The 144,179-nt window shown below is 39.6% G+C and overlaps 6 protein-coding genes, 1 long non-coding RNA gene and 1 pseudogene across 14 annotated transcripts; 4 read left to right on the plus strand and 4 right to left on the minus strand.

Annotated features, from left to right (window-relative positions):
* Positions 1–4,669: 4,669 nt before the first annotated feature.
* Positions 4,670–28,274, minus strand: LOC124288128 (dynactin subunit 4-like). The gene is given in 15 exon segments (XM_046724692.1): positions 4,670–5,169; positions 10,339–10,417; positions 19,992–20,092; positions 20,473–20,580; positions 21,750–21,804; positions 22,037–22,110; positions 23,044–23,085; positions 23,087–23,157; positions 23,467–23,576; positions 24,692–24,759; positions 25,569–25,670; positions 25,796–25,839; positions 26,154–26,332; positions 27,924–27,994; positions 28,143–28,274. Coding segments are annotated over 15 exon segments (1,362 nt in total). The 5' UTR covers positions 28,272–28,274; the 3' UTR covers positions 4,670–5,040.
* Positions 28,275–33,142: 4,868 nt separating this feature from the next.
* On the minus strand, positions 33,143–41,374 carry LOC124288130 (dynactin subunit 4-like). The gene is given in 13 exon segments (XM_046724694.1): positions 33,143–33,281; positions 33,662–33,769; positions 34,846–34,900; positions 35,116–35,189; positions 36,124–36,233; positions 36,544–36,653; positions 37,774–37,841; positions 38,650–38,682; positions 38,685–38,753; positions 38,879–38,922; positions 39,239–39,417; positions 41,009–41,079; positions 41,228–41,374. Coding segments are annotated over 13 exon segments (1,173 nt in total). The 3' UTR covers positions 33,143–33,176.
* A 7,972-nt stretch (positions 41,375–49,346) lies between these two features.
* LOC124288137 (DNA-binding transcriptional regulator BolA-like) lies at positions 49,347–60,555 on the plus strand. 2 transcript variants are annotated; one of them, XM_046724703.1, is made up of 7 exons: positions 49,347–49,445; positions 49,635–49,717; positions 51,427–51,474; positions 51,893–51,944; positions 55,224–55,288; positions 59,272–59,340; positions 59,922–60,555. In XM_046724703.1, exons 1-7 carry the CDS (start codon positions 49,427–49,429, stop codon positions 60,000–60,002), a joined length of 417 nt encoding a protein of 138 aa, XP_046580659.1. In that variant the 5' UTR covers positions 49,347–49,426; the 3' UTR covers positions 60,003–60,555. The 2 variants fall into 2 exon arrangements, with proteins under 2 accessions (XP_046580659.1, XP_046580660.1); XM_046724704.1 differs by having other exon boundaries at positions 49,353–49,440.
* A 7,067-nt stretch (positions 60,556–67,622) lies between these two features.
* LOC124288141 lies at positions 67,623–74,161 on the minus strand. Of its 5 annotated transcripts, XR_006901391.1 has the most exons (4): positions 73,824–74,013; positions 71,260–71,483; positions 69,342–69,628; positions 67,623–68,379 (listed from the first exon to the last, which is right to left on the minus strand). XR_006901391.1 is itself a non-coding variant. In XM_046724713.1 (3 exons), the coding sequence occupies exons 2-3, from the start codon at positions 71,468–71,470 to the stop codon at positions 69,456–69,458; spliced, it is 384 nt and encodes a 127-aa protein (XP_046580669.1). In that variant the 5' UTR covers positions 71,471–71,483; positions 74,084–74,161; the 3' UTR covers positions 68,834–69,455. The 5 variants fall into 5 exon arrangements, 4 of the variants coding, with proteins under 4 accessions (XP_046580669.1, XP_046580667.1, XP_046580666.1 ...); XM_046724713.1 differs by lacking the exons at positions 67,623–68,379; positions 73,824–74,013 and adding an exon at positions 74,084–74,161 and having other exon boundaries at positions 68,834–69,628; XM_046724711.1 differs by lacking the exon at positions 67,623–68,379 and having other exon boundaries at positions 68,834–69,628; positions 73,907–74,014.
* Positions 74,162–86,819: 12,658 nt separating this feature from the next.
* On the minus strand, positions 86,820–87,432 carry LOC124288134. The gene is made up of 2 exons (XR_006901390.1): positions 87,125–87,432; positions 86,820–86,899 (listed from the first exon to the last, which is right to left on the minus strand). It is a non-coding gene; the product is annotated as an uncharacterized LOC124288134 (long non-coding RNA).
* A 3,855-nt stretch (positions 87,433–91,287) lies between these two features.
* On the plus strand, positions 91,288–98,338 carry LOC124288111 (dehydrogenase/reductase SDR family member 11-like). Its single transcript, XM_046724674.1, has 7 exons — positions 91,288–91,419; positions 93,097–93,306; positions 93,852–93,946; positions 95,952–96,081; positions 96,493–96,582; positions 97,675–97,740; positions 97,820–98,338. Exons 1-7 carry the CDS (start codon positions 91,288–91,290, stop codon positions 97,859–97,861), a joined length of 765 nt encoding a protein of 254 aa, XP_046580630.1. The 3' UTR covers positions 97,862–98,338.
* A 7,186-nt stretch (positions 98,339–105,524) lies between these two features.
* On the plus strand, positions 105,525–130,269 carry LOC124288132 (dehydrogenase/reductase SDR family member 11-like). 3 transcript variants are annotated; one of them, XM_046724700.1, is made up of 7 exons: positions 105,525–105,667; positions 108,708–108,917; positions 110,148–110,242; positions 127,045–127,174; positions 128,616–128,705; positions 129,408–129,473; positions 129,850–130,269. In XM_046724700.1, exons 1-7 carry the CDS (start codon positions 105,536–105,538, stop codon positions 129,889–129,891), a joined length of 765 nt encoding a protein of 254 aa, XP_046580656.1. In that variant the 5' UTR covers positions 105,525–105,535; the 3' UTR covers positions 129,892–130,269. The 3 variants fall into 3 exon arrangements, with proteins under 3 accessions (XP_046580656.1, XP_046580657.1, XP_046580655.1); XM_046724701.1 differs by lacking the exons at positions 127,045–127,174; positions 128,616–128,705; positions 129,408–129,473; positions 129,850–130,269 and adding exons at positions 110,995–111,124; positions 111,398–111,481; positions 112,557–112,622; positions 112,835–113,013; XM_046724699.1 differs by lacking the exons at positions 105,525–105,667; positions 108,708–108,917; positions 110,148–110,242 and adding exons at positions 120,398–120,568; positions 125,907–126,116; positions 126,557–126,651.
* A 3,385-nt stretch (positions 130,270–133,654) lies between these two features.
* Positions 133,655–143,861, plus strand: LOC124288133 (annotated as a pseudogene).
* The last annotated feature ends 318 nt before the right edge of the window (positions 143,862–144,179 follow it).

The following is a 144,179-nucleotide window of genomic DNA, read 5'->3' on the forward strand; positions in this document are numbered from 1 at the left end:
CGAGGATCGAACCTGCGACCTTCTGCTCTCCGGGCGGACGCTCTAACCACTACACCACGGAGGCGGTCCTGAGAGCAGTAGTTTACAACACACAAACATACACCAGTGTGCAAAATTTATGTTGGTCCCATGGTCCCTGGCTAGTAAAAAATCATCAGGACCACTAAATGATAAGTTTGCAGTGGTCCTGGTGGCAAGTAAATTTTGTATTGATAGTTAAGTAAATCTATGATTGTTATTTTGGAACCAGTGAAGTACAGACAGGACCACTAATTATTGTCCACTCACTGGTCCTGTGGTTCAGTGGGAAATTTTGAAAGTTTTTTTTCCCTGTACACAGGAGGAAATGACAGTTCCTGGAGCCCATTCATTCATTGTCACATCAACAGTATACTGTAAAGGACATGGAACATCAAAAACAACATCAAATTAATCCTTTAAGGCTTTATTATAACTTTAAAACATAGCATTAAGCAGAGATAAACAATGTAAATAGTCAGCATTCTACCGATCAACTTTGACAATGGTACATACTTCCATGCTCAAAGTGAATTTTAATACATGAACAGTTAGAGGTGTAACAATTCAGGTGTCGACATATTGAAAATCGTCCATGGGCCAGAGGAAATATATCAATGACATATTAAAATACATGTACCAATAGCAAACTTTGATACCGACACCCAAGGAAATCAACAAACATGAATTAAAAAACATCTACTTTTCATGCAATAATAATATATTTTACCATTTTACGATATATTTTGTTCAGAAGCAATGCTTTGTTATAGATATATTGGTATCCAGACAAAATCTGGCCAATTTTTTCTGAGCCAATAGTCAGAGTTTGGAAGGGAGTATGGTTTAACCTAACTTTAGCAATAGTCCAGCATTGTTATGGCTGAGGACACAAGGGACATGGGTTTGATCAAATGTGGATGTAAACCATTCAGCTACAGCACCACCCCAAAAACTACTCTCTTACATCCTCTACAATTTCCTCATGCAACTGCACCTAGACTTGCTAACCTTGGACACCATAATAATAAACCATAGCAAGACAAAATATAATCCCCACACCCCCTAATTTCTAAAATGATATAACTATTGCAATACTATTTCGAACATCCCATATTCCAACTGATTTAGTCCCAATGAAATACAGCAATAATGTCTGACACTGAGTAGAAGAGGGGGGTGGGGTAGCCTAGTGGTTCAAGTATCCACTTGTCACATGAAAGGCCTGGGTTTGATTTCAAAATTCCGGGAGCCCATTCCTGGAGTCCCCTGCTGTGATACAGCTGGACATCTCTAAGAATGGCGTAAAACCATACTCACTCACTAACTTACTCAAGTAGAAGTAACTGTAAAAAGAGGGATAACAAGAAGTAACAAAATGTTCTATGCAATAAGCATAGTCAAATTCAACACTGTACAGCCTGTTTGTTAGACATCGTTACAAGAACCATCCCAAATGAAAAAAGGGAAGAAAACTTCCCGTTCTCTTGGAATACTATATTTAAATTCTTTACCATAATTGATAATGTTGTGACATTAGCTTAACACTGCCTGATAAATAAGCATTTCAACTTTCTTTACCTCAGCAGTTAACAGAACACAAAGACAGGAATAAGCTTTCATCATGAAAGTTTCATCACAGATTTTCCCAGCTTTCATTTCAGGAAAGGATGTAAACTTGTGTGCAGGATGTTGGTTGATAACATTTTAACATTTTTAGTATGTCTCTATCCTGAATGGAAATAGATCCATGTCATATGTCTGTGAAATTCCATAGTATCCAGTTCACCGAGCAATAAGGAAATAAATGCCATCTGTCAAGACTACGACTGCATTCAACGGACCATCTTATCTACTCGATGTCACCTTGGAGCAGCAAATATCTCATTTGAACATTGCCAACATATTCACAGAAATGTACAGAATTTTCCATTCACCACTTCCATTTCAAACTGTTATCAATGTACATTTTGAAACAGATATATTTCCAATAAATGCACTTCTATACAATGAAATAAATAAATACTACTCTACGGAGCCTAGGGAAAACCATACTGATGACTTGAGGCAACATGGCTCTACCCTACAACATAGAACAAAGGATGAAACAAAGTGAGGAATATTAAACCTTTACCATTGGGAGTATTCAAGATGTATCTGTTTTCAATTAGTTTATAGATATTTTAACAATACCCGAATGCGGGAGTAAGCACAAATGATAAATTGTAATAACCCGTACCAGTTCAGAAGCAATATTTTCATTTATCACTATTAAGGGTAGAAAGGTTGACTGTAATAACACGGATATTTCTACATGTGCATTTTGATATCTCAAAGATTGGTCACTGTTGAGAGTACAAAGACATAACATAACCAGTTAGCCTCATTAACAACACCTCAACAACAGGTGAACAGGTGTCTCAGTAGTGCTGGGATTTAATAAATTATTCCTTCTATTTCCTCTAAAAATGACAATAAGTAATATATACTTCTCAAAAGAAGCAAAAGACCAACCAAACATTCTTTCATATTATAGTCCGTTTGGCTCAAAATCGGACCGAGGAATTGCAATCTAACTCAACAACTAATAAACATATAATACTCAGAGAAGCGCTGATCATAGTCAAAACATCATACCAACTCACGATTTGTTACGAGGGAGGGGTGCAAAGAAAGGAACAGCCAGGTGTGCGAGAAAGGATGGAGACAGCACAGCACAATTAAATGATTCAATAACTTTGTCGGCACTTGTGGACGTGCTCCGGCCACGTACACATGGCAGTCCTCCATTGTAACAAATAGTGACCTTAGTCAAAATTTTAATGATTGTTTGTTAACAACTTCTTTATTTTTAGGGCATAAATTCTGCAAAAAAATCACAGAGTTGGTCGGATGTTTTGATTATGATCAGCATTTCATTGAGTATTATATGTTGAGTAGTTTTCGAGTTAGATTGCAATTCATCGGTCCGCTTTTGAGCCAAACGGACTATATCTGTTTGATTGGCATTTTAGAGTTGATAAATAACAAGAAAGGAAGCTGTTATCCATAAAATACCATACCTTTCTTATTCTTTCATATGACAGAGAGACTTCCGCCGATATCCCATCTTAAATTTCATTCCAGTCAAATCATATCACCTGAATATATATTCCTCATCTGATAAGGATGAGTTTTAACATGTTTCTTTAATTGTATCTTAACATACTGAAAGACATATCCAACTTCTAAAAATGCCACTCAAAGAAATTTTTCATCTTAAAAATGTAGTGGGGATATGGGCGGAAGTCTTACCCATATGACCATACTTAATCTGTCATGGCTGCAGAGCACTGCAACACTCTTATTATTGATGTTCTTGAACTTGTTTTGAGTAGAATACATATATAACAAGTGCGGGTTATCGCTCACAATATGCATATCGATAATCGCGACTCGGTAATCAGTCAGTAATTGATTGTAATCATATACCCAACACAAAACTTGGCAATGCAGGCAATAACGGAACACAATCATGACATTGTGCAAACAACACAGGTACCGATTAATACCATGATCAAGATGATTGGGGATACTTCCTGTTGAGACACGCATGCGAGTATGTTGTTTGCGAGTGTTATATATCAGGAAACTGCATCAGTTGTTTATGTCTTGAATTAACAAACATAACAATAAGAAACAAAGTTTAATTTTTTATGAATATCGATTAGTCTTCCGACCTCATCAATAATTGCTGATGCAAGGGAGATTGATCAACTGATCGATTATTCAATCAATCGCTCCAGCACAATATATAACCTATTGTAACCTACATACTAACCTACTACCAATATTCCCTCACTTGTTGGATGTACACTGAACATGCGGAATGACTGAGATGGCTGATGATGATGTTATTGACAGAAACAGACAGCACATATTGCACTTGTAGGACTTGTTCGAGGCTGACATAGCATTACATACAATCTGGTATATGATGTAGATTACACTAATAGCTGAAACAAGCTTATGTTAAGTATTGTTGCATCAAACATTTGTACTGCAGATTATCACTTTGGTTGTTGATAATCACATGGAGTTAAGCTGAACAACTGACAATCTCCAATAATGTCATAATTTCAGAGTTGCTACAAATTATAATATGCACAATAATATAGCGGGATGAATTCTATTGATTGAATACTATTATTTAACCCAAAAATATATCCTAGCATAGTGTAATAGTTTTTATGTAAAAATATATAATCAACACTAAGGTTATCACGGACCATCATGAGCGTGGTAAGCACGCATTGACATGGAGCAGTGATAATCAGTTTGTGATTGTTGAATGGGGTAAAATAAGCAAGCCAGTTTGTTGCTACAATAAATATGATATTTAGAGAAGCAAAATATATTATGCATTTTCTGTCAACTACGCCGTTTCGATCCGTGAGTAGACACAATATATATGACAGTGAATTCTTTGAATAATGTGGATCGACAGTGACACAGAATTTGATGGGTTTACGACCGATGACTTGTGAAAATCTCAGAACTCTCTTGCAGAAATGTCAGTGTTTATTGTTAATTGGACTATTTTTCTTATTGTCATATATATATAGATGAAATATGGACACTTAGATAATATATTTTGAAACAAAAGTCTGAAACAAAATGATGTTCAGTCAACCCATGACAAGTCGTCATATCATTTAAGTGAGAACCAGCACATCACATGACAAGGTGGTAAGATGACTTTGGGAACTTTTATGTGCAAAGACTGAATATATGTTTTGAGTGAAACTGAGAAATCACTCAACACATGTATGAGTTTAAACACCATTTACAATTGTTCAACCTGCATTCTTAGAAGGTGACACGCAACACAAGAAACAAGTAAGACCTTGTTTGAGTTCCATTTGGAACCATTCAAGGCCATGTTGTTACAGAGAATAATTTGCTTCAGTTATATACTGTAGATGTGTCCCAGTCATCATGACTCCTGATGAGTGAGAGGCGCGCCTGACTCTAGAGGGCCCTCTATTTCCCCTGTATCTTGCCGACCGCCATATAGACAGTGTGTTCCAGCCACACAATTTGGGGCTCCTTGTCTTCAGTCTGCAGAGCCGTGGTCGTGTTGCGGTACTCGTGCTGCATCCGGAAACGCACCTGCAAACATACAAATTGCTGTATGGCTCAAAAGCTGTTTTATCTGGGTAACCACATTCAAGGCCTTTCTAAGCTTCCAAAGCTAAAAAACAGATTAATGGTAGACATGTGGAAGACATCTCCAAAGTTAGGCACAAGTAACAAAAATGCTGTTGGACACAATTCTTAATTTTAGATGGGTGCCTCAGGCAGGGCAGGATACAGTCATCTTTTTTGTACACCTGGTATTATTGCTGTTTAACAGTGATTTAAAACAAATTTATGATAGTTGGCATCAAACAATCTACTGTTTTCACCAGAGGTTTCTTTATGATTATACAAATGGTTTTTTAGCTATTATAAAAAAATTGTATTGTCATAAAAACACCATGAACTTTTAACAAAACATATTTCTGTAGGCAAACATCTCAAAAGATATGAACCAAATCAACATATGTGATGAGATATATTGTGTTTTTTTTCGTGATAAAGGGCTTTAGAAGATTAGATTCAAATTCAGTGGAATCTGATGCTGTGCGTGCATGACTTCTTAACCATAGTTAATTTGGGTGTACTTGTGCTGGTGTTGGTTTGATCTCAAAGGTCTTGATGAGATATGTGAGAGTTCAGTCACATTACACAATAATATGTAAAACTTTGAACTCTTTAAATAACATGGTATGATGGTGCTTAGTGGTTAGAGCGTCCGCCGAGAGCGGAAGGTTGCGGGTTCGATCCCCGACCGCGTCATACCAACACACGTTAAAATATAGTACTTGTTGGTCCCTGCCTGGCGCTTGGCATTAATGGGTACAACAAGGACTGGTCGGCTCGGTGTCAGTATAATGTGTCTGAGTGGGGTATTCATGCTTCACTGCGGCTTGGTATCTCAGTGATCTGGCACTATAAAACTAGCTTCAGTCTGGGCTAGCACAAGCAGCCGCACCTACACATACACACGCATGCACGTCGTCATATGAGCGAAATATTCTCCAGAGCGACGTTAAACCCAATTTCACCTCACCTCACTTAGTGTTTATTACAAGAATTGAGCTTTCAAACTAGAATGGAAACAGTCTTGTGAAGGACTGGCAAAGAAGTCCACTGTAGGAAGGTGTGCGAAGTTAAAGAATATCAATGGCATGATCAACTGATCTATGGAGCACAATTTCAGCCAGGTTTTCAAACTGAATACAGCTGATAATTACTCATTGTTTTAATATTGTCGCCTGTTACTTAGACAAAAGTCGATATTACTCTAGCTTTGAACACATTCAGGAGTAATGATGAAATCAACCCCACAAGCTGCACATAAGTTTCAGTGAAGCTGAACAACTTACTAAGTTGGAAGTCAGGCACTATATACATTTATTATCATTATCATTATTTGTTTGTGAGCTCAACTTTAATGATGTTTATCACTCAAAACATTTACGATTGCCTGAAAACACAATGACAGATCTTAGTTTTGAAGATGACCAACTACTACGTGTAGCCCTAATCTTGTATTGAACTTTGACTGTGTAACAATGTCCCTATACACTCCACTAGTCACAAGGCATAGATAAGGTGGGGTTTCCCCACTAACAGGAGAATGGCTTGACCTAGCTCCTCATTGGTGCAGAACATAATGCTCTTCCTTCTACAGCTAGGTCAGTTGAACAAACACACTATGCAGAGGAAAGTGATTACAAGTTTGTTTGTGTCAAGATGATATCGTAACAAATGATATCTGTTCAGTATTAGCTGGCCACAACTCCTAAAGTCTTTATCTCCTTAATATGAAACATATTCTGAGCACGTTGAAAACAACTGGTGACTGAGGTGGAGAAATAGATTGACTTGTTACTCCACATCATGTTATATAACTTACTTGTTGAAATACATCTGTGATTATTATTCCAAGAAGATAATGTGAATAGAATCAATCCCTAAACAATACAAAATTCATTGATTATTTAAATGGTGACAGTTTTTAAGCGATTCCAACACATAAAGTTTACTGTTTATACCAAGACAAATTAACAGTGTTTTCAGACACACAGACAGACAGTTTGAATACAGTTTGCCAGACAGACACACACCTTGAAATCACTGGACCCTGACAAGAAGTAAGCAGCTTGAAAGGCAGATACCTTGTTACAATGCGACAAAGGTAGCAATCTGTTATTCACAGAGCTTGCCTACTTGGTAAACACAGCTTTACACCTTTCACTTGTCTACAGTAAACACACCTATTCTTCTGTCTACTGGTCCACAAAACCTGAACTATGTACTTGCTTCAAGTGCTGACTTGCCAGTCTAGCAACCATGGTCCTATCGGTAATGTAATGCTCATACAACAAGGAGGTTTGAATAGTTAAGTCATGATCATTGAAGTACTTATTTTCTGTCAAGGGAAACTGATCCCAGGCTACAAATGGGGTCCTAGATAAATGCCAGTCATTGAACACCTACTGAAGTCAGTCAGTCAGTCAGTCAGTCAAATACAGAGCTGAGTCTTCAAGGGGTAGCATTGGAAAATCATGAAGCATTTGACTCCATATTCTACTTTTTTAATGAGGTACAAAAAGTGACATGTGTCAACCAAGTCAGCAAGCCTGACCAGCCAATCCCGTTAGTCACCTCTTACGACACGCATGGGTTACAATTCTAACCCAGATCTTCGCGTGGCCATTTTTTCAAGACCTGTCCTATTTCTTTCCTGAAACTTACAGACTATTTTTGGGAATAGGAAGCAAAGGATTGCTCCCCAAAGATGATGATGTTGATAACAACTGTGTGATCATCAGACTCACGCGCAGGGTAAGGATACCATCAGAACAAGGAAAGACAACCCTGATGTACAGTATGCTACACAAGTTGTTGTTTGCTAGACATCAATACCAAACTCAGTTCTTCACACATTGGATGTTTTGGACCATGGAAATCAGAAGCACACAGAGCTATGCTGTGATTCCTGTTTCAAAATGTTCCCTTGAAGGATCAGCCATATACGGTAATTTAAACACACACATTTTTTTCATTACGAATATGCGTAAAAGAGGACACTGATGACACAACCAAAGGATCCAATGAATCTAGAAGTCCAACACATTTGAAACAAAACTTCAACTTCAAATTGACACAAAAATGGCCAGTTGCAACACTATTCTGTTTGTACCGGTACATCAGAAATGAAAATAGCACAGATCTACGCATTACTTATGAAGAATGCAATGTGATTTTTGATACCTGTGACAATCTGTTATAATGTATTCATATTTAATACTTTCTGCCTTTTGTGTGCAATAGAAACAAATTCCAATATGGCCTTTAAAGCATCATTTTTGCTGGGCCACTGGTATCTAATCAAACAGAAAGAGGTTAACCTTGAATAGCACAAATATCAGTGGCAGATCCAGACGGGGGTTCAGCGGGTTCGAAACCACCACCACCACCCCAACACACACACACCCTGATAATTACTAAAGACCACATTGAAGTTCATGTTTTGCAATGGCAGAGCCAAGGTGAGGTTCAGGGGGTTCGAACCCCCTGAACCCCCCCCTTTTGAAAATTTCTGGATCCGCCTATGAATGTTACATGCACATATAGAATCTGAGCACCTGTTAATTCACTCTGTGTGTAACAAACAGTAACACAGACTAATGCATTGAAGTTCAAGGCTACATGGTAACCTCAGCTTGTGAAAGACACCCAAGGCTGACATGTACACAGCTTCAACACAACTTAAGTTTCTTTTCATCTTTACGTTCGAAAAGTCAAGTTTTAGGTGTTGCTAGAAATATTACCATAATAGAAGACCAGTTAGAAGCTGTCCCACTGTCCCATAGTTATTAATCATTTGCATCATAATGACAGTTAGGTTGAACCATGTAAGAGCACTAGGTCATCCTAGGTTTCACAACAAACAGGAAATGGCATACAAGCTTAAAATAGAAACCTGCTTGTATAAAGGCCAAGTTTCACTGTCCTTGTGCTATACTCAACAATTGCAATGCATCAATAGTTAAATGCATTGTTACAGCCTTAATATTTTCACATAATAACAACTCTGACGCATTTTTATCCCGCGAGGAGACAATATGCAATTCCCTGCTTTGTTTTGAAATCCCAAACACATCCTGCAAACACTTCCCTTCCTGAAAACACCACTCACTACAGTCTTCCTATCAACTATTATCTAGCTCACTGAATCATGTCAGCTTGTAACATTTAGCTTTTATAATCTGAGCCTTACTGATGTCTACATGACCTGATAAGTACAGACCATAGTTTGATATTCGGGTCAGTCTTTGAGCATGTTGAGGTCTTCTCCCATTTTGCGGATTCTCTCCTCTCTGAATCAAGGGACCCTCCTAAATTCTGACCTTTCACATCAGTCTCATGACAAGGTCACCCTGACATTCAGGTTGAACTTTGCACACTGCAGACAAACTCCGAGGACTAATGAAACAAACATGTTTCAATATTTTTCTGTTTTCTGTTTACCATAGCATTCAGCAGTTTTCTAACTTGATAATGGTGGCCTCCAAATAATCCAGTCTGAGTCAGACAAGCCGGTGATTGATATTATGAGGTACAATCTATGTGACAGGGAACAATGACAAGCTATGAGCCAGCCAGCCTGACAAATAATCATTGGGTCATCCCTTGAGTTCTAACCAGGAATGTCAGGACATGGTAAGATTGATGCCTGACAGATTTAACTCATCATGCAAAGACTATGTGACACAATCGAACAAGCTTAAGTAACTTCAGTTAAGAGACACAGTTGTTACTTCGGTAGCTGTAGCTATGACAAGAAGAGCATGCAGTCATACTTCCTATTTCCTCTTCTAACCAGCTGTGTCCAAAACCCAGAAAATATTCACATTTTCCTCTCAGATCATGTTACATTACAGGTGCCAGCTGGCTGTGTAACTCGTGGACAATAAGTCAGCAAAATAATTCAATAATTCTTGAACTGATAGGAGTCATACATGGTTTGAAAGTACTCTCATAAACATCTTCTTATCATAGCCAAGGGTTTGTCCACTGACGAATGCCCCTAAACACAAACATACCATGAAACCGAAGCAGCAACTCCAATTCTAGCTTAATCCTTTAACATGATCGATATGACAAAGACTATTAATGGACATGGCCAATAATGAAGCATATCAATAATCAATCATCATTACTCACCTTGACATCTCCGTCCTTCAAGTTGGGCTTCACCCTCATGAAGATGCCAATCTTGTTGGACTTCCGGAATGCTATCACCCTGAAAGTATATATTCAGTCTTAGTTACCTTGTTTCCATCTTAATAACTTTACTAATGTCTCGGTCAACACACGACTCCACATCAACAAAAGCCATGAAAGATAATTCTAGGAGTAAACCATAAACCAAGTCTGCAACAAATATGTGTAAAAGTTTACAAATTGGAATCCAGAATTTCTCGGTTAATCCTCTTGTGGTTAATACCTGTTATTATGACTTTGTTGAGGTGTATTTCTTCATAACAGGACAAATATGGAAGGAGAGGTTCTAAAACTTTGTCAAACATTACCACACTAAATGCAGTGCTACAAACGGAAGTAATACATCTGAATGAAGGTAAAAATATGATCTCTAAAACAATCCCTATTTTGAAGAAAACAAAGATCTTTTCCAATTAGTGAGTGAGTGAGTTTAGTTTAAAACCGCTTTCAGCAATATTCCAGCAATATCACGACAAGGACATCAGAAATGGGCTTCACACAATGTGCCCATGTTGGGAACCGAACCCACGTGACGGCATGACGAGCGAATGCTTTAACCACAAGGCTTCCTGACCGTCCCCCTTTCCAATTGTCTTAACAAGGGACCTTAATTTGGAATAATAGATAAATCCCAGAATATGAGGTTACAACTGAAGGGGAAAACAAAGTACAGTCAACTCTCGTTAATCCGACACTTGTGGTTGCAGAGAAATATGTCGGATTAACGAAAATGTCGGATTAACGAAAATGTCGGATTAGTGTATTTGTGTGAAAATATCAATGTTTACTAAATGTCATGATCGCCATACTGTTGCATGCATATCAGAAATGGTAGATCTAGTTATCTTCATCGTATGTAAAAATATTCACAGAAATAAAAAATACTAACAATACATACTTGTTTTCATTTATTAACATTCATAGATGGCATAACATACATATGTAATCACATAAGCGAACAGTTTCATATCTATTTTATGACCACATTGGCACAAAACTCACGTTTGTTTTTACCGCATATCAGCTGCCATTATGACCTGGATGTTGATTATGTTACAGTTTCCATACAACTAATTCCATAATAACATGTGGACGTCTAATGTACAATCAGGCGTTGTATGAAAACATATATAATTTATAACTTGAAAAAGTCTTTGATGGTCATTAACATCAAACACGTCTAAGTGGTGTGTCAGAAATGTTTGCAAAGTGTTCAACGATGTTTTGGCCTCAGATAGCTTGAAGCATTGGAATCAGTCGCAGAGACGTTCAACCACTGAGCAGACTGCTTCAGGATGTCAGATACGGTTGATCGTCCAATCTTCACATCAAACTTCTGCTCAGCAAAAGTGGGGTATACACACAACTATTAAAGGGGGATGAGGCTTGGGTTAATTGGCAGTCCGAACAAAACTGACTTTATATGAACACTTTGCTAGTCTTCTCGCTTATACATTATTCTGTATATCAAGGAAGCAGTTAGTTATTACCTCAATCACAAACACTGTTTCAGTGTCACAAGAGGTACTGAAAAGATCTGGGCCTTGACTAGGAATAGTCCCTAGATCATGGAGATTCATACTTTACTTATGATAAAAAGACTGAAACATGTACACTTTGTAACATTAACATCTACTTGATGGCTATACAGTAGCAACTTTCATTTACACATTACTAAGAAAGTGTAATCCCAAATATAACATAAGTTACATTTGACTACTTTCTAAATAGCATTGTGTATTCATAGTGTCAAAACCCGTGAAAATCCGGGTTAGAATATTGATCTTCAGTAACCCATGCTTGTCGTAAGAGGCGATTAAAGGGATCAGGTGATCAGGCTCGCTGACTTGATTGACACATGTCATTGGTTTCCAATTGTGCAGATCGATGCTCATGCTGTTGATCACTGGATTGCCTGGTCCAGTCTCAATTCTTTACATACCACTGCCATATAGCTGGAATATTGCTGAGTGTGGCGTAAAACTAAACTCACTCACTCACTCATAGTGTCAAATGTGGGAGCTGTGCCAATTTACACTTGTCAGAGGGGTACACAAAGTACATGATCTAGATTACTGGTTGTTAGACTTCCATTTTTTGTAGGAAGCCACAGTTGCTGAGTGGGTTAGATCGCTGACTTCATGTGCTGGCAATTCGGAGCGTGACTCCGAGAGGGTTTGAATCCTGGATATAACTCAACCTAATAAATGTACTAGAATCTTACTTTACTGAGAAGGGGCGGTGGGGTAGCCTAATGGTTAAAGCGTTGGCTCATCACGCCGAAGACCTGGGTTGAATCCCCACATGGGCACAATGTGTAAAGCCCATTTCTGGTGTCCCCCGCCGTGATATTGCTGGAATATTGCTAAAAGCGGCGTAAAACCAAACTCAGTCAGTCAGTCAGTACTTTACTGAGAAAGTTTAATCCCAAATATAACATATGTTTCAGCTACACATTCCTTACACCTGCAGCAGAATTACAGGGAAGGTGATGCAGTGGAGAAATGCGCTGAAAGACTGGGATGGTACTGTCAGTCAGTTGAAGCTAGCCTTTCTGTAGTGTGGAGTTCTATGCTTGGCCTACGGGCTTCACCCATCGCACTACACTTGATCGCGGACAACCAGGGGCCCCTTCGCTAACAATGGCAAGCGCCAGTTAGAGGCACTTATACATGCTAATACAGGTCAATTGTCAGGTCTGTGCTCAACTTATCCTTGTTTGCCAGTAGATTCTCTTTTCACCCCAAACTACATATAACTGTTACATGGTATAGTAATCTGTATCTGTACTACTATTCTAATCATACAAATGAATTGAGGCTCTTTGTAACCATGAACACAAATTCTTTTTATTAAAGATGTGTTAAATCTGATCTTCAGATGTGTAACAAGTTTGATATGCTGTACTCCTTGTTCAAACAACATGTTGCTACTAACAAGAGCCTAGGGTGCTAAAATGTAATTTTTGGAGTAAAATTGATATTTTATACTTATCCTGACTCATGCTCTTTTGCTTGTCTTCTTCTTCTTGCGAACATAGTGGAACACTTGTATCTCCTTATTTGAAGCTCCCTTCAAAATAAAATCACTAATTGGTACTCACCACGAGTTGCTTCCCTTTGTCTCCCCTGGCGGGAAAAGGTGTTGCCACCTTCTGCCCATGTGCTTCACTCTCTCCTGATTTTGCGAGCCCAACACTTGGACTTACAGGGAAATCCAAAGTGTTATGTGGGGAGGATGGGATGGAGCTAACCTCATGAGTCAGGATAAGTATAAAATATCAATTTTACTCCAAAATTACATATTTTCCTTATCCTGACTCATGCTCTTTTGTTTGTAGCATCCTACGGATGGAGGTGGGAGTAACAGAATACTTTGGATTTATAATTAGTGATTTTGTATAGATATACTGTAATATCCCCTCGGGAACTTCATGAAGGCTTAGATTTAGGATGTTTCCTGTATAAAAACCATAGGTTATATAAAAGCCATTAAAGGGGAATTACATTATGAATATATTGAACAATACATATAATATATATATATATATAGGTGACTCTGATAGAGGCACTGAAATTGAATATATCAAAAGTATATGCTTAAGGTTGAATAACTTAAGCTGAACATATATACATAGCCCTAAAACTCCGTAGAGTTATAAGCTAGATAAGTATGTATAAAATACATATTAATCTTGTGAGGATAATATTTAAGCCCTCTGAGGGACTGTCAGTTGCTGGCGAGGACCAGTGGTCGAAATGGTGAATGCCAGAGACATCTTCTGTAGTGATGTCTCTCAGGTAGTGATTAGCAAATACCATGTTAGATTTCCAATAGCATCCTTCCATAATCGTGTTCAAGGAACAGTTACCGTGTAGGGCGAGGGTGGAGGCCAGTGCCCTGATCTCATGTGGATTTGATGCTGTTGGTGGGTCCAAGCCTGCTGTCTTGTAGGCACGCAGGAGAATGACAGTCCTTATCCAAATAGATATTGTGGTCCATTGACACTTCTGTTTGATTAAGTAGGCGATAAGGGGATGAATAAGCGTTTGAGAAATCTTCTCCTTGTTTTGGATGGTCGTAAAATAAACTTTGAGCGCTCTTACTGGACACAGTGATAGGTCTTGTGTATCTTGTGATCCGAGAATAGAGGATAGCGCCGGGATGTGGAATAATCTGTCTGGTTGACCTGGCAGTTGATTTTTAGCGATGAAATCCCATCTTAATCCGAGGTGCGCTGTGTTATGATTGTCATCAAACTGTATCCTCTCGTAATCCAGGCGTGAATTTCAGACATTCTTGCTGCCGTGGCTAGAGATAGCAGAAACAGTGTTTTCTGTGAGAGAAATTCAAAGTTGTTGATTCCAAAGGTTCATAGACCTCACTTTCGTGAGGTGTTGTAACACTACATTCAGATCCCAAGCTGGAAGTGGAACTTCCGCTTTTGGTCCTCCAATCGGAATGCTTTCGTGAAGTAAGGCCAGTAACTCTGGAGATCTTGTCAATTTGACACCCGTTCTCATGGTGATTACAGAACTAAAGCGCGACAAGATATGTTGATATCGTTGAACCTTTTAAATGTTTGTTTTGCTAGGCAGGTAACACAAATAGTCTGCCACTTGAGGTTGTGAAGCCTCTCTTGCTGTAAAACCTTTCTTTGCTGCATAATTTTGAAACTGTGCCACTTGTCGTGTCATACAAGTTACGAGTTGAGTAGCACGTAAAGCAAAGCGTGACTGCTTTTGCCGCCCTGGCAGAATATCCTCTCTTGTTTAAACACATTTGTATACAGTCCATACGTGTAGTTGGAACATTGCTGGGTTTCCGTGCACTTGTTTGGTGTGAGGATGAATTAACAGGTTTCGCTTGGGTAGCTCCAGTGCTGGTTGACCGATTTCTTGAATTAGTGTGGGAAACCACGTTCTGGCCGACCAGTTGGTAGCGACCAAAGTGAGTTGTAGGCTCTGTGTTTGTCTGATTTTCTGTAATACTTGAGGTATTATTGCTGGCGGCGGAAACTGCGATGCGCGTTGAGGCCTTCCATGATAGACTTAGAAGCGTCCGTTGCCCAAGCTTGGGGTCTGGGACTGGTGACACGAATGTCGGTAGCTGATTGTTGAATCGCGTGGCCGAATAGGTCTATTAGCGGCTCCTAATTGCTTGATTATCTGTGCAAATATTTCCCTGTTGATCATCCACTCTGTCGGTGGTGATGGTAGATGAGGCGAGAGAAAGCGTCTGCTAGTATATTTCTGGCTCGGGGAATGTGCACTGCTCTGACATGTAGATTTAGATCTTGTATTAAATCGAACAGTTGAAAACTTAGGTTCAAAAGGTTCATCGATCTCGTTGAGCCTTGCTTGTTTATGTAGAACGCCACTGTCGAATTGTCTGTATGGATCATTAGATGCGCATTTTGTAGAAATGTGCTCCAATGTAGAATGGCGTTGATTACAGCTTTCATTTCTAGACTGTTTATATGGAGTTTGCATTCTTGCTGATTCCATAATCCTGATATCGTGTGGTTGGTGAGATGAGCTCCCCAACCTTGGGTGACGGCGTCTATACAGATGGGTTTTGTATTCCTGCTCTGCTAAACAAATCCCTTCGCAGACATTCGATTTCTTGGTCCACCATAGTAGATGAGGTCTGAGATGTTTGGTAGACTGAATGGTTGTACATCTTTGAGATGTCGTTGATGAGACCTGTAGGGGGCGTAACTGTAATCTGCCTGTGACAGTCATGTCTTGGGCTGATGTGAGAAGACCTAGTAGGCTCTGCCATTGTCGAAGTGGTAGCGGAGAGAGTAGAAACTGGTGGAATGGTCTGTTGTATCTTGAGCCAACGGTCTTCTGGTACCATAATACGGTTCGCGATTTGTGATGAATCGAATACCTAGGAACTGCAGGTCTTCTGCGATGGTACTAGGTCCGACTTATGTAAGTTTACTAACCAACCTAGTTGTGTTAGTAGCTTTATGATGTAATTTAACTGTAGTTTGAGGCGCTGTGGATCTTGATCTACTTGTATCCCGTCGTCGAGGTAAAGCGCTCGTAGCCCTTGGCGATGTAGAAATATGATAATCGGTTTCGTTATCCTCGTGAATAGCCAGGGGGCTGATGATATTCGAATGGGAATTACTTTCCACTGGTAATGTAGCCCTTCTAGAGTAAATCGTGGGTATTTCCTGGAATCGGGATGAATGGGGATGTGCAGGTAGGCATCCTGTAGATCTATGCTGCCCATGTAGTCCATAGGACGAATCATCTGGCGTAACTGAGGTAAATGTATCATCTTGAAACCCGATTGGTTTGCGTAGATAATTCTTGTTGAAAAAGCTCATGTTGTAGATGAGTCTGTATTTCTCCGTGGAGTTTTCTTGGGAACTAGGAAAACTGGGGGAGTAGAAACCTGGTTCGGCGTTTGTATTTCTTGATCTATTACTTCTATGGCCTGTTTGGATAGGAGTGATGAAACAGCCTCTCTTATCTTTGGTAGTTGTTGGGCGCTTATAAATCGAACTTGGGGGTTTGATTGTCAGCGGAGGCTTGGCCTGTAGTGGGATCTGAAATCCGTGTTGAAGAATGTTGGAGGCGTAAGGGGTCTTGCAATATTCCCCAGTTTTCCCAGTGTAGTTGGTTGCGTCCACCCACTTGTGCTGGCTGTACTGGAGCGGCTGGGGTGGAAGACTCCAGTGGTTCGAACCTGTGTTTCAGCGTCTATAGTTGCGGAACCTCTGGGTGTCCTGCCTCTTCCTGATCCTCCTCTATAGTTGCCATATGGGCGTGAAAAAGAATCTTTACCTCTAGAGCTGGCTATCTTCCTGTCTCTTGCTCTTTGTAGGCCCGTGAACTTAGATCTGCCTGAGTATCTTTGTGAAGTCTGATCCGAATGAATGGCTGGCTAGTGTGTCCATCGATTTAATCATAAGGACTTCCCTGGAATCCTTAGAGACTTCCTTGGCGACTTTGTCGATTTCTCCGTCAAAGATGGATGTTGTAGTCGACCAAGGGCTGTATAAAGTGGGGCTGTAAAGTTCTCCCCAATTACAGGAAGCGAGGAGGCCTTGACTGACGAGCTAAAGGTCAGTGCTGCTGAAACAGATGTAAGATGATCCGTTAAAACTGCTGATCTTTCTTTTGCATAAGTAAGGCAGAATAAATCATTCTATCATCTTCCGTCGTGGAATCCCGGAATCTAGTAATAAGAGTCTCATTGATGGAGTCCTAGATCTATTTAACCCAAAGAACATCGTCTCGTCATGGTTTCTATATGAGCCAACTTGCGATCATCCATCTTGTAAATCTTGTTCTTTACATAAGCTGATGATCTTATAGTTCTCATCGATGTCCTGGGCTTTGTAGAAGGAGTCCATGTTATCGTGGAGAACTTCTTGGCATGAAAGTTGGGCAGATGTGGTGTCTGAACTTTTCGTAGCTTTCTGGAAAGCTGCATCTAGATTCTGTGGCACTGCACTTGTCGGGTCGATCGGGGTAGAGTGATTGCATCTGGATCGTCTTCCTTCATCAAATCGTCTGCGCTGTATTGCCACTTTTAGATGGTGATGTGAGATCTAGGTTATTGACCATCCAATACCGTATCTCTGCATCAGAAAATATGATTCCTCCATCATCCTCAATACCATCATCATTAACAAATTGTTGATGCTCTTCGGGACTGCGTGTAGCTGTCTGTATATCTGATGAGGTTTGTGGCGATCTAGTTGACTTGTCGCGGCTCTATGTGGAGATCTGGCGGGTGATCGACCTGGTGATGAGCGAAGTGGAGATGCGTCTATGGGATGATCTTCTACCGAGACTTGTGAGGTGAGCGTTGATAGCCATGAAGCTCTTCTATAGTCCCTCGATGTTCTTCTAGATGATGAGGATCTGGAATCATATGTCCTTCGCGAATGCCTTAGCGAAGCTTCATTTAGCGTCGGTCCGGGGATCGATGATATGACCTTCGCGAAGGCCTCCGTGATGTCTGATGGTCGAGTCCATATCTAGAGATGAAATCGAAGATGGTGATGATCTATCCCCAGCGAAGGCCTTAGCGAAGGCTGTACATCTAGGTCGCCGTCAAAGGTGGTCCGGGACTTCCTTCGCGAAGGTGACATCGTCTTAGCTGCTCGTTGGCGGGGGGTGCCTCTGGGGTGCTGTCGTTGGAGCCTTCGCGAAACTTCGGACCCTGCTTCTGCAGTTTGTAGTGGTCCTCCATGATGTTCATAATCTGCGCATCATGTCTTCTGGGATGATCTGTAGCCGAAGTCGTCGGCGTCTTCTCTGCGATGGGGTTCACATCAATAGCGTCTGGCGTCGGTGTAGAGGCATCAGGCTGCATGGTGATCTCTGCAGAAGTCACAGTCGCTGACACGGTGCGCTTCTTCTGCCGTAAGTCGGGGATGATTATCGGCTGATCATCGTAGAGACCCAATTCTGCTGCTGGAGCGATCTCGGCTGAAAGTTCTGCTGTCTTCGTAGATTTTCCTTTGGAAGTCTGCGCTGCCCTGGGTGTCCTCAATCTGCGTTGAGACGGCGATGAGGCCCTCTTAGACTTGGTCTGCAATGGCGGGATGTCTGGGGAGGCGGTCGTTTCTTCGAGGTAACGGACTGCGTCCCGCGTTCCTCTACATGGGGTCTCTAGCAGAACACCAGGCGGGAGAGGGTCGATCGCTAGCAGCTGACTGGATGGAATATCTGGACTCTCTGCCATGTTTTGCCCTTGTTTGCGTGATCTATCTGCAGCCGCGTCTTAAAGACGCCTTAAGATGATATTTATTAAATGCAGAAAGAGATAAATTAATGCAGTAACTGCAGCGTGAATTAAGCGTTACCGCATTAGAACAACTAGGGCATATTACATGTGGATCGGGAGGCAGAAAAGCGTAATCTACAAATCGTACAGATTTTCATCAGCGTAAAGCTAGCTGAACAATCCGCGAATACCGTGAATAAACGGTAGAAATCACGATAATTAATCAATACAAATAGTAAAGGATACTAGCTATACCTCTATAGTAACCTATGAGGGTAAAACTAAGAGATTATCAAAGGATATGGTGTGTAAGGAGACACGAGGTGGCTCTCACATCCTGCTCACTGGGCGAAGAAGGAGAGTGAAGCACATGGGCAGAAGGTGGCGACACCTTTTCCATCAGGGGAGACAAAGGGAAGCAACTTCGTGGTGAGTACCAATTAGTGATTTTATTTTGAAGGGCTTCAAATAAGGAGATACAAGTGTTCCACTATGTTATGCAAGAAGAAGAAGACAAGCAAAAGAGCATGAGTCAGGATAAGGAAAAGACAACAAGGCAGAGGCTGTAAATCTCAGGAAAAGTGTGATATAGCTTATCTATACGCACTGGGTTGAACTTGCTTTTGCATTTTGCATCATTTTCTGTGGAATTCGGTGATAAAGCACCTATCAGCTCTGATTACTCAACCAAACTTAAGTTAGCTACACTCAGCTTTTGAACTAGTGGCTGAAGTCGAGAGACTGAGAGAACGTTATTGCATACAAAGACCCATGTTCTGATGATGATCATGTTATTGTAAACTGAAGCACAGCTTCTCCCCAGTGTTGAGACTCACCCAGGATCATCCTTGAACTCCTGCTGCAGCTGGTTCTGATCGTCGTATATAGCAGCATCATCACGTCACGCTATCACTAGCTCTCCCTTTGGCAGCTCACACTGAAGATGTACAAGGACAGTATGTCAGTAAACAGCATTCCAGATACACAATAGTCGTCACAAGGTAGAATCTCTAACCACTTAACACCGTATTAATGTCGCTGCTAGATCAGACATTTACAGGTTAGCCGTCACTCTATGACTGTGTTTGTTTGGGTTGGATGTTGTTTAACACCACACTCAGCAATATTCCAACTATACATCGGCGGTCTGTAAATAATGGAGTCTGGATCAGACAATCGAGTGATCAACAGCACTCAATGAAGGTTCTTACTCTATTAAGCACAGACTACGTGAAAATCCATTCTTAAGTTTATCTTGAGGAAGTGTACTGCACCTAAACACAAACATTAACGTTTTGCTGTGATAATAACACTTACTTTGGCATTGACCTCGTCTCCAGTCTCGTTTTCATCATCCAGCGACAGAAAGTGCACCGTGGTATTGTACACTGATGGGTTGCTCAGTGTCAGCGTGACCAGGGTCTCCTGTTGAAGAAGAAACAACGTAGAATCATGGAGCATCAAGATCCATCAGCAGGGACTGTGACTGTTCAGTAAGTTCACTCATACCATGTAATGTCAATTTAATACTTTGGCTGGTAAAACCAACACCTTACAAATAAAGAACTGTACACTCTAAAATCACTCTGTCCTGGAATCCCTTCTATCAAGATGGAGATCAGGTAGCCTAGTGGTTAAATTTACCCTGAAGACCCAGATTTGATTCCCTACATGGGTACAATGTGTGAAGCCCATTATTGGTGTTCCCTGCAGTGAGAGTGGTGAAAACTTTCTAAAAGTGGTATAAAAGCATACTCATTCACTCACTTTTATAATTGAAGCATCTGTCCATATAATGACAGTGTCACTAAAATCGTAATATTTTTCTCCACTCTGAGTGAGTGAGTTTAGTTTTATGCTGCTTTTAGCAATATTCCAGCAATATCATGGCAGGGACACAAGACAATCTCCACTCTGAAGTACCCTATATATTACTATCTTATCAATACCATCCTAATTCAAGCGTTGCTATAATGTGAAACAAGAACAGAGTTAAATGTAATCCATGTATTGTAGCAATAAGCATGAGAAGTAAAAATATTCTCAATCCAAAAATTTGACTATTTGTCCATTTACTAAAGTTACACTTGTCACCATAACTGAATTACATGCATGGAGAGCCTTTCTGAAGTTTCAGTTGGCATGGTACTGTCAGCTCACCACTATTAATAATTTGTCAAGTCATGAATGCATTTATTACAAACCTCTGTTCTAATGTCGAATTTTCCTGTTCAAAATCCCTAAGCGTAAATTACTAACCATGTATGTAGCAAATGTCAGATCATTTTGAACAAAAGTGGATGAGAAATTGCCCATAATGGGTTTGTCAAAAGCTGCCATGTTGGCTGATCAGAACCTCAAACTAAGGTGTGATTTACGAGGAGGTAAAGATTAGTGGTGGGAAGCAAGTGATCATTTTGAACAAGATCCTGATTCATTGCTGCAGAACCTTAAGTGTCTTATGACACTGACAAGAAATTCATTGATGCAAACATGACACTCAACGACATAAGCTCACTAGACTTTCAGTCCAGTCAGCTAAAAATGAAGAAAAAGAACTTGTTGAAGGGCAAGAAAAGTAACGTAACACCCACCTTCTGTGGCAGGAAGACAGCTGGTGACAAGATGCGGATCTCTGGTACATGGTTCCTAAAGGTAAATAAAGAGCCATGAACATCTTTGCAAAAATATTCATATATTTAATACAGAAATGTTTAGGAACGACAAAACTATATTAATAAAGTAATAATGGAAACATGACTTTTGCCCCATCCTTCTTCAACTCTAGCAAATCTTACCTTATTTCTATATCCTGGTAAACAAGACAAAATGTTACTACATATTTCTTTATATATGTCAAATCTATGTGTGTGCAACTTACAGTGCTATAAGCTGGATCTTGAACTTGATGGAGACTGGGTTAAAGTCTGGCTTGCTCAGGTTATGTTCACACTCCTGTAGAACATCATACAGAAGAGGCTTTAAAGACTGGTATCAAACTATCCATCAACAATATACAGTGAAGCCCCGTTAGTCCGGACTCCGATAATCCGGATGTCTCGCCTCCCGGACGATTTTAGCTTGTTACCAATCCATGCCTATTTAATTTGCCTCGATAATCCGGAAATTTGGTTTCCGGAACCGGACGGTAAGTAGCTGTAACCAATCAGTAAAATAAACAGTAAATTGCTTCACTGTCCGGATGCTGTAAGTCGTGTTCACGAACCATAACAACACCCCACGGCGATGTTTACGTAACTGGCCATAAACAATAAAAACTCGGTGTCATGGAGTTGACAAGATGAGCTCTTGTTAACTGTTGAGAAATGTCTATTAAGGGTTGTTGTTTTAATTCGGACATTCAAGGCATACTACAATAGATCGCTTGTTAGACATTACCTCACCTGTGCTGAGGAAGGATGTGATCGAACCGTCGGATCAACATCGCGGATGTCACTCGGTAAAATTATTCATGTGATGAATTCAATGAGGAAGGTTAAGCGAACACAACCAACAATGAAAGACTTTTTGCTATGACTATAGATTATTGTTGTGCTTGCTATTCATTGTTTTATAAGCTTTACATTAAATGCTTATTTGTTTTATCAGATTCGTGTCATTTTGTAATAGTAAGGGGAAGCAACTCTTGCTTGAACTTGGGTCTTGATTCAGTAGTCGGACTATTACGCAATCCGGACAAATTTGCTGAAAACGCAAACCGTCCGGATTAACGAGGCTTCACTGTATTATAGAGGCTGTGAATTACAATTCAAACATGTCATATTCTTTCTGTCATTGAATAGTCAGTTAGATATGTAAACTGTTTTACACACAACAGAACTGTTATCAGATTATAAGGCTCTTCAAAGACATGATTGTCCTCCTCACCTTGCACCTGAGTGACTTCCTGATCAACAGGTGCTTGCAGTAGCTGAGGGTACAGATTCTGGGCACCTGCTGGTTGGAACTCAGGAGTGGCCAGTCTCTGCCTCATGTTTGGCGCTGAATCAACACACAAATACCTTAGTGATGGACAGTGGAGGGCAAATGCCCAAACACATTATCCAGATATTCAGTCACATATTCACTTTTCTGTTAAATATATACATAAATAGAATATATCAACAGCACTTTAAACCTTTTCTTAAGAGGCACTTATTTGGTGGCATGTATGTTTACATACAGTTTACATGTATGACTTAAAACCTTTATGTTGAACAGGAAGTTGGAGTCACCAAGGCAACCACTAAATGTGATTAAGACACAGTTACACATTGATGGCATGGATAGGTATTGCAGGTCTCCCATTACCTTTAGATAAATCCACAGCTTCAGTGAAAATCTCCTCGGGTAGGGGATCAAAGTCTGTTACAGTCTCCCCGGGCTCAACAGGGGCAGGTGTTTCATCCCCATCCTTAATACTGAAATTATCAGGATTTACATAAATATTTCAATCACTAATGTTACATGGTTGTGCTGAGAAATTTTGAGGTTCTGATGAAAATTAATATCAGCATCATCATTATAGGATAGGAATGTGCTACTGTGTTGGAGAACTACTGAAAGGGACCTGTAAAGGTCCGGGTTAGAATATTAATCTTCAGTAACCCATGCTTGTCGTAAGAGGCGACTAACGGGATTGGATAGTCAGGCTCGCTGTCAACTTGGTTGACACTTGTCATCGGTTCCCAATTGCTCAGATCGATGCTCATGCTGTTGATCACTGGATTGTCTGGTCCAGATTCGATTATTTACAGACCACCGCCATATAGCTGGAAAATTGCTGAGTGCGTCGTAAAACTAAACTCACTCACTCACTACTGAAAGGAGAACAGTATGTTAATTGTGGTGCTTTGTGCACTACATGGCGCATGGCGCGTGGTCCTGTGCTCAAAGCTCAGGTCACAAATCGGTGAAGTTCAGCAGCGTTGAGCTCGGAGAGGCCTTGGATGGGTGACCGTGTTTGGCAGCTTGACTCCTGAGAGTTTCTAGGACTTGAGTCCTGCCCCACAACGAAGCACATGTGACACATGTGGTCTCACCTTAGGCAAGTGAGTTTGTTCAAAATTGTCTCTGTTCACCAAGCAGGAAATTGGGTACCCGGTGGAAAAAGTCATATGACTATAACCTCCTAGCGCCTAACAGGCAGCTTGGGTTATCTGGGGTAATAATGTGCTGTGCCTTGATTGTTAGCGCTATGAGCATACCTAGTGTGGAGTTTGGCGCTATATAAATGGACACATTATTATTATTATATATTACATCATGTCACAAACAGCAACCAGCACTGGAAACAAACCTAAGACTGGCACCTTATTACATTAGGGTTTGTCTGGTCATCTGTACCTCAAAACAATATTTTAAGCCTCATCTCAAGCGTCACACTTAAAATTATTTGTGTCTTATATTCAATAAACATGATAAATGAGAGGTTTTCAAGCCACATTGCCACAATAACTAGAAAATCATAAGTACTGGGTTGAATGTAAAACATGATGTAATATTATTGTGATAGAGTTGTGATATTACTACTCACCTCAGATTTGACATTGCAGCAATGGACTTTCTCTTGGCAGCAGCTACAGATGTCAGCCCATACTTATCCTAGAGAAGCATCATTACGCATGTTAACAAACTTAGCTTCTATTTCAAAGAGAACACATTCAACATGTTCTAACAAACACTTGGATGCAATGTTGATATAAAGGCAGTAACTCTAGTTGGGGGGCTATAGTGTTTTGCAAGTTTAGTAACATAATTTCCTGAAACTACTCACAAGCACTTTACAGCATAGGCATGAGTAAGATGCATGGACCTGCCAAAACATCTATTATGTAATATATATGTTATGCTATGTTATAAACACTGATATGGTATGATCCACCAGATAGGTAACACTATAACCATGATAAAGACGAGGACTAGAGCTGATTATTTTTACCTTTTGTCAGATCGGTAATCGCTAGTGTCAAATCGATAATCGATCGATTATAATCGTTTGTATGGTCATTTCATAGTCAAATACCTATGTTAGTGAACTAACTTCTGGGTTGTCAGCACCTGTCAACTCGTAATATTTCAATGACGACATGACCTTTTGGGGAAAGGGACACCCCAGTCTAAATATATCAAGCATTGCCATTGGCTGACGGGAGGCATGCACACTTGTCTAGTACATAGCTTCCGTTTAAGAAGTAAAACGTTTTAATGTATGTGCATCCAAATAATGATTATTTCCGATTATCGAGCTGCAGTTTATTTGTAATCGACAATCGCATATTTTGCCTTAGATCAAACGATTAACTGATCCTACGATTAATCGCTCCGGCACTACAAAGGACAACACTCAAATGTTTTCAACATCCACTGTGATGTCTTTCTCATAGCACATGTGAAGGAATTGAATTTCTCACCGAATAGTAAAGATGAGTCCTTCGTTTAACATATTTCTTGCGCTCCTTTTCTGCTTTCTCTCGCTGGGACATCTGGCGATGGTAATCCAACAGGGAGTTTATCTGAAAGATGTGGAGCACATATGTGAATAAACATCCTTTGTTGGAAATGTAGAAAAGAAATGCTGTCAAAAGGGGATATTTTACATTAGCTGTTGGACTTAGGGCCAAGAAGAGTGTAGCCTTACCCGCTTGGCTTGCTCATTCTCCTGGTCCTGCCATCCTCCACTTGCTGCAACAAACATTCATTCACCAATAAACAAACTTATCCAAATTAAACGGGAAAACTGGCAAACATAATTAAAAAGAAATAATAAGAACAATCAAGAATATTGAAAAACAAAATGATCATTGCAAAAAAATTAACTTGCTTATTATTGTCACTAATAATTTACACTAAACTTGCATAAGTTCAAACATTAGATATGACAGAAATAAAGTAATCACATAGACCATCAACATCATTGTAAGGAATGGTAAATGCTGACAGCACATACAAAATATAGAATGTATTAGGTTTGCTGTACATAGGCCTGGTAAACCTACAAGAGAGCTGGTCAGCTAGTCCCACATCCCGTGTTGTCCAGCGACAGAAGCCACAGGCCATGTAGTACATCTTCTTAGGAGTTGACTTGTTGGCATCATCAGGGTTTGCTACCATTAGACTGGTGGCACGGGTCATCAACGTGTGGCCACAACTTGGACAGTCAAAACAGTTGCTACATCTGAAGTATGACAGGAAGGAAACTACAATACACAGATAACCACAATGCAATACACTATGCATGTGTCACACTACATGATCCATCAGTGAATGAGTGAAAGTTGCTTTATGTTGCATCCGCAATCTTGCAGCTATTCCTGGCAAACAAGATCCACCAGACAGGTAACACAATATGCATGACACACCACTTGCTGTGTCACAAAAATTAATATGTGATTACTAGGCATATGTCTCAACACACATGACTTACTACACACTTCAGTCCTATGAGCTCAAAGGTTTTCATGGCTAGTATTCCAAATACAGAGGCCATTGTGCACTGTAAAAGGGTAATGCTGTATGAATAAATTCTGATATTTGAAAGCACATACATTTTAAGCATATATTTTTATATATCCCCTTTTGCAACTAAAAGGAAGATAATGATTACTGTCTTTCAGTCAGGTAAGGGATAAACTAAATTGCTGTATATTACCAAGGATTATGTCAATGTTGTTAATTGAAGAGTGGTACTTATTTTCATACATATATATTTCAAGTCATGATATTTTCAAAGCACTCACTTTCAAGACATTGATATCATCTCAACGTGGTTTTATTGGTACACTTGTGCATTGCATTGAGAATGGTTCATTTTTGAGGCCTATGTTCTCAGTTAGCTCAGGTAGCTGAGTGGGTTAGATAGCTGACTTTATTGTGCTTCGCGTTGATTGCCTGACTCTGAGAGTGTGAGTTTGAATCGGATGGGGCTCAACTCAAAAAGTACTAAATTTATACTTTACTAAGAAAGTGTAATCTCCAAATGCTTAGCATATGTTACATTTGGTCACTTTCTAAATGGCATTATGTAATCATAACTTTGTTACGTGCAGGAGCCGTGCCAATTAACACTTATCAGAGGGTACACAAAGTCCATGCCAGTCTAGGGCTACCAGTTGTCCGACTTCCATTCTTGTGGAAGTCCGCGTTAGCTAGTGGGTTAGGTGGCTGACTTTGTGTACTGGCGATTAGGTGCCTGACTCTGAGGGTGTGAGTTCGAATCCCGGATGAGACTCAACTCAAAAGTACTAAATTTGTACTTTACTAAGAAAAGTGTAATCCCAAATGTAACATATGTTATGTTATGTTAGATAAATTGACAGCTTTATGAAACTTACGTTTTCTTCAGACTTATAAACCTTTTTCTTCATTATTCATAGTTGGATTTAATATGAAACACTCTTCCTTACATTGATGAAGTGATTTTGAAAATAATCTGGCCCTATTACGCTTCCTACGGATTCTCCAACTGGATGTTATGCGCATCAGTTGCTGCACAAATTACCGGACAGCAATCGATGTCGTCAGAACGCCGGTAAGGATCAACCGTATGGCATAATGCAACGTTAGAATCTTATAGTCAATAAAACTTATATTTCAACGTAAATACGATGCATACCAGCATGTTTAGTCACGTAAACCACAAGAAATAAGAGACGTTAGTTGCTGTGTTGCGATCGATATGCTGAGGTGCGCGGAATTACCGGACGGCAATGTACCCTAGGGGCCCTAGGCTACCCCACCGCCCCGCCTCATTCGACTGTCAAGCATACCTGTTTTTCCTCATTTTGGCTTCAGCAGAGGGAAGATTTTCCAAACAGTTCGGGCAGTACGGCGTGTCAACCTGTGAAGAGTTCAAAGATAAATGAAAGCAAGTTAAACATGATAATAAATTATTCGATCCGGTGTTACAGGTGCGCGAAAAGTGGGCGTCTAAAATATGGACCTTTTTGCTGGAATAATACACATCGCAAAAGAACAAGACCACGAACCTCATGTTGCACGCACTCCCCACACCGCAATTTCAAGCAATGGCGACACAAATATAATCTACATATAGGCTGGCGCTTCGCGCAAGTGCACAGATACTTCACCAAGTTGACAGCCAGAAAGGTTGCCATCTTGGAAATATGAGTCATGGCATGTAACATATTATCTGATTGGTTGTTCCCAGTCGGTGTAGCCAACCGTGCTTTTCCTTACAAACTCAGCAATATTATCAATGAACGTTGGACGTGATCCGTCATTCAGTCAGCTGGGGATGCAATCACTTAGGTCAGGTATGTTTATTAAAAGTTGAACTGTGGCAGTTAGCTGAGGGTAGATTTTCATAAACAGAAAAGCACGATCGACAACCATGTCTTAAAAATGCCATGAATTACAGTACAGTGGAACAATATGATACAGACTAAATTCCATAATTTTACATGGTATATCATGAATGTTTCATCATGTGTATTGTTTTTCAGCTTTTGCGTGTGTTCAAAGTATTAGAAGGGCCCAAATTGGAATACCTCAGTTGTGTCGCAGTATGGGAGATGCTGTGAATGAGGTAAAAAACGAGTAGAAATATGTTATTTCAAACACCCAAACTTAGAATACAGTATAAATGTACCATACTAAATGCCCCTGACCAGGTAATCCTGTAGCACTCTTCATAAGATCAACCATTTACATCACAGTTGATATTTTCTGTGTATTTTACCTATATTTGTTGGCATTGATTGTGGTGGAAAAAAGCTCCATACACTTTGTGGTACATTTGTTTTGAGTGTTTTTCCAGACCATTACCAAGCATGGCTGGCATTCAGTGAAAGCCATGAATGACCCAACATCAAATGCATTGCATTCACTTTGCAAAGTTGTTCCGTGGGCATGCTAGAAACTCATGATTTCAATCCCAGTTCACACTGACTATGTTTCTTGTTTTGTCAGTACCACACACATACATGTTGGTTTCACCATCTTCACCAAAGTGGTAAATGTCTGAGAACTGAATTGCTTTCCTCCACACATAAACCCTGACACACCATGATCATAACTGGAATACTGGTAGCAGTGGCGTTAAGACCAACTCACTCACATTCCTATAGGTGTTATTCAGAGATAGTTATAATACAGTTCTCAACACAATCGACTTGACTACTTAGAAATATTTGAACACAGTGCGTGGTTCTGAAACATTTAATCCATTACTACATACACCTACCCACAATAATAAAGAGGGACATGCAAATTAAACTGAAAACATGTGAGATGTAAATGTATTTCACAGGGGTGGGAAATAACCCATTGCCCGGCGTCCGAGTCCAGTGTTTTTTCTGTCGGGCAAGCAAATTTGTATATCACCCTGAAAGTATATATTCAGTCTTAGTTACCTCTTGTTTCCATCTTAATAACTTTACTAATGTCTCGTCAACACACTCTACTCCACATCAACAAAAGCCATGAAAGATAATTTAGGAGTAAACCATAAAACCAAGTCTGCAACAAATATGTGTAAAAGTTTACAAATTGGAATCCAGAATTTCTCGTTAATCCTCTTGTGGTTAATACCTGTTATTATGACTTTGTTGAGGTGTATTTCTTCATAACAGGACAAATATGGAAGGAGAGGTTCTAAAACTTTGTCAAACATTACCACACTAAATGCAGTGCTACAAACGGAAGTAATACATCTGAATGAAGGTAAAAATATGATCTCTAAAACAATCCCTATTTTGAAGAAAACAAAGATCTTTTCCAATTAGTGAGTGAGTGAGTTTAGTTTAAAACCGCTTTCAGCAATATTCCAGCAATATCAATGACAAGGACATCAGAAATGGGCTTCACACAATGTGCCCATGTTGGGAACCGAACCCACGCGACGGCATGACGAAGCTTAATGCTTTAACCACAAGGCTTCCTGACCGTCCCCTTTCCAATTGTCTTAACAAGGGACCTTAATTTGGAATAATAGATAAATCCCAGAATATGAGGTTACAACTGAAGGGGAAAACAAAGTATTAGTCAACTCGCTAATCCGACACTTGTGGTTGTAGAGAAATATGTCGGATTAACGAAAATGTCGGATTAACTAAAAATGTCGGATTAGTGTATTTGTGTGAAAATATCAATGTTTACTAAATGTCATGATCGCCATACTGTTGCATGCATATCAGAAATGGTAGATCTAGTTATCTTCATCGTATGTAAAAATATTCACAGAAATAAAAAATACTAACAATACATACTTGTTTTCATTTATTAACATTCATAGATGGCATAACATACATATGTAATCACATAGCTTAACAGTTTCATATCTATTTTATGACCACATTGGCAATAAAACTCACGCTTGTTTTACCGCATATCAGCTGCCATTATGACCTGGATGTTGATTATGTTACAGTTTCCATACAACTAATTCCATAATAACATGTGGACGTCTAATGTACAATCAGGCGTGTATGAAAACATATATAATTTATAACTTGAAAAAGTCTTTGATGGTCATTAACATCAAACACGTCTAAGTGGTGTGTCAGAAATGTTTGCAAAGTGTTCAACGATGTTTTGGCCTCAGATAGCTTGAAGCATTGGAATCAGTCGCAGAGACGTTCAACCACTGAGCAGACTGCTTCAGGATGTCAGATACGGTTGATCGTCCAATCTTCACATCAAACTTCTGCTCAGCAAAAGTGGGGTATACACACAACTATTAAAGGGGGATGAGGCTTGGGTTAATTGGCAGTCCGAACAAAACTGACTTTATATGAACACTTTTGCTAGTCTTCTCGCTATACATTATTCTGTATATCAAGGAAGCGTTAGTTATTACCTCAATCACAAACACTGTTTCAGTGTCACAAGAGGTACTGAAAAGATCTGGGCCTTGACTAGGAATAGTCCCTAGATCATGGAGATTCATACTTTACTTATGATAAAAGACTGAAACATGTACACTTTGTAACATTAACATCTACTTGATGGCTATACAGTAGCAACTTTCATTTACACATTACTAAGAAAGTGTAATCCCAAATATAACATAAGTTACATTTGACTACTTTCTAAATAGCATTGTGTATTCATAGTGTCAAAACCCGTGAAAATCCGGGTTAGAATATTGATCTTCAGTAACCCATGCTTGTCGTAAGAGGCGATTAAAGGGATCAGGTGATCAGGCTCGCTGACTTGATTGACACATGTCATCGGTTTCCAATTGTGCAGATCGATGCTCATGCTGTTGATCACTGGATTGCCTGGTCCAGTCTCAATTCTTTACATACCACTGCCATATAGCTGGAATATTGCTGAGTGTGGCGAAAACTAAACTCACTCACTCACCATAGTGTCAAATGTGGAGCTGTGCCAATTTACACTTGTCAGAGGGGTACACAAAGTACATGATCTAGATTACTGGTTGTTAGACTTCCATTTTTGTAGGAAGCCACAGTTGCTGAGTGGGTTAGATCGCTGACTTCATGTGCTGGCAATTCGGAGCGTGACTCCGAGAGGGTTTGAATCCTGGATATAACTCAACCTAATAAATGTACTAGAATCTTACTTTACTGAGAAGGGGCGGTGGGGTAGCCTAATGGTTAAAGCGTTGGCTCGTCACGCCGAAGACCTGGGTTGAATCCCCACATGGGCACAATGTGTAAAGCCCATTTCTGGTGTCCCCCGCCGTGATGTTGCTGGAATATTGCTAAAAGCGGCGTAAAACCAAACTCAGTCAGTCAGTCAGTACTTTACTGAGAAAGCTTAATCCCAAATATAACATATGTTTCAACTACACATTCCTTACACCTGCAGCAGAATTACAGGGAAGTTGATGCAGTGGAGAAATGCTTGAAAGACTGGGATGGTACTGTCAGTCAGTTGAAGCTAGCCTTCTGTAGTGTGTGGAGTTCTATGTTTGGCCTACGGGCTTCACCCATCGCGACTACACTTGATCGCAGACAACCAGGGGCCCCTTCGCTAACAATGGCAAGCCAGTTAGAGGCACTTATACATGCTAATACAGGTCAATTGTCAGGTCTGTGCTCAACTTATCCTTGTTTGCCAGTAGATTCTCTTTTCACCCCAAACTACATATAACTGTTACATGGTATAGTAATCTGTATCTGTACTACTATTCTAATCATACAAATGAATTGAGGCTCTTTGTAACCATGAACACAAATTCTTTTTATTAAAGATGTGTTAAATCTGATCTTCAGATGTGTAACAAGTTTGATATGCTGTACTCCTTGTTCAAACAACATGTTGCTACCAACAAGAGCCTAGGGTGTTAAAAATGATTTTAAAAACTGAAGATGATGGTGATGATGATCATCATGATGAATAATGAATGCTACTGCACTATTTGTGCTAGCCCTACAATTGCCTGCCATTAAAGCAATATGTGAAGTCTGTATCCATGAGTCAATGACACATTACGTTGTGGGTCACTCAGTGAGAAACATAGATACCGTAAATTTTCAAATTCATCCACCTCCAAAATATTTCGACTGCTGGCCTGTAGCCAAAGGTGTGACTCCATATTAACGCGCCTTCCCTCCAGCACCAGTTGAATTACATGGAGTTATTGCAGAGATCATCAGATGTCGAGATGTATTGTAGGCTAAGCCTTACCTTGCATTAATCCAATCAAACAGCAAATAGCATGTCTTATTAGCGCAGAGTCGTCAACAACTATGACAAAACAGAATTTTGCTGATTGGTATGTAGAGGTTTCAACAAACTGAAGGCAGACAACAAGGCAGAGGCTGTAAATCTCAGGAAAAGTGTGATATAGCTTATCTATGCGCACTGGGTTGAACTTGCCTCTTTGCATTTTGCATCAGTTTCAGTGGAATTCGGTGATAAAACACCTATCAGCTCTGATTACTCAACCAAACTTAAGTTAGCTAGTCTCCGGTTTTGAACTAGTGGCTGAAGTCGCAGACTGAGAGAACGTTATTGCATACAAAGACCCATGTTCTGATGATGATCATGTTATTGTAAACTGAAGCACAGCTTCTCCCCAGTGTTGAGACTCACCCAGGATCATCCTTGAACTCCTGCTGCAGCTGGTTCTGATCGTCGTATATAGCAGCATCATCACGTCGCGCTATCACTAGCTCTCCCTTTGGCAGCTCACACTGAAGATGTACAAGGACAGTATGTCAGTAAACAGCATTCCAGATACACAATAGTCGTCACAAGGTAGAATCTCTAACCACTTAACACCGAATTAATGTCGCTGCTAGATCAGACATTTACAGGTTAGCCGTCACTCTATGACTGTGTTTGTTTGGGTTGGATGTTGTTTAACACCACACTCAGCAATATTCCAACTATACATCGGCGGTCTGTAAATAATGGAGTCTGGATCAGACAATCGAGTGATCAACAGCACTCAATGAAGGTTCTTACTCTATTAAGCACAGACTAAGTGAAAATCCATTCTTAAATTTATCTTGAGGAAGTGTAATGCACCTAAACACAAACATTAACGTTTTGCTGTGATAATAACACTTACTTTGGCATTGACCTCGTCTCCAGTCTCGTTTTCATCATCCAGCGACAGAAAGTGCACCGTGGTATTGTACACTGATGGGTTGCTCAGTGTCAGCGTGACCAGGGTCTCCTGTTGAAGAAGAAACAACGTAGAATCATGGAGCATCAAGATCCATCAGCAGGGACTGTGACTGTTCAGTAAGTTCACTCATACCACGTAATGTCAATTTAATACTTTGGCTGGTAAAACCAACACCTTACAAATAAAGAACTGTACACTCTAAAATCACTCTGTCCTGGAATCCCTTCTATCAAGATGGAGATCAGGTAGCCTGGTGGTTAAATGTACACTGAAGACCCAGATTTGATTCCCTACATGGGTACAATGTGTGAAGCCCATTATTGGTGTTCCCTGCAGTGAGAGTGGTGAAAACTTTCTAAAAGTGGTATAAAAGCATACTCATTCACTCACTTTTATAATTGAAGCATCTGTCCATATAATGACAGTGTCACTAAAATCGTAATATTTTTCTCCACTCTGAGTGAGTGAGTTTAGTTTTATGCTGCTTTTAGCAATATTCCAGCAATATCATGGCAGGGACACAAGACAATCTCCACTCTGAAATACCCTATATATTACCATCTTACCATCCTAATTCAAGCGTTGCTATAATGTGAAACAAGAACAGAGTTAAATGTAATCCATGTATTGTAGCAATAAGCATGAGAAGTAAAAAATATTCTCAATCCAAAATTTGACTATTTGTCCATTTACTAAAGTTACACTTGTCACCATAACTGAATTACATGCATGGAGAGCCTTTCTGAAGTTTCAGTTGGGATGGTACTGTAGCTCACCAGTGTAATAGCCATGAATGCATTATTACAGAATTTGTCAAGTCCAATTACTAACCATGTATGTAGCAAATGTCAGATCATTTTGAACAAAAGTTGATGAGAAATTGCCCATAATGGGTTTTTCAAAGCTGCCATGTTGGCTGATCAGAACCTCAAACTAAGGTGTGATTGATTAGTGGTGCTGGTGGGAACGAGTGTGACAAGATCCTGATTCATTGCTTCAATTGTGTCAATGACACACTCGACAAACAGGCAACGACATAAGCTCAGTAGACTTTCAGTCTGGTCAGCTAAAAAATGAAGAAAAAAGAACTTGTTGAAGGGCAAGAAAAGTAACGTAACACCCACCTTCTGAGGCAGGAAGACAGCTGGTGACAAGATGCGGATCTCTGGGACATGGTTCCTAAAGGTAAATAAAGAGCCATGAACATATATTATAATACAGAAATGTTTAGGAACGACAAAACTATATTAATAAAGTAATAATGGAAACATGACTTTTGCCCCATCCTTCTTCAACTCTAGCAAATCTTACCTTATTTCTATATCCTGGTAAACAAGACAAAATGTTACTACATATTTCTTTATATATGTCAAATCTATGTGTGTGCAACTTACAGTGCTATAAGCTGGATCTTGAACTTGATGGAGACTGGGTTAAAGTCTGGCTTGCTCAGGTTATGTTCACACTCCTGTAGAACATCATACAGAAGAAGCTTTAAACACTGGTATCAAACTATCCATCAACAATATACAGTGAAGCCCCGTTAGTCCGGACTCCGATAATCCGGATGTCTCACCTCCCGGACGATTTTAGCTTGTTACCAATCTATGCCTATTTAATTTGCCTCGATAATCCGGAAATTCGGTTTCCAGAACCGGACGGTAAGTAGCTGTAACCAATCAGTAAAATAAACAGTAAATTGCTTCACAGTCCGGACGCTGTAAGTCGTGTTCACGAACCATAACAACACCCCACGGCGATGTTTATGTAACTGGCCATAAACAATAAAAACTCGGGGTCATGGAGTTGACAAGATGAGCTCTTGTTAACTGTTGAGAAATGTCTATTAAGGGTTGTTGTTTTAATTCGGACATTCAAGGCATACTACAATAGATTGCTTGTTAGACATTACCTCACCTGTGCTGAGGAAGGACGTGATCAGACACGTCGGATCAACATGCGGATGTCACTCGGTAAAATTATTCATGTGATGAATTCAATGAGGAAGGTTAAACGAACACAACCAACAGTGAAAGACTTTTTGCTATGACTATAGATTATTGTTGTGCTTGCTATTCATTGTTTTATAAGCTTTACATTAAATGCTTATTTGTTTTATCCAGATTCGTGTCATTTTTGTAATAGTAAGGGAAGCAACTCTTGCTTGAACTTGGGTCTTGATTCAGTAGTCCGGACTATTCGCAATCCGGACGAATTTGCTGAGAAACGCAACCGTCCGGATTAACGAGGCTTCACTGTATTATAGAGGTTGTGAATTACAATTCAAACATGTCATATTCTTTCTGTCATTGAATAGTTAGTTAGATATGTAAACTGTTTTACACACAACAGAACTGTTATCAGATTATAAGGCTCTTCAAACACATGATTGTCCTCCTCACCTTGCACCTGAGTGACTTCCTGATCAACAGGTGCTTGTGCTGAGGGTACAGATTCTGGGCACCTGCTGGTTGGAACTCAGGAGTGGCCAGTCTCTGCCTCATGTTTGACGCTGAATCAGTACACAAATACCTTAGTGATGGACAGTGGAGGGGCAAATACCCAAACACATTATCCAGATATTCAGTCACATATTTACTTTTCTGTTAAATATATACATAAATAGAATATATCAACAGCACTTAAAACCTTTTCTTAAGAGGCACTTATTTGGTGGCATGTATGTTTACATACAGTTTACATGTATGACTTAAAACCTTTATGTTGAACAGGAAGTTGGAGTCACCAAGGCAACCACTAAATGTGATTAAGACACAGTTACACATTGATGGCATGGATAGGTATTGCAGGTCTCCCATTACCTTTAGATAAATCCACAGCTTCAGTGAAAATCTCCTCGGGTAGGGGATCAAAGTCTGTTACAGTCTCCCCGGGCTCAACAGGGGCAGGTGTTTCATCCCCATCCTTAATACTGAAATTATCAGGATTTACATAAATATTTCAATCACTAATGTTACATGGTTGTGCTGAAAATTTTGAGGTTCTGATGAAAATTAATATCAGCATCATCATTATAGGATAGGAATGTGCTACTGTGTTGGAGAACTACTGAAAGGGACCTGTAAAGGTCCGGGTTAGAATATTAATCTTCAGTAACCCATGCTTGTCGTGGGAGGCTTACTTAACGGGATTGATAGTCAGGCTCGCTGTCAACTTGGTTGACACTTGTCATCGGTTCCCAATTGCTCAGATCGATGCTCATGCTGTTGATCACTGGATTGTCTGGTCCAGATTCGACTATTTACAGACCACCGCCATATAGCTGGAAAATTGCTGAGTGCGGCCGTAAAAACTAAACTCACTCACTCACTACTGAAAGGAGAACAGTATGTTAATTGTGGTGCTTTGTGCACTACATGGCGATGGCGGGTGGTCCTGTGCTCAAAAGCTCAGGTCACAAATCGGGTGAAGTTCAGCAGCTGCTGAGCTCGAGAGGCCTTGGATGGGTGACCGTGTTTGGCAGCTTGACTCCTGAGAGTTTCTAGGACTTGAGTCCTGCCCCACAACGGCTACACATGTGACACATGTGGTCTCACCTTAGGCAACTGAGTTTGTTCAAAATTGTCTCTGTTCACCCAGCAGGAAATTGGGTACCCGGCAGAAAAAGTCATATGACTATAACCTCCTAGCGCCTAACAGGCAGCTTGGGTTATCTGGGGTAATAATGTGCTGTGCCTTGATTGTTAGCGCTATGAGCATACCTAGTGTGGAGTTTGGCGCTATATAAATGGACACATTATTATTATTATATATTACATCATGTCACAAACAGCAACCAGCACTGGAAACAAACCTAAGACTGGCACCTTATTACATTAGGGTTTGTCTGGTCATCTGTACCTCAAAACAATATTTTAAGCCTCATCTCAAGCTGTCACACTTAAAATTATTTGTGTCTTATATTCAATAAACATGATAAATGAGAGGTTTTCAAGCCACATTGCCACAATAACTAGAAAATCATAAGTACTGGGTTGAATGTAAAACATGATGTAATATTATTGTGATAGAGTTGTGATATTACTACTCACCTCAGATTTGACATTGCAGCAATGGACTTTCTCTTGGCAGCAGCTACAGATGTCAGCCCATACTTATCCTAGAGAAGCATCATTACGCATGTTAACAAACTTAGCTTCTATTTCAAACAGAACACATTCAACATGTTCTAACAAACACTTGGATGCAATGTTGATATAAAGGCAGTAACTCTAGTTGGGGGGCTATAGTGTTTTGCAAGTTTAGTAACATAATTTCCTGAAACTACTCACAAGCACTTTACAGCATAGGCATGAGTAAGATGCATGGACCTGCCAAAACATCTATTATGTAATATATCTGTTATGCTATGTTATAAACACTGATATGGTATGATCCACCAGATAGGTAACACTATAACCATGATAAAGACGAGGACTAGAGCTGATTATTTTACCTTTTGTCAGATCGGTAATCGCTAGTGTCAAATCGATAATCGATCGACATAATCGCTTGTATGGTCATTTCATAGTCAAATACCTATGTTAGTGAACTAACTTCTGGTTATCAGCACCTGTCAACTCGTAATATTTCAATGATCTATTATGACCTTTTGGGGAAAGGGACACCCCAGTCTAAATATATCAAGCATTGCCATTGGCTGACGGGAGGCATGCACACTTGTCTAGTACATAGCTTCCGTTTAAGAAGTAAAACGTTTTAATGTATGTGCATCCAAATAATGATTATTTCCGATTATCGAGCTGCAGTTTATTTGTAATCGACAATCGCATATTTTGCCTTAGATCAAACGATTAACTGATCCTACGATTAATCGCTCCGGCACTACAAAGGACAACACTCAAATGTTTTCAACATCCACTGTGATGTCTTTCTCATAGCACATGTGAAGGAATTGAATTTCTCACCGAATAGTAAAGATGAGTCCTTCGCTTAACATATATTTCTTGCGCTCCTTTTCTGCTTTCTCTCGCTGGGACATCTGGCGATGGTAATCCAACAGGGAGTTTATCTGAAAGATGTGGAGCACATATGTGAATAAACATCCTTTGTTGGAAATGTAGAAAAGAAATGCTGTCAAAAGGGGATATTTTACATTTGCTGTTGGACTTAGGGCCAAGAAGAGTGTAGCCTTACCCGCTTGGCTTGCTCATTCTCCTGGTCCTGCCATCCTCCACTTGCTGCAACAAACATTCATTCACCAATAAACAAACTTATCCAAATTAAACGGGAAAACTGGCAAACATAATTAAAAAGAAATAATAAGAACAATCAAGAATATTGAAAAACAAAATGATCATTGCAAAAAAATTAACTTGCTTATTATTGTCACTAATAATTTACACTAAACTTGCATAAGTTCAAACATTAGATATGACAGAAATAAAGTAATCACATAGACCATCAACATCATTGTAAGGAATGGTAAAATGCTGACAGCACATACAAAAATATAGAATGTATTAGGTTTGCTGTACATAGGCCTGGTAAACCTACAAGAGAGCTGGTCAGCTAGTCCCACATCCCGTGTTGTCCAGCGACAGAAGCCACAGGCCATGTAGTACATCTTCTTAGGAGTTGACTTGTTGGCATCATCAGGGTTTGCTACCATTAGACTGGTGGCACGGGTCATCAACGTGTGGCCACAACTTGGACAGTCAAAACAGTTGCTACATCTGAAGTATGACAGGAAGGAAACTACAATACACAGATAACCACAATGCAATACACTATGCATGTGTCACACTACATGATCCATCAGTGAATGAGTGAAAGTTGCTTTATGTTGCATCCGCAATCTTGCAGCTATTCCTGGCAAACAAGATCCACCAGACAGGTAACACAATATGCATGACACACCACTTGCTGTGTCACAAAAATTAATATGTGATTACTAGGCATATGTCTCAACACACATGATTTACTACACACTTCAATCCTATGAGCTCAAAGGTTTTTCATGGCTAGTATTCCAAATACAGAGGCCATTGTGCACTGTAAAAAGGGTAATGCTGTATGAATAAATTCTGATATTTGAAAGCACATACATTTTAAGCATTTCTTTTTTTATATATCCCCTTTTTGCAACTAAAAGGAAGATAATGATTACTGTCTTTCAGTCAGGTAAGGGATAAACTAAATTGCTGTATATTACCAAGGATTATGTCAATGTTGTTAATTGAAGAGTGGTACTTCTTGTCATATTATATATATTTCAAGTCATGATATTTTCAAAAGCACTCACTTTCAAGATATTGATATCATCTCAACGTGGTTTTGTGGTACACTTGTGCATTGGTGAAATGGTTCATTTTGAGGCCTATGTTCTCAGTTAGCTCAGGTAGCTGAGTGGGTTAGGTGGCTGACTTTGTGTGCTTGCGACTACGTGCCTGACTCTGAGAGTGTGAGTTCGAATCCCGGATGGGGCTCAACTCAAAAAGTACTAGAATTTATACTTTACTAAGAAAGTGTAATCTCAAATGTAGCATATGTTACATTTGATCACTTTCTAAATGGCATTATGTAATCATAACTTTCGGCCGTGGGAGCCGTGCCAATTAACACTTATCAGAGGGGTACACAAAGTCCGCAGTCTAGACTACCAGTTGTCCGACTTCCATTCTTGTGGAAGTCACGTTAGCTGAGTGGGTTAGGTGGCTGACTTTGTGTACTGGCGATTAGGTGCCTGACTCTGAGGGTGTGAGTTCGAATCCCGGATGGGGCTCAACTCAAAAAGTACTAGAATTTGTACTTTACTAAGAAAGTGTAATCCCAAATGTAACATATGTTATGTTATGTTAGATAAATTGACAGCTTTATGAAACTTCGTTTTCTTCAGACTTATAAACCTTTTTCTTCATTATTCATAATTGGATTTAATATGAAACACTCTTCCTTACATTGATGAAGTGATTTTTGAAAATAATCTGGCCCTAATACGCTTCCATACTTCGGATTCTCCAACTGGATGTTATGCGCATCAGTTGCTGCGTAGAATTACCGGACAGCAATCGATGTCGTCAGAACGCCGGTAAGGTCAACAGTATGGCATAATGCAACGTTAGAATCTTATAGTCAATAAAACTTATATTTCAACGTAAATACGATGCATACCAGCATGTTTAGTCACGTAAACCACAAGAAATAAGAGACGTTAGTTGCTGTGTTGCGATCGATATGCTGAGGTGCGCGGAATTACCGGACGGCAATGTGCCTAGGGGCCCTAGGCTACCCCACCGCCCCGCCTCATTCGACTGTCATGCATACCTGTTTTTCCTCATTTTGGCTTCAGCAGAGGGAAGATTTTCCAAACAGTTCGGGCAGTACGGCGTGTCAACCTGTGAAGAGTTCAAAGATAAATGAAAGCAAGTTAAACATGATAATAAATTATTCGATCCGGTGTTACAGGTGCGCGAAAAGTGGGCGTCTAAAATATGGACCTTTTTGCTGGAATAATACACATCGTAAAAGAACAAAACCACGAACCTCATGTTGCACGCACTCCCCACACCGCAATTTCAAGCAATGGCGACACAAATATAATCTACATATAGGCTGGCGCTTCGCGCAAGTGCACAGATACTTCACCAAGTTGACAGCCAGAAAGGTTGCCATCTTGGAAATATGAGTCATGGCATGTAACATATTATCTGATTGGTTGTTCCCAGTCGGTGTAGCCAACCGTGCTTTTCCTTACAAACTCAGCAATATTATCAACTCAAGGCTGTGGCTATATACACGACGTCGTGTATATAATGCTCTTATATACACGACAAGACCATGTCGTGCATATAACTCTGTTATATACACGACATGACGTATATATGTGTATATATGTCTGTTATATCCACCACAGCCCTTTTATCGTTTATATAATGCTGTCATTCACACGGCAACTAATGAAACTATATGTTAACCTCAGGATATATTTATGAGAAATTATAACTGAATGGGTAAAAATAATTCCACAATGACATATGAATTTAGAATAAAGAACTTTTTTTGCGCACCACCCAGTGTAGTTTCGATTTTTTGTCTTACAAATTTGAAGTCATGCTACAAATGTTATATGTAGATATATTTGTAATATATTTTCGTAGTTGCATTGACGAGACTTTATTAAATGAATTTATTACAACTTATACATGAGATACATATCGTCGCCAGGATTATAAATAAATTAATGTTTACAGAACTATTTCGTGCTGCGAATTTATAAATTTATGAATAAAATCTAACACAAACTAAGTTCATTCAACGCATGTACCAGTTTTATTTCTAATATATTTGTACATGTGCATACATTGACGGAACGATGTGTGTGTAACAAAAACATTTTTTTCTCGTAAATATTTCATGTCGTATTTGGCCATAATAAGACAAACTAAAACTCTATAGTGCAACTTGTGACTAGTCATGTGTTTGGAGATAAAACTCTACAATTTTAAGGCCGCGGCTACCTCTATATGAGTTAGAAAATCAAACTTTACAAAGTAGTAGGTACCTGTGTGTGTTAAGAGATGAAACTCCACAAGGTAGCGGTTACCTCTATAAATCTTTAGAGGTAAAAGTCGACAAGGCAGCTGGTAGCTTTATGTATGCAAAGTATAACAAGGCGCAAGCAGAGAGTGTGCAGTTTTTAGTGTATCGTATATATATTTCTATACTTTTATGTATGTATGTGAGTGCTGTTTTGTTTTTGTTTTCTTGTTATTCTAATAGTATGTAGCATTTGCATGTAAGTATGCATGTTTGCATGTATGTGAGTGTTTGCATATACATGTGCATGTAAGTGCGCGTAGGTACCTTGTTGTGTTTGTATGTGTAGCCTACATATTGTGTGAGTACTTCATAGAGAGATAGTGTAAGCCTGTGGTTGTGTATGTGAATGCGTGATTACCGGATTGCTAATGTGGGTGAATGCTTGATTGCGTGTATGCGTGAGTGAGTGCATGATTGCGCGTCAGTGTGCGTGCGTCAGTGTGGTTCTAACTTCTGTGTGATTGTATTTTCTTATTTTATTGCTGTGATATTCTAGTACTTTAGTGTCTCATATGCCACACGTCCGGGTGCTTTTTACATTCAATGTATGTATTTATTACATTGTATTCCATTACAAAACCCTGTGACACTTTAATAAACATTTTCTCTATATGTGTTAGGAGATACAACTGCGCGGTACCTTTAAGAGTTGATCTTTAAGTGAAAGACGAATGTCAGCAAATGACGAATGACCGATATTTCATATGTAAAAATGCCAACTGCACCCTCCCGTCATTCGTTATTCACGTTATGGTGTCTCGAAACGCATTGACGCTCACATAAGGTGGCATCGCATGATTCGACTTATGAATACATTGTATTCTAAATAATCCTGCAAAGATTCTGAATGAAAATATTGCAACGTTGAATAACAACAATTTGACATATTTTATTCCAAATAAGGTGTAATATGTTATGGATGACACTGATACAATATGATACAATTCTAACAGAATAGACTACACTCATACAGGTTGAATGACATTAATAAACACGGCACAACACCGATACAGATGGGATGACACTAATACAGGTGGAATAACATACAGGTGACATGACACTTACACAGGTGGAATAACATACAGGTGACATGACACTAACACAGGTGGAATAACATACAGGTGACATGAGGCTAACACAGGTGGAATAACATACAGGTGACATGACGCTAACACAGGTGGAATAACATACAGGTGACATGACACTAACACAGGTGGAATAACATACAGGTGACATGACGCTAACACAGGTGGAATAACATACAGGTGACATGACACTAACACAGGTGGAATAACATACAGGTGACATGACGCTAACACAGGTGGAATAACATACAGGTGACATGAGACACTAACACAGGTGGAATAACATACAGGTGACATGACGCTAACACAGGTGGAATAACATACAGGTGACATGACACTAACACAGGTGGAGTAACATACAGGTGACATGAGGCTAACACAGGTGGAATAACATACAGGTGACATGACGCTAACACAGGTGGAATAACATACAGGTGACATGACGCTAACACGGGTGGAATAACATACAGGTGACATGACACTAACACAGGTGGAATAACATACAGGTGACATGACACTTACACAGGTGGACTAACATACAGGTGACATGACGCTAACACAGGTGGAATAACATACAGGTGACATGACACTAATACAGGTGGAGTAACATACAGGTGACATGACACTAATACAGGAGGAATAACATACAGGTGACATGACACTAATACAGGTGGAGTAACATACAGGTGACATTAACATACAGGTGACATGACACTAATACAGGAGGAATAACATACAGGTGACATGACACTAATACAGGTGGAGTAACATACAGGTGACATGACACACATGTGTGTGCCACTAGCCTTATCTTCCCTCCAGGGCAGGAGAGGTGTAAGGAATTGGGGGCGGGAGGGAAAGTGTCCCCCCGGACTGCTAACAAACTGTCAATTTACTTTATGTTTAAAGGTGGGCACCTGGTTTGTTTAGTACAAGATGTGTGTATGTTCCACTCATTCCAATTCCTAAGTCCATTCCATTCTCTACACTATAAATTCTGAATCTAGGGAATCGCAGAGAAGGTCGTTATTGCAGGAAACAATATCGGAAATCTCCCTTGAAATAGACACTGTTTCTGCCTGTACCTGCAACATTCCGTCATGCATAACTCTTAAATACATTAATTTTATAAAATGAATAAATACTCTCTCGCCTCAATATCTATTTAACCTCGTACCTACAATACCTAAAACTAATGATGATAACCTCTGGGGAATTTCATCAGTGCGAACAGTTAAATGTAGAACGCCGACATACGTCAGATCATTCTTACCGGATACAAAATAACAATGAAATTCACTTAGTACTGAAATTCAAAATATCGATACTTTATCCCGATTAAAAAAATCGTTATGCAGACCTAAAAAGATAACTATTATCTTGGACCGAAACTATGGCGCAAGAATATGTCAAAGTATCCATTCTCGCCTCAGGTTCCATTAAAGTGATTTGAATGACCATAGGTTTGACAGACATATGTACCCGTGAAGATCCGGGTTAGAATATTGGCATTCATTAACCCATGCTTGTCGTAAGAGGCCACTAACGGGATCAGGTGGTCAGGGTGGCTGACTTGGTTGACACATGTCATCGGTTCCCAATTGCGCAGATCGATGTTCGTGCTGTTGATCACTGGATTGTCTGGTCCAGACTCGATTATTTACAGACCGCCGCCATATAGCTGGAATATTGCTGTGTGAGGTGTAAAACTAAACTCACTCACTGACAGACATATCGTCGATAGCCCCTCCTGCTCTTGTGGTCATAAGATCGAAAATGCTGTACATTATTTCTTAACATGCGATAAATACATGGAATTATGACAAAAATCATTCTATTCAAAGGGATTTAGTATCAACACATTTAGTATTATAACGGGGGCGTGGTGGGCGAGCTGGCTAAGGCTCGTGATCCAGCAAGGTTGAGGTGTCGGGATCGAACCCACCTGTGCAGACTCTTTCTGTGTTGTAACAACCCCTAGTGTACAGTACACGGTTACAGGCCGGGAGAGCCACATTTCCGAAACAGATAGTCTAAATTGAAGTGGCTTTCCCGGCAATAGTTACGGTTGCGTGAACATGGAATGTGGCTCTCCCGGCTATGCTGTCAAGACATGCTTAGTGAATATGGTATTTCACAAAACAAGACATGTTTCCTCGTAACTTTATTCAGATCACAACAGGTTTTGTTTCTATACTTAGCACAATATAATATACTAATAAGTATATTACATATAATAATAATATCACAAAATAATAATAAATCTTAATCTGTAAAACATAATAATAATGATAATGGTTTAGTTGAAACACCCCGAACTTTATGGTTTATGGAGAACTTGGAAGGCAACCTATTCAGCTCCAAGTCTCTAAACGATTAATTACTTATTGGTGCAAATTGAAATTTTCTCATCCAAACAACAAAATAGCAGCTTTCATTCTAGATTATATTATGGATGATGCTCCCTGGCTAAATCATGTGAAACATATATTTTGTAAATGCGGCTGTATTTGTAAACCCCTTTCATTACACTCAATCCTGGATCATATCAAAATCTGAATCAATCCTGAAAGACCAGTTTTTACAATCATGGACCAGTGAAATGAATAGTTCATCTAAAGGATAATATAAGATTTTAAAAAACTCACCTTCACTCGACATATACCATTTTCAGTAATAAACAATGAGTGAAGAAGCTAAACACCACGCTTGTGAGTAGGACAGATTATTAGTTTCTTGTGAAATCAATATTATACAATGTGGTTTAGAATCATAAATAGGGATAGTCTTTTACCGGTATTGCTAAACTCCACGCTTGTGAGTAAGAAAAATATTCGTTTCTTGTGAAATAAAAATTATCCATGGTAATCCATTAATTAATTAATCTATTGGAAATGTGGCTTTACCGGCTACAGCCATGTAATTGAAATGTGGCCTTCCCGGCAAAAGTCATTTATTAAATGTGGCTTTCCCGGCCTGTCACCCAGTACACAACCCTGTGCACTTACAAGAAACCACGAATCCGTTGGTATATGACCAGATGGTGGGCACATGAATACGTGAAAACACCTAGTTGCCGGTACAGCAACGTGCACTAAATTGAACAAAGTACTGTGACTCTGTGTCCCAGTCCATCCAGCTGGGAATGGGTACCTCGGAAAGATGAGAAAGCCACGATAACTCGGTGCACTATAGTGGCTGCAAGAGTTGTAAGTTCCCCGATAATACGATGTACCGTTGAGATTGCAGTGGATACACTTGTTTTGTACCAGATACCTGTGCAAAAAAAATATTATTCCCATATTTGAATGCGAAAGCAATAAAACACAACACAAGTAAAGAAAACGTCATCATTCCTCTAGCCCCCGTCCCCATAACCCCCTGTTGTTACAAGCCACCAGACCCCTGAAGATGCGGGGTAGAATAGGTCTTCAGCAAACCACGCTTGCCACAAAAGGCGACTATGATTGTCGTAAGAGGCGACTAATGGGATCGCGTGGTCAGGCTCGCTGACTTGGTTGACACATGTCATCGGTACCCAATTGCGTAGATCGATGCTCATGTTGTTGATAACTGGAATGTCTGGTCCAGACTCGATTATTTACAGACCGCCGCCATTTAGCTGGAATATTGCTGAGTGCGGCGTAAAACTCAACTCACTCACAACAAGCCACTAAGTTGTACCTCTATAGCCCCTCGCTTGGCTGTTCTGTTAGCTGTACTCACTCCCCGTAACTGGATTAACTGCTACTATCAATTATCTCGTTAGGTTGGGTGTTGGTTTTGAATAGGTGACTCCCGGTACTTAGGGGATAATGGGCACATTATTAATGTGTGGAGCCCATTTCTGGTGTCCCCGCCGTGATACTGCTGGAATATTGCTGAAAGCGGCATAAAACTAAACTCATTCACTCACACCTTTTACTGAAACCATTTCCGGATACAACTTGCGTAACAAATCAGATTTGGCTGTTCCTAAATTTCGCACCTCAATTCTCCAAAAGTCATTTATTTATGATTCTGCAAGTTTATGGAATGCTCTCTCCTCTACAACACAATGTACAAATTCATTATCATCGTTTAAATCAAAGTTCTCTGGAAATAATGACAAGGTTCCAAAAGAAAGACAAATATACTACACACGAAGTTAAGACAGTCGTGTAGTTCATTACAAGCAGATCTGTTTCGTGTTAATCTATCAGAGAGTAGAGCTTGCAATTGTAGTGCTCCGGTGGAAGATGCTAACCATTTCTTCTTAAAATGTCCAAAATTTGTCAGTTGCCGTTTTGATCTGAAGAAAGACTTTGAACTATCAAAAGTACAGTTCGACATTGATACCATTCTTTACGGCAACCCTGCTCTGCCAAATACTATCAATGAAAATATCTTTAGACATGTGCATACATACATTGTACGAAGTAAGCGCTTCAATTAATCAATAATATGTCTCAATATTATTATGTCCATCCATTACGTCCAATCATTATTGTTCATGTTTCTGATATGGGAGCAGGCGGTAATAAGTTACATAACTTGTGCCCAATCCATTTCAACACTGAATAAAATATGTTCTAACAAACTGAAAGGTTTATCATCCGGAGAAGATGGGATTCAAACAACAATTTAAAAATTTATTCTGTCATTGTACGTGTATTTGATTTCTTCATGTTTTTTAATCATTTTTGTCAAATAAATATAACTAAATCAGTTTTTACTACAAAAGGACTTTTTGACCGAGAAGTTATACTGATACTTTGTACCAAGGACGTTTTCCTACAACTCTCCAGCCATGCAACTTAAACAAATTAAACAAAAGTAAGAGAACGATTCTTTATTATCTAAACCAAGTCACCCACTGACAACCAATACCTGACCTAACGAGTTAATTCATAGTACTTAGCAGTAAATCCAGTTACAGGGGAGTGAGTACAGCTAACAGAACAGCCGGGCGAGGGACTAGCGGTACAAATTAGTGGCTTGTAACAACAGGGGGCAAGAGGTGTGGAGTCAAGAACACACAACACAAGTGAAACATATTTATGTCATATATTTTTAATGCAACAAAAAATCAATGTCAGGAATGATTGTGATTATTATCCCTTGAGGAAATAAAGTTAACAGGGCTTCGTAGACTGTGTAAATGGGCATGTCCTTCGAACCCATTTCATCATTGCTATTCCAAACACATACAGAACGAGAACAATATATATTGAGGGTAAGTAATTAAACTTGGCATTCGCTTACAAATATGTACAGAATGCCTGAATACATTGCGGGCATGAGTTCGGTCGATCCTACTATAGGACCACATGACCGAATGTCTTGACTGGGAGTTATATATATATATTAATATAAGTATTTAAGCAGAGCTACAGATACCTTTTTGGGGTATGTACTCGCTTATACTCATCCCAATTGGGCATCCTAATTTTCCTTTGAGTAACTAAAAAATATCTTACTCAAACTCAATTGGGTATTTTACTATTTCCATTAACTTTAAAAATACAATAAAGTTTAAATGTGAGTGTTTGTTATTTATATTTGATCTGTATTATGAGAAACGATAAGAAAAACTACAAGTTGCCAAGTTCATGTTCTGAAATAGAATGTCCCAATATCATGTTATTTTATTTATCCACCGGTACGCAAGCTAAGATTTGACATTTTTGTGTGTATACATGTAAGATCACATTTATTGAGTATTTACAAAAAAATGTATCGTACTTATTTATGCAAGAGTCTTAATAGGAATTGAATTTTCACATAGATATTTACTTAATTTACGCAGACACGCAGCTTATCTGTACCTCTGATTAAGACATTCGAGTACCAATATAATGTGATATGCGAGACAGGGCCCAGTTTAATGTAACGCTTGTTCTCCGGCGGTACAAGGGTTTGTAACCGGTTTACAAGCAATCTACCAATCACAGCGCGTGTTGCAAACCGGGGTTGGAAATTATCCAGTCGTGTATATTGTACCACAATATACACGACGTCGTGCATATAGACGATTCGATGAACGTGGGGACGTGATCCGTCATTCAGTCAGCTGGGGATGCAATCACTTAGGTCAGGTATGTTTATTAAAAGTTGAACTGTGGCAGTTAGCTGAGGGTAGATTTTCATAAACAGAAAAGCACGATGGACAACCATGTCTTAAAAATGCCATGAATTACAGTACAGTGGAACAATATGATACAGACTAAATTCCATAATTTTACATGGTATATCATGAATGTTTCATCATGTGTATTGTTTTTCAGCTTTTGCGTGTGTTCAAAGTATTAGAAGGGCCCAAATTGGAATACCTCAGTTGTGTCGCAGTATGGGAGATGCTGTGAATGAGGTAAAAGACAAGTAGATATATGTAATGTCAAACACCCAAACTTAGAATACAGTATAAATGTACCATACTAAATGCCCACTGACCAGGTAATCCTGTAGCACTCTTCATAAGATCAACCATTTACATCACAATTGATATTTTCTTGTGTATTTTACCTATATTTCTTGGCATTGATTGTGGTGGAAAAAGCTCCATACACTTTGTGGTACATTTGTTTTGAGTGTTTTTCCAGACCATTACCAATCATGGTTGGTATTCAGTGAAAGCCATGAATGACCCAACATCAAATGCATTGTATTCACTTTGCAAAGTTGTTCCGTGGGCATGCTAGAAACTCATGATTTCAATCCCAGTTCACACTGACCATGTTTCTTGTTTTGTCAGTACCACACACATACATGTTGTTTTCACCATCTTCACCAAAGTGGTAAATGTCTGAGAACTGAATCGCTTTCCTCCACATAAACCTGACACACCATGATCATAACTGGAATACTGGTAGCAGTGGCGTTAAGGCCAACTCACTCACATTCCTATAGTGTTATTCAGAGATAGTTATAATACAGTTCTCAACACAATACGACTTGACTACTTAGAAATATTGAACACAGTACATAGTTCTGAAACATTTAATCCATTACTACATACACCTACCCAGAATAATAAAGAGGGACATGCAAATTAAACTGAAACATGTGAGATGTAAATGTATTTCACAGGAGTGGAAATAACCCATTGCCCGACGTCCGAGTCCAGTGTTTTTTTCTGTCAGGCAAGCAAACTTGTATATCACGCTGTACCGGTGTCCAGTTGACTTTCCAATGTTAATAATGTTGTTTATTTAAAAAAGCAACAAGAAAACGGCCGGTAAAGTAGAAAAATGATCAGGGCAAGTGATTTTACATGTGCCACTGTACCGGAGTACACTAGCAATTTTAAAGTTATTTCCACCCCTGATTTCAGGAAATGTGTCTTAAACACCAAAGTGTTAGAAGTTGAAACTGAATATACTTCCAAGCTCATCCATCTACATATAGGGTAGGGCTGCAATGAATACACTATGTGGCGAATATGATACGTATCATGAATATTGGATAACGAATATCAATAATTATTCCCGAATACAATATTGTAGTTAAGTGATTGATGTACAGTATGGAACGGCCATGTTGACAGTGTTAATTTGTCACAGCAATAACCAGTGATCTCATTACACTCAAATTTGGTATGTAATTGTTATAATCGACAGTATCATGTGCAGTCTTGGCAAACTAACATGACTTGCAATACTGCAATGCTAGTACATGTTCCATTCTTGCATATCTCACTTTGGAAAGGACATAACGGTTCAAGTAAAACATGCTCCCTTAAAGAAATCGTAAATATTCGTTAATATTCGGTTCTAGTGACCACGAATAACGAATTGAATTCATGCAGGGCTACGGTTTGATTCACCGAATATGCGAGTGAATCGTTACAGCCTTAATATAGAGATGTGTAAATATTAAGGCAGGAATAGAGTTTCAAGTGTTGATTTGAAGTTTAATTTTGTTGGAGCATTGTCATGATGAGTTGCCCCCCTTCATTGATCAGTGAATGGGACAGAATGGTTACTCAAGTTGTCTGAAACACTGCAATTTACTGTGCAGAGTTACCCCCCTTAGGTGTACCAGAAACCAAATGTGAAAGTTTATGATACTGTGTTTCAGAGGCCTGTTGAAACCTCCATCAAAAAGAAGCTGGCAGATGCCTTCCAGGTGGGCTTACTTTGTTTGTAAAAGTATACAATGCTGTTCATATTTCTGGCTGTATGTTGAGTTTTGTATGATACAGGACATACGGATAGATCTCTTGCCATCTTAAAGTTGGGTGTCTTTGTCAAACTAAGTGACCATGGCATGCGAGTTGGTAAAAAATCAGGATATTTTTTTATTGTACTTTTTACGTTAATTTTTGCAAATTATGAGGCAGGAGGAATTTTTTACTTCAAACTGGGAATTTTTACTGTTATTTGCACTTATGTCTCAAAGAAGGTGTCGATAAATCCCTGTTGGTTAATTATACTATTTATCCAATGAAGGTTAATGCTGAAAAATTATACTGCTAAGTGCGTTCTGATAATTCTTATTATTATGTTTGAATTTGGTTATTTCAATTTCCCTGATTGTTCTACAGCCAGAAGTCCTGGAGGTCATCAATGAAAGTCACATGCACAATGTTCCCAAAGGTAATAGAATCCTCCACTCAAACATCTGAACCAAATATTTTGTTTGCAATATTGAATGAAAAAGATCACTATGCTGAGACAAGTAAAACACCCTTATGATGATGATTTCGAGATTTTATGTGCTCTCCCTGACATGCATACTTTACACTTAAATGGATTTAAAGGAGAATACAAACGAAAACAAAACTTTTGATATATTGTACATGTTGTAAAGGATATTCTAAAAGTCACATTCCGTGATTAAAATTGAACAAAAAGTTTGTAAAATAGCAATAAAAACACAAAAACGTACTCGTAGTTCCGCCTATTACGGAAACACCCGACAGTTAATGAGCAGAGGGGGTATCACGTGACATGACATCATAAGTGCCTGTGGCTGATGGCTTCCTCTTTGATTTTACATCACAACTTAACAGCGTCCGTGGATTCTGAAGCAGTAAAAGATGTTCCTGATGTCATTTCTGACAATCTTCCTCTGAAGATGACGAAGAAGAATCAAGCAAAATGGAGGCACCGCTTGAGGTCAAAATAAATTTAAAAATAGACCATATCATTTAACAAGATTACTATTTGTCAGCAAAATGTCATACAGTTCCAGCCAGCAAACTCACCCCTATAAATATTTGACCAGTTCCTGAGAATTTTTTTTTTTAAATGTGATTACAGTTCATTTTGTGTCAAATTGGTGACTGTAGGGTGTCTGGGATTTAAAAACAAAATAATTATGCTTCAGACGAGGGAAAATAAAAATTATCTGCTTCAAAAATTACACTGGAATTATTTTCTTGAAGAAAATTAGGATCCTAGGTCTCATTAATAACGTATCAAGTCTCGGTACAAGATCCCAGCCTGGTCGAGCAGAGATAATATTTGCGACGCAGATAAGTTATTCCCGAAAACTGGTGAATTATAAAATACTAGTCAGGACAACGTATGTTTCCCCATTGTTTGGTTATGGAAATAGTTATGGTACTCGGTCATAGCCTTAGAATGACATCTTGTCAGCCAATGAGAATACAGAACAACTTTCACGGCACACACTACTGACAAATAGCGAGTCTGATGCCGACGTGCGTAAATGGACAAAATGGAAAACAATGAAAGCAACAAGTACTTCATGATTTGCCATTGTATTAGGCAATGTTTCGGTTTCCAAATCGAAAAGAACGTTATAGCGAAACATTTTCAAGCTCATGTGAAGTCTCTTACTGATTTTGATAATATATATCTCATGTGTACAAGTCGAACTGCCCCAGCTACAAAATGCCCCAGCAAATTTTGTCATTCATTCTAATTTGTTCAATTTATTTATATGCCGTAAATGCATAGGTTTTGTCAACTATTATGATATTATGTTCTTCATATAAAAGTTATTAGGAAGTAATATTTCTGATAAATGTTTCATTAGTAAACTCATAACTATGTATATACTTATATGTGAAGAACATAATATCAAAGTTGACAAAACTATGCATTTATGGCCTATATTTATTCATTTTAAATAAATTGGGGCATTTTGACTGGGCCAATTTGACCAAATTTGACCAAATTTGCTGGGTCAATTTGTAGCAGGGGCAATCGGACTTGATTTAATTTATGTTAAAAATACCACTGACAGTAAGTTGTTACAGGGAATGATGGAGTATAAATGAATCCCGTGGGTACTTTTCCTTCTTCAGTCTATCTTGGGGATTTCCATACCCCATGCATGCATGTCTCTTTCATATGCGTCCGACTCTGAATGATCGGTGCATTTCTCCTGCCGAAATCTGTCATTTCCCTTTAAAAACAGAAGATATGGTGGTTCTTTCCCGTGTTCGATGATGCCGTGCATCCCCGGCAATGCAATACACCATCGTACCATTTAACAAATCGACAGAAACAACACGATTTGTACTACTGTAGCTCTTGGTCTTTGGCAATATGGCGGACTCCAGGCACATTTGACGTCACGAGCGGAAAGGTCACGTGGTTTCCAGCGAAAATGCATAATGGCTGAAGCTGAGATTTACAGAAACTGTTTTCGCGATTAAAACATTGTTATACATAATTTTTAATTGAAAATTTGGGAATATGTTTCTGATGACTTTATCTTTCACCCAGCAAATTATTGCAATTCACTCGTATTCTCCTATAAAGGGACTGAAATTTCCTTTGTACTTTTAAATTTAAGTTTACTGTTTAATGCAAGTTTGTACTGTTTGTGGCTTCAAATCCCAGATTCACCCTGATTTTGATTCTTGGTTAGTCAGCACCAAGCCTCTACTCCTGGGTTACATCGTCGTGGTAACAGATGCATCCCTTCTGACTTTCTTTCACATTAAGCTTACATATGATATGACTGAAATACTGCTGAAAGTGGTATTTTGCCTACATTCATTTGTAATAACTATTATATCACTGAGATATCTGTAAGAATGCGAAAGTTTGTTGCACATTGAAACCAGTGTTAGACACAGATTCACCGTCTCAATGGTGTAGTGGATTCAGTATCTGCCCATGGAGTGGAAGGTTGGGCATTCAATCCCCTGATTGCATTCAACCAACAGAGTCTATATACTGTACTTCTTGTTTCTCTGCTCAACACCGGGTGTTAAGGGGACTCGTTTGCTATGCAAGTACAATCATCTTGAACCCTTCATTAAACCTATTTTCGTTCTCACTTGTTGCCACTGAGAAGGATGGCCAACTGGGGTAGATTCAAGATGGCATTACCTCCCTTTGATCACGTTATCATCCTCTGCTGCATGATGTAGGTTCTGTTCTTTTTACTGTCAATGTCACCTCTAAATACAATTTTCTGACTTGTTATCTGTATGCAGTGGTACGGTAATATGGTGGTCAAGGTTTTTGCTGTCATGCTAAAGGTCTTGGTTCAATTCCCTACTCATGTCTGCCGTCTGCCGTTGTGATACTGCTGGAGTAGTGCTGAAAGTGGCATAAAACACTCACTCACTCACTCACTCACTCACTCACTCACTCACTCACTCACTCACTTACTCACTCACTCGTTTTAGTCATGCATCTATATTATTTTGTATGTGGTAAGAAGTTGTAATTGAGGCTAGGATGTTCCCTGTTTAACCCAGTGTGTAAGTAACTTTAAGGGTATGTGGGCCACCATGTACAGTTGCATCCTTTTAGAACCAGGATCTGCTTGTCATGGGGTCAAATCCCAGATCCAACACACTTTTGACCTTGGTCTGTCGACAACCACCTGCACCCTGTGTCATGGGTTTTTATTTCTTCCAGTGTTAAAATACTGTTGAATCTTTGCAGGTTCAGAGAGCCATTTCAAAGTTTTGGTTGTATCGGAAAAGTTTTCAAATCAGCCTCTAATTAAGGTAAGGTATTTATGAAAATTATAGTTGTGTGTGTGAAATAGTTGGACTTGTGGACTAGTGGGGGTCTCTGAAATAGTTGGGCCTGTGGACTAGTGGGGGTCTCTGACATAGCTGGGCCTGTGGACTAGTGGGGGTCTCTGAAATAGTTGGGCCTGTGGACTAGTGGGAGTCTCTGAAATAGTTGGGCCTGTAGACTAGTGGATGTCTCTGAAATAGTTGGGCCTGTGGACTAGTGGGTGTCTCTGAAATAGTTGGGCCTGTGGACTAGTGGGGGTCTCTGACATAGCTGGGCCTGTAGACTAGTGGGAGTCTCTGAAATAGTTGGGCCTGTGGACTAGTGGGTGTCTCTGAAATAGTTGGGCCTGTGGACATGTAGGGGTGTCTGAAATAGTTGGGCCTGTGGACATGTAGTGTCTCTGAAATAGTTGGGCCTGTGGACATGTAGGGGTGTCTGAAATAGTTGGGCCTGTGGACATGTAGGGGTGTCTGAAATAGTTGGGCCTGTGGACATGTAGGGGTCTCTGAAATAGTTGGGCCTGTGGACATGTAGGGGCCTCTGAAATAGTAGTAGGGTCTCTGAAATAGCCCTGTGGACATGTAGGGTCTCTGAAATAGTTGGGCCTGTGGACATGTAGGGTCTCTGAAATAGTTGGGCCTGTGGACATGTAGGGGTCTCTGAAATAGTTGGGCCTGTGGACATGTAGGGGTCTCTGAAATAGTTGGGCCTGTGGACATGTAGGGGTGTCTGAAATAGTTGGGCCTGTGGACATGTAGGGTCTCTGAAATAGTTGGGCCTGTGGACATGTAGGCTTCCAAGCCTTTCCCTTTGCCAAGTCACTGGCTTTATGAGCTTACTGCCTAGCCAATTATGTTAATTGTGTTGTTTTCTTTGTTCATTCAGTATACAGTGGAATCTGTCAAGTCCATAATTTGGTTTTCTCCATAATCCGCACTACTCTCTAAGTTCTGACAAAATTGTTCTTAATTTATCATTAAAGCTGTCTTTATATTCCGGATTCTGTCACTTACTGATTATGGACTAACATAACAGTCCCAACAATCAACTTTTATCCCATAGATAAGATGACCACCTTCTACAGACTGTTATTTTTAGGTCCTCAAAATTCGGTTTACCTAGGGTAATATACGGTAACTCATCGTTGCAATGTCTACGGTAACAGTCAAAAGTTGTCTAATCCAGACAAAAGAGTTGGTCCCAGGCCAGTCCATAATAGACAGATTCCACTGTATATACTTCGCCTCCACTACATGTTACATTCCTGCTTGACAAGGATACAAGAATCTGTACCGAAACGTCGCAGTCACGAAATAAAGGAGTTGTTATCCTTAAAATTGGTCGATATTGAATTAGTGGGACCTGTGAAATAGTTGGGCCTTGGCATATTGGAGTCTGTGAAATAGTTGGTCCATGAAATACTTTGGTCGGTGAAATAGTTGGGTTGGTGAAATAGTTGGTCCGTGAAAAATTTGGCTCGGTGAAATAGTATGGAATGTGGACCATTGAGGCCTCTGGGCTGATGGGGTCTATCAACTAATGAAGTGTGTGGGCGTATCGAGTATATGAAGGTCTGTGGACTGATGGGGTCTATCGACTAATGAAGTGTGTGGGCGTATAGGGTATGTGGAGGTCTGTGGACTGATGGGGTCTATCGACTAATGAAGTGTGTGGGCGTATAGAGTATATGAAGGTCTGTGGACTGATGGGAGTCTATCGACTAATGAAGTGTGTGGGCATATAGAGTATGTGGAGGTCTGTGGACTGATGGGGGTCTATCTACTAATGAAGTGTGTGGGCGTATAGAGTATATGAAGGTCTGTGGACTGATGGGGGTCTATCGACTAATGAAGTGTGTGGGACTGATGGGGGTCTGTCGACTAATGAAGTATGTGGGCTGCATGATAGAGTATATGAAAGTCTGTGGACTGATGGGGGTCTATCGACTAATGAAGTGTGTGGACTGATGGGGGTCTATCGACTAATGAAGTGTGTGGGCATATAGAGTATATGTAGGTCTGTGGACTGATGGGGGTCTATCGACTAATGAAGTGTGTGGACTGATGGGGGTCTATCGACTAATGAAGTGTGTGGGCGTATAGAGAATATGTAGGTCTGTGGACTGATGGGGGTCTATCGACTAATGAAGTGTGTGGGCGTATAGAGTATATGAAGGTCTGGACTGATGGGGGTCTATCGACTAATGAAGTGTGTGGACTAATGAGGTCTATGGACTAATGAAGTGTGTGGACTGATGGGGGTCTATCGACTAATGAAGTGTGTGGACTGATGGGGGTCTATCGACTAATGAAGTGTGTGGGTGTATAGAGTATATGAAGGTCTGTGGACTGATGGGGGTCTATCGACTAATGAAGTGTGTGGACTGATGGGGGACTATCGACTAATGAAGTGTGTGGGCGTATAGAGTATTTGAAGGTCTGTGGACTGATGGGGTCTATCGACTAATGAAGTGTGTGGCAATGCATATAGAGTATATGTAGGTCTGTGGACTGATGGGGGTCTATCGACTAATGAAGTGTGTGGACTGATGGGGGTCTATCGACTATTGAAGTGTGTGGGCGTATAGAGAATATGTAGGTCTGTGGACTGATGGGGGTCTATCGACTAATGAAGTGTGTGGGCGTATAGAGAATATGAAGGTCTGGACTGATGGGGGCCTATCGACTAATGAAGTGTGTGGACTGATGGGGGTCTATCGACTAATGAAGTGTGTGGGTGTATAGAGTATATGAAGGTCTGTGGACTGATGGGGGTCTATGGACTAATGAAGTGTGTGGACTGATGGGGGTCTATCGACTAATGAAGTGTGTGGGCGTATAGAGTATTTGAAGGTCTGTGGACTGATGGGGTCTATCGACTTATGAAAGGTGTGGGTGTATAGAGTATGTGGAGGTCTGTGGACTGATGGGGGTCTATCGACTAATGAAGTGTGTGGACTGATGGGGGTCTATCGACTAATGAAGTGTGTGGGCGTATAGAGTATATGTAGGTCTGTGGACTGATGGGGGTCTATCGACTAATGAAGTGTGTGGACTGATGGGGGTCTATCGACTATTGAAGTGTGTGGGCGTATAGAGAATATGTAGGTCTGTGGACTGATGGGGGTCTATCGACTAATGAAGTGTGTGGGCGATAGAGTATATGAAGGTCTGGACTGATGGGGGCCTATCGACTAATGAAGTGTGTGGACTGATGGGGGGTCTAGAGAAGTATGTAAGGTCTGGACTGATGGGGGCTATCGACTAATGAAGTGTGTGGACTGATGGGGGTCTATCGACTAATGAAGTGTGTGGACTAGTGAGGTCTATGGACTAATGAAGTGTGTGGACTGATGGGGGTCTATCGACTAATGAAGTGTGTGGGCGTATAGAGTATATGAAGGTCTGTGGACTGATGGGGGTCTATCGACTAATGAAGTGTGTGGACTGATGGGGGTCTATCGACTAATGAAGTGTGTGGGTGTATAGAGTATATGAAGGTCTGTGGACTGATGGGGGTCTATCGACTAATGAAGTGTGTGGACTGATGGGGGTCTATCGACTAATGAAGTGTGTGGGCGTATAGAGTATTTGAAGGTCTGTGGACTGATGGGGTCTATCGACTTATGAAAGGTGTGGGCGTATAGAGTATGTGGAGGTCTGTGGACTGATGGGGGTCTATTGACTAATGAAGTGTGTGGACTGATGGGGGTCTATCGACTAATGAAGTGTGTGGGCGTATAGAGTATATGTAGGTCTGTGGACTGATGGGGGTCTATCGACTAATAAAGTGTGTGGACTGATGGGGGTCTATCGACTAATGAAGTGTGTGGGCGTATAGAGTATATGAAGGTCTGTGAACTGATGGGGGTCTATCGACCAGTCTAATGAGGTCTGTGGACGAGTAGGTCATGTTGAGTTCTGTGGACATAATTGTTGTGAGTGATAATCCTTCCCATGTGTTATAGAGACATCGTATGGTGAATGATACCCTACAGCAGGAACTGAAGACCCAGATTCATGCTCTCTCTATTCTTGTGAGTAAAAGGAATATCTGTATTAATGTGAATTAATGTATTTTAGAAATAGTTTTAAAGGTTATTGTATCAGAGAATATGTATGGATATAATACACTGTTACCTGCAGTCTGAAGCTATTACCTCTTAGTGAAAGTCTTCAACTTTGTAATGTGTGCAATTGTTTATAGTTCACAATCTTTTGTTCTATTCAATTTTTCATGGCCTGTCTGAATGATGGCACAATTGATACTGAATCACAGAAATCTCAAATTATACAGAATGTAAAGGGAAATATGAAACAAGTGTTGGAAGTTAATTTGAGTAAAATATCTTGGCTTACCCAGGTGACCTGAAACAAAGTGTCATGTTATGATGTTACAGCATTGTCAGTTTAAATTCAACCATGCTTATCATGGTGTAATATGATGCAAATTGTCAGGAAAGTTGATCAAAATGTCTGTTGAGCATGAATATCACACAGATAGGGGTCAAGGTCTGACCATCAGCTGTGATCACCTTACCTGAGATTGGATGTACTGATGTAGCTGTGATGTTTGGTCCATGACTTGACATGAAGTACACTTGCACCTATATTTCAGGCCAAGACTCCTGAACAGTGGAATACCTCAGAACAGAAGATAGGTCAGTCTCCACCTTGCCGTGGTGGGGCAGGGCTCTGATACCCCAGGGTGCAGCGTGTGGTGAGATGGACTGGCTTGTGATGCTGTTCAGTCAAATGGGTACTAGATAAACAGACAATGGCCGTCGTGGCAGACCTGATGTCAGATTTCTTCAGTTTCCCTTCTAACATGTGTACGGAGAGCATGGATACTGATGCTACGATAATAAATTAGATTGGAAGTCTTAAAGCTGTGCATCAATGTGTATGTTCAATAAACTTAAGATGAAATAATTTAGAAATTAAGACCACTGCTATACAAGTTGTCTAGATGAGGGTGTGAATGCAATGGATGATCACTGTGGTACATGAACTGGAATGTTGAATAAATTGGGAGACAGGCTGAATGCTTCCATTGCAGAAGATGGCTTAGAGGAATTCTGTGTAGTGCTCTGCAAGCATGGCAGATGCAGTGCTTTCCTTGTCTGCTGTGCAAATATTTGGAAAGATGTTTGCCTACTTTCTCGAACAAACTATTCATTGGGTGGAAGCCTATTATGAACATGAGTCAGTGAATGTAGAATTGGAAATGTGAATAAAGTGTGAATATCTTTGTTCTTTGTAAGTTCATGTGTTCTTTTAAAGACAGATTGAGGCGGTGGGGTAGCCTTGTGGTTAAAGCGTCCACTCGTCACGCTGAAGACCTGTGTTCGATTCCTCACATGTGACAAGCCCATTTCTGGTGTCCCCCGCCATGATATTGTCGGAATATTGCTAAAAGCGGCATAAAACCATACTCACTCACTCACTGACAGAATAATGGATCCTTCCCTTCTATAACTGACAATAACAAAAGGGGTCCACTGTGGGAATCCTGTACCAGAAAACGTCCCCAGCAGCATAAGCTGGTGGTAAGAAGCAACTGAGTGGAACATCTAATTCAGGCTCAGTGAATTATTTCGTAGCATGTCATCGCATCCCAATTGTGTGGACCAGTGCTCTCAATATCAACCCAGGTAATAGCCTCCAGGGAAATGTCCATTGCTTTGTTCTTGTAAGTGCTGCCTCTTCTTGATGCATGCTTAATGTGAGGATTGTATGGTCTAGAAGCCTAAGTTATGGTAATATTTTATCTGATAACTGGATGGATTAATTATTTAACTATGGTTTTAATTGACCTATTTTCATCAAAACAGTTTTGATTTAAACATTGTAGACAATAATATTAAATATATGCTCATCAAAAAAATATTTTGGTATGGTCAAAGGTCAATTTTAATACAAACTGCATTTGATTAGAAATATATGAGTTAAACTTTACAAATTGAAGGTAATTATACCCAAATTATGTTTTTCAAATTCAGCTATATCATTTGAAGATCATATATATGTTTGATGGCACTGTATGCATGAAGAACCATTACAGTGAGTGAGTTAAGTTTTACGCCCGCACTCAGCAATATTTCAGCTATATTGCGGCGGTCTGTAAGTAATCGAGTCTGGACCAGACAATCCAGTGATCAGCAGCATGAGCATCGATCTGTGCAATTGGGAACCGATGAGATGTTTCAACCAAGCCAGCAAGCCTGACCACCCGATCCCGTTAGTCGCCTCTTACGACAAGCCTGGGTTACTGAAGGTTCATTCTAACCCGGACCTTCAAGGGGAAGAACCATTACAAGGAAACAAAAGTTGGTACTTTGTATTTAGATCAGCAAAATATTAGATAATTTCAGCTCCATGCTTTTACAAAGTATCAACAGTACCAAATATGTCGAAGATACTGTTGGGCTATCATACAAATATCTGTTTATTGACAGTCTGGCAGAAACAACAATTCAACTGATGTCAGAAGGAGATGTTTTTGATGTGTCAATATTGTTTATATTTCTGTCACTTCACGCTCCATTGCACTGCACTGACATGCTGTAAAACCCTAAAGCTGATGGATAATAATATGACATTCTAATGGAAGGTTTGTATAGGTGACATTTTGTCATCATGGTGTGCAAGTTGTTGGTTTTCTTGATTTATTTTACACCAGCAAACATTGATACATTGTAAAAGATATTACACACTGATCAGAAAGGCTATTGTGTCGGATACCAAACACATCAGAAAGACTGTTTGTATCCTGCAACCAAATATACATACCCCTCATATACCTCTGAAATGCTTAACCATACAGTATTTTTAATACTTTCCTTTTGATTGTAATGGGTTATGTAATTTCCTATTCTTTTCTAAGTTTACTTGGGTTCGAAATATAAATATTTCTTTAGGTGGGGAAACATTTGTAAATTAAAAAAATGTTTTCATGGCTTAAAAACTTTTACATCACTACGGATATCAAGGGTATGTATTTGAACTCTTCATATGTTCCTGTTACCAGTACTAAAACAAAACAGAAAAACTCGGTTCACATATTGTTATTCACATATGCTGAAACCTTTGAAATCAAGGCTCATACCAATGAGGGCCTGGCTAAGCAAAACACTGATATGCAAGCGGACAGGTTTCCGTGAGGGCACCAGCTTCATCACTTGACTCCAACTCATTGTCACTTCTTAAGACAAATGTGAGTGTGAGAAAAGGGCTACAGATGTTACAAATGTGCCATTCACATTGGGGTTTGATAGTTGTTCAGGTTGTTCAATATGTTATTACTCTCTTCTGGTTTATTGGGTGTTGATGATAGCATCCTACAGTTTTCACCAACAAGGAGAAGAAGATATCAACAAGACACCCATCTTCATTTGAAGTGTGCTTGCGGAAAAGGTTAGCACAGTTTGCCTACCTTTAGTACCCGTTACAAACACACACAAAATCAAGTCACCAGAAGAAACTGGGAGCTTTTGGTACAAACAAAAATAAATCACTTCATTCGCTACTTCTGTGTTAGTGAGAACATAATTACTTTATCCTGCTTAGATGGATTCCATCTTGAATAGTCCCAGCCCAAAGAAATGTAGCAAGAACCAAACAAACTCAAACATATGCCATAAAAAGACTACACAACCGTGTAAGTTGAATATTAGATCGTATAACACAAGTTGTCTAATGTGGAAGAAATTCAGAAATAAGGTATGGTTTTGAAAAAACCAAGAAGCATATCCGGGGAATGTTTCGATCTATAATTACAAGATCCTGCCACGTTATACAAAGCGTAAGTCTCTTAAAATTGGACATTCTGATAGAAATAGATAACTCCGTTCATACTGAATTAGCCCCAGTGAGCTCGGAGATTCAGAACCAGTGGGAGTCTAGACTGGCTTCATTTTTGCATTGCATTGTAGAAAGGGTGTGGTGAAAAGTCGGGAGTAGGAGACAGACTACTGGCATGTCTAAGGTCCCAGCGATATAGAGCGAATGTGGTTCTTACAAGGAAGGAAACGTATTTAAAAACAACAAATCTCCTAGTAATATTAGCATTCGTATTTTTGAAAATAAATATATAGATCTGGGCAAGCATAAGATTTCCTGAATTTAAAACGCTCTGCTGATCACAGCTGGTGGCTTCATAATGTCTGTTGGAACATCTAGGTGAGGTCTGTCAATGGTTTAGGACTGACGTTTTATTGTTGACGTTCATCAACTGATGAAGATAGTAATTGACGTGAACCAGTTCCATGATTCGCTAACTATTGCCAGTTCATTAACTCTCTGCTTGAATGACAACGTAGTCATGCGACACACTGAAGTCGGGAAATGAACAACAGTTGGTCTGTTAGCATTCATCTAGGCGAGGTCACCCATTACTGTTTTTAGGATTGACGTTTTATTGTTGACGTTCAACAACTGATGAAGGTAGTGATTAATGTGACCCAATTCAATGATGCGCAAACTATTGTCAATTTATTTACTCTCTGCTTGACTGACAACGTAGTCATGCGACATGCTGATATCGGGATATGAACAACAGTTGGTCTTTTATCTAGGCGAGGTCACCCACTACTGTCAATATGTATATACGATTTCAATGTTTTCCGCGCGAAATCTAATTCTAAAGCATCTGACTCGTCTGCCAACATCTATTCCAACTTTTGTGTGTGTATTGAATAGCTGATGTTGACTAAATGTAACTTGACAATTCCCTCTCTGAGGTATGAACAGACCAGCTGATATTGGCGACATACATTGTGTTGTCTAATAGCATTTGGAATGTACTACAATCCATATCATGAGAATGACTATGCATATATTCATTAACCATTCTCACAGGTATGTGAGGATACGTAAAACAATATGGGTCAAAATTGATCTTCAGTAACCCCTGTGATCGGGTGGTCGTTCTCACTTACTTGTTTGATGCATGCCATCGTATCCCACTTGCTAAGATCGATGCTCATATAGTGACGTGACCATGGTATGTTTAACTCCGCTATGTATATCATTAGATTTTACTAAAACTGAGGCATGCTTGTTTTTGTGAACGTTATAGTAGAGGAAACACGTGGACCTTCTTCAGCTTCATCTGTGCATGTAAAAGTCAATGCACAGGAAGGTGTAGCTGTACAAGTTTGAACCTGTTGTGTACTTCAATGTGGATGTGGACTTGAAACATGTTTCCGTGATCTTGGCATTGTTGACATTGACTAACATGTCAACTGGAAATACATTATGTTGCTTGCATTATGATGACATGATTGACTCATCAAAGAAAGACATCTGGAATAATCGAATTATACATTCAAGAGCTTTCTGTTATGTTGTGTGATTTTAATGATAGTCCAACCGTATCTTCGACACATTTGGTGTCTTTGATACTATGTAAAGCACGGAATCGTTACTGTTGAACAGACATTATGTAATATTTTGCTAATCTAAATACAAAGTACTAACTCATGTTTCCTTGTAATGGTTTTGCATGCATACAGTGCCAACCAAACGTATATATGATCTTCAAATGATATAGCTGAATTAGTAAAACATAATGTTGGTAAAATTACCTTGAATTTGTAAAGTTTAACTCATGTTTTTCTCATCAAATGCACTTTCTATCAAACTTGACCTTTGAACGTACCAAAATATATAGCATATATATACAATATTATTGTCCACAATTTTAAATCACAATCTGAGCATTCCAAAGCTACTATTTTGACGAAAATCTGTCAATCCAAACCAGAGTTATTAAATTGAATCTTCTTGTTATCGGTTAAAATATTACCATAACTGATATGACATGTTGCACCTTAAAAGGGCCCCTGCACGCTAGTCACGTATGGTAGCTGATGACAACAGGCTTGAAATCAAAGCTTAATCATTCCTGATTGTGAAGAATCACATTCCTTTCGGTTGCCAGAACTTCACCACATTTTCACCATTTTGGGGGACTGGCTTCTAGACCAGTATGCTACATAGCACTGGTTCCTTTTAGGCATATGTTCGCACCTGATCGTGCTGAAACCCTTTCTTTCTACAATATGTATACACCTTATCACACACAGACACACTAAGAACATGTGCACATTGTTATACTGGAATATCAACACATGTATGTATGTTAAAATTAGCATTTAGAGTTTACCATCAGAGGTTTGAAGGCTTTTCACGTCTATTACAATATTTTTGTATAATAAAACTAACTTTTCTTTCTTGTTTCCTAAATAATGTTACTAAAAAGAATACTAAAAATAATATTACTATATCATTTTTACCAATTTTCAAGTTGGGGATATTTAGGCATGCATTCCATTTTGTAATAATAAATTGTTGGAACTTGTCCTGGTTTTACATCATATTCTATCAATGTTCATGGAATGCTGGATGATGTGGCCTATATGGCAGTTGAGGATGGCATCCAATTGTATCATTGTTGATGTAATATGTGGTGATGTGGCAAAACATGATGACATCATATAGTATCATTGTTAATGTAATGCATAGAAAATAGATAATGTACACACAGCATAAAACAAAAACATTGTACAGACCAAGGATAAGCAATGACGAATCACAAACATTATACAGGTCATGGTCAGCTAAAAGTACCCTCCTACATTATTTATGTGACAGAACCCGTGAAGATCCGGGTTAGAATTGTTAATCAGTAACTCATGCTTGTCGTAAGAGGCGACTAACGGGATTGAGTTGTCAGATTCGCTGACTTGGTTGACACATGTCATCAGTTCCCATTTGAGTAGATTGATGCTCATGCTGTTGATCACTGGATTGTTTGGTCTAGACTCGATTATTTACAGACCGACGCCATATAGCTGGAATATTGTTGGGTGCGGCGTAAAACTAAACCCACTCACTCATAAATGTGACAGAGCGGTATGTTTGTGTTCTCTTAAGTGACAAGTATCCATGCCGTAATTAAGAAACCATTAATTCATTTAGCCATCTCGCGTAACATGGTGTAACAGATTTATAGTTACTGCATGCAGCTGTAGTCCATTTGATGTGCCACAGAGGCATAACCCTGTCCCAAGTGTACATACACATACATGTATGAACTTCATGTCAGACTGACAAGGTAATATAACCATCAAGTTGATAGCCCCAATTAAATCAATTCAGCGAATGGTCTCAATAACTTCGTGAACATCAAGTGTTTAAGTTTATATTAATATGACTAGATACTGACAACTACCATGGCGTTTAACTGCATGTTCAGTTTCTGTATAAAGTAAAATCAATAAACACTGTAGCTCACCTTACTGTGGTTTATCTATCCTATTTTGAAATATATCCTGTCAATATATAAAGCTCATAACAGTGTGTGAATATGGTTTTACGTCGCACTTCGGACTATTCAACCAATCTAGGACATCTGGATTTTGCTTCACACATTTCCCAATGTGGAGAATCAAACCGGATCTTCCAAGTGACGAGCGAACGCCTCGACCACTGAGCTACCCCGCCGCCCTTTTTTACCATTGAGAAAATGTTAATAATAAGAAAAACAACCTATGGAGTGATTGGCAACTAGAAAAACTAATTATGAAAGGGCAAGGTAAACTGTGTGCCAAATATATTCATTCACATTTATGAAATTTATAAATCATAAAAGGACTGCAATTGAAATTTGCCAACTGATTTTACGCTTGATTCTTGATGCTTATTGCTTTTAACTTCAATCGCATTCTCAGAGATTTTGCTTTTTGGCTAAATGCCCAGAAACACTTCAGATTTCCCCATCAACCACTAACTGTTTCATTTAACTATACGAAGAACATTTAATACAAATTTTTCAGTTACGGAAAAAACCCAAGTACCTTTGGCAGTCAAGACTGCTACCAACGTATCGGTCATACAACTACAAGTGACGTCTTTTTGGTTAATACCAACCTTCGTGGGTTATAAATTATTGAAAACATCGGGAACAACCTCATGACAATTGGGATTGCGGCTGAAACACTGCAATGATGCGTATCACCACACGAAGACGTGATATTTGCCAAAACTGTTCTTGGTAGGAAAAGAACGAGTAATCCGGGTCCTGATGACAAACGTTTTAAAGGAGTACGAAACATTCATGGCTGCCATCAAACATGAGAGTATACTTTCTTTTGTACGGCCGATGAAAACAGTGGACAAAACGATTATACCCCTGTACTATAACAACTATAACAGCGCAACACATGGTTTGAACAGTTGATGGGTGTGTGTGCGTGCTTGCGTGAGTGCGCGCGCGCGTTTGTGAACATACAAGTGAAAAAAATAACTAACATAGTTTATCGGGGATATTTGCCTGTATTCAAATTCAAATCCAAATTATGGGGATCAGAAACGTTAATCGACATCATGCATCTCTATAAGCAGTATGAATATGATATAAATGCAAGTATAACATACACATATACATGGTCAATAACAGTTGCATTATAACGGCAATAAATATGATATGTCGAACATATTTTGACTTTCCTCTTATTGAGTACACATAAAATACCAATGTGATAATGAAGGCATTAGAATGTAATAATGAAAGTGAACGGTGAACATTGGTTGGTTGGTTGTTTAACGTCGCACTCAGCAATATTCCAGTTATATGGCGGCGGTCTGTAAATAATCGAGTCTGGACCAGACAATCCAGTGATCAACAGCATGACCATCGTTCTACACAATTGTGATACGATGACATGTGTCAACCAAGTCAGCGAGCCTGACCACCCGATCCTGTTAGTCGCCTCTTACGACAAGCGTGGGTTACTGAAGAGCAAGTCTAACCCTGATCTTCTCGGGTCCGGTGAACATTGTAATGGCGATGATAGTAGCAATGGTGAAGAATAAACATTTGTTTAACAACGCCCAGTCAACAGAAAAAGACATAATCGTATAATGCTGATCATCATTTTGCAGGCATTAATAAACAGATACAGAGGAACGCATGTTTCAGTGTTTGCGTGCGTTTGTGTTCGTTCGTTCGTTCCTGCGTGCGTGCGTGCGTGCGTGCGTGTGGCTTAAGGTCACACTCAGCAATATTCCAGCTATATGAACGCGGTCCCTAGATACCCGAGTCTGGACCAGACAATCCAGTGATCAACAGCATGAGCATCGATCTGCGCAATTGGGATACGATGACGTGTGTCAACCAAGTCAGCGAGTCTGACCACCCGATCCCGTTAGTCGCCTCTTACGACAAGCATGGGTTACTGAAGATCAATTCTTACCTGGATCTTCACAGGTTTTATGAAAGGTAAGCGCAGTACAAGGCCAGGGCTGTATCTAAATAGTTGTGGGTTACGTGTCTGATATTGCAACCCACATCTATCTACACTGCTCGCATTGGACTGCGCTTATCTTTGATAAGTGCTGGTGACCACTTTTCTCAGACGCTGCAGTTTACTGTTAAGAGATGGATCCCTCATGTCATTTAGATCCGATGTGATGAAGTGTTCGAATCCCATTTTTACCCTGATTGTCAGTCTTAGTTTGTTAGCGTTTTTGTGGGTTGTCTCCCGCTTTGAGCTGCCACATTCTGACACATCTAACATAGTATTCAAAGCATGTTGAACCAACACACTCAGTACTATATTTTAGCGACCTGCTTCAGTTCGTTGTTGCAGACTTAAATTTCACGATCTTTCGATAGATCCAATGGAGCTTGAACATTGTTGCCTGGTTTCACCAGTATCAACAGTATTTCTAGTGCTATGGAATTTGCAAAGACAATTGTTTTCGTGGTAATGACGGTGGACAGCCTAGTGTATGGCTGCACACTGAGGACATGATTCCATTCGATTATCGCCGATATATCGGTGGCTGGAAGATTATCCAAGGAACAATAACCTCACTCACTCACTCACCCACTCAGATCCCCCCACCCACTGTTGATACTGGATAATTACTTTCCCTAGATAAATGCCTCTTTCAATCCTTTCTTCCAGAACATATCTTTTAACATAAATCGTAAAGGCGACTAACATGTAATAGCATCAAGATGGTAGACTAGATAACCACTTTGGCAAGAGATTATGTCTCACATTGTTTATGTCTGAACATTCTTGTGCTTCCTTCCTTTGACACCCTGTGGTAATCACTCGCCAGTAGTTTCTGACAATCCCTATGTATCCCTGGTAACACGCTTGATCATTGACTTGAGCTCCCCGTACCTCGCAAAGGCACCGAGACTCTTGGAAGAGGCGTACTCGTCCTTCAGCTTCAGGATGACTTTGACCTGGCGTCTCTTGTGGATGAAGTCTTCAGTGAGACGTGTATTGGACATATGTTTCAGATCTGAAACAGAAAATAAGCACTGAAAATAAAACACAGGCCTAGAACAGATTATGTGCCTGATCCCGAGAGTCCCGGAACAGGCTCAACCAAACCCAAAAGTACCAGAATCTCTACTTTACCGAGAAAGTGTAATCCCAAATATAACATGTGTTACACTTGACCAACTCCCAAACCCATTGTGTATCTGTAACAGATTAGAACTTCGTAATGTTCAGATTTGGATGTGACTCCCAACATTCCGTTTCACCATTTCATACTTCCCTGAAAAATATATTTGTCTATTTCCTTTCACAGTAAGCAGACATGATGATATCAATAATATCCCAATTCTGGATACGTTGTACACGAGCGTTAGGTAAGAATCTTACAACCAACTGTAAGATAAATGATATATGACAGGGTGCGGTAGCCTGGTGCATCACATCCTATACCCGCACCATCTTAGCATCTAACTGATCTGGGCGGTGGGGTGGCCTAATAGTTAAAGCGTTGGCTCGTCACGCCGAAGACCCGGGTTCGAATCCCCACATGGGTACAATGTGTGAAGCCATTTCTGGTGCCCCCTGCCGTGATGTAGCTGGAATATTGCTAAAAGCGTCGTAAAACCAAACTCAGTCAGTCAGTCTAACTGATCTAAGACCTAAGCCTACACCTGTTTATTTGTCATCATTCACTTGATGCGAAGTTAAAGTAATAACGGGCATAATTAGTGATAACACCCCCCAGACAAAGGTTCCTTACTCGTGTCTGGGGTAATTACTCAACCGTGAAAATTGTGGTCTGCTCTTATAAATGTATTACGTGTTATGCAATAGGCAGGTTGAAGCGCAGCAAGATAGGAAATCCAAACTCCTCGATCAAAGGATGAACCTATACAATACATTGATTAATTAGTGTTACTGTTATCTGTGGATTTCTCAAACGTTGGAGTTGATGAATGTAGGTTTTATATACATTTTATAAATGACACGTGACATGGAACACGTTTCACTGTCAGCTGCAGATGGATGTGGATATTGATGGAGACATTCCTACAACTTGGTAACTGTCTGATATTATTGATCCATGAACTTACATCAACTGAAGATGGATGGGATATTGTCACTTTAAATGATTATCCATGGATTCATTTATCCAACAATGCATCTGCCTGATGTTGTTGATTTTATGTCGGTTGTAATTTATGGTACTTTGTTTTCTTTCGATTGTTGTGGTATTGAACAGAATCAATCTGCTTCATTTACGTTATCGGTGGGAATTTCTTCGATGCCAGACAGATAAAACTAAGTAGTTATTTTCAGTGTCTTTTCGTTGTAGGTATGTATGTTTAAATATTGAAGCTGGACCAGACAATCCACTGATCAACAGCACGAGCAACGATCTACAGAGTGAGTGAGTGAGTCGCTTTTAGCAATATTCCACCAATGTCATGGGCTTGAGCTTCAAACGTTGTATCAATGTGGGGAGTCGAACGACCGACCACTTTAACCACGAGGGTACCCGCCATCCAGAGGCCATAATTACTTGTATGGGCAGGGTTGCAGCCCATGAGCAGGATATTTTGTGTATCTGTGTAAAATATTTAGGTTTCAAGGACGCAACCCAGGTTTTATTTCCAGCGTTATATTTACCTGGTTTTGATGTGTCCTTTTCTTCGTCGTCACCGTCATCGTCGTTATCTTTCGACATTTTCAAAATGGCTGCCTTGATCATCGATTTGAGCTGCCCATACCGGAAGAGAGGGGTCACGCCCTTCGATTGATCGTATCGCTCTCCAAGCTGCTTTTTTATCTTCTCATATCTCTCCAGCTCATCCATCTTCTTCAGCACTTTCTCATCCATGGTTGAAATGTATCTGAAAGTGGATTCGTAACGTATTTCTGTACTTTTTAAACCCTCTCTTCCCCCCTACTCTCTCCCTCCCTTTTTCTCCCACTTATAATAAATTATATAACATATACTTTAAAATGTCATCAACAAATAATTACGTATGTAATTTATTTCAAACTTTGCCGAATTTACAATCTGCATAATGTGTATTGCCATGTCAGTATTAGAACTGATGAGTCATGAGTTAATGCTGTCTGCGCATGTCAGCCAGACACAGGTTGTAGTCAATAAGCAGACTAACTCTCAGTCTCAGAATATATATAATTTTGGTGGTAACAAAAAAACACATTTAAGATGGGAGATTCAACTTGAACCTGGGGAAATCTAGACTTGCTTCATTTAGGGGTTTAGTATTGCAGGGAGGGCAAGGCAGTAGGGCAAATAATGTGGTTCAGGGACTGTGAGACAGACTACATTGCAGGGAGGGCTAGGCAGTAGGGAAAATAATGTGGTTTGGGGACTCTGAGACAGACTACATTGCAGGGAGGGCTAGGCAGTAGGGAAAATAATGTGGTTCGGGGACTGTGAGACAGACTTGTCAATCAGCTGCACCTGTGGTTATCAACCATACACTGTAGGGTCAAATGTCATGTAGGGACAATGACAAAAGCAATCAAGCTGCTATATAAGTAGGTTATGGTGGTAGTAAACATGGTGTTGAATATTTGCACCGGACCAAGGAGGTCTTCTAAGCAAGGACGTTATATACATACTGCGGGGCTGTTCCAATCAGGCACGCTACAGTATGTAGTCCACGTTTCACATTGTTCCTGTTCCCGACCAAGGTTGAGATAAGGCCGGATGACACATTTTACTGCTATAATATCGTGGACTTATAAAGTGAGGAAATGTCGATATTTTTTTATACATATAATAAATTATAATGTTATGCTGACGATCCAGCATTAATAGACACGTGCTGAACGACACAGCATTGGTTATTGCGTTAATATTAATAGGAGAGCGGCCTACCTGTCAGTTGCATACGCGTGTTGGAATAAAGTGGGCAGAGTAATTGTTAATGTAATCATTAAGGAATATATGACCAGATCAAAACGGGGGAAACCTTTCAAACGTCTAGACAAACAAAATCATCAAAGTGGTACTAATCATACCGACTCTTATTAATTATGATATTGTAAACCATCATGTGACTAAATAAAACAAGGTAATACTTATCAACAAAGGGTAAACAGGTAAACCATCAACATGATACCAATCAGCACAATATAAATCACTAAAAGACAACTAAGCTATCCAAAACTTATTTATCCAGACACGGTCCATCATGGAACTGTCACTGATCCAAACAAGGTAAATCACCAAAATTTTAAATATGAAATCAGGGTAAATCACCAAAACGTTACTATCCAGACACGGTAAATCACCAAAACGTTACTATCCAGACACAGTAAATCACCAAAACGTTACTATCCAGACACAGTAAAGCACCAAAACGTTACTATCCAGACACAGTAAAGCACCAAAACGTTACTATCCAGACACGGTAAATAACCAAAACGTTACTATCCAGACACGGTAAATCACCAAAATGTTAATTACTATCCAGACACGGTAAATCACCAAAACGTTACTATCCAGACACAGTAAATAACCAAAACGTTACTATCCAGACACAGTAAATCACCAAAACGTTACTATCCAGACACAGTAAAGCACCAAAACGTTACTATCCAGACACGGTAAATCACCAAAACGTTACTATCCAGACACGGTAAAGCACCAAAACGTTACTATCCAGACACGGTAAATCACCAAAACGTTACTATCCAGACACAGTAAATCACCAAAACGTTACTATCCAGACACAGTAAAGCACCAAAACGTTACTATCCAGACACGGTAAATCACCAAAATGTTAATTACTATCCAGACACGGTAAATCACCAAAATGTTACTATCCAGCCACGGTAAATCACCAAAATGTTACTATCCAGCCACGGTAAATCACCAAAACGTTACTAGTCCAGAAAAGGTAAATCACAAAACGTTACAAATCATGTCAAGATGAATCAATACAAGGTGACTGAACCACGTACCAGATTACAAATCTAGTGTAATTGTAAATCACTATCTACTTATAGGTACTAGTATTAAACATGCCCAGCACATGTTGTGTTGATGTAACCATACGGATGTAGTCTATTATTAGCCATTCACTAGTACGTGACTCCCAGCGACCAGGACACACTGTCATGGTGTCTGGAGCTCGAGGAGACAAAGTATGGCGTATTGTAACAGTTACAAACTACATAGTCACGTTCCCAAAACATGCACAACCCACCTGAGCAAGACTTGTCTGTGGTACAGATTCACTATAAACAAGAAAACACTTCAGCAGGATGTACAATATAGTAAAATACGTACCTGTTGTACAAACCCTACAGTGACCGACGAAGTCGCCTTAGTCACGTGACCAAATTCATTTGGTTCAACTTGTTTAAAAAATTTAAATGTCGCAAGCTTAGTGTGTAGATGACGATATGTTGCTAATACATTCACTCTTGTAATATATAACCCGAATCCACTGTAATGTAAACGTACCTCGTTATAAGACACCCCTACATACATAGATGTGTAGTCCGCGCCTGTTCACTATGTGCGTGTGTCAGGACGGTAAAGGTTTGAATAGGGAAATAGTTTCGAAGTTGATAAAGAACCAGGAAGGAGATCGAGTTACTGACGACATGCTTCCCGACTGTATGTTCACTACCGCCTGACAAATAGCTTGGGGCTGTAATTATAACTGCTTTAATACCTGGTCAGGTCGTCGAGCAATGATTATTGCAGGCAACGGATTATACTGCACTTAACTTTGTATAGCCTTTTTGACAATACTCACAACATGGTTTCTTTAATTCAAATGTGTTTGTTTGTTGTTTAACGCCGCACTCGGCAATATTCCAACTATATGGCGGCGGTCTGTAACTTATCGACCCTGGACGACACAATCCAGTGATCGACAGCATGAGCATCTATCTACGCAGTTGGGATACGATGACAACCATGTCAGCGAAGCTGACCACCCGATCCCTTCAGTCGCCGCTTAGTCAGCCTCGGTTGCTGAAGACCCATTCTAACCCGGATGTTCACGTGTTGCAAAAGAAAGAATATGTAAGACTAATACATACAATGACGGACAAATGGCAATCAGAGATAAGTATTTTTTAATTTTTTTGGGTTATATGATATTGGTATAGCGCCAATATCCAGCTCAGCTCAGCTGCTCAAAGGCAGTTTGTTTTTCCCTCTATCATAGGATGTCAAGTTAATGTGGCTTTCACATCCTTACGAGGTCAGTATATAACAAACACACGCACACGCACACGCACACGCACACGCACGCGCACACGCACTCGCACTCGCAATAACGTATAGATTGACGATAGTGTACTATTTACAGATTAATATTTCAGATTATCTCAATATATTTTGTGGACCGTCAATCCTCATGGTTTGTAAGTAATATTGAAAATTATGTCCACAAATATTAATCAAAAATGAAATGATCAATTTCAGACATCCAGTTATGGAGAAATGGCCACCATCGGACCCTAGGGCCAGTTCAACAAAGTGATTATAGCGCTACGTCAACGTAGGTCAATGTGAAGTAAACATATGTGAGCTTACTGTTAGTTTTATGTCATTTAGTGACCCTGCTAAGATGATATTTTTATTGTCCACAATAATCCACAAGTGTCTTTTAATACAGCCAAAACCTGCTTTCCTATCTTACGGCGGCGACATGCCCCTTTATACTCTTAACTTGGTACTGGAAATATGTATTATATATCCTCTATATTCCTTTAATTTGTATTTTTACATGTTTTATTATTTTGTTCTATGTACATATGTGTGATGTTGAGGTGAGACTCAAATACATTATCTGTCTGCCTGTCTGTCTGTCTGTCTACGATCGTCGTTTGAATGGGTCCAAGCTAGAGGCGACTGCGTGAATAGGGTGTCTGACCTAGTCAGTTGGTGTCTTCGTACTCCGACGACATGTCACGCTGCTCATGGTATCGATCACTGCTTTGTATGATCTAGATCCGTTTATTTACAGGCTAAAGTCACCTGGAGTATTCAGGAGTTGCATTTTGTCGTTTAGTGAGTGAATGAGTTTAGTTTTACGCCACTTTTAGAAACATACCAGCAATATCACGGCGGGGGACACCAGAAATGTGCTTCACAGATTGAACCCATGTGGGGAATCGAACCCGGGTCTTCGTCGTGACGAGCGAACGCTTTAACCACAAGGCTACGCCACCGACCCCATTTTGTCGATTAAGCGACAGTAGACTGAACCTCCATGAGCATCAAGGCACGTCTAGCTTCTCGGCGTACCATGCTTTGTTAAGGTGGCTTCAGTAAAATCATTTAAAATAACCTGTGTATTTCCAAAGTCAAATCATACGATTTATATGAATCTTGAAAGTTTTCTCAGTAGAAAATACCACGGCCCAGGTACAAATTTTAAATACATGTAATAGGATAATATAAATGTAATGTGAATGTAACATAATGTGATGAAACCTTTCGAGAACAGTTTGTATCATCGCTGTTCAGGGGTGGCTGGTAAAGTTAGAATCGGTCAAGGGGCACTGGTTTTAGTACAAATTTCATTTCAAGGAACTGTTTTTATTTGTTAGTCTGATTTATTTGTACACCAATTGTAAACTAAGTTCTACAGCAATGCATTCCTAATAGATAAAGCCTCATGTATATATTTAATATACAAATGACATGTTTTCGATGACAGGACACTAGGGTTGGTTGGTTGGTTTAACGCCTCACTCACCAAACCAGCAAGGGAAACAAGGAAAGTGAGCATCCAATTCAAAATGTATGTATAACTGAATTGATTGATTTGGTGAACCTGCAAACAACAAACATGGCTTTTTTTATCAATAGAGGAATTTGAGAAAACATATATATCTATATATACTTGGTGGGGTTGAAGTGTTAGACAAGCATGTGCCTACGTACACAAGGCAGTAGCTGAAGGAAAAGATCCAGTAATGTAGATGTCAGAAAGAAGAAGAAACTCTCCACGTGTGCTTTCATAGCATTAAGAAAGCCTGCGACTGTAGACTCTGTCTGCTATTCTTGGACTTAAACTTGAAAATCTAGGATTGCAAGGTAAAATGCATCATGTCGTGCACGCTATATAAAGAAATGTGTGTAATTGTGTACGTGTACAGGTTTGAAGACTGACTGGTTCAAGTAAACAGTGGTGGTAAGCAGGGATGTCTCTTATCTCCTCTACTTTTCAACATTTTCATCAATGACCTGGCTGTGACTATGAAGAGTGTAGGACTTCGTAGGCGGTCGATATGAAGATGAAACTACAGGTGTTTTCATGTATGCAGGCGGCATACTTCTCTAGGTCTCTGAGAAACTAACCTTCAGAGCATGCTAGACCATCTAAACAACTGGTGTTCAAGTAATAAGCTTCGGATCAATTCAGAAAAATCGAAGAGTGTACACTTTCGAAACCCATCTATGCCAATGACTCAAAGTAATTCTAGACTATAGTAATACCGTGAAATACGCGGCCCAGTTGGCATGCAGGGCACATGGACTAGTAATAGCAAAGAGTAAGCTACTCGGTGGTGGGGATTTTAATGTGTTCAAAAAGCTATATGACAATATTGTGCTACCAGTGATTCCATATTGCTCGTCTATATGGTGTTTACAGGACTGCTCAAGTATCAACGCAGTTCAGAACCATGTCTGCAGTTACTTCCTCGGAGTCGGAAGATACACCCGTACAGATGGTGACCTTTGATGGGTACACGTCAGTATAGAACAGAAAATTGCAGCTGTTCGGCATTGGCAGAGGTGTGTGTTGATGGACAGATCATGTTTAAACAGAAAAATATTCACGTGGGCTGAAAAATGTGCTTCATTAGCGTGCAGAAACTGGAATATCAAAGTTCACAAGTTTTTCAGAAAATGCAACTGTGACATCAGCTCAGTAATCCCAGATATGGTCAACAAAAGTAAAGACACTCTGCACACAAAACACAAGGTAGCGTGGAAGGACGGGATAAGTGATAACAGTTGAAAACTGAGAACATGGTACCGAACAATGTGCAATCTCGAATATGCCAGGAAACAACAGAAGTGCTGTTGCAAAATTTAGATGTGGTGTAGCAGCAATCAGTCTTGAAACTGGGCGATGTAAAATATTGTCGTTGAAGATTGTGTCTCATAAGGTATATGAGGTAGATATATATTAAGTGTCCTATGTATGATGATCGGAAAAGGACCTTTTTAATTGGAGCTGCTAACGCATGCAATGCGTTTGATGTCATAATGTTGTCAGATACAGAGAGGTATTCAGAGCTTTTTATTCAAAATGAACTGATCTTATCGTTTGCCAAAACCTGTCTTAGTATTCTTCAACGACGTAAGTGTGTTTTATAGAAATGGTATGCCTCGTAAAACCTACTGCTTCTTAACAACATTGTATTGGGTATTTGTATGTGAAAACATATGTATGTATAAGTCTCTCGTAATTCATATTGGAATGATATGTGCATTACCTTTTTCTACATTGTATCCATCATATGTAAATACTGTCTGCTCAAGGTGAGCCACAAATAAAAATCTGTGTATCTGTCTGTCTGGGTTCTTGAACTAACTGTGGAAAAGTGGATCTCCATGCCGCACGTTATAAGTTCATCACTGACATGGATGCTGCGAGCCATTGCTGTAATACAATACAGATATATTGCACAAACATTGAGCTAAATGCTAATGCCTGTCATAGGCCAGGAGCATTAGACAGAAACAATAGGTAACATTGAAAAAAAAATAGTAGAAAGCTGAATTTTTCAGGAAAGCTTCAGAACATCATTGCCATGTACAAGATACAAAGTTCTGCAAATTCTACCTTGTGGCATTTTCAAAATGGCCGCCAATTTCAAGATGGCCGCCAAAATCATTAAAATGATTATGCAAACAGATGTTTTGTAAATAATTATGCCATGTGATATATCAAATGAAAGCTCATCTCACAGGGATTCCAAATATCCAAATATCATGCCTTGTGTCATTTTCAAAATGGCCGCCAATTTCAAAATGGCCACCATTGTCCTTAAAACAATCAAAATAATCTCACGAAAATATTTCTTTTTTCATTAACCATACCTTGTTATATATTAAAAGAAAGCCCTTCTCACAAGGAGTCTAAATATATTACAATTAGATTTGGCATGATAACCACACATTTTATGCTTGTGCTTTTGGTACCAGACGTCAAAATGGCTACTTATGGTTGGTTAATCAAGACAGCTGTGGTCACCAAATTGATGGTAAATCACTTGTACAGTTATCAATGTCATCATTTTTAGTTAGTAAATTTTGAAACTCACTGTAATCTTCATTCTTTGATTGATGTATCAGAAGGTCTTTTTGTCAATCACAACATCTCATTCTTCAATACAGTACATTTTGTGGGAGATATCCATTATATGTGAAATCATACAAGAATTGTATAAGATATTGGCTGAAATTAATCACCATGCCGTCATATAGATATCCTCACCAATCGTATCTTATGATGAAACAATTGTGTAATAGAAAACGGTCTAATTGGGCAACTAATATCATGCATCTATTATTTACTTATGGGTTTGGCCATGTATGGATTCAACAAGGGGTAGGGATATTGATATGTTTTAAATATTTTTAAAGAAAGAGTGATTGACTGCGCCAGGCAAGATTGGCATTCTGAGCTATCTGATAGAACGTCATTACAATTCTACTCTTTTATAAAACATTCACTTTCTCCAGAATTGTACATATACAATGTTAAAGATATCAAATATAGAAAAGCGCTTCTCTTATTTAGATGTTGCTTCAACCGATTAGGCATACAGTGTATTAGAAAAGACTTAAGTGATTATCAAGATAAAGATTCTATGTGTTCTCTTTGTAAAGTTACCGAAGATGAATGTCACATTATATATCATTGTCCTCTGTACAAAGAATTTCGTAATGATGTTCCATGTATATCCACTCATACCAAAAATATCGATAATTTAAAATCATTATTGATTTCTACTGATTGTACCCACTTGTTTATGCTGGGAAAATATCTGTATAATGTGTTTCGCATAAGAGGAGAATATCTTTGATCTTTGAAACTCATGCTGGCAATTAATGAACAAAAAATGTAACAATGTATTATGGGTCATATGGCCTTGAAAACAATAAAGCATTGATTGATTGAATATAGTCCCCATCTAAAGCCATACTGGTCTACAGAGCTGAAACATCTCCACAAAGCAATGCGTTGTGCTAGAATGTCTTGGATTCGAGATGGGAAAACAAGAGGTGGCAGTCATATCACATATAGGACTTATAAAGATCTAAAAAGAGAATTTAGAAGGTCTCAAAGAAAGCACATTGAAGAGCAAAGATGCAAGGTCTTGAACGAGATTGACGCATATGCGGAAATGGATCAGTCTGCATTCTGGAAGGCTATAAGTTCTAGAAGAAAAGGTCGCCGAGCCGACACGGGTGGTGACATGTGTTTTCAAGAAGGAATTATCACTCGCGATCCTACCAAACTGTTCAATGCCTTCCTTACTGTAGGCTATGTGCCGCCATCAATGAAACGTGGAGTTATCATTACACTATACAAAGGTGGCAGCAAACCCAAAATGTTACCAAATAGTTACAGGGCAATAACACTTCTTCCTGCTATCTATAAATTATTTGAACGAGTACTACTGTCACGTCTGCAGAAGTTTCACAATCCATCACCGCTTCAGCATGGCTTTAGAAGTGGAATAGACTCAACAATGACTTCATTTCTTCTCCGAGAGTGCATAGTATATTCTGTGGAAAATAACACTAAACTCTATAGCTGCTTCCTTGACGCTGAAAAGCATTTGACTGTGTTTGGCATGATGGCCTCTTCTTAAAGCTGAGACACATCGGGACTCCAAAAGTACTTCTGGGTGTTATCCTATCAATGTATGACACTATGCAGAGCTGTGTTATTCACAGGGGTCACTCAAGCAAGTGGTTTGACATCAAGCAAGGGACAAGGCAAGGAGGTGTACTATCACCTTGGCTCTACCAGCTATATCTTGACGAACAGCTAGAGTCTTTCTTTCTGCTTCACCGTCTGGAGCCTGTATTAACACAATCCCATGTGCTGCACCCACTCAAGCTGATGACATAACACTGCTGTCCTTTACGAAACATGGTTTAGACTCTCTGTTGGCAATCTGTGCTGCGTACAGCAGTAAATGGCGGTTCCGGTACAGTGCAAAGAAGAGTGTCGTGATAGTCTTTAACGAATCAACTGCAGCCTACAAACGTTCCCAAAGAACCTGGTTCCTGGGAAACAAGCCAATACAGGAGACTGACCAGCATACTCACCTGGGAACTGATATATCCAAGAACATGAAGCCAACGGAGCAGGTTGACACCATCTGAAGAAAAATAAAGTCAACCTTCTTTGCCACCAGAAACATTGGTATTCATGAAAATGGACTTCATCCACTCACGGCAGCAAAGATCTACCAGTCAATTGTTCTCCCACGTGCACTTTACGGCTGTGAAACACTGTATAACATGTCTACAGGTTCCTGTCTTCAGCTGGAAGGGCGCACAGATTTTGCCTGAAGATAATCCAAGGCTTACCGACAAGAACTAGAACTGATATGGTGCTTTCACTTGTAGGTATCCTGCCGATCACTGCAACCATAAGCATTAGAAAACTCTGTCTGTTTGGACGATTGCTTACATGCCCAACATCCTGTTCAGCAAGATCTATCCTGCTATATCGGTACTTCAGCGATACAGTCACCAATAGTCCAGTCACCCATGGATTCATCCCGGAGATAAAAAGACTGTGTAACTGCTACGGACTCAGAGATGCTCTATCACAGATCCAATTATGTTCCTTCCCAAACCCAAACACCTGGAAAACCCAAGTGAAGAAGCATGTTTTCAAAACTGAAACTGATGAACTCGTGTCCCGGATGGAGACTGATGCAAGCATGTCGCTGTTCCTCACCAATCACAGTGTGTATATTCCACATCTGATATGGACCATGAGTAGACATCACCCACACAGGCGAGAGAGGCTTAAAGCTACTCTCTCTCTTATCACGCACCCAGTGAGAACTGAACAGTGCCCAATGTGTTCCTGCATTGTTCATGGTCTTGTACACCACATTCTTCACCTTTGTACTGACAATGTGGTAAGCGCAAGACGAGAAACCATGTGGCTGGATATTCTAGACATATTCGGTGTAAACACATATGTTCTGTTAGACAATATAGAACAGAGAACGCTGGCCGAAGTGCTGCTCGGACGTCACACGTATGACATTGACACCATACAACTGCTGCTACTGGTTGGACAGTTTGCATCTGGGATCGACTGGTCCAGTTTCACTCTAATTAATAAAGACTCTAATTAATATATCATAACAAATTTCAACACTTGTGGCTAACAACTTCCAAGCTTTTAATATTCAATTAATTTTGTATCTCCAAACCTGGAGGAATTAAATAAACCTACCTACCTGTTTATATATATTTCTTATGTAAGCTAGTTCCGTTCGTATCCTCAAAACAGTGTCGGCCCATAATTTTTTTTTCAGGCAATCAAACTTGCATGCAATACAGCGATTACTATTCTCTTGCTGTAACCCTTGTTTGGTGGTAAACCTACACATGTTATTTGTCATCATTCACTTGATGGTCGGTTAATGAATTTATAATTAGTGATAACACCACTCGGATTACCCGACAAAGGTTCCCATTTGGCATTTCTTGTGTCTGGAGTAAATACTAATCATTATAAATTGAGGTTTGATGGCGCAAATGTATTACATCTTACGTAATATACGCTTGGAAGTGCAGTAAGAGGAATTATCAGCTGAGTTACAAAACAAAGAGTTACAAAACAAACATCGATCAAAGGATTAACCGATAACACGCTGATTGATTAATTGCTTTTATCCTGCACAGCGGATTTGTCAAAAGGTAGTGTTTATGTATGTAGATTTACTAATCTATACTGAATACACTCTGTCGTAAAGTCTCTTTGTAAAAACAACGTCCTTTCTTCAAAGGATTAACCGCCAATACATTGATTGATTGCTCATTATTGGCTAACTAATTACTTTTATAAAGAATGGCGGATATCATGCAATTAGTTGCCAGGTGGGCTATCTTTGGTGACCAATGGGACTATACACCAATGTCAAAAACCTGAAACGATATTTTCGCATATTGAGAAGTCATTCCCTAAAATTCCATCTCTACGCTGACGATAATCAGTTGTATATTGCCATCAAACCATCAGAAGTTTCACAAGGAGTTCATAAGATCGAACGCTGCATAATGGATATCCGGGAATGGATGGCTGTCAACTATTAGAAGTTGAACGACAGCAAGACTGAGTTCCTTGCCATAGGCTCACGGCAACAGATGCAGAAGATGCCACTTGGAATCACACTCAAAATAGGAACTGAGGATGTGAAGACCTCAAACTCAGCCAGAAATCTGGGAATCATCTTCCAGTCCAACATGTCCCTAGATGAATATGTCAAGTCCCTCTGCAAGTCATGTTTCTTTCACATCTACAACATCGGCAAGATCCCAACTTCCTAGATACTGAGACAACAAAGCTCCTAATGCAAACACTTGTAATCTCAAAGCTGGACTATTGCAACTCGCTCTTTTGCAACACGGCATTTTCAACACTTTCTAAATTGCAGAAAAACGCAGCAGCTCGCGTGGTCTCTCGAACCCATCGTCATGACCATATATCGCCAGTTCTGAAATCCCTTCACTGGCTTCCAGTAAAGTACAGGATCTACTTCAAGATTCTGCTACTGACTCTTGTATCATACTTTGACGTCGGTGCCTTTGATCCCAAGTGAGGGCTTTTGTAAGCCCCTACCCTTGCCGCTCAGTCATTAGCTGACATAGGTCACGCCCACAAACGGTAATGAATGACTCGCAACATTGTTTTACATTTTATTCCAACAGTAATAATCGAAAAGAAACCAACACAAATAAATGGAAATCAAACATTCATTTGCTTGGTAGAAAACCAATTGTTTACGTCATCAACAGTGAAATCTTTGATATCAGGTATGCAGTCCATTTTTCTATTATCACGCCACTGATTGAAAACACCTAATGCCCACCTCGTGTTCTTTCTTGTGTTCACACTTTCCGTTTCTGATAGAAGATATTTCACATCGTCGTCACTGACAGGTTCGGGAAATTTGCTATTTGCTTCATCCGATGGACGGGCAGGCGTTGTTTCCACATCATTTGTTTCCATTTTGGAGACAGGCAAATTTTCTTTCATGCACAAACTATCATCTATTTCCTCCAAAACAACGTTTGTGTCAATTTCAAAGATTCCAAAATCCATGCTTTCCAAATGGATGCCATAGTTTTCTACGACTTGAGATAAGGACAGTTCTGACAGACCTTTGAAAACTTCACACTCACTTTCCATGGCCGAGGCAATCTGACTTAATGTAATGTCGTCAATGTCAGTATCCAAACAATCAGTCGTGTTCGAACTCGCCATTTTCGTTATTTGCTGTTTTATCGCCAGGAGAAACTGAAAAGTGGCGGGAAATTCAAAATTTACCTCACATCCAGTTTGTGACGTCAAAGTATGCTACAAGTGAGTTACGTCACTCCACACTCGTGATTGGCTTGGTTACCTCACAGTTTTGTGTGGCTTTGATTGACAGGAGAATCTGACAACTCGGGCCTTCGCCCCTCGTGTCAATTCTGCTGTCAATAAAAGCCACACAAAACTGTGAGGTAACCAAGCCAATCACGAGTGTTAAGGTGATGTAACTACTACATAACTCCCTCTACGATGACCAGTCCTATGACTACCTTCGCCAGCTTGTACATCTGCATGTACCCACCAGAGCTCTTAGATCAATAGATACGTTAAGACTAACACAGCCAAGCAGTTAAACCTCCATGGGTGATAGAGACTTTTCTGTAGCAGCACCAGCTCTATGGAACAATCTTCCAGTCACCCTCAGACGAACTGAGTCCCAGTCACTTTTCAAGAACTTGCTCAAGTTGTAATCCAGGACAAAATTCACCTGGACAAAATCCACCCGGACAAAATCCACCCCAAAATTGCAACCTAGGACAAAATCCACCCGGACAAAATCCATCCCGGACAAAATCCACCCCTAATAAAATCCACCCTAAGAAAAAAAAAAAATAATGACATGTTTAGTCACAGAAATGAATTTTATTCATATCAGTCATTCATAATCAATAACCAAAAAAAAGGGCTTGCAAAAACATCTTAATTCTTTAAGGGGATTACGTAATGATCAAAGTGTGAGACTATTTAATGATACATGAAAGAGGATTAAGTAGTGATCAAAATATGACAAATGGAGAAACCTTTAATGTTTGAAACAACATCTAGGAACAACAGCCAATTAGGAAAACGAAAATGCTATCAAAACAATGCTTGCAATGCTTGAGCAAAACAACTTGATCAAAGGTCAGGACACACTAAAACTTTTAAGAATAGCAATTTGAGAAGGGTGGATTTTGTCCATTTTTTTTTTAAGAAGAGGTGGACTTTGTCCGGGGTGGCAATTTTGGGGTGGATTTTGTCCGGGTGGATTTTGTCCAGGTGGATTTTGTCCGGTCATCCTCAAGTTGGCTTCTGAATAGAACTCTTTTCACACTTATTGTGTTTATAACGATGTATGCAGCGCCGTTGAGCATCTGTGATGGGATCTAGGCGCTATACAAGCCAATTATTATTATGATTATATTAGACTGTTAAAAGACACATGACATGGAAAAGGATACTTTGTCAGTTGCAGATGAGTGGCATATCATTCCTTTATGTGGATATTGATGGATACATTCCCCGAACAAGGTAATATAGTTGCTATAACTTTGGTCTCTTTTAATTTTAATACAGTGGAAACCTCCTAAGTAAAGACCGCTTAACTAAACAGACCGGATAAGTAAACACTATTCTTTGGTCCCGGCAAATTTCTTCATTAATTATCACTATTACTAAACTCGGATAAGTAAATAATACTGCTTAACTAAACGTCTTCTCACGGTCCCTGGAAGTAAATTACTTAACAAAAGAGACTGGATAACTAAATTAGCAATCACCACATAATCTGACATGAGGGGCACGTGTCCGTCTCCAGCTAAACAAACATCCTACTTTGCATTTTGTTTTATTTATTTGTTACTGCATTCAACAGAATAATTGTTTTGGCCTTGAAGTGTAATGAGACAGACCAAATACATTAGGTCGCACTTAGGGCGTCTGTGTGAAATATGATACACGTTGGCAATCCATAAGATGTCTAGATATTACAGTCATGTTATAAAATCACTAAATATAAGCAGATCGTGTGCATTTTATTAAGTTTCAAACTGCATACAAATATGACAATAAACTAATTAGGATTATAAGACAAAATATAAAGACGTACATTGACTTCGTTATTTCAGTCCTAACATTTATTACCACTGGCAGATGGTTAAAATATTTTCATTTGTTATCAAAATAATGCCAGTTAATACAACATTCAGATTGACGATTAGTGAACCCAAGCTCACTACTCTCCCGAAGACTCCCCATGTACTTAGTTAGCCTTACTTTCAAAACAATGCTATTATATCAGGCTTCTCACCAAATTCAAGACCAAACTATTTCTTAAATCAAATTCTACATCCATTTACGTTAACATTTTTATAAAGTCAACATAACTATGAAATCACAATTTTACATCAAAATCACCATTTTTATCAAAGTGAATATTTTTCTATAAGAAACCAAATTATTCATCAAAGTCTACAAATGCAAAGTCTACATAATTTTCACAACAAAATCAACATAAGATTATCGAGTGAAAAAGAGTTCATTTTTGTTTATCAGTCTATACTTATACTATCAATTGCGCATTAGGGTGGCGCAGCAGAGGTAACGAACCAGTCATGAATTCTGGGATATCATCCGGGTACCCACTGGAGAATAGCAATAGTGAAGATCTGCACAGGACGTCGACCCTTGGGTGAAATGTCACGGTTCAGTTAAGAAAAAGGTCGACGTCCTGTCCATTTGACGACAGGCTTACCAATTAACAGGGGATTAGAAAAGACAAAGAAATAATCCAGTGTTTTACCAATTAACAGGGGAGAAAAGATAAAGATAATCCAGATTATAATCCAGATTATGCGGTTGAGAACACAGACAACAGGAGAAAAGTACTATAATTCGTCCATTTTATTTCGTATACAAAATCATCCAACATGAAGTAGGTGAGATGCACCATTTGCAAACTGGTTCATCTGAAAGATAGTAAAAGTAGATTTATTATTTCTTTTTACACATTCTTTTACACAGACCACGTTACACCACTCTACTGCTATATATAAATTGTTAGAATTGTTAACAAAATCTATTAAACGATATGCAAAACATGGTCACGTACATTATTCAGATTTGATATATCTATTTTACTTTTATATTTTCCTTAGTAACAGATTGATATCAGGCATTGACAAGATGCTTACCTTTATGTCTACTTGGACACGGGGATGAGCATGGTCACCTTTCACCATCGTCACAATGTCATTGACAGTTGACGCAGTGAAATTACACTTCTTTTCTGTGCACTTCCAGGATATCCAATTTCGCTTCACTCATAAATCCACCAACACACAGGTATCTTCCACCACTGGATGTAACTGTGTATTTGCCATATCGAAATTGAATGCAATCTACCGCGTGTTCCTTCCTTAAATATGTTCATCATTGTGAATTCACTCTCATATGTATGATAACATTGATGACATGTTGAGTGAACTATGTTCACGCCTTACACGATGCTCCGGTTATGGAAAATCTTAAAACAACACCTACTAGCGGATTAGCGTGACTCTAGCAACGCCTTCAACATCAAAGTTTACCGCGGGTCGACTTCGTGTCCATAGCGAAATTTCAAAAGGTCGACTTCTTGTCCATAAACCTTGGTAATCTTGGGATTTTGTTCTGCAGTTGGTGTTATACTGATGGTGGGATGTCCAACTAATGGGATGTCAAACAAATGGGATGTCTAACTAATGGGAGTTAACGAACTGTCCACTAGTTTGCTGGCTATAGTCTGTTTTCAGTGAGTAGTTGTCACCCAGACTCTCATTTGGGGGACATGATCTTTTGGCAGAGTTCGAACTCATTCATTACTTGACACCAATTTGTTTTGAGTGAACTCGATTTCTAGTAACTAATTTGAGTAAACTCGAATTATATTAGCTAAATTGAGTGAAGCTTATTCAAATGATTGTTTATGCCATTGTGCCTGTATATAAAGAAGGTAGACATGGTTCCGTCATTGCAAAATATCAAACACACAAGTTAACATTCAGTTCATTCCAAATTCAAGGGGAGGTAGACACTTAATCTATCTAGGTTACAAGTTTAGGGTTAAGAGCACTAGCAGGGACCGAGTTCATTGGAAATGTTGTAAGACAGGTTGTCCTGCAACCGCCAACACCGATGTTCTCCGTTATCTCAGCAGTTTCAGGAACATACATAAACATCATCAAGATGAAGTTCAGCTTCTCGTTGACACCTTTCTTGCCACGCTGAAGACCAAAGTCCGGAGTGATTCCAGACTAGTTCAGGCTAATGAAGAAATAGACAGTAAGTTTAACATTTTGGACATGACCTAAATACCGTACCACATAATTGAGTGTCCCTGTGTTGGAATAATTATGTATATGTATGTATATTCATGTAAAAAATGTTTATTCATATTTCTTTATGTCTTCAGTTACCATTTTCTCATTTTCTGAAAATATACGAAATATATATTTATGAATTTTATCATGAAGAGAAATATACCCAAAAATTGAATTGCTGAAATCTAAAAATCGAGATGAATTTGTGGTGTGTACTTTGTTACGCCGAAATAGACTATACGGTAATCCCCTATTGTTTAAGATTATCGCGCATCAGTGAAATTTCATCCAGAACAAAGAGTCCGACAAGACGGGCACACACACACACACACACACACACACACACACACACACACACACACACACACACACACACACACACACACACACACACACACACACACACACACACACACACACACACACACACACACACACACACACACACACACACACCGACGTAATTATAAGGACATGACTTGTTCTAAACACGACCGTCTCCGTGGTGTAGTGGTCAGAGCTCCCGCTCGGAGAGCGGAAGGTCGCGGGTTCGATCCTCTACCGCGTCATACCAAAAGACGTTAAAATATGGTACTTGTTGGTCCCTGCCTGGCGCTCGTCATTAATGGGTACACCAAGGACTGGTCGGCTTGGAGTCAGTATAATGTGTCTTAGTGGGGTATTCATTCCTTAAAAAACAGCCAACCGTCTAAATATAAATCAAACAATCCAAATCTTTGAATGTTGATAATGACGGGAAGTCATCCAATACCTTTTGAACATATTTTATATGATATCATCTGAGGGTATACCGTTATCATAGAGGTATCAAATGACAGGTCGTTCTCATTTTCTACAATTATTTTACAAATATTATACTCCAATGTGTTTTGATGACTAATATCTCGTTAACCACGTTACCTACATATGTGACATCTTGGATATAGCGTTTCTAATGATTCCTTCATGATAAAATGGAAGCTGTTCAAACATTGGATATCGAGAATACAGTTAGGCCGACTACTTTCTGTACGACCCTCGTATATTAAAACTTCATGTACAGGAAATATTTGACGTAATTTCAGCGTAGGGAATAAAGCCATGGTGTGCCCCGATGGGGTGCTTTTGTTTTCAGTTACGGGTTTATATTTTACAGGCTATTGTAAAAGCTTTGCCTCTACTCAAAAGTAATCGTTTAGATAACGTTACAGTATGACAGTACTGGTCTAGAAGCCTGACCCACAACATGGTGAAAATGTGGTGCAGTTCTGGCGACCGCGAAGGATGCGAGTTTTCACAATCAGGAAAGGATCTAAAGTCGATTGTCATCAGCTACCGTGCATGGCTACCGTGAAGGGGCCCTTTTAAGGTGCAACATGTCATTTCAGTTATGGTAATATTTTAACCGATAACTGGATGGTTTTATATATGAACTCTGGTTTGGACTGACCGATTTCCATCAAAATAGTAGTTTTGCAATGCTCAGATTATTATTTAAAATTGTGGTCAATAATGTTATATACATGCCACTCGCAAACATATTTTGATAAGGTCAAAGGTCCCTTTTAATAGAAAGTGCATTTAATTTGAGTTAAACTTTAAAAATTAAAGGTAATTTTATCAAAAGTATGTTTTTCTTATAAACACGTCACAATTTAATTCTGGACTCACAAAAGTCCAGAAACTCTCCGCACTGTGGGTATTCTGACAAGGGATTTGACCAAATTAAACATGCAGTTGTTATGAATATATGTCAAGGATGAAAAAATGAAATATTTTTTTTTCGAAAACTTTAAATTTAAACTCGCTCGCCCATGGGCTGGCCCATGGGCGAACAGTGGCCCATGGGCGAGAATGTTTAATTTTGCTAAGAATTCATGTTTTGGAGGTTGTAAATGAATGAGTGTATGTTTATAAACATCATGACACAAACTGCAACTCATTTTCACTTAATTCGACTAACTTACAGCGATATTAAAAAATCTTCCCCATGGGCGAAAAATATGTTGGCCCATGGGCGAGAATATTTACTTTTTCTCAAAATACATGTTTTTTCCATGTTTTGGAGGTTGTAAATGAATGAGTGTATACTTATGAGTATCATGAAATAAATTCAACTCATTTTGACTTAATTCGACTAACTTACAGCGATATTAAAAAATCTTCCCCATGGGCGAAAAATATGTTGGCCCATGGGCGAGAATATTTACTTTTACTCAAAATACATGTTTTGGAGGTTGTAAATGAATGAGTGTATACTTATGAGTATAATGAAACAATATTCAACTCATTTTGACTTAATTCAGCTAATTTTGAGCGATATTAAAAAATCTCGCCCATGTCTCTGATAAGTGTACACGACACATAGTGATACACAAGCAAGGTTCTTTTATTATGTACATCCTGAAACTCATAAGTTGATATCATTGATGAATAATTCCAGTAAAACAGATATTCCATATATATTCATAAAGCTTTTATTCTCAGAAAGAATGGTCTATCACCCACACATGATTAATTATTGAACTACAGGCCTGTGGCCTTTCAGTATGAATTAAAGATTGCTTGATTGAAGCAAGGTTCTATGGAAAAATTCATGCAATGACGAGCGGTCATAATTTGAAATCCAGCTGGTCATGCTGACACACAAAGTGAGTGAGAAAATATATTTTGTGTTTGTTATCACTCTGGCTGACAACATTGAAATATGTGTTTGAAGTATAAGATAGAACAGTCTTAACAAGGACCGACATTGCAGAGGTGGGTAATGAAATGACTTTTTATCTGTATGTGTTTTCAAGATTATTACTGTTAAAGTGACGTCGACGGGACTCGAACCTCGAACCTGAAGGAAGAGATCAATTACACCTATTTACGAAGGCGGTCTGACAGTGAAGCGCAGTTGCGCAGGTCGAAGTGTGCAGATAAAATACATCCAGAAATGCACCGCCACATGGTTCTTGTTGCTGCAGTCTACTGTTGTCACTCACTCAGACATGCAGCGGTGGTCGGGACGTGTAGCTCTAGTGACAGGGGCCTCTGCCGGTATCGGGGCGGGGCTGGTCAAGGCACTGGTCAAGCATGGCATGAAGGTGGTGGGGTGTGCAAGAAATGTCGACAAAATACAGGTGAGGATTTGTTTTAAGAGGAGTTTATTCCCCTATTGATATCATATATCTCTCACACGTGAGTCGTACAATGGCATTACATGACACTGATGTTACCAGGAGTCACGGTACTCCAATTGATTCATATATACCGTCATAAACATTACTTTATCTTACTTTCAAAGATCAATAACTTCGGAAAGATCAATAACATCGAAACATCAAGTACAACAGTATCTGATTTTAGTTATATTGTGTTCAAACGGTATTATATGCCTGAGAAACAATAAGTTTCAGCTGGAATCGGGTTTTCGGGTGTTGATAGTGTATTATCATCATCCAGGCACTTGTGTGTACTCTATTACCAATAGATACGTCCAGAGTTGTGTTCCTGGGCCTAGATTTCCGAAGCTCTCTTAGCGCTAAGATAGACGTAAGTGCCATACATTAGCATTAACTTACGACTATCTTAGCGCTAAGAGAGCTTCGAAAATCTAGGCCAAAGGTTCGAATCGACACGTATGTGTCTAGGCTTGTCAGCAAAGTGGTGAGCATCTAAGCGTTCCTCCGCGCTTTCTTCCTACAATAAATTGACACGCCATGATATACATGGAATACTGTTTAAACTTGCTCTACTACCTCACGGGGCGGTTGGGTAGCCTCGCGGTTAAAGCGTTCGCTCGTCACACCGAAGACATGTCTCTCTGCATAGTTTAAGCTATACGGTGTTGCTGAAGAATAGACGCAAAGAGGGAATTCACAATTTTCAGAATTAAAGAACGTGCAACTTCAATCTCAGACGTTTTGTCCATAGGTACCGAAAGTACAGATGATAGATACATTTGGAACATATTTGTGGGAGTCTAACTATATCGCAAGGCATTGTAACGCTGCCCAAATCTGCCGAGTGATTCTCTTTGGGCCACGAAACAGAAGGATATGCCGATGTGTTTTCTCTATACTGACATGTGATCTCTGGTAGTATTAGAATCTTTCATGAAAACAAGACAATATTGAGGGATCAAAAACAAAATCACAGCATAGAATATCGAGCTTCACCTTTGATGCGCTCTTAAAATAACCCCAACTCTGCCACTATGCTACCGTTCAAGTGTCAGCTGAGCGAGTTGGGTAGTTTGATAAGTTTGAGATACTTTCCATCTGACAATGGCTGGTCTTTTGATTACGGCTCTAAGTAGACTATTGCTAGTCTGTTTGTAAAGATACTTGCAAAAAACAGCATGTTTATCTTTAAATATGGACTGAAGGGTTCACGATTAAATACATTGAGTGCGTGAGTGAGTTTGGTTTTACGCCGCTTTTACCAATATTCAAGCAATATCACGGCGGGGGACTCCAGAAATGGGCATCACACATTGTACCAATATGGGAAATTGACCTCAGGTCTTCGGCGTGACGAGCGAACGCTTTTACCACTGGGCTACCCCACCACCCCTAAATACGTTGAGCGCAACTCCACTTCACTGTCAAATGTTGCTTCTGCGGTAAAATTTACTAAGCGATTACAAAGAGAGCCAAAGGTTGGTGGTTCGAATCCTGGACGCGTCATACATACCACATGACACCATATGTAGATCATGGCATTTGTTACATTGATAGGTCATCGGAAAAAAGGGGTGAAAAACAGGGAAATATATTTTGACAGAATATCCATAAGTGCATGTCATTTCCTTTTAGACACTACCTGATGAGCTGGGCCCTGGACCGGGTATGGTGAAAATAATAAGAAGAGACGTATCCAAGGAAGAAGATGTCTTGGCGATGTTCCAGATGATCAAGGCTGACCCTGACCTTGGCGGAGTGGACGTGTGCATCAATAACGCTGGTCTGGCCCACAACGAACCCCTGTTGACAGGAAGCACCCCCCTGTGGAGGGAAATGGTTGATGTAGGTCACTCCGAGTATAACTTCCTTGAGAGGCATTTTGGCATTTGTAATGATGAAGGAAATCCAAGTTCTATGGATAGTCAACTTCTTTATTGCAATGGGTGCGACGTTTCGGTGTAGGTACTAACATCGTTATCAAGCAAGTGATGACCCTGACCACCTGCTTGATAACAGTGTTAGTACCTACACCGAAACGCCGCACCCATTGCAATAAAACAGTTGACTGTCCATAGAACTTGGTTTTCCTTCACTCCGAGTACAGTACAATATTTGGTAGATATGAAGCATGGTCAGGCACGCTTGGAAGTTGTATGGCAAGAAAGATAACTGTATCAGAATGTGCCGATACGACGAATGTCTATGCGCTACTATTAAATTTGAAGCGAGTGTCTTAAAACGAGCGTTGGAATCAGGTTTTCAGATATCTTCTTGAGGATATAGGTAATTTATTGAATGAAACTCGGAATAATAAATTATCTGAGAGATAAATCGGGATTCCCTTTGTTCTAAAGATAGCCTTTGCTTGACGTTTATTTCTACCTCAGGTGAATATCCTTGGCTTATGCATGTGCACCAGAGAGGCCTTCAAGTCCATGCAGGAGAGGAAGGTGGATGATGGGCACATCATCCTGCTCAACAGGTAGGTCAGTTACAGCAAAGTTCATAAAGCTAATGAATAATGACATCATTTAGATTTGATAAATATTTGACATATTCTTTAACCCTTGATCAATTATCTCGTTTGACTTCTTTTCAGTTGACGTCAGTATATATACATTTCATTGTTAGTATTCAAAAGTTGTTTTTCTCAGACTTGAATATCAATATTTGTATCCCATAATTTTCCAAAGTTAACCATTAAAGTGTAGTTGTCATCGTTGAATGTATACTGTATTCATGTATATATGTTACATTCAGATTGTAAATCAGTCATTTCGTAAAAATGACTTAACATTTCAGTCATTTCGTGAAATGACTAAAAGGGTCTGCCATTTCGCGAAATGACTAAAATGTCCAGTCATTTCATGAAAAGACTGAAGTATATTGATTGTTGTTACACAAAACGACTAAGGTGTTTAGTCAGATTGTGTAATTGTGTAATATACTTCATGCTCACTATCACTGCTGACACAATCAAAATTCTGCAATGCAATTCAGTTTGAATTTGTATATTGCAATCCATTGTACTGCTGTGCAAATCAAGCTTACATAAAACTATCCAATATACTATATATATGTATAAATAAATCATATGTCCTGTCATAAGCCAGTGCAATTTAAGGTGTCCATATATGAACACATTTATAAAACGGATGTCATTCACCCCAGGTTCCCACTATTAGAAACTCAGTATAGACGTCAACGATAGAGAGTACAAGTCTCGCGAGATTCCAATTGGCGTAAGGCAAAATACAAGTTCATCGAAACCTCATAACGAGTAGGGCCCCGTTCCTCAAAGCGATCGTAGAGCTACGACAGTCGTAAGTCTATGTTAAAGTATGGGAGTTACGACTGTCGTAAGTCTATGTTAAAGTATGGGAGTTACGACAGTCGTAAGTCTATGTTAAAGTATGGGAGTTACGACTGTCGTAAGTCTATGTTAAAGTATGGGAGTTACGACAGTCGTAAGTCTATGTTAAAGTATGGGAGCTACGGCAGTCGTAAGTCTATGTTAAAGTATGGGAGTTACGACTGTCGTAAGTCTATGTTAAAGTATGGGAGAGTTACGATAATCTTAGCGATATGGTCGCCTCGTGGAACCAGGCCCAGGGCCTCGTTTCACAAAGCGATTCTAACACTACGACTGTGGTAACGTTTACAGTTCAACATTGACTTACGACAGTCGTAGAGCTGCGATCGCTTTTTGAAACGGGACCCTGGCCTATCAAATAATATATAATGGGTAAGATATGTACTCAGAAAACATCTCGTGATGCTTGAAACGGACTTTTAAAAATGATTCAGATGAAAAAAAATAGTTAGTTGTATTAAATGCCGTCTTGAAAAATGTTTCAGTGACAATAGAGCGTGTCAGCTTTATATTAGAGGGAGGACCCAAGTGATTCAGATCTTTGACCTCTGAGCTCTGAGTAATTAGAAGCGGGTGATATGTTATAATGCAGAGTGCAGAATATAGATAACATGCTTTGTTTCGAACCTGTATTTTTATTCGATTAACAAGTAAGCGCAAAACGTCTACCATGGCGCCACCACGTATTGGTGATATCTCATGAGATATATCCTCGTTTTTCTAGCCTGTGCAGAGACAGTGTGATACAACCACGTGTTGGTGATGTCCCATGTGTCCTCGTGTTTCTAGCCTGTGCAGAGACAGTGTGATACAACCACGTGTTGGTGATGTCCCATGTGTCCTCGTGTTTCTAGCCTGTGCAGAGACAGTGTGATACAACCACGTGTTGGTGTTGTCCTATGTGTCCTCGTGTTTCTAGCCTGTCCGGACACAGTGTGATACAACCACGTGTTGGTGATGTCCCATGTGTCCTCGTGTTTCTAGCCTGTCCAGACACAGTGTGACACAACCACGTGTTGGTGATGTCCCATGTGTCCTCGTGTTTCTAGCCTGTCCAGACACAGTGTGATACAACCACGTGTTGGTGATGTCCCATGTGTCCTCCTGTTTCTAGCCTGTCCGGACACAAAGTGATGCCGCTGAGTGCCATGCACTTCTATTCTGCCACGAAGTTTGCAGTCACTGGTCTCTCTGAAGGACTACGACGGGAGTTAAGGGAGATGAACAGTGGGATCCGAGTAACGGTAACATCATATATCTTGACATTTACCAGTTTGCTCAATAGTTCATTCACTGTGTTGACTAAAGCTTAATTGTTCGGGATGGCATAACGGAATATTCATAAATTAATACATTGTAAATTCATGGTTATGTATGCAAAGATATACCTCTACAGACGTGTGTGTGTGTGTTTTCTTAAATGTATTTATTACGATGTGTTTGCGTAAATATTCTTCGTTCAGTATGTATCTTTTGAAACTCCAGGGCCCTTATTCTCGAAACGTTCGAGCCCTAAGAATTCTTAACTTTGATCGTAATCAATGTGTTAAGAATGGGCTTAAGGAGTTCGTAGGGCTACTAACGTTTCGAGAATAGATAGCCTGGGCTTTAACAGAACAAAGACATTATAATAATTGATAATTCCTGTTTTTCAGTCTATCAGTCCTCGTTTAGTGCAGACAGAGTTCTTCTCCCGAATGTACAAGGATAACGAAAAGTCTAATGCCCGTTTTAGTCAGTCTCTTGTAAGTGTACTAGCGTGGTGAATAATTGTACTTGGTCTACTAGTAAAACTTGGAGTTGTGTCACAAGTGAGTGAGTTTAGTTTTACTCCTCAATCAGCAATATTCCAGCTATACAGCGGCGGTCTCTATATAATCGAGTCTGGATCAATTCTAACACGAATCTTCACGGGTCTTGCGTCATAATTTGTGAGCAAGGTCCTTTTGTTACAAGTCCTTTAATGTTGAAGCTGCCACTAAATGGAACTCACTGCCAGACTCTCTCAAAGACGCCCAGTCGTTGGAACAATTTAAGCGTCTCTTAAAGACTCATCTGTTTCATTTGAACTTTTAAAGTAATCTTGTATTGCTACCAAATGTTTACTTTTCCTTGACTCTTGTGTGCGCTATGAGCACGCCCCAGTAGTGTTTAGCGCCATATAAATGGACATTATTATTATTATTATTATATATTTTGATGTAAGCTATCTATTGCTCGAAACCTCTGTTGACCTTTCTCTGTCCCCACAAATGTGTAAACTTTGTATTGTCAACATCCCCAGAAAGTATGTGGCTCTTCAGTTATGCAGAATATTAGAGATTTTGCTCACAGCATGTGTGCGTTTTGGTCTGAAAACAATTCCGTTTTTTACTTGAACATTTGGTAACATTCTCGATTGTATGTGAATACTGCCAAAATAAATCTGTCAACGTGTCAAACGTTTATTCAGATATATTAATGTGACGTTAGATTGGGGTACAGTGCTCCCTAACATAAAACACGTGAGTCTTTAGTTTTGTGGAGAAGCGAGAAGCTGAATAATCAATATATTTGCTTTTGACTTTACAGCCGATCATTACATAGTACGCTGTTATGGAAAAGTAAGAGTGTTTCATCAACAAATTGTCATATTTCTCATTTCTAGACATTTTTCAACATGGTACCATTGAATACAGCACGAGGGAATAAATTCACAAATGCCACCAAATACATATTTCTCTCTTAAATGGTCTATAAATTCGAAATGTGACAATCTGAACAGTTATAAAGATAATTATTGTTTCATAATGAAGTTTCTTTGTGTATTTTCATCTCAACCATCTTTTCTTCCGCAGCCTCTACAGACGGAAGACATCGTCAACACAATTGTATATGCCCTAGAGTCTCCACAGCATATGGAGGTGAGTCTCATGCTTCCTCCGACAACAAACTTCAACCTGTAACTAGCCGTTTTAATATTTATGGTTATCTTATTTCCAGATTATGGACCTCCTCGTGAAGCCTACGACAGAAATGCATTAGACTGAAGATGGTAAAGTGTAAGACATCACAGATGATGAGGAAAGTGATTTGGAGATTCACCAGCGCTTTCATATATGTTGCTTATTTGACACACGAACTGCCAGGAGATTTAGTATTAGATCGAAAAAAATATTATATCCCCACCAACTCATCACCAAGCAATCATAATCCCATTATCCTCCTGTCTATCATATCACTGGCTTCTTCTCAAAACTTCTCCTCACCCGATAGCTTATTCTGTTTGTGTAACAATTGCCCTCCTGTGTAAACATCCTCCAACCTCATTTATTGTGCAAACATCAATCAACTCACTGTTCAAACTTTACTATGTATATATAACCTTGCCTTAAGTATTGTACATCACTTGGTTGGTAACGGTGATAGTACCTACACCGAGACGTCGCTCATACTAACATGAAAGAAGTCGTATATCCATAGAACTCTCGTCGTTGTTTATGTACTAGTGGGCTATACGGGGTTATCTAAGGGCTGGGGGGCAGTTGATAATAAAAATACCTTAGGGTTTGAAGATTGGGATGATTTGGAGGGTAAAGTTAACCCAGATACTGCAACTGACATCGGCAGACCGTATTGTCGCGGATGTTCCCAACAACAGTATCAAGAAGAAGGATTAGTCGAGGCAGAAAAGATTTCATACGGCAAACATACATATTAGCTATGTAGTACCCATGGTTTTTTTTCATCAAATGTCAAAATTATTGTTTGTTTCTGAATAATTAGATAATTGTGGACTTCACTGTTCTCCACGCCATTGCTAGTTGCGGAAATAATTACAGACCAACTCAATAGAACAGACCCCAAAGGAAGATGTTATAAATATTGTTTAAAAAATATTGTTTTGAAAAAACTGTTTTTTTATTGCAAAATGTGTTTACTTCCCTTTCCGTAAACTAATAACTAACGATCACAATTTACCGCTTGAAAGTAGTCGTTGGCACAATATCTCCAGAGAAGAAAGATTATGTAAACTATGTAACTCTTCTGTTGTTGGTGACAAGTTTCACTTACCTGATGAAAAGCTCTTCTCCAGCACCGAAGATCAAACCTTTCCAAATTAATTTATGAATGGCTGAAGCATAAACTAACATTATTGTCATCTAACAAAGCAAACTATTTGAGGAATCTGTCTACATTTGTACCTGTGTAAATTGCTTAAATATATCGATTCTGAAAAGTAAACGTCTTTGTATTACCTGTGTCTATACTGTCATTTCGCCAATTTTGTATAAAAAAGTATGTACATATTTATACACAAGTACCACCGTTGGTTTCGTTTGTAGAATAAACTATTCTCTTCTATACTTGTCATAGTGTTGTTTTAGCTATTTATTCACCTTTTATTAATGTTAAACAGTTGCTTAGCTAATCAGCTTGTGTGTTTTCTCTGAAGGAGGGGCGGTGGAGTAGCATAGTGGTTAAAGCGTTCGCTCGTCACGCCGAAGATCCAGGTTGGATTCCCCACATGGCTAGAATGTGTGAGGTCCATTTATGGTGTCGTGATATAGCTGGAATATTGCTAAAAGCGGCGTTAAACAAAACTCACTCACTCACTCTGAATCAAGCAGTAACCATTCATGTCAAGGTACATCGGGTTCCTGAAGTTGTATATTGTCGTTCATTGATATAAGTACCTTATGATAATAATATTCATAACAAAATTGTGATGTTTTACCACGATCTGAATTATTACTTTATACTTGTTTTATGACACACTTGTCGCGGGGGCACAGGACTGTGACTACAGTCACGGCAAAGCGTGTTTGAACGTCACGTACTCCTGTCATCAGGAAACACCTTTATCTGGTACCTGCTTGTTATAGAGACTGTGATTGTTCTTGAGACACGGTGTTTATTCAGTCAATGAATATCACTCATCATAGTATGTTTCTTACGTTCACTGTTTACACAATGACATAGATATAACTGCAGGATAACTACCGAATTTGCATTTTATTAGTGATTAAAGAATAAGTAATAAGTAGCTAAGACATATGTATGTTTGGTAAGGAAAAAACAGACACAGAGTGCTTTGGACAGTCTTTATATTGGTGCGTTCCAAATGCACTGGCATGGAGAACCCTTGAAGATCCGGATTCGAAGTATTCTTCAGCAAGCAATATTAAGCAAAATACGATCAGAGGGATCGGGTGGTCAAGCTCGCTGAATTGGTTGATCCATGTCATCTTTTAACATTATTAATTATTTTTTTAAATGATTAAATCTAAAATGCTTATTATATCAATCTCTGCATTGCCTTATCTACACTCTGATATTTTAGACCGCCATTATAAACCTGTAATGCTGCCGGGTGGGACATGAAGTAACAGACAAATAAACAAATAAAATGACCAACAAACATACACTGACATTCTGTTGTAACAAGTAATGTTTGGCTCCACTTTATTGGAGTCACTGCTTAATTGTTGTTACTTGTATAATATATATATTTTACTTCTTATTACTTTTCTAAAACCTTGGTTAACGTAAAGGCTTGAAATTCGCACCGTTGGACATAATCACATTTGTCTGAATGATTGACCAATATCGTCTTTGCATCTTAAAATATTAAGGTTTCTGGCCTGAGCTTGACCAGTGATTTGTTTTGATTCGAGACTATGTCGACAGGTACTTTTAAGTAGATCATTGATTTTGCTTACTGTAAACACGACTTACTGTAAACTACACAACAATATCACGATTACTCTAGACTTATTAAAGGTTATTTTTAATTACAAATATATATCATTAAAACATATAATTCTTCATTGTAAGACTTGAAGTACATTCAGAAACATAAAGATGATTGTAATGTTCACCTCCGATAGCTGCGACTTAACCAGAAATTTCAAGATTTATAGTTACTTCAGCCTGTCAATAAACAAATTGTTAACTGGTGTGCAGGTTAGTATAACCTATAAAACGAACGTAGGATGGTGAAGGTTTGCTCGTCTAAAGATTTCTGCCTTGGTCTTAATGAACAAAAACATACGTCAGAGTGACAATATTTTATCTCAGTCACAATGCATAAATGGCCAGCCAAAGTTTGTATGAACCACTTAACAAGCAATGGCTTCGGAAGATTCATGTTTTTTAACATGGATTAAAATTAGAACTCGAAAGTCCATCGTACTGTGTCTCCCAGTCCCTGAACCACATTACTTTCCCCTACTGCCGGGCACTCTCTGCAATGCTAAAGCCCTAAATGAAGCAAGTCCAGATTTTTTCAGGTTCTGAATCTCCCATCTGACTATGGCTACTTTTCAATTCAAATGTGTTTTGTTGTTACTACTAAACCTATATACATTCAGAGACTAAGCGTTAGTCTTGGTTCAGCGGCGAGTGTCCTGACCTGTACTACTTCAGGCATGCTGCCCAAATCAAGCTGACACGACCTGATATAACTGAAATTTTGTTTTGCAAAACTACCTTACAAGAAAAGGAACAATATCTGAACAACGAAGACACCGCGTCAAGAAGCATACGGAAATAATCTCTATCATGTTACAAGTGGTGCCGCCAGGTTAGCGTCAGCAGCAGCAGATGCATGACTGACGTGAAGGAAACACCACAACACTGGTTCTGAACCAATTCCACTGTCCTGTCCTGTAGATGCCCTGACTTATTCTACATTTGAAGGTTTTTGAGCATGTTATAAGTATATACTTTGTCAATACATGCTGGAAGTGTTTGTTCCTCTCATTGTCGTAGAGACGTAGACGAACACAGCCAAAGATTTTGCAAGTTGTTTGTTGTTGACCCCGCACTCAGCAATATTCCAGCTACATGGCGGCGGTCTGTAAATAATCCAGTCTCGACCAGACAATCCAGTGATCAACACCATGTGCATCGATCTATGAAATTTGGATACGATGACATGTGTATCCGACGGCGTGTGTTAACAAACGCGGTGACATCATGACAACGTGGAAAGGTCGATATTAAAAAGCATTGTTATTTTGTACCGTCACACGATGCACTTTTACATAAAATCGCGAAAATGTCCAAACTTCATATGGCACTTCATTATGCAAGATACCACTGTGTATGAATCCACCAAAGGATGTTAGCTGACTACACAAATCCCTTTACCAAATTAAACCCGTGAACTGCGTCAAACCGAAACATAAGTCTCGTGAACCAATTCAGACAATGACCTACTTTTCAGCCGATCCGAATTTTCTCGTGTGAAAGTGAAAAGAGACACAACAAACAACTATGGTTAAACGAAATTCCAATTCCTTGTTTCACAAGAAAATAGTATTTACAAATGAATTTTAATTTTAAACTTTAAAAAACATCGTATTTCTATATTTTATGGCGAGCTTTAGGCAGCATGACGTTAACTCAGACTTCACAGACTGTCCCTGTTTTATGAGCTCGTAAAATGATTCTCAATTCATCTGTCTCTCTGGTTACATCTGTTATGGCGCTTATTAAGTGTATTTTTGTAATGTACAATGTGACTGATATAATATCAAGGCCGTACAACACCGCAAAACCTTTCTTACGGCCGAGCCTCGTTTTGAAACTGCCATTTGTGAGAGCATGCTGTACGACAGAGCACGCTGCACGACGTGTTCGCAAGGATTAGAAGGAGCTTAGTGTTGCAATACACAAATGATTAGATGTATCAAATAATGCTGATTAATGTTTATATATCCAGCTGAATGAGTTGGTCTCAAAATGCTGGACTGGTTATTGTACTAAGTTGCGCAATAGGACGGAACCCAGTCAGCAGGAAACGAGACTGTTGTGTAGTCAATGTTTTGACTTGTTTTCTATACCTGAGAGAGAATCAATAATTCATAGTAACAATTGAATAAAGATCTATTCTCACGGAGGTTAAAATCATTCATATTTGATGCAGTATGGTGTATTCTTTTCGAACAATCGCAAAAGTTCGAACCTCAGATTTAAGTGTGCCGGGATCGAGCCCACCTGTGACCGGGTGAAAAAACCTTGGAGTCAACTTTGTGTGCAGACTCTTTCAGTGTTGTCACAACCCCTAGTGTACGGTACACAACCCTGTGCACTTAAAAGAACCCACGAATCCGTTGGTATATGACCAGATGGTGGCCACATGAATACGTGCAAACACCCAGTTGCGGGTACAGCAACGTGCAGTAAACATGGACAAAGTACTGTGACTATGTGTCCCAGTCCACCCAGCTGTAAATGGGTACCTCGTAAGGATGGGAATGCCACACTAACTCGGTCGCCTAGTGGCTGCAAGAGTTGTATGCTCCCCAGGGAGTTGAGATTGACAATACGATGTGCCGTTGAGATTGACATCCAGTGAACGAGGGAAAAACAAAGCGCCTTTGAGCAGCTGAGCTGAGCTGGATATCGGCGCTATACAAATGTTAGTATGTATGTATATATGTACAACGTATGTATGTATGCATGCTGTATGTATGTATGTATGGTATATGTATGGCGTATGTATATGTAAATGTATGTATGTATGTATGTATGTATGTATGTATGTATGTATGTACGACATCTGTAGGAATGAATCACTCATACTCAGTGTTGAGGTGTTTGCGGAAAAGGCAAGCATGCCCTACTCGACAGGTAGCTATGGTAGGTAATAGTTTCAATGCAGAATATAAATGTATTCACAAGCAGTAGTTAAATACGTAATGTTCTTGTTCTCTGATATTTTATAAGAAATGAGGACACCATCAGCTTTGACTGACACACAGTTACAGAAGCGTGATCAACTTCACCTCGAAGGACATAAAACAGTTTTAGCAGTTCATATTTTCTCGCAGGACGAAGAATGACGATAAAGTGACCAGATGACATGATTGTGAGCAGAGTCCCACCAATTGGCAGCTAAACTTTTACAGATGCTGTTAAGACGAGAGCAGATGAACCTGTCTTTCAGGGTGGGTAAAGTCAAGCGTGATGTTGTCATTGGCAGATATGGAAAAGTTAAAAAGAGGGAATACATTTGTTTGTTTGGTTGGTTTGTTGTTTAACTCCGCACACAGCAATATTCCAGCTATATGGCAGTGGTCTGTAAATAATCGAGTCTGGGACAGACAACCCAGTGATCAACATGATGGGCATCGTTATGCTCAACTGGTTTACAGTGACATGTCAACCAAGTCAGCGAGCCTGACCACTCGATCCCGACCTCTTACGACAAGCATAGGTTACTGAAAATCAGTTCTAACCCGGATCTTCACGGGTAAATAAATTTGGAATAAACCCATTCTGTCCAAGACAGCCATCATCTAAAGCTCGGCTACTTCACATACATTTTTTGTTGTTCAGCATGACATAACCATAATATGTGAGCACCACTACATAAATTGTTTATTCAAAGACCTCGGTATAAGTGAAATAGGTCACATAAGGCTGGAATATTAAATGACGAAGAATTCAACGAAAACCCATGTATCAATACTATCAACTTTGAACTTGACTCCAGCACCTGAAGAAATGTACTTGATTCAAAAGTTCAATAAACGCTCGTTCAGATATATTGTTGGATCTACCAACACATGAACCGCGACAGCGCAGTCTTAAAGATTAACTACACACCTTAATGGCGTTTACTTTATTCATGTTCACGGAAAGTATTTGAGACAGTGGAATCAATACCATTTGGATTTTCAAAAACTCAAAGGATTGCTTGACTTTCGAAAATCTCAGAAATGAAGTTCAGATCTGAAACGATTTGATTTTTCAGAAACATCCCACGGAAAGTGAAGTTTTTCAGGATTGCTTGACTCAAACGATTTGATTGTCAAATGATTTGATTTTTCAGCTCTTTACCCCAACATCCCACATGTCAAAGTTAAGGAAAAACATCATTCCTTGATCAATGGCTTTTTGTGGTGTCCATAGGTAGTTACATATTCATCACCAAAGGCTCAGGAAATTTTTAAGCAAATGATATCGGGATTGTACTGAGAAAACGATTTGAGAAATGCTGAACTGAATCTTTGATAAAATATATGTAAAACTTGAGGAAAATACATTTATTCAACAAATAGGCACACAACACGTACCACATGTGCTCTCGATCTTGATTTCTTTATGCATAATAATCACAATTTCTGCCAGGACTGACAATGTTAAAAACAAGACATTTAATTTGATCATGTGCATGACATTTTGAAGCTTGGGATAATAATTTGATGTCCTGTACTGTATGTGGCCATGTGTTTTTGTTTTCACGAACAACTGGTGTCATCTCTTATTGTTAGTGATTCTCAAAACACCTTCTCATGAAGTAGCTTGAATCGTAGACTCGGCTCTGCTTTGGGCTGAGATTTCTTATGGATATGACTCTATGAGTTTGTATTTGTCGCTTTTACTTCATTTCCAAATACACGGAACACCTTAATTTGATTTTTTAGGGCCATTTTGTCGAAAGATATTAAAAACTGGGATATATAAATCAATGTGTTTCATCAGTGCTATAATGACATCATGCGAAATATTAATACTAGTATACCGTTATTGTACTCATATATTCACACAAAAATTGAAAATAAATCAACTATTTTAAGTAATATTGTAACAGCGGTGGGGGCAAATGGAACGGCACAAATGTGTACAAGGTGTGGCTATAGCTAAAACTGATAGGTTTTACCACTAAGCAACCGACAGCAGTCGCCAGTCATCACTCGCTCAGACATGCAGCGGTGGTCGGGACGTGTAGCTCTAGTGACAGGGGCCTCTGCCGGTATCGGGGCGGGGCTGGTCAAGGCACTGGTCAAGCATGGCATGAAGGTGGTGGGGTGTGCAAGAAACATCGACAAAATACAGGTGATTTTTTTATCCAGGCTACACTAGATTCTGTAATCTTAAGAAAGTAGGGGACACCTGCATGTAACTCTTAGTTTTGTAAAGACAGATTAATTAATATTGTTAATGGTCGTCGAGCATTGAGAGGAGTAGACCTTCTGGTACTCCGGATCCAGCCTGAACATTTGCAGCATTTCAATTCGATTTCGCCGCCCTGGTTTCGGATTAATTGATCTCGTTTTCTTGCATTTGATCTGGGACACCTTGAAAATGGTCGATCGGCATCCTTTGACTGGTTCATACATGTTCCATGGTCTGACCAAACAAACTGAAACATTGAGCTTAATATCCACTATACGCTGCCTTCTGCCATTTTAAATTCCCAACATGCTCATCCCCGATGAGCTTTACAGACGCTGTGTCTGAGTAAATAACAACTGTATGAGAAACAAATTCAATAAGATTGAAAGAAATAATGGTCCACAGAAGACTGACTTGCTGCACACAGGATTGACACGCTACACACAGGATAGACACACTACACACAGGACTGACACACTAGACACAGGACTTACTTGCTACACACAGGACTGACACGCCCCACACAGGATTGACATATTACACACAGGTGTGACAAGCTACTCACAGGATTGACACACTATACACAGAGTTGACACGCTACACACATGACCGACACGCTACGCACAGGTGTGACAAGCTACACACTGGATTGACACTCTACACACAGGATTGACGCGCTACGCCTAGAACTGACACGCTGCACACAGGATTGAAACGTTACACAAGTGCAAGTCGGATGTGTTTTGTTGTTTGTAAACATTCTTGCAGTGGATGTTGGTTGTCAACACTTATTTTTGTCATGATACTTGGTATACAGAATATAGCATGATCAAGTCTGTTTTTAACAGAATCAAATTCTACTGAAGCCATGCCCCATACTCCATGACGGTGTCGTGGGTGTCTTTGAAGCATATTGGCGGATTTTGTTGGGCAGTCTGAGGTTGAAATTTGAAAGAGTGGGGACTGGAAAACGGAAACTGGAAGAATAGGCAACTTTGGTAGCGTAATCAGCAACCAACAAATACCAAAACCACTGTCGTCGGATTCAACAACAAATCCCAAACTCCAAACAGGGTTTTGATACGACTGATCAGGTTTTAAAGAATTTTTGTTTTGTTTAGATAATTCACTGTTTGACGGCTTTGTTTTCTCTTCCTTGCTCCATTGTTCCAGAATACGTATGATATGCAAGTGATTACACCACTGAGAGCTCATTACGTCGTTTGGGCAATGTTTCTTGCATATGTGCAATATTATTGTATTGCTACAGAACTGAGAATAGGGTGAGAATTGAAAGGAATGAGGTGATTGTTTTATCTAATATCTCCTATATAAAGTATACCTGGCACAGTGTATTATCGGGTGTCGACATCACCACTCTCTCCTCTATACCACTCGAATTAACGCTCAATTTCATAACAAATGTGTACGCCACTGAAGCAGAAGTAATTTCAAGGCCTGCCCACACTGGTTCCCGCTGGTTTGAACTCGTTCCCACTGGTACTGACTCGCTATTTCTCGCCTTGCTAGAGGAATCCATTTGTTACGGAAAGTATTATAAATTTGTAATGCGAACCATGTGAATATCTACTACTGACCCGCAGTTCATAGGATACAGTTTTATAGGATATTGTAGTCTGAATTCAATTATAAGTGCACCTTTTCCCTTCACGATGCACACAGCAAACAACAGGTTGGACAGAATTTAAGTTTCAACGGACACCTGTTGCTTTCATTAAATCTGAATTTCAATTTTATGTTGGTTATATACTACCATGCATGTGCTTCATCTGACCGGTTTAGTTTAATACCAATGTAAAAAATACAAAACCTGTGTATGAAATACTGATATATACTGGACAAAATAAGTTTGGGATATTGGTATTTTTTTATTTATATTTTATCAGTGTGTCAATGAAAAAATAGAACATTATTCATAATTTCAAAATTTACATATATCCCTAACTAGTTTTGTCCAGTATATTAGAATACTTCCAACTAACACCAGATGGTTCGGTCTGGTCCGTCCTGACGACAATCCACATGTTTCAGGGGTATCATCTAGAAGGGTGATCGGAAAAAGTCATAGGAAAAAAGTCATTGTATTGTAAAGAATGGATCAGAAACATAGTGTGAATTTAGATGTCTGTGATGAACTACACTTTTTATTATACTGTCCAGCACTAAACCAATTTCTTCCCCAATATTTCTGTAAACATCCAATTATTGAAAAATTTGTTTATCTAATGAAATGTGATTATTCACCACTTAACTCTAAAGATGCCAAATTTATCAAAACTGGACTTTGTTCAATGTTTTAATATGTATCAATATGCTGTATGTTCTCTATGTCACTATATGTGATTTTTGAGAATACAAATTCGGCTCTATTCTGTTCTGTTCAGTAAAAGGATTAGTAATATGTTTTGAGAAGGGCACAGGAGATAGGAGTGTGTTGTTACTATACTCTGTAGTGACCCTGGGTGAGCTCATTAATTAAATAGGGGTGGACAGCATGGCTCAGCAAATTAGTCTACTCATTGAGTCTGTCTTTTGGGAGTGAACCGTTTCAGATGATGCCTATACGTTCCCCGTTAGAAGTCGTTTGCTAATTAGCAGTTCTAGCAATTTTGAAGCGGGTCTTTCAAACGTCACTACCCTTTTCTGCTATATTTATCAATCTGGCTGTTAATGGATTCTCTAATAATATTGATCAAATGTTTCGGTGTCAGGATGTTCTTTCCAGCGTCTAGACAGGCGATACGCACCGTTGCATGGAACGCTGTCTTCCGGTTAATACTAGTGTTCTTTGAATCAACAGCATTGTCATTCAGACCCTTCTATCATCGACAAACAGATTTTCGGAGGAAGCATTTTGGTCTCCATTTGTGACCATAACGCTTCTGCATATATTTCATAATTATATACTGAATACGAGTTTTTGTCAATCGATTTAAATCGATTTCAATCCCCCAATCAGAAACTAGCTGATGAGCTGAAGAATGAACCTGGCAAGGTCAAGGCAGTGCGCTGTGATGTATCCAAGGAAGAAGATGTCTTGGCGATGTTCCAGACGATCAAGGCTGACCCTGACCTTGGTGGAGTGGACGTGTGCATCAACAACGCTGGTCTGGCCCATAACGACCCCCTGCTGACAGGAAGCACCCAGGGATGGAAGCATATGCTAGAGGTAGGACACAACATACATGAACAGCATGAGCCTCTGTTGATTGGAAGTACTCGGCGAGTGAGTGAGTTTAGATTAACGTCGAGTTTAGCAATATTCCAGCAATATCACTGCGTGTGACAACAGAAATGGGATTCACACACTGTACCCAAGTGGGAATCGAGCCCGGGTCTTCAGAGTGACGAGCGAACGTTTTAACCACTAGGCTATATTGTATCATATTTATTCTAAACAAACATTCGACATAACTCAAGCACAATCACGGCGGCGAATAAAAATTGACAATAATGACATGTTGAGCAACGCCCTACGTCGGTATATATGAGGACACAAAGTCAAAGCGCATATCTTCTCTAGTGTTTAATTCGATTCTTACCACAGGCATAGATTACTGAGCCTAAACCTAAGCCGGTGACATTTTACAATAATAGACTAACCGACATGCGGCAACCAGGGTAGCATGTCGTAAACTTTCAGTACTGACGTAACACCAGAGTGAGTGAGTGAGTTTAGTTTTACGCCGCTTTTAGCAATATTCCAGCAAATCACGGCTGGGGACACCAGAAATGGGCTTCACACCGTAACACCAGACGGTGACACATGTAGTAAAGGCTCCATGAACGTTAGCGTAAGTGGAAGCCCAAATGATTCAATGGAAGTAAATGGTAAAATATTAAAACAGATATAATCTTAAATTTTCAGTTTTAGATAGTATGCATTTGTTGTAACACGCACACTGTGTCGAACTGCAATTAACACCCACCACTTGGAGACGAAGAAGGCACCATCTCAAGGACCAAACCTCTTTAGAATATTTCAAGGGTAGAGACTCCAAAGTCTAAACTTCAAATTTTATGCTTTTAGAAGAGTGCTGCAAAGTTGTCGCCAGCTTACCGTTTCTATTTATAATAAGTCATGACGCTATAACGTCACATAGATATCGGCACACACAATATACACTTCATGAGAGTGAGTGAGATGGGTTTAGAGCTGGTTTTGACGTATCACATTAATGTAGTAGGAAATTCCGAAGTAATTCAGGTCTCAGACGTGTATCATTTTGGTGATGCCCACGAGCAAAACCTAGAAACGACAACGGGGGCAAACCGGGCTTTTTATAACAAAAGAAATTAAACTTTTTTGTAGTTACACTGTATGTTCTTCCAGTTTGAAGAAATAAAAAATGAAAATAATAATATTACCTTGGTTCCAGTTAAATGTATTCTGTTGCAGGTGAATGTCCTAGGCCTATGCATGTGCACCAGAGAGGCCTTCAAGTCCATGCAGGAGAGGAAGGTGGATGATGGGCACATCATCCTGCTCAACAGGTAGGTTCAACTTGCGAGCGTTTCACTCTTTCATATATGGACATCTCGTATCAGGAACAGAATGTTTCTTATTCTCATTTTGGTTACCAGTCATTTGCACACCTGCATATTACGAAGTAGTATGTCAGTAAGACACATGATGCGTCGTATACCACATGTACGTTATAAGAAATAATTTAGAACAATATTTGTTTTATAAAACTTCATTGCAAGAGAAGCAAACACACACAACATTTGTGCCTGTGGAGAATTCGGATCCGAAACGGTCCAAATAACGTCATGCTCGTCTGAAGAGCCAGCTAGAAGGGATTGGGTTGTCAGCTTCTGGAATTAGATTTATCATTTCTCATTGTATCTCGACCCGTGAAGATCCCGGTTAGAATTGTTCTTCAGTAACCCATGCTTGTCGTAAGAGGCGACTAACGGGATCAGGTGGTCAATCTCGCTGACACATGTAATCGTATCCGTATTGCGTAGATCGATGTTCATGCTGTTGATCACTGGATTGTCTGGTCCAGACTCGATTATTTACAGACCGCCGCCATATAACTGGAATATTGCGTAGTGCGGCGTTAAACAACAACCAAACCAACCCAAAAAGCCTTGTGCCGGCGATTGTGGACCTCGGGGACAACGCAGTCACGTCTCCGCCACATAGTAGGTGTCATATTGACAAGGTGTCAGATTGCGGTGTAACAACAAACAACGAAAATTACAACCCAACCATTTAGCATCTGTTTTTATGCTGGCAGTGTGCTGGGGAAAACGGTGGGACCTATGAACTTCAGTCACTTTTACGGGGCTACGAAATTTGCAGTCTCGGCTATTTATGAAGGTCTGATTAAAGAGCTGAATGAAATTAACAGTGGCATCAGAGTGACGGTACGTACTTTAATAGCAATACGAACTTGTATTCTGACTGTTTTCTCGTTATTATTATAAACCTAGGATTTAAAGGACGGAAACTGTGTCAATGCATGATCCGAGAGTGACACAATTGAGGCTCAAGTCAAGAATGTTCTTCGTATACTGTACACATGTCGAAAAAAGTTCCACTTGACATTAACAATTATGCCAGTCAGTCTACGCTACTGTTGAAATTGTTTTTTGATAATGATGGTGTTTATCATGTATGTTCATTGTCTGGTGTTCCAGTCTGTGGCCCCCGGATTAGTGAGGACTGAGATCCTGTATCGGATGAAGTTGGACGATGTGAATCCTGAAGTAATGTACCAAGGGGTATGTCATGAAATAATCAAGTTCTAACACGTATTTACAGTTCGGTTCTGGTTAAGAAATTTAAAAAAGTAACAACTCATAGCTTAACTCTAGGCATATTAATGACCGGAGTGAGTGAGTGAGTTTAGTTGTACGCCGCACTCAGCAATATTCCAGCTATATGGCGGCGGTCTGTATATAATCGAGTCTGGACCAGACAATCCAGTGATCAACATCATGAGCATCGATCTGCGCAATTGGGAACCAATGACATATGTCAACCAAGTCATCGAACCTGACCACCCGATCCCGTTAGTCGCCTCGTACGACAAGCATGGGTTACTGAAGGCACATTTTCTAACCCGGCCCTTCACGGATATTAATGACCGGAGGTTGTATCAGTCAATAATGGTGAAATAGCTCATTCACTTCAACTAATTTACCCAGCTATCATCAGTTTCATATATATTTACTTCTGTACAATAAGAATGACAAGTGAAGCCCATTTCTGGTGTCACCCGCCGTGATATTGCTAGAATAATACTAAAGCGGCGTAAAACTAAAACTCACTCACTGACTACGAATGACAGAATTTCTACTGACAGACAGGTATGACATCAGGAAGAACTTCAACATGAACTTTCATAGTGTGTGCATAGATACCTTTCAATAATCTATGATCTATCTTTCAGGTTAAAAGTGCACTTATATAGAGAATCTCACCCGAATGTCTTTTGATATCAAATACACCACCACGAGTTGATAAAGTTACAATTAATATTTTTACTTTAATCAACCATTGTTGATACATTTGATTTCAGAAGACCCGAGAGTGAGATTCTATTTATCATAAAAATCACATGTACAATCACAGAGATGTATATAATGTACATCTCTGAACACGGTACTGCCATTAAACTTGCATTAAATACTTGCGACGTCATAGCATTGTGACGTCATCAAGTTGATGACCTCACAGCATTGTGATGTCATCAGATTTTTACGTCATAGCATTGTGAGTCATGTAATTGATGACGTTAGGGCATTGTACAAAATCTACCGTCAAAACGATATCTCCGTCGGACTTCATTTTCAGGCTCTGGATGTTGACGACATTGCTGCGGTTGTGATCTTTGCCCTCGGGACTCCGCCAAATGTACAGGTAGGCTGCATCTTCATCATTTAAGCCATCACACAGAAGCTGCCTTTGTAGTACACGGGGCCTGCAGTGCCGCTATATATAGAATAGGGTTTAGTCATTCTTTCATATCTTGGAGAAAAATGCAATAAAACGTCTCGTCCGTCTTACGAATCATAGAGAATACATTTTCAGTGGTTGTACATTCATAGTCACTTATATATTTGTTGTTTCAGATACATGATGTCACAGTGAAACCACTTAACTCACTCTTGTGATCGCTGTCGTCATCATTCCTCCTTAAAACTCCATAATCCAGACGGGGCGGTTCCCAGTGAATTCATATCTTAAACTATCGTATCATTTTGTTAATGAATGTGCTTTGTTATTAAAATCGTAGTCTTTAACTGAAAAATGTGCTGTTACAAACCCCTCCCAATACAAGCCTCTTGTTCCTCTGCAGTGATACATTTTGCTACGGAACACAACTTACACAACACACACTGCACAATGCTGGCGAGAGGAAATGTTTGGAATGATGGAAATTCTAGTGTTACGTGCATTTCCATGGTACATGTCAACCTTGCAACCTTAGCTTATAACGTCACCGAAGCGATCTTGATGACCCAATTAATACACCTGTCCGTCTGAAAATATATCTACTCTGGAACACATACGATTTATTTCGGATGTTTAATCCCGGTAAAACACTACATATGGTGGTTTATCGCACACTATGCATGTGTCAGTCTTTATATGTATTATTTTGCCTTTTGCGAAACGTCATTGTCCAAAACAGACCCGGTGCAACATCAGGTCGTGGTGTTACAACCGTGTATTTGAAACTTGGTTTTAACGCAGAAATCGTCACTTGAAAGGTTACATGTTAACACTCAATATATTTTTACATTCAGACTAGATACTACATCCCTTTATGTAGAGTTGGGTCGATGTACGTTAGCTTTAACATCGTCCACATTGCATTCAATGTAATAGAGCCTTACAGGCGGTGTTTGATTGGACATGAGTACTTTGTTTATTTTGTTTGTCAATGTTTTTGCTCGGTCCCTTTGTATTATTCGTCATTGAATATATTTTTCAAGTTTAGCTTCTTCTCTGAAGCCATGAAACTAGGGGTGATCGGAAAAAAAGTAAAAGGAAGTAAAAAAACACATTTTCAGTTGTTTGTTTTTATTTATTAACAAAGTATAACAAAACAATTACAAGCACATGTTTTGCATCCATAAGCAATGTTCTCAGTTCTCAGTTCTAACTAAATGTTCTTGTTGAGTCTAATGTTCTGGCCAACCCCAGTCAGGAATTCGGAGATGGACAGGCTGCCGGCTTCATAATGTTTCACACAAGGTCTTGAGTCTGGAGTGACTCCATATTCATTTACCCTTTTCCTGTTTCGTGTTTTCCTGTTACTGTTTTCCTACATTCGAAACTAGTGTACATACTTCTAGAGTGATCTTCATCCACCACGACCTTGTAGGTATTCACGCGTTTTCTTTAAGTGGTCATTTTAACACGACAATGATACAATTTCATTTCTTTTAATTTCGGGGCGGTGGGGTAGCCTAGTGGTTAAAGCGTTGTCTCGTCACACCGAAGACCCGGGTTCGAATCCCCACATGGGTACAATGTGTGAAGCCCATTTCTGGTGTCCCCCGCCGTGATGTTGCTGGAATATTGCTAAAAGCGGCGTAAAACCAAAACTCAGTCAGTCAGTCTTTTAATTTCGGCATGCAGGAGTATCTGGTGCCACTATAAAGTGTTATCTTGTTTAAGTTACTGTCTTGCTTCCTTAGATTGGAAAAGCGGCATCCCCGGAGCCAATTAACTGATATTTTTAGTTTTCGCTCAAATCTGGTATTAGGGTACAATTTATTTCAAGGCTTAACCATGTTAAGTGTTTTACCACGGCAACATTATGTCAGTGTCATTATTTTAGTGTTTTACCATGGCAACATTACTGAAGCATCAGATTGAAATCGAAGTGGTACGATTTCGTTGAAAATACCTATTAGTACTGTCTGTATTACTCCTAGCGGATGATCAGCACAGTGTACTATACAGATGGTGGGCCGAACACAGGGCAGACAGTCATTGCGGAAATGTAAATACACCATTCATGCAATGATCGAATCTGCGATACACTCTAAGTTTCGGAGCTATTGCTCTGAGGGGCGGTGGGGTAGCCTAGTGGTTAAAGCGCTTGCTCGTCACGCCGAAGACCCGGGTTCGATTCCCCACATGGGTACTATGTGTGAAGCCCATTTCTGGTGTTCCCCCGCCGTGATATTGCTGGAATATTGCTAAAAGCGGCGTAAAACCAAAACTCAGTCAGTCAGTCTTTTAATTTCGGCATGCAGGAGTATCTGGTGCCCCTATAAAGTGTTATCTTGTTTAAGTTACTGTCTTGCTTCCTTAGATTGGAAAAGCGGCATCCCCGGAGCAGATTAACTGATATTTTTAGTTTTCGCTCAAATCTGGTATTAGGGTACAATTTATTTCAAGGCTTAACCATGTTAAGTGTTTTACCATGGCAACATTATGTCAGTGTCATTATTTTACTGTTTTACCATGGCAACATTACCGAGGCATCAGATTGAAATCGAAGTGGTACGATTTCGTTGAAAGATACCTATTAGTACTGTCTGTATTACTGGATGGTCAGCACAGTGTACTATACAGGTGGTGGGCCGAACACAGGGCAGACAGTCATTGCGGAAATGTAAATACAGCATTCATGCAATGATCGCATCTGCGATACACTCTAAGTTTGGGAGCTATTGCTCTGAGGGGCGGTGGGGTAGCCTAGTGGTTAAAGCGTTCGCTCGTCACGCCGAAGACCCGGGTTCGATTCCCCACATGGGTACTATGTGTGAAGCCCATTTCTGGTGTTCCCCCGCCGTGATATTGCTGGAATATTGCTAAAAGCGGCGTGAAACAGTACTCACTCACTCACTATTGCCTGAGACACATGATTATCCATTTTTATCGTTGATCAACCTATGCACATGCTATGCACATATCTATTTGAACAGTGTTTGTAGTCTTATGTTACAGATACTGAAACAAGATGATCATATGTTTCCTTCAGTTTGAAACAGTTTTACATTTGCAATTACCTTTGCCATCATTGCTAAATTACACAATAGTTTTTATTACAATTCAGTTTTCGATTTGTATGTAGATTTAAAGGTCTGGAAAATGTTGATTCAGATCATTCTTGCGCCACATCATTTGTAATATCATTACATTAACACCTTGTACATATATACCTCAAAGGTTTCCTGTCCTTCCATTCCCACTGGTTGTTACGGCACATATTGAGAACAGACATCACACAAGTACATCACATGGACAAATAATCAGGTAACGTCACACGCTATGGAGTAAAACACACACATACCCTTGATACATTCCAAGAAAACAGGTTCTTGTCAAATACCATTATGATTATGAATGTGTTTCCGACACATTCTGTCCATGATAAATGGAATAATAGACACGATGAGTTCATCTAAATAGCAGCTTCACCCCAATATCACCATGTGAAATATGGAGTTTCACATACATCTAGTGTACATATTAACATTGGGAAAACTCACAAAGTTTTAATATATTTATGACAGTGTATATTATTGAAAAATGGAAATGTACAGACTAACTGACCACGTCCCACAATCTTCAATCTGCCAATGGTCACATTGATCACGAACGTACGAGACCTGTATCGTGTCTTGTGTCGGCAGATAAAGATAAGCTAATCTAATGTACTGTGAATTTCACCCATCAACACCGCTGTCTTCAATACGTTTATCAATATTAATATAATTCCGTCAAGATAGAGTAACTTAAAGGGACATTGCTCCAGAGCGATTCCTGTTTCACTCCAACAATATAATCACGACGTCTTGCTGCCAGGTGGTTCCTCGACCGTGACGGACACAGGAACTGGGCAACTGTCCACCTTGGCAGAATTTCTTTAACCTAAACAATGAGACAATAAGAACGGTGCCCATGAGATGACATTATTTGAAAACATCCCTTGTAGTTCTAGTCTTATTGTAATAAAGTATCCCAGCAGTGTAAACATTTTCGGATTTTCTGATGCGTGGATGGTATGATGACTGATCCAGTTTGACTATATTTCTGTGGTATTCACCTCGATATGTAATCATGTCATGTAACAACGTGATGTCTATTTCCTTGGATATTAAATACACACATTTGATTTGTTAAAATCCGTAATAGACGTCATTTTATGACATTGCTAGAAATGTCTAATAATTTACTTACGTATATATCCTAAAGTTTGAAATTTTAGTACACAGCATTTGCTTATGAGTATTTCCTATGCAACAACGAAGTTCATATCCTCAAAACAGTGTCGACACCATAGGTTTTGGAGGGAATATAAATTGCATGTAATACTGCGATTACTACTCCCTTGTAGCCCATGTTTGGTGGTATAATCCTGCACCTATTTATTTGTCATCATTCACTTGATGGTCAGTTAATGTATTTATAACGGGGGGATCTCGTTTTGCCGGATGCTTTTGTTCTAGATAAAAAAGCACTGATGCGCGATAATCCCTCAAACAATAGAGGATTAACTTATAGTCTGTTTCGGCGTAACAAACTATAGACTATAACTTCATCTCGATTTTTTTATTTCAGCAATTCAACGTTTTTGGTATATTTTCTCTTCATGATGAAATTCATAAATACACATTTTGTACATTTTCAGAAAATGAGAAAATGGTAACTGAAGAAATAAATATACATAAATATGTTTTTCATAAATATGCATAAATATACATAATTATTCCAACACAGGGACACCAACCACTTCTGGGATAAGATCCTAAGATTTGATAGAATAAAGAAGGACACATACTCAAAGTATCATCACAATAATAAACATCAGCAGCAGCAAGGTGGCGAAGGTTTTTTTCCGTAGCAAATATCATGATCTTGTTGTGGTCAGTAGCATGGAGCAGGAAGTCTGCGTTGGAAGCAGTCTTGGTGAAGGCGTCTTGGAGATCGATGTCGTCGCGCCGGCGTGGCAGGTTTGGCATTCCTTGTCTCGGGATCGGTACAGGCTGGAATGAGTACCGTAGAAAGTCGGCACTGTAGGCACTGCTTCAGGAACATCTCTCCGCAGTTCTGAAAACAAAAACATAAGATATATTACAAATGCAGAATATAAAATTATAACCTATGGCATCTCACTGACTTGATATTCCATTTACAAAATCCATTGCATATTTCAATATCTTAATTGTATGGTACGGTATTTAGGTCATGTCTAGAATGTTGAACGTTTTCTTCATTGTAAATAGTCTGAACTGGTCTGGAATCACTCCGGACTTTGGTCTTCAACGTGGCAAGAAAGGTGTCAATGAGAAGCTGAACTTCATCTTGATGATGTTTATGTATGTTCCTGAAACTGCTGAGATAACGGAGAACATCGGTGTTGGCGGTTGCAGGACAACCTGTCCTACAACCTTTCCAATGAACTCGGTCCCTGCTAGTGCTCTTAACCCTAAACTTGTAACCTAGATAGATTAAGTGTCTACCTCCCCTTGAATTTGGATTTAACTGAATGTTAACTTGTGTGTTTGATATTTTGCAATGAGGGAACCATGTCTACCTTCTTTATATACAGGAATTGGTGCCTTGTAACTCTTAGTCCGTTATCATCACATCAGCTGTCCGGCAAAGTGTTGTATGAACTTTATAACAGGTGTAATTAATGGTGTATGACCTTTATAAGAGGTGTAATTAGTGGTAACACCACCCAGTTTACCCGACAAAGGTTCCCATTTAGCATTCTTTTTTCTGGAGTAAATACTGCACATTCTTCATTAAGATCTGATGTGGTAATTGTATTACATGTTATGTAATATGCACATGGATATGTAGCAAGAGGAATTATCAGCGGAGTTAAAAAGAAATACATCGATCAAAGGATTAACATATAACATGCTGATTATTGGCGGTTTTTAGGATAAGTACAGATTCTAGTAATTTTGTTGGTTTGAGTTCCAACCGGGATTCGAACTCACACCCTCAGAGTCAGGCACTTAATCGCCAGCACACAAGGTCAGCCGCCTAACCCGCTCAGCCACCACGGATTCCACTTTGTTTGATTAGGCTTAGGCGTGTTGTAAATTCACTAAAACAGATCCTGTACTTTTTATGAAGTTCCAAAATGCATACAAATAATGAATTCATTAGGACTATAAGACAAAAATATAAAGACGTACATTGACATCGGGATTTTTCAGTCCTAAAATTTGGTATCACTGGCAGATAAAGTGTTCAATTTGTGTTCATTTATTATAATAATGAGGACGGACATATTAATGAGTAAAAAGATTTAAACTTTATTGATCAATGTAAGGATATACATATAATACTTGTACTACCAACTTATACAACCGCTTGCGGGTTGGCGCAGCAGAGATCACAACCCAGTCAAAAATTCTGGGATATCATCCGGGTAGTCGCGGGGGAAAACAAGAACAAAAGCAACAACCAGTTGGATCAGTGTCCCTTTAAGTGTGCAGTAGGCACCTTATCGCCAGTCGAATTAGGCAATAGGATTTAGATAAAGCAACTGAAGTTCACAACAACAATAACTATATCGTCAGTTTTATGAGTAAATGCGTTTATCTATAATAGCTGGCATAGGTATAAAATAGGGACGGTACACATTCACAAATCATTCCGTGACTGTGTAACAAACTGTTCGTTTATTTACTCAGGTAAGAAACTTTTCTTTCTTCTACTTTGTTAAAATTTTAATGCTATTTGGTCGTAAGTGTGATCTATCGTACCTTAAGTATATTTTACAACCCTTGGCAATACCTTCAGGTTTTGTGTGGAACGTAGTCAGGTAGTCTGTACATTTCCAGTTTTCAATAATATATACTGTCATAAATATATTAAAACTTTGTGAGCTTCCCAACATGTTAATATACAGTCATGGTTAACGTTGCCAATACTTAGTCGAAGTCCTTCAAGGCATTTAGAAGTGGGTGTAGTAATGTAAGACAAATCTTATGGATAACAACTTCTATATTTGTTTCTCACGACGTTTCTTGGCTGGTTCTTGCCTCTCCTTTTTAGGTTGATAATGAAAAGGGACAACAATCAGCCCAGAAACGTCGCGATAAACAAATATAGAAGTTGTTATCCATAAGATTTGTCTTACATTAATCAAAGTAGACTTGAATATCTGAATTTGGCGTGCGTGCGTGCGTGTGCGCGCGCGTGTGTGTGTGTGTGTGTGCGACTTACTTTGTACATGCATTTTTTTAGGGGGGGGGCAATTCACATTGTACATGCTTCTCCGTAAAAATCATCATCACACACACACGCACGCACGCGCGCACGCACGCACACACACACCTCCCGCCATAAATTATGACATATCCATTACGTCATCTCACGCACGTGGGCTCTGTCCGTTATGTGTCTCGTGATGACCCCTTTGAATTATTGTAATATGGAATAAAAATTAAATGCAAATTTCGAAAATAATCCCCAAAACATCTTTTAGACGAAAACGCTTTGTAAACGATTTGCTCAAATCGACGCTCATACTAAACATACACAGCTGCACTATTGACAGCATAGGTGTCGGCCTGGCATCGATGCAGGGTCATATCTTGACTGTACAGGACCGCATCGCGCTTCTCGGCTGGTGTCGGCCTTTGGAGAAAGATCTGGGTCATGGAGACGAGAGTTATGTCCCTTATCTGACGAAGCAGCGTTTCCATTTCCCTCAGGTATTCAACAGTCAATAGCGAACGGACGATATGCTGCAGTGGTCAGGACGTGTAGCTCTAGTAACAGGGGCTTCGGTCGGTATCGGGGCGGGGCTGGTCAAGGCACTGGTCAAGCATGGCATGAAGGTGGTGGGGTGTGCAAGAAATATCGACAAAATACAGGTGAGATATGACATAGTTAGATCTGGTAAGGTTATATTAACCCTTGTGGGAAAAGTTAACTGTAGCCCGTAGATCGTCACGTCAGTGGTATAATATAAGTCTCTACGGTTAGATCATTGTTTTAATAATATCTATCTATAGAAAAAAAATATTGTATATTACAAATTAAATTCTGGCATAACTAAATGATATATTTGTTTCCTATTTCAGTAAAAAATATATTGATCTAATCTTCAACAATGTTTTTGCAAAATAATTCGCAAATCTTATAAAAATCATTCTGTATGGTTCCAGAAACGTTCCAGCGATGTCTTCTCAGAATATTTGGATTTAATTTAATTCTAAAGAGTACAAAAGCTTAACTACATTAGTTGGTATTTTGCTCCCCGTATTAAAACAAAACCGTAACTGTTAACAATATACATGATATGTCCATGTGAAATATCCAGGCTCTGATTTTTTTCGTTCAATTTCTTTTCTTTTTATGTTTCTATCTTTTTTATTATATATTTATAAAAAAAATTATGTATGTGTGTGTATGTGTGTGTGTGTGTGTGTATTAAAAAAATACACAGTGTAAGCAACACACATAAATGTAACATTTGAAAGAAATCTTGTGTGAATGTTAGGCAAAAGGAACCCAAAACTAGATGATCCATATTCTGTGTTAATTGGCGAGAATGTGTGTGTAATTTACTTCTGAGAATACTTTGTAATACCCAACTAATAGCCTACAGTTAACATATTACATTTCATTATTTTTCATTACATTTACATTATTTGATTCCCCCATTTTCGCGGAATAACAGAAATTGATGCAAACTTTCCCACCGACTTAAATGAGTGAAAGTTATGGTAACCGTAAAACAAACAAGTTGAAGATCATATTGATATCTATCTAGATTGTCAACAGTCATTACATTACCTTTGTGTCTTTATCAGTTGTTCAAATTAGATTTAACCACTAATATGAAAGCATCGTTTTACTGTTTGTTAATTAATGAAAAGAATAGAAATTAAAAACTAAAACAGACCAATATTTCAAATTCAAACGTATCTATTGGCGTCATTTGCTGTAAACAATGTGGGGCTACGGCTGAGTAGTTCAGGTAATATCTTAACCTAAGGAGATGTTTCATCTTATATGTATAGCTACACAAATCTGAAATTTCTTTACAGGTCCATTATAGTGACTTTTTCTTCTTCCCCCTGTTAGGGGTACATGATGATGCAGTTTGCGCTTTCTGTGGATATATTAAACATCCTCTTAGCTAATGTTAAAAAAATATAAAAATAACAACGTAGAATTCAAATAAATCGAATAGTGTCATTTGCTGTAAATAACAAGTGTCTTCGTTGTGTTTTTACCCAGACTTTCCTTTCCATAGATAAACGATTATGATAATTGTAATAAATAAGCAGCTGTTAGATTTTGCATCTCATCAAGAAACAGCTCCAATGCTGAATTTACTTGGAATGATACTTGAACCAGATAATATATATGATTCCTTGGAGTTAGTTACTATTATCTTAAATATCATTCATGCAGAAGAAGAACTCTACTGTTTTAAGTTCCAATAGTATATAGGTTAGTCATTTCTGTATTTCCAATGATACCATTTCTCTGTTTTGAGACATGTATTTGGCAGTGCAATGTATCATACTGGGACATCTTGCATGCCATTGGCAATGCCAAGCTTGCTAAGAAAAAGGAATTCAAAATGAACATGTTCAGTGGTGGATACTGCTTGGTGTGAAGATGGAATTGAAAAAAATAATTTGTATGTTGGGAAGAAAAAAAATGCTCAATTTTTAACAGAGCGGAAACGATGCATCGAACTATCGATGGATTGCATTTGTTGAGTCTCCGATAGCAATTAATCGATGGTAGAAACGAAAACGATAGTATCGATAGTTTAGTAATTGACTTCAGTTGACAAATATTGATGTTGTTTTGAATTTTTATTGTTTGGATGCAGACATGCAGCTGTATTGAGTTTATGTTTAACTGTTTACTTGATCGGGGTTTCAAGTTTCAAGTTTTTAAAAGAGACTGAAACTACTTGAACTTGTTATTATTTGATATAAACTATACAGTCATTTGGGAAACGACTTCAAATGAGACAATTCAAGGAGAAAACAATCTATTGCAATAGTGTTGCAATAATTGGTCGCAATAGACTATCGCATCGCAATAGTATGTTGCAATAGGCTAACGCTATTGCGATAGTTGTTTCCCCCTCAATAGTCACCCCTAATTTTAAATGATCCTTAAACTGTTTTAGATTTATTACTAGTTTTAAATTCGAATCTGTGATAATCTAGTTATTTTACTGACCTTCGTTGACAGGTTTTTACAATTTACCATTTTTCGCTACGTATAACATTAATTGTTCTCGTCACGATATGGCTGAAATACTGCCGATGTGACGTTAAATTGTAACTCACTCACTCACTTTAAATGATCCAATTTGCACACGGAGAAGGGGCATTTGCAGGAACATTTGAATCAACAACAAACTGCGTATTTTGCTTAAGATTAAGTTTGATCCGGCTGTAACAAAATGGTTCAGGGTCAGCAATCATGTGTGTACCTCCGACTTAACATCGGCGCATTTTTTACTTTCAGTTCAGTGATTTCAATAATCTCAGCTATATTCAGTTAGTGCAACAAGTAATGTTTGATGCAAGAAAACAATATGTGTGCAACCAGCATGGCTAATACAGCCGTCTACATTCAGCAACAGGGCCTAGATTTTCGAAGCTCTCTTAGCGCTACGATTGTCGTAAGATAATGTTAATGGATGGCGCTTACGACTATCTTAGCGCTAAGAGAGCTTCGAAAATCTAGGCCCTGTTGATTTAACATTGATAAATACATGGAGTGAGTGAGTTTGTTTAGTTTTACGTTGCTTTTAGCAATATTCCAGTAGTTTCACGGCGGGATAAATACATGATACCTGACCTACCGCCTTTTCTTATATTGTATGTAACCTACACCCGTTGGTATTATAAGTATCATTTTACATGAATCGTTTTGTGGAAACATGATGTGGAAACATCATCCACACAAATGAATAACAGTATTTATTGAATTCAATAAAATAAATATGAATAAACATACGTTTTTGGATGAGTGATCACGTTTTAAACGAAGTGCTAAAAATGTAAATACATGTAGGTGAGACCATTTCAGTAAGTAGAGATGTCAGAAAAGGGATTTGATGACCATGCATCTCACGCTTTAGTTGACCGGATCCTGATACATATTCATTTCCGATACTCCAAGAATTACCTGTCTGATGAAGCCTACAGTGTAAGCGATATTTTCCATTTTATTTCATGTGTAAGAATGTTACATTATCGACTGAAATAAAGGACATTCTCTACTGAATTGAATAAAAAGAATAATAAAACAGTACATTTTCAGTAAACTATTACTTTTCATTTGAAGTGCAGAATGTGAAAGTTTGAAGCGAGACCAGAGAAAGAGATTGACGAACATTAATGATAACGAGAGGAATTGGAAAGTTAGATTTCAGAAGACATTAAAGATGTTATATGTATCTCCAGAAGTAAAACAAATTGGTATAAAGAAGGTGAAAAACAAATTTCTTTTCAAATATTGAGACGAGGCATTCTAAAAATGGACACCTATGTTTAGAGCATACTAAATGTCAAAGCACTTGAACTCATGCATCTTATATGTTTACCTATCATGGTTAAGGGCAAGACTGTTTTCTATGAAACTATATAATGGGGTGTCACAAGGGTGAAATCTTGTTGTAGTTTTCCCATCATTGACATTGAAACTCAGATGCTTCCAGACCTATGAAGATCGGGGTTAGACTTGTCTTCAGTATCCCATGCTTATATTCAGCATCTTGATAAGTAAGTAAATAAATAGAACGTAAATAAACATACGCACATGTAACCAGGGATTTATATGAATGTTGTCATATCCCAATTGCTTATATCGATGATCATGATGTTGATCACTGGACTGTCTGGTCGAGACTAGGTTATTTGCAGATCACTGCCATTTAGCTGTAATATGGCCGAGTGCAGTGTTCAACAAACAAACAAACAAACGAAATAGAAGCTTCTATTATTCAGCATTAGCTGACTGCAGAAACTGTCAGCTATCAGTCAAATGCAATGTTTACTGAGCTAATCACCCATGGGGTATTGTAAACCATAGTTGCCTCAGTGGGCTGTGTTTGATAAATGACTTTCACTCGACAACAGGTTGCTCGTTATTCTGTCCAGTGACAGTCACAATTCTCAGCTAACTCACACTTGCCACTGTAGCACTGGACTGATATTTAGTCTAAAAATATCTTATTTCCAAAATATGTATCTATAAATATTAAATACGATTGGAGTACCGATGATGCTTTATTACTAGAGCTGAAGAGATGCACCCCGACCACTTTGCGGAAAGGACAAAAGTTTCTCATGATGCACAAGATTCAGCGCTGAAGTTAACTGCGTATGATTAACAGAAATTACAGTTTCAATTTTAGGCGCTAGTGACACAGGTTGATGATGGATACCTCTCTCCAAATGACAGATGTTAAGTAGAACAGTATAGATAAATAGAAATAGTTGAGAGAATTATTCACTGACACTGAATATTTGCTAGATATGCAGATTCTTCATGTTATTCAATTATTTATGCGTATATTTCACATTTCTGATACATTAAAGGGGAAATTAAGTTCGGTTGATTGAAAAGGAAATTGATGTTAAGTTGACTGCATGGTAAGAAAAATTTAGGTAGTTTTGTTTAGTTTCCACTACATATCTACGCAGTTTATCCATTTCTCAGCATCATACTTTTTCTCAGATACCAAACTAATCAGCATACGTAACTTATGTTATATGTGGGATTACACTTTCTTAGTAAAGTACAGATTCTAGTACTTTTGGGGTTGAGTCCCATCCGGGATTCGAACCCACACTCTCAGAGTCAGGCACCTAATCGCCAGCACACAACGTCAGACGCCTGGACCGCTCAGCCACCGCGGCTCCCACAAAAAAGGAAGTCGGACAACTGGTAGTCTAGACTGCGAACTTCGTGTACCTCCAGTCTGTATCCCGAGTTGGCGCCCTTCAAAACTCGAACGACTGATAATGCGGTTTCGCCTAACTCTTATGCTAGATATGTCTATGATTAAGACTCATGTTAAACCCATGGTATCGAAACCATTTCACCAATCTATAGTTGATATGGATGAGCTGGAATGATAAAAGGTTTTGCGAATGTGGGCAATGGATCTATGAGACTGATGCATGATGACATCAGTCAAACTACACATCATTTTCTCCTTGTCAGACTCTAACAGCTGAACTGAAGGGTCAACCTGGCATGGTCAAGGCAGTGCGCTGTGATGTATCCAAGGAAGAAGATGTCTTGGCGATGTTCCAGACGATCAAGGCTGACCCTGATCTTGGCGGAGTGGACGTATGCATCAACAACGCTGGTCTGGCCCATAACGACCCCCTGTTGACAGGCAGCATCCCCGAGTGGAGGGAAATGGTGAATGTAGGTTTTCCGTTGGACATGTTCTTTGTTTAAACAACAGACAGAGATATTTTGATTTCAAACGTAATAGTTACTGAGATGTCTTGTGAGACAACAGTTCAGCATAAACCTTTGACTTGGGATTTGGCCCATACTAGCATACTTCAACAGACTTGAGGACTTGAGGATTTGATCATCTGGTAGAAATGTCTGTCAATGCGTCTCATATGAAATGGGATGGGAGTAAATGGCAGATAAACACAACTATTTTGTAGAGTGGTGTGCCTTTGATGCTTTGCAGATAGATGTTCCTTTGATGTAATATACCACAGTGCTGATTTGTATAAATCTTATTGGGGCTACAATTAGAGTAAGGCAAGGCACAGGTTTGAATCCCTGATCACTATGTGCATGTTTTGTCATGTCATACCTGGGTTTCCAGGTAGTGTATTCTGCTGCAGGTGAATATCCTTGGCCTATGCATGTGCACCAGAGAGGCCTTCAAGTCCATGCAGGAGAGGAAGGTGGATGATGGGCATATCATCCTGCTCAACAGGTACATTAGACAATATCAAAGTATTATCACCGAAAAATAGATAATACCATTAAAGCTTATTCAGATATTAATGATTCACCATTCTTTATTTTTAATGTGAACCAAATGCTGTTCAGTCCTGCTGTTTAATGTTTGATAGGGGTGCAGATTCTGTTTCATCCGATTCACGTACATTGCATTGACGTGACTTTGGTCTATCACTGAATACATCCTTAAAAGTTTCACCACCTGTTATAATTTTCCGTTTTAGATTCATGCTTATGGTAAAGGATTCAGTCAAAGGTCTTGGTAAAAGTTCCATGGTATTCTAACCTTTTGGTTATTGTAGCAGAATGTTTCAACCAGCTATACCATTGCAATTGCGGTGACTTTTGGTTTGTTTCATGATTGTAGCATGTCTGGTCATCGAGTTATAGGGAACAGTGCTTTTCACTTCTATTCTGCTACAAAGTTTGCTGTGACAGGAATAGTTGAAGGACTCCGACAAGAGTTGAGAGAGTTGAAAAGCGGGATCCGTGTAACGGTAATGAGATATCTTATGAATAGCTCATCTTCTCCCAATGAACTTTTCCGCAGAAACTTCCTGAATTGAGAGATCATAAGTCTGTTTCTGGTCGGACAGGAAACCTACAATAAAATTACATAACAGACCATCTATATGTTTTTTGGGGGAAAGATGACGTCAAACTAACTCTCCATGATTAGTTTCACTCTGTGAAAATATTTTACATATGTAAATTGTGTTTGGTCCATGCTGTGTAACTAGAGGTTACATGAGATTAATGCTAATGGTAAGTGAAAGATTTACAGAAATAGTGACAGCATGGTTTGATAGGTAGACCTGTGCCTGGAGAGTGTTCGATGGGTTGATCATCTGACCATTCCATGCCATGTTACAAGACAATATATTACTTGACCTGCAGTTACCCTGCCTGGCTGGCTTGGGTTCAGTACAGTATATCTATGTAGGAATTGTGTTGAGACAAGAGTGTTCAGTAGCCTTTATCAAACCCTCAGTTTTTCTCTTGTGTTAGATACCAAGTTGAGGATTGCTATAAGCCTACAAAGCTCCATTCAGTTACTGGTGACTGTAGAGACACTACATCTTGCCATTTCAAACCTCTGATTTTACACAAGCAGCCTACACTTACAAAGGACTGGGCTCCGTTTCACAAAGCTATCGTAGCGCTACAAAGCTATCGTAACTCCTATACTGTAACAATGACTTACAACAGTCGTAGCGCTACGATAGCTATGTGAAACGGGGCACTGGTCGTTCAGAAGATGAAAAAAAACAATTGAGATATTGTCCCCAACAGACAAACAAAATGGCAGATTTTCCAAGTAAAGATACTTATTATTGTCTCAATCTCTCCGACAACAATAGGGGTATGCATACCACAGCGCTTCACGTAACAATGCACATTGTGGTAAAGGAAACGCTCAGCAGGGGTTGTTTTGAAATTACGTTGTATCTCAGTGCGATAACTGTTCCGTGATTCTTGTTAAAACTAATGAAATTTGCACTCAAATATAGAAAAGTACTTGTGCAAGTTTTGAACCCAATCCAGAATATTCATCTTCACGTAATTTGGGGGATAATTCAACTCAATTTCAACCAGCACTGGGTGTGGTCACAGCAGCAACCACTTTTCTTCACAACGATGTTGGATTTGAAAAACAAGATTTATGGATGTCAACTTCTTTATTGTGAATAACCCCCTGTCGTGTTATTCACAATAAAGAAGTTGGCATCCATAAATCTTGCTTTTCTTATGTATTCCACTTCAAAATGCTCTTCAAAGATATGATGTTGGATTTGTAAGATGTTCTTGAAAATACGACAGTCCTCTGACATTTAAGATGAGAATGGTAGGCAAACTGGAAACCAGACTTTGATACAGGTTGGAGGAAGCTGCTGAGTGTTACATCAGTACATGTAGAGCGTGTGTTCTGTTTTCCAGTCAATAAGTCCAGGTCTGGTGGAGACAGAGTTCAGCTATCGAATGATGAAGGACGATGGAGAAGCTAAGGCGATTTACAGCTCAATTCCGGTTAGTGTCTTGTACAGTATAATTGTGGTCTCCATATTGTTTAGATGAATCCAATCTGATGAGGACAGTATATATAACACAAAACTGATTCTACCTGGATAAATCAGCTGTCCTTTCAAAGTGTAACACTGAAGTAAAATGTCCTTGAAAATCCTATTGCAAATATGTTGCGAATATCAATTCTCCTAGAGAAATGTCATAAGTCTCATAGAAATATTTAAATGTCCGAGTTAAAGTGCAGAAATCAAGCACTCTGTAATCAGGTTTGAAACCAATACTTTATGAACTTAGCTCCTTTTGGGATGTAGAAACACCTGTTACCTCACCTGTGTCATAACAATCGCATCCCTCCCAGCCATGACTGGGATATCACATGGTACTGCATTGAACTCCGAACTAAATATAAAATTGTGTTAGTGTTTTGTTTAAAGTTGCACTGCATTAGCAACTGTTTTCCAAACCTTACTTTGGCATGCCGTATGATTATTAAACATAATATGTGTAATGCTATAAATTTTAACAAGGGATCATACTGATGTAATTATGTAAATGTTTGTGAGATCAGCTGTAGGTGGTTTGCTGGTATGTCATCTTTAGGGATGTACCATTATGTGTGTTGAGCTTCCAGAGAAAGGCAAGGACTTTGATCTAAACACACATCGTCTGCTTCACATCCAGTAACTCCAACATCATATCTTCCAGTGTCTGCAGGTGGATGACATCACGAACACTGTGATATTTTCCTTACAGTCTCCAAAGCACATGGAGGTGAGTCACTCGGATGTCTTGTAGCATGGATGACACCCATTACTCCATTGCTCAGTATAATGTCTTGTGTAGGTCTGTGCACAAAATACGTTGTTTTCGCTACCCTGTCCTAACCTCTTTCAAGGTTGCATAAGGAAACATGTCCGACTTTCACTTCCCCAGGCTTGTAATCGTTTCTCTGATATGTTGCATATCCGGCGATATCTTGGTTTTGCGACAAGCTAAGATGTGATTTATATGAGCTTGGTTTTTTTCCAGAATTGTAAATATAACTTTGGTTTAGTTCTGGTGAGCTGTAGAGCTCATGGTTGTGTAAGTCACCATATGCCTCTTGTCTGAAATTATTCATATCAATGTGTGATGTTTGCTTTTCCAGATAAATGATGTCCTTATGAGACCTACAGCCCAAGCCTGGTGATTTAGAAGAGAACTCAGTCAGCAAGATATTTCAATGCTGTGGTTTTGGTGTACTACATGTCAACATATAATCAGATTAGTGAAAGTAGTATTACAATATCACGCAGACTTGCAAACTACCAAAGATGTACCTGTTATCATGGAATGGTGCTAAATCGTGTTAGCCCTGAAACGTTGTTGACATTGTCTTGGATGTTTCTGTTGTATATATGCATGTAGTTTAGTACGCTGACACCAAATATTGAGAAAGTTTTAAAGGTTAAAATATAAATTTAAGCATTTGGATCACTGCTGACTCAGAAAACATTTTGTTTTCAGTTGTAACTCTATCCTGCTTTAATCCCAATAAAATCTGACCTTAGAGCTTGGTTGCCAATGATTTTGTGTTTATTTGAATATTGTTAAACTCAGCAATCTTCAAGCTATATCACGGCGATCTGCAAATAATCAAGTTTATATTTTTGTATTTCAATTTTTATACATACAAAATACATATACAGTCAGTCAGTTCAAAAAGTTATTTTTCACGAAATCCAGCCGTGATAATTAGGCCCCTAATCACGAGTAAGACTGGGAAGCAAATGGAGATGAGACATCACTGAACAGATGCAAGTACCAGCAATTGCCAGCCCTAAAGACAAAGCCAGCAATGACCAACCCTGGTGGAAGTCAGCGCTATATAAATACACTTATTATTATTATTATTATTATATAAGCGTGTGCAGGCAAAAGGCCTGCAGATAAGATTAGGTTAGACTTGAGCCAGCGCTAGGAGAAGTTCTGGCCTGCGCTTAGAAGTGTAGACTGAATAAACAGTTGTAGACCCTCAGAAGGACTAGTGTTGTTCATGACAAGACGTCATTTGGAGTAACAAGACGTTCTTCTCTAACTAATGGATTTCGTAAATTACTGGCCAAAATGTAATTTGCCAAGCGTTCCGCTGGTCAGTTGCTATTGTTCATTACCCTGAACAGGACTGTTTTAGTGGGCTAAGCAGACCGGCAAACAGACAGACAGATTTTGTATTTCAGTCTCATCTCTCTCTCACACACACATGATGATGATGTTCGTCCTTCGCAGGCGAAAATGACCACGACTTCATGTCACTGGGGTGTGGGGTGTGTGCGAAGGTGGCTTATTAGACCGATCTTTGCTCGGAAGGGTCTGTTGCAGTGAGGACATGATAAGTGCGGGGCTGAACCAGGTTGGGAGGTGGAATTGACATTGTCTTTTTTTTTCTGCCACTTTTGTACTTTGTCACTGATGCGTCTCTGTTCGGAAGCTGCGACGCCAGTCTTAACGGCAGATCGCCAAGCAGATCGGTCCTCAGCAGTCTCTTCTCAGGTTGAGTGAGGAATGTCAAACTGATTGAGGGACGTCTTCAGATTGTCTTTGAAGCGTAGCTTTGGTCGACCAGGGGGACACTTGCCGGAGGACAGTTCTCCGTAGAGAAGCCTTTTGGGGAGACGACGGTCGTCTATTCGGTGTACGTGGCCGGCCATCGGAGCTGAGAGCGCATCAGGACGGCGTAGATGCTCTCAATCTCAGCCCGCTGGAGTACTTCGGTGTCTGGCGCTCTGTCCTGCCACTTTACACGGAGCAGGGTCCTGAGACATCTCATGTGGAGAGCGTTCAGTTGTCTGGCGTGTCGGGAGTACACTGTCCATGTCTCGCAGGCGTAGAGCAGGGATGGAAGGACTGCAGCTTTGTAAACTTTGAGCTTTGTGTCAAGGCTCAATCCTCTTCGCTCCCAAACCCTGTCCTTCAGTCTGCCGACAGAGTGCTGCCCAGGTACACGAACTTGTCAGCCACTGCAAGTTTCTGGCCGTTGACGGTGATGTGGGGCTCTGTGTATGGAGCTGATAGGGCTGGCTGGTGCATGACTTCAGTCTTCTTGGTGGAAATTGTGAGGCCAATGTCGACGCAGGCTTAGGAGCAGAGGTCCATACTTCCCTGCATGTCTGACTGAGTGGAGGCATTTAGCGCACAGCCGTCTGCAAAAAAGGAAGTCCCGGGCGGTGTCTTCATGGACTTTCGTCTTGGCCAGCAATCTCGGATGGCTGAAGAGTTGGCCGTCGGTACGGTGCCGAAAGCCAACCCCGATGTCTCCATCTCGGAAGGCGTCAGTCAGCATCGCGGTGAACATCATGCTGAACACGGAGGGGGCCAGCACACAGCCCTGCTTTACCCCGTTGGTGACAGGGAATGGCTGGGAGTATACGCTCTCGTCCTGCACTCTTGCGTACATGCCATCGTGGAACTGTCGGACCATGGCGATGAACTTGTCAGGGCAGCCGAACTTGGCCATGTTCTTCCACAGCAGAGTGTCGAAGGCTTTAGTCAGATCCACGAAGGTGGCGTACAGTCCGACGTTCTGCTCCCGACACTTCCAGGTGAGCGTTGAGGCGGTTGAGCAGAACTCGAGCCAAGATCCTCCCAGCGATGGAGAGCAGAGAGATGCCGCGGTGGTTTCGCATGCGTCTCTGTTCCCTTTGGGCTTGTAGAGGTGGATGATGGACGTGTCTTTGAGTTCCTGTGGCAACTTTGCTTGGGACCAGATGGAATTGAACAGGCTTGGGGGATTCTCAATCACTTTTGTGCCACCATAAGTGTAGATTTCAGCGGGGATGGAGTCGGCACCAGGCTCCTTGCCGGTTGATACACGCTTGATGGCATTTGCGACGTCTTCAAAGGGGGTTCTGCCAACGTGTCGTCAACTGGGACTTGTGGCATCCTGTCGATGGCTTCGTCGTTGATACAAAGGGCAATACAACAGAACATGTCTTTCATCCTCAACAACCTCGCTACAGTGAAAATATACCCTCTCATTCACATTCTCATTTGTATATCTGCTGGTTTCCAAATGCAGTACCTGATCTGAATTTGGAGAGGGCATAGCGGTATGAAAGGGGCATACTCATACTCACGTAACATTCCATACGTTCGTTGTTTATTAGCTCCCGTTCTGCCGCTTTGCTTGCGTAATAACTCCTACCAACCACTCACATAGTACTCCATACAAAATATCTCTGCGCCCCTGTGTTGCATTCAACAGCACTAATTACGTCAGCAACAATTCTTTCCCGATTAATATATACGTAATGTTATAAAAAAAGATATGCTATGTAACAGTAGTTACACGCGTAATACGCTACGTCATCGAACGCTTTATGACGTCACGGTAGAAGATGTCTTTTACTCAATGTTTTTGGCGACACCTGTAATCTTCGAACCTGTCACATGAACGTAAACATTCCGTGGGATTAATTGAATCTTTCATCGAAATGTAAGAAAAAAAGGGAACGAACGATGTGAAACGTTTAACAGTTGGAGGGATCGCATTTTGGAGTTCGATGGGAAAACTGTTGATCTCTGTGAAGCAAGATTTTTAGGACGGTTTGGTTAGAAATAATGACTAACTGTTTTCCGTATCAACCCGACCCACCCTTATCTACACCGTGAACATCTCACGCACGTGGCCTCTGACAGATATGTGTCTTGTGATGACACCTTTGTTTTATTGAAATATGAACAAAATGAAAAGCAAATTTCGAAAAATAATCACCTAAAACATCTTGTAGACAAAAACGCTTTGAAAACGATTTGCTCAAATCGACGCTCATACTAAACATACACAGCTGCACTACTGACAGCATAGGTGTCGGCCTGGCATCGATGCAGGGTCATGTCTTGACTGTATGGGACCGCATCGCGGCTTTCGGCTGGTGTCGGCCACGAGGAGAAAGAGCTAGGTCATGGAGACGAGAGTTACGTCCCTTATTTGACGAAGCGGCGTTTCAACTTCCATCAGGTATTCAACAGTCAATAGCGATAGCGCGACATGGAGCGGTGGTCGGGACGTGTAGCTCTAGTGACAGGGGCCTCGGCCGGTATCGGGGCGGGGGCTGGTCAAGGCACTGGTCAAGCATGGCATGAAGGTGGTGGGGTGTGCAAGAAATGTCGAAAAAATACAGGTGAGATGTAAAATCAGTTAGAGCTGGTAGTGGTAACCCTGGTGTGAAAAGTTTACTGTAGCCCGTAGATAGTCACGTGAGTGATATAATGTAAATCTCCACGGTTACATCGTTGTTTTAATTATATCGGTTTATATAACAAAATATTTTTATAAATGTTATCACGAAAGAAATTTTCAATTATTTGTAATGTTTTTTCAAAATATTTTCGCGGATCTATTTCACGTGAAGTTGTATAGTTCCAGAAACGTTCTAGCGATGTCTTCTCAGAATATTTGGCTTTAAGTTAATTCTAAAGAATAGAAAAACTTAACAACTTTAGTTGGTGTTTTGTGTTAAAACGCAAAAACGTAACTTTTAACAATATACGTGATATGTCCATGAGAAATATTCAGGCTCTGTTGCTCTTTTGGCTTGTACTGCAAGAAACCAAATAGCAGACATGTAATCAACACGTATCATCAACTTTCAGTCGTGTGACTGTTTAACAAATGTGATATTTATATGATCTGGGGGAAAACTTGTACATTTTTCAAAATAATTTATTGTCAGAATATTCATCCTCTTTAGCTTTGCCTTTATCCATATTTCTGGAACATAAACAAAACTGATAACTCTGAATCAAGTACTTAAAATATATAGTGCACATACATATATTCAAACTAAGAGGGGGCGGTGGGATAGCCTATTGGTTAAAGCGTTGGCTCGTCACGCCGAAGACCTGGGTTCGAATCCCCACATGAGTACAATGTGTGAAGCCCATTTCTGGTGTCCCCCGCCGTAATGTTGCTGGAATATTGCTAAAAGCGGCGTAAAACCAAAACTCAGTCAGTCAATCAGTCAAACTAAGAGACACGAATCACTTGATGAAGTCTTCTATGATTAATGTATAGACAATTGCTTGATGAAAACAATTAAAAATTACAAAATGTATTCTGCGACATAGCAGAATGCTTGATGTGGTGATGGCATCATGAATTGGTCAGACTGCAGTCACAAATCCAGTTTTACCACAAAAGCCACAAGGCCATTAACGTGTATTGCCCCCTCTCTATTTAATAACTGCAATTATGTTTACATAATTCACTTCCTATGGATTATATGATGTTTTCCTCTATAAACCTATCATTTCCTTGAATGTTTGTGTCACATCTTCACCTTTGCTGCAATGCAGCTATATAGCAATGTTCCACGCTTTAACAAATGATAAGTAGTCATTTCTGTTTTTCCTATGATATTTTATCTCTGTTTTGAGACATATATTTGGCAGTGCAATGTATCACACCGTGACATCATGCATGTCATAGGCAATGCCAAGCTTGCTAAGAAAGAGTATTTCCAAATGGACATGTTCAGTGGTGGATGCTGTTTGGTGTGAAGATGGGATTGAATAAAATAATGTTGTATGTAGGGATGAAAACCAAATGATCAGTCTTAAATGATCCAATTTACACTCGGAGAAAGGACATTTACAGGAACATTTGAATCGATAACAAACTATGCTTGTGATAACAATTATGGTTTAGTCCCAAGTTTGACAGTCCAATTTTGACAGTGAAATTTCACACTTCTGTAATTGATCTAGCCAGTTGTCCCAATTTAGACAGTGAGCTTTGGTACACTTGTCAGCTCTTCTGGTGCTCGTTTTTTTCATATTACCAATATGGAAACCAATAGTAACCAATAGAGCTTTGGTGAGGTGGATGTGTATGCTTTTGTCCCCTCTTCTGACAACAGTCCCATCTCCTGTTGTAGTGACTGAGGCTGGACACTTTGTTTTCAGGCACTGATATCTCCATGGAATGGTACAATTCTTGTTGGCAGTTCGTCTCAGATACCTATATCCATCCAGCAGCAAATCTGCACCTAGTCTCTTACCATCTAAAACTTTACCTTTCTCAGCCATCACAAAGTACGATATCAGTGCGTTTTGATCCGATGGTGACAATGTGGCTGAGGGTCAGCAACCATTTGTGTATCTCCGACCTTGACCAGTTGTCAACATCTGCACAGTTTCTACTTTCAGTTCAGTTATTTTAATAATAATATATTCAGTTATTGCAATAAATAATGTTTGGAGCAGGAAAATAATACGTGTGCAAGACGCATGGCTAATACAGCCGCTGCTTTCAGCACCTGTTGATGTAACATTGATAAATACATGTAGTGAGTGAGTTTAGTTTTACGCCACTTTTAGCAATATTCCAGCAATATCATGGTGGGATAAATACATGGTACCTGACCTAGTGTTGTCTTATATTTATATGTAACCAACACCTGTTAGTATTATTAGTATCATTTTACAGGAATCATTTTGTGTTTCATGATCCATCATATATACAAAGAATAACATTATCTACTGAAATGAATAACAAAAATGAATAAACATAAGTTTTACGGTGAGTGATTCCTTCTTAAATGAAGCGCTAAAAATGTAAATAAGTGAGGTTTATCCATTGAAATGAAGAACGTTATCTACTGAATTGAATGAAAAACATTACATTTTTAGCAAATGATCTGAATGTGAAAGTGTGAAGAGAGACCAGAGAAAGAGATTGACAAGCATTAATGATAACGAGAGGAATTGGAAATTTAGATATTAGAAGACATTAAAGATGTTATATGTGTGTCCCAGAAGTAAAGCAAAATGGTATATAGGTCAAATGTTGAGACGTGAAATTCTCAAAATGAACTCCTATGTGTATAGCAAACTAATTGTCAAACCACTTTTACTCAAGCATCTTATATGTTTACGTATCATGGTTGAGGGCACAAACTGTGAAACCATACAATGGGTGTGTTTTCCATTACACGCCCTCTATACCGGCATTTTTTGCCGGTCCCAACAAATGCCAGTTTGGCGGGCTTCCACTGTATTTACATTAAAACTCTTCGCTTCCAGGCCCATGCAGATCCAAGTTATAATTAACGGGATCGGGTGGTCTGAGACTCGCTGACTTGGCTGACCTATGTCATCATATCATAAATGCATAGATCGATGCTCAATGTTGATCACAGGATCACAGGAATGTCTGGTCGTCTATTTATAGACCACCATAAAATTGTCAAAATGGCTGAGTGCAGTGTTAGAGAAACAAACTTAATAGACTCTTCCATTATTCAGCATTAGCTGGCTGCAGACACTGTTAGCTATCAGTCAAATGGAGTGTTTGCTGAGCTAATTGCACTGTGGGATATTGTAAACCTTAGTTGCATTAGTAGGCTGTGTTTAATAAATGACGTTCACTTTGCAACAGGTTGCTCGTTATTCTGTCCAGTGATAAGCACAATTCTTAGCTAACTCACACTTGCCACTGTAGCACTAGACTTATATTTAGTCTCAAAAGATCTTATTTCAAAAGATATATCTATGAATAGATAATCCAATCCAATTGGAGCACCGATGATGCTTCATTACTCTAGAGCTGAAGTGAGGCACCCCGACCGCTTTGCCGCCATGAGCTTGAATGATAAAATATTTTTGCAAATGTGAGCAATAGATCTGTGAGACTAATGCATGATGACATCAGTCAAACTACACACCATTTTCCCTTTGTCAGACTCTAGCTACTGAACTGAAGAATGAACCTGGCAAGGTCAAGGCAGTGCGCTGTGATGTATCCAAGGAAGAAGATGTCTTGGCGATGTTCCAGACGATCAAGGCTGACCCTGACCTTGGCGGAGTGGACGTGTGCATCAACAACGCTGGTCTGGCCCACAACGAACTCCTGTTGACAGGAAGAACCCCCGAGTGGAGGGAAATGGTGAATGTAGGTTTTCCTTTGTACTTGTTCTTTGTTAAAACAACATACACAGAGATTTTGATGGCACACGTAGAAGTTGTTTAGAAGCTATGTGGGAGAAGGTTTCATATGAAATGGGATGGGAGTAAATGGCGTAAAGCACAACTATTTTGTAGATTGGTGTCCCTTTAATGCCTTGCAGAGAGATGTTCCCTTGTTGTTGTTGGTTGATCATTTAACGCAGCGCTCAGCAATATATCAGCTATATGACGGCTGTATGTAAATAATCAAATTTCAACCAGACAATCCAGTGGTCAAGAGCATGAGCATCGATCTACGCATCTGGTCTGTCATGTCATATCTGGGTTTCAAGGTAGTGTATTCTGCTGCAGGTGAATATCCTTGGCCTATGCATGTGCACCAGAGAGGCCTTCAAGTCCATGCAGGAGAGAAAAGTGGATGATGGGCACATCATCCTGCTCAACAGGTACATTTGACAATGCTAAAGCTAAAGCTTCTTAGATACTAATGATTCATCATACTCTGTTTTTCATGTGAACCAAAATGCTATTCAGTCCTGCTGTTTAATGTTTGATAGGGATGCAGACTCTATTTCATCCGATTCACATACATTGCATTGAAGTGACTTTGGTCTATCACTGAATACATCCTTAAATACATCCGTCTGTTATGAATTTTCTCTTTAGAGCCTTTCTTATGGAAAATGTTTCAGTGAAAGGTATTAATGGTATTGTTACCTTGATATTTGACTGCATTTAAACAAGTTTGTTCAACCACCCAAATGGCATTGGCATGATGGTTCATGGTCTGGGTCATATAGCCAGTGCCAGTGTCATACAGTCAGTGACATACAGTCAGTGCCAGGGTCATACAGTCAGTGCCAGGGTCATACAGTCAAAGCCAGGTTCATACGTCAGTGTCAGGGTCATACAATCAGTGCAATGGTCATACAGTCAGGGTCATACCGTCAGTGCCAGGGTCATAAGTCAGAGTCAGGGTCATGCAGTCAGATCCAGGGTCATACAGTCAGCGTGATGCAGTCAGTGTCAGGGACATGCAGTCAGTGTCAGGGTCATACAGTCAGTGCAAGGTCATGCAGTCAGGGTCATACAGTCAGATCCAGGGTCACACAGTAAGTGCGAGGACCATACAGACATTGACAGGGACATATAGTGAGAGTCAGGGTCATGCAGTCAGATCCAGGGTCATACAGTCAGCGTGATGCAGTCAGTGTCAGGGTCATAAGTCAGTGGCAGGGTCATACAGTCAGTGTAAATGTCACAGAGACAGGGTCATACAATCAGTGATAGGGTCATACAGTCAGTGCAAGGTCATACAGTCAGTGTCAGGTCATACAGTCAGTGCCAGGGTCATACAGTCAGCCAGGGTCACGCAGTCAGTGTAAATGTCACAGAGTCAGGGTCATACAACCAGTGATAGGGTCATACAGTCAGTGCAAGGTCATACAGTCAGTGTCAGGTCATACAGTCAGTGCCAGGGTCATACAGTCAGAGCCAGGGTCACACAGTCAGTGTAAATGTCACAGAGTCAGGGTCATACAACCAGTGATAGGGTCATACAGTCAGTGCAAGGTCATACAGTCAGAGACAGGGTCATACAGTCAGAGCCAGTGTCATACAGTCAGAGCCTGTTCTGTTCAACTGGACATTCGGGCAAGGAACACGGTATTTCGTCCAGCCATCGTTTTCCTTTATTAGCACAAGATGGAACATCCGTCATGGATTTCTTTGTATTTATTTCAAGTTACACTCAGGTTATCAATTTCTTATAGTAATGCAGTTTCTGAACTGTCTGTTTTGATTACACATAAGCTGTCCATCACACTTTGACGATTAGAGCTGCATAATCAGAATGTTATGTCAAACGTAAGCACATATTTGCAAATATGTTTTTGTTTGAAAAGTTAGTTACAGGGCCTATTGGCCATTTTATTTTCTGAAATAACTGTAATGATATGAAAGCAGTCATTTCATTGTTTCAACAAATCATACCATTGCAATTGTGATGACTATTTCTTGTTCTTGTTTCATAATTGTAGCATCTCTGGTCATCGAGTTATAGGGAACAGTGCTTTTCACTTCTATTCTGCTACAAAGTTTGCTGTGACAGGAATAGTTGAAGGACTCCGACAAGAGTTGAGAGAGTTGAAAAGCGGGATCCGTGTAACGGTAACGAGATATCTTATGACTAGCTCACCTTCTCTTAAGAATTTATCCCGAGTCACTTCGGGCATTGTTAGAACATCAGTCTGTTTCTGGTCGGACAGGAAACCTACAATTATATTAAGTAACAGACCATCTATATGTTTTGGGGGGAACGATGACGTCGAAAGCACTCCTCTATGATCAGTTTCACTCTGTGAAAATATTTTACATATGTAAATTATGTTTGGTCCATGTTGTGTAACTAGAGATTACTTGAGATTAATTGTAGATCTACAGTAACGGTGACAGCATGGTTTGATAGGTAGACCTTTGGAAGTTCGATGGGTTGATCCTCTAACCATACCATGCCACAAGACAATAAATTACTAGGCCTACTGCTACCCTGAGGCAAGAGTGTCCATTAGACTTTAAATCCCTCGGCTCTTCCTTTGTGTTAGATATCAAGTTGTGGATACCTACAAGCCTGGATACAAGCTCCATTTACTTTAATGTCAACCAGTTACTGGGGACTGTAGAGACGACACTACACCTTACCATTTCAAGCCACAATCATGTGTAGAACACAAGCAGCCTACACTAGCAAAGGACCTGGGCTCCTCCGTTTCACAAAGATATCGTAGCTCTACGACTGTCGTACCGCCTTTACTGTAATGTAGACTTGCCACGGCCGTAGCGCAACGATGGCTTTGTAAAACGTGGTACTGGTTTATTAGAAGATGAAAAGAAAAACCCTCAGATTTTGTCCCCAATAGACAAACAAAATGGCAGATTTTCCAAGTTAAAATGCTTATGACTGTCTCAATCCCTCTGAAAACAATAGAGGTTTACATACCACAGAGCGTCACGTAACAATGCACATTGTGGTAAAGGAAACGTTCAGCAGGGTTTGTTTCAAAGTTACCTTGTATCTGAGTGCGATAACTGTTCCGTTTTTCTTGTTAGAACTAATGAAGCATAGAATGTAATTGTGCAAGTTTTGAACCCAATCCAAAATATTCATCTTCTCTTATTTTGAGGGATGATTTCACCTCAATTTCAACTAGCAGAAGCTGTGGTCACAGCAGCAACCACATTTCTGAACAACGTTGTTGGATTTGTAAGATGATCTTGATAATTCTATACGACAGTCCTCTGACATTTAAGATCAGAATGGTAGGTAAGGCTGGAAAACAGACTTTGATACAGGTCAGAGGAAGCTGCTGAGTGTGACATAATGTTTCAAAGGGCTATAAAAATGCAAATGTTATGATTAGTAAAACCAACCAGCCACACACATGCATGTATCATTATCACACATCACCAGCACCAGTGGCTAGCTGCTGGGTTGTCTTGAAAGTATAGTTAAGTTCATCAATTGCACTTAACTTTGGGAATAATTTCAGTTCAAACTCAGCCAGCAATGGCTCTGTTCATAGCAGCAACAACATTTCTTAACGACGGTCCCTTTACACTTCAGATCATAATGGTAGGCTTGAAATAGCAACGCTGCTTGCAGAGTTGTCTTGAAAGCATACTTAAGTTACTTCACTCCTCTGTTGAGGAACATCTGTAAATGTATAGTGGTTGTTCTGTTTTCCAGTCAATAAGTCCAGGTCTGGTGGAGACGGAGTTCAGCTATCGAATGATGAAGGACGATGGAAAAGCTAAGGCGATTTACAGCTCAATTCCGGTTAGTGTCTTGTACAGTATAATTGTGGTCTCTATATTGTTTAGATGAATCCAATGTGATGAGGACAGTATATATAAAACAACACTGATTCTACTTGGGTAAATCAGCTGGGTACTGCATTAAACTCCGAACTAACAATACAATTGTGTCAGCGTTTTTGGTTAAAGTTGCACTGCATTAGCAACTGTTTTCCAAACCTTACATTGACATGCCGAATGATTATTAAACTTAATATGGGTAATGCTATAAATTTCAACAATGGATCATACTGAATTATTCATGTAAATGTTTGTGGGATCAGCTGTAGGTGGTTTGCTGGTATGTCATCTTTAGGGATGTACCGGTATGTGTGTCTAAAACGAAAGTGTTGGTGTGTTGCGGTCTCTCAAGCTTCCAGGGAAAGGCGAGACGTTGATCCAAACACACATCTTCTCTTCACATCCAGTAACTCCTACATTATTTCTTCCAGTGTCTGCAGGTGGAGGACATCACAAACACCGTGATATTTTCCTTACACTCTCCAAAGCACATGGAGGTGAGTCACAAACTCGGATGTCTTGTAGCATTGTTGACACCCATTTCTCCATGGCTCATGGCTTTTCTCCATAGTTGTTTAAGCCATCATATGAATCTTCTCTGAAATTATACATATACTAAGCAGCAAAAGAAACGTCAGTTTGGAATTTTCCTTCGCAGAAACGGATAACTGTAAACTTATTTAATGTTTTCGTTGTATATTTTTGACAACATCTCCAACTTTACCTGAGCAAAGACATTCCTTCCCAAACTCAGAATGGAACCCAGGAAATGATCTCAAGAACACAACCTGATCACGGAGATGGTACGGTGTTCTCCATGTTTTTCATGCAACTCATGCTGCACGTGCTGTTCACAAGGACCAGGGTCCCAATCCACAAAACGTTCGTAGCGCTACGACATTCTTAAGTCTATGATAAACTATAGAGTTACGACAGGTCGTAACGTTACGAACGCTTTGTGGATCGGGACCCTGCCCTATAAAAGGCACCCCCAAACCTGGTTGAAACATTCACATTACAACGTCAGCAGGATGCCGCGACTCACGACAGCTCAGAGGAACCAGGCGCTAGGAAGACTTGAAGCTGGCCACACTTGCACAAGCCGTTGCCAATCACTTCCAGGTCAACGTTCGGACCATCTACAGGCTGCAGCAACGTTTCCGGGCCACCAACACCACAAATGATCGCCCCCGTACTGGCAGACCAAGGGTGACCACAAGACGACAAGACCGCCATGTTGTGCGACAGCATGTACAGAAACCCTTCATGCAGGCATCCGAAACAGCACGCCAGACAGTGGGGACACACGGAACAACTAATCAGTACTGATACAGTACGCCGACGTCTTAACAGCGGGAACCTTCATTGCCGTAGACCTTACCGTGGACATATCCTCACCCCTCGTCATCGGCGTGAACGTCTACAGTTTGCCCTTCAACACCAAAACTGGCGATACAGGCAATAGAGAACTGTTCTGTTCACAGATGAGAGTTGGTACTGTGTATCAACTGCATATGGCAGAACAAGAATATGGCGACGACGTGGCCAGCGTTACTCAGACCAATGTGTTATGGAAAGAGACTAATGGGGAGGTACAAGCATCATGGTATGGGGTGGAATAGGCCTGAACCAGAGAGTTGGTCCTGTGGTGTTCCAGAACCTTGGCCCAGGGAGAGGAGGCGGTATCACAGCGGTGCTCTACATCGACCAAGCTCTCAGACCCCACACCATACCACATTTCGCACGTCACCGGAACAACATTTTCCAGCATGATAACGCCCGGGCCCATACTGCCAGTGCTACACGGGATTTCCTACAGCAGAACGGTGTCAACATTATGCAGTGGCCAGCCCTTAGTCCTGATTTACACCCAATTGAACATCTTTGGGATGAAATTCAGGGGAGACTGAATAATGTCATACCAAGGCCAAACACAGCCGATTTATTGCGCCAAGTCTTTCTCAGAGTGTGGTTCCAGGTGCCAATGGCCTTCATCAATCGATTGGTGCACTCCATGCATAGACGCTGTGCTACAGTTATTGCCGCTCGTGGTGGTCACACTAGATACTGAAGTCAAGGGTCTGAATGGACTGCAAACGTTCACGTAATGTCTTGGAATTGTGCTGAGTTATTCATCGATGTGTCAAGATATTGTACACAAAAAATGTTTTCGATCCGCTTATTATGTCTATTTCTGTACTGATTTGATTACAGTGCCTATCTAATTTTGAATTCGTACTGACGTTTTTTTGCTGGTGAGTATATAAATGTGTGATGTTTGCTTTTCCAGATTAATGATGTCATTATGAGACCAACAGCCCAAGCCAGTTAGAGCAGAACCGCATGTCTGACAACAGAAATTGTAACTCTCCGGATGTGAGTACCAGGCCTTGGTGTGTCACAAGTTTTTGTTGATTTTACTTTTTACTCAACTGAAAAATTCTGCTTATCGTCGGTTCAATACCATGTTCACCCAAATAATAATCCTTGAGTTGTCAGCACCACAACTATACTGATGTCTTTTACATAAGTGGTGCATCACTTCAGGATTTCCTGCAGCATCAAGCTGACAAGGGATGATATGGCTGAAATACTGATCATAATGATTTACTATATCACTGGACTAGTTGTCGCCTTACATCTGATTAGTCAAATTAC

The sequence above is a fragment of the Haliotis rubra genome, unplaced genomic scaffold (genome assembly GCF_003918875.1).
Source record: "Haliotis rubra isolate DU_JTF1 unplaced genomic scaffold, ASM391887v1 Scf412, whole genome shotgun sequence".
Classification (NCBI taxonomy): domain Eukaryota; kingdom Metazoa; phylum Mollusca; class Gastropoda; order Lepetellida; family Haliotidae; genus Haliotis; species Haliotis rubra.

Excerpts from the sequence above, each read along its gene's own strand:
- LOC124288137 (XM_046724703.1), top strand. Across the intron at positions 49,718-51,426 it reads TGGGAGATGCTGTGAATGAG|AGGCCTGTTGAAACCTCCAT; the intron begins GTAAAAGACAAG and ends ACTGTGTTTCAG. Across the intron at positions 51,945-55,223 it reads CATGCACAATGTTCCCAAAG|GTTCAGAGAGCCATTTCAAA; the intron begins GTAATAGAATCC and ends GAATCTTTGCAG.
- LOC124288141 (XM_046724713.1), bottom strand. The coding sequence starts at position 71,470 with ATGGATGAGAAAGTGCTGAAGAAGATGGATGAGCTGGAGAGATATGAG. Across the intron at positions 69,629-71,259 it reads AAAGGACACATCAAAACCAG|ATCTGAAACATATGTCCAAT; the intron begins GTAAATATAACG and ends TTTCTGTTTCAG.
- LOC124288111 (XM_046724674.1), top strand. The coding sequence starts at position 91,288 with ATGCAGCGGTGGTCGGGACGTGTAGCTCTAGTGACAGGGGCCTCTGCC. Across the intron at positions 93,307-93,851 it reads TGTGGAGGGAAATGGTTGAT|GTGAATATCCTTGGCTTATG; the intron begins GTAGGTCACTCC and ends TTTCTACCTCAG. Across the intron at positions 97,741-97,819 it reads AGTCTCCACAGCATATGGAG|ATTATGGACCTCCTCGTGAA; the intron begins GTGAGTCTCATG and ends TCTTATTTCCAG.
- LOC124288132 (XM_046724700.1), top strand. The coding sequence starts at position 105,536 with ATGCAGCGGTGGTCGGGACGTGTAGCTCTAGTGACAGGGGCCTCTGCC. Across the intron at positions 108,918-110,147 it reads GATGGAAGCATATGCTAGAG|GTGAATGTCCTAGGCCTATG; the intron begins GTAGGACACAAC and ends ATTCTGTTGCAG. Across the intron at positions 129,474-129,849 it reads AGTCTCCAAAGCACATGGAG|ATAAATGATGTCCTTATGAG; the intron begins GTGAGTCACTCG and ends TTGCTTTTCCAG.